The sequence below is a fragment of the Schistocerca piceifrons genome, chromosome X (assembly GCF_021461385.2).
Source record: "Schistocerca piceifrons isolate TAMUIC-IGC-003096 chromosome X, iqSchPice1.1, whole genome shotgun sequence".
Taxonomy (NCBI): Eukaryota; Metazoa; Arthropoda; class Insecta; order Orthoptera; family Acrididae; genus Schistocerca; species Schistocerca piceifrons.
In genome coordinates, this window is record NC_060149.1 from 215,109,927 (window position 1) to 215,232,149 (window position 122,223).

At 43.3% G+C, this 122,223-nt stretch overlaps 1 long non-coding RNA gene, 1 other non-coding gene and 1 pseudogene across 2 annotated transcripts; 2 read left to right on the forward strand and 1 right to left on the reverse strand.

The window, feature by feature from the left end:
• Positions 1-58,804: 58,804 nt before the first annotated feature.
• Positions 58,805-58,923, forward strand: LOC124723810 (annotated as a pseudogene).
• Positions 58,924-62,949: 4,026 nt separating this feature from the next.
• Positions 62,950-115,431, reverse strand: LOC124722116. The gene is made up of 4 exons (XR_007006443.1): positions 115,323-115,431; positions 94,858-95,029; positions 87,557-87,619; positions 62,950-63,178 (listed from the first exon to the last, which is right to left on the reverse strand). It is a non-coding gene; the product is annotated as an uncharacterized LOC124722116 (long non-coding RNA).
• A 3,233-nt stretch (positions 115,432-118,664) lies between these two features.
• On the forward strand, positions 118,665-118,739 carry Trnas-cga. Its single transcript has one exon. It is a non-coding gene; the product is annotated as a tRNA-Ser (tRNA).
• Positions 118,740-122,223: the final 3,484 nt, after the last annotated feature.

Consider the following 122,223-nt stretch of genomic DNA (forward strand, 5'->3'; position numbering starts at 1 on the left):
TTTTTCGTGATCAGACGTGACCGACCGGAACCTTGACAAAGAGTGTGCGTGTCCTCATCTTCCCAAGCACTATAACATCGGACTACTGTCACATCCGAATGCCTGACCAATCTGGATACTGCAATATCGACCAGCCAGCCAACTGGAGACCCACAATGAGGCTCTTTTCAAACTGTGCCAGGTGCTCATAACGGTGTCTCACATGAGTATTCGGCGTCTCCGTGTCTTTCACAGTCATTACGCAACATCTGACGCTATTCACGGCCTTTACATACCCTACCAAGCCTGGTGACAACACTAATGCACTCTGGTGGTTGTTCTACGTGTCATAGAAAATTGCAGCTCTAGCCATTTCGTACCGTCCGATGACATGTACGTTTACGAAGCTGCATTGACATCAGGCTTTTTATTGTGGGTGCTTCACATTTTTTGTCAGACAGGGGATATCCGTTTGAAATAATCGTTTAGCAGTCTGTTAAGTCGTGTGACGTCGTTGCAAAATCGTTATGACTTGTTTTCTACAGCATACGGTAAAACCCCTTTTTAACGAATCTCAGGGGACCAAAAAATTTGTTCCTTAAAAGAAGGTTTTGCTTAAATAAGGGTTTAGGTCAAAATGCACTAAATAAGTGTTCCAGAATCAAAATTGGAACCTAGGCTATTTAGGCCATATAAATACTCAATAATCACAAACTCACCTTGTGCTGCATACAAAAATACAGTGAACATGAAAATGTTTCTTGACAAATTTAAAACTACTCGATATATTTATAATACCTTTTTTTTAATTTCAAGATATTTTGGATGTTAGGTCACATCCAAAGTCATCAACTCGTATCTTGATTTAAAAGGAGAAAATTTTACTTAGCTAATGGCACTCAATGAATTAGATATCACAATAATGAATAAAACTGCTATATTGTCTTTATTTCTGAAAAAATCTAGAAGAGTAGTCTGCTTCTTCCTTCCAGCACAGCGTACTCCTAGAAGTTGTCGTTCCAACTGGTTAATACTGCTTTCACTTTATAGCGCCAGACACGACAGCTGGAGCAAGGTAGTGCGGAAGAATTGTGTTTTCAAATGATCAGTTTAACATTCACCAATCTCGATAACTTCACAACTATCGATACGAGATCAATATCCGAAAGGTAACGCGGACATCGATTTTAAGAATGCAAATGATCAAAGCCTAACGTTACGATATAATGTCCGAAAACAAGAAGTGCAGCTGCAGACCGTATTTTAATTTGCAAATTGTAACACACTTATTCCTTAAAAGTGGGATTTAAAAGAAAGCGCGATTCATTAAAACCGAATTTCAGGAACACTGTTTTTATGGCGTTATCGCCGGGACCAACGAAAGTATTCCTTAAAAGCGGGATTTCCTTAAATGCGGGTTCGTTAATACGGGGTTTTACTGTATGTAGCTGAAGAATGAAAATCCCCTATAAATCAATGGACATATACCGCCTCTCTCCACCTTTCTATATTCTGTTACACGAACTTCCAGTCTGGCACAGAGGCGACATTGATACCTATGAAATGTTGTTGCTGTTGAGTGGGTACATGTTGCTGTATAATTTTCTTTATACTCCTATAAGAACTTTAGTGTTATATGTGTTTTGTTGAAATGGATACTCTGCAAAAGCGTTTCATTGTAAAATTCTTTGTTCTGAACGTTTTATCATCAATGTAAATTCATGTAAAGTTTGCGAATTTATACGAAACGTTTGATCCGTAATTTCACTAGCATGAATTAAAACTTGGTTGAACTTTTCATGAATGTTATGCACGTGAAGGCCGCGTGAAGCTACAGCCATACTTGAAAAGTGTATGAGGTAGTTGGTGCCACAGGCATATCAGTAGAAATAGTAAGCTACGTTTTACGTGAAGAATTAACTAAGAGAGATGGTTCAAATGGCTCTGAGAACTATGGGACTAAACATCTATGGTCATCAGTCCCCTAGAGCTTAGAACTACTTAAACCTAACTAACCTAAGGACATCACACACGTCCATGTCCGAGGCAGGATTCGAACCTGCGACCGTAGCAGTCGCGCGGCTCCGGACTGAGCGCCTAGAACCGCTAGACCACCGCGGCCAGCAACTAAGAGAGAGCCTCGTGCAGGATCGGTGGGGCGGTTTTTGAATGCTGTCCAAAAGCGAATGCGAAAAGAAATATTTCAGCTATGATTGGACCATCCTGAAAAGGGTCCGTCAGGCTGTGTTCGCCGATTCGTTGCTGTAGGTGAGAAATGAAACAGTAGTCAGAACAGTGGGTGGAATTCGGTGACTTGTAAGACGTGAAAGGGATGCCATGTCCCAAAGTATAATGCAATCAAAATAACTGCAGAATATTACGACAGACTTCTGGATTAATTGGTTGAAAAAGTAGATGAGATGAGGCCTGACACAAGGGAACACAATAAAAAAGGAAAACACATTTCAACCAAAGTTGCTTTGTCAAAGAGAAAACTGAGAGGTTAAGAAGTAGGAATTATTGAGACATGCTCCTATGCATACGATTTGACTTCCTATGACTTGCACACCATCTCATATGTAAAGAAATTTGGGCCGACTGCAGAGGTTATTACAACCACAAACTGGTATTTCACTGGTCTTCCAGATCACATTCCTGGGACTGACTCTATTCATAAGAAAAACTTTGGACAAAGTAAATTGGTCTAAAATGGAACTCCAAAGATAAAAGTGGGTTTTTCGTATCAAAAGACTGTCTTTCAGAGTCAGTGAGAAAAATTTTTGTCCTGCCTCCTCATAAACAAGCGTTTCTTCCCGGAACAACATTTTATCTTGACACTCAACCTCGACATCCACTCGGCAGCTTTTCCACGACTGTACAGACTATGATTTATGTGTTTTATGTAGTCGAACTACACTACCATAAGTAATACATAAATAATGCTGTACTAATAACGTTGATTTAACACAATTCATTCTAAGAGTCTGTTATGGAGATAACTTTCTCTGCAAAATAGACTCACATTGCGTTTCAATCTTTCAAAAATGACAATCGACATAGCTAACGTTTTGATTCTAGAGGATGTCCCACGAATGTTGAGACTAACTTCAGGCGGCTGTAGAGAATGTCTTAAGGAACAAATGGAGGATAGGACCCCTGGTCCAGAAACATCATCCAATGACGCTTCAGTGTGTCGAATTTGTAGGCGCTGGCGCCTGCCATTAGGCCACCCCTTCAGCAGCAAACGTGACTTTGACACTGAGGGACCGTAGGTGGAACGTCTTGCAATGTTGTTTGTTCTTCAGTGATTGTTACTAATTGCCATTATCAGCAGTGGAGAAGATGAAGCTAGCAGTTACATAGACAGGCCTTCTCTCCTATGAATGTGATGCTCTGCCTTGGTGGATGACGGGTTATGACACAGGTTTCCACCTGCAGTTTATTTTTCTCCTGTATACCTAAAAACACTGGAGATTTTAGAGGGATCCCTGAGAAAAATAAACTGCAGAAGGAATCATGTGTCTGCAACCATCGTCCACCAAGCCACCATTCGTAGAAGACAAGGCCTTTCTACATAGTAACTAGTTTCGTCTTCTCCTTTGACGATCGTGGCAATCAGTCGAGATCACGGAATATCAAATAATATTGCGAGACGTTCCACCTGCAGTCCGTCAGCGTATGAAGTCACGTTTGCTGCTGAAGGGGTGGCCCTATGGCAGGCGCCAGTGCCTATAACTTCAACGCTCTGTAGCGTAGTTTGATGATGTTTTCGGTCACGGTTCCCATCCTCTATTTGTTCCTAAAGATACCCACTAAAATCCTTCGAAATTGGTGGCAACATTTCTGGGACATCCTGTACAGCCTTTCTATAACGTTTCAGTAAATACAAAACAATGTGGAGGAATCCTATTGGGGCCAAACTGTGAAATAACCTTTAGAAACATGTTTAGGCATTTATCAATACTTCAGTTATAGTGGCAACATTGTCAGTCTCATTTCAACAAAACTTTTTAATAGTGAAAATTTTTTTGGCCCAGATAGATAATTTTGTTACGTGCAGGCAGGGCGCCATTAGAGTCATTGTTTTGAACAGTGGTGGAGTGCAGTTGATAGTCGCACCAATTTATACGTTTGCAAAGTGCAACGAGTACTTATTCTGTCCAAAGCACGTTTAACGCCTAATGCAGTTCATCGGCTTAAATAACGAGTTGTGACAATTCCGAGACCGCCGTAGCAACGTCTTTTGGTCTATAAAGAATAAGAAGCGTGTTTTTTAAGTAAGAGCCGTTTTGAAATTTAAAAAAGACGTGTTAAGATATCTCAATAATTTTACTTTTACACGAAAGCCTGTACCTTAATCTACGCACTGACGCCATTACAGTCTGATTCTTCCTTGTTACGTTGTGTACTGAGTGTTTAAGATGCCTCCAATAACCGTGAGTCCCGCCGACTGTGAAGTACGGGCTGTTATAAGATTTCTTAGTGATAAAGACCTAAAAGCGATCGACATTCATCGTGAGATCTGTGCAGTTTACGGAGAAAACATTATGAGTGATGGATTTGTAAGAAAGTGGGTGAGATCATTTAAAGATGGCCGCACAAATGTGCATGATGAACAACGGAGTGGGCGTCCTTCGGTCGTTAATGAAAGTTTGGTGCAGGAAGTGGACAATAAGGTGAGAGAAAACAGACGCTTTACGATTTACTGCTTGCGGGATGACTTTCCTAATGTTTCTTGTACTGGTTTGTACGGCATTGTGACCTAGTACTTGAATTACCGAAAATTGTGCGCACGTTGGGTACCGAAAATGTTGACGGATGTGCACAAAACCAAGCGTTTAGACAGTGCATTGACTTTCCTTGAGCGGTTCCACAACGACGGTGATGATTTTTTAAGCCAAATCGTTACGGATGATGAAATATGGGCGGCCTACGTCACACCAGAATCAAAGCAACAGTCCATGGAAGTTGAGCAAGGACTTCGTTTTGCTGCAAGACAATGCCCGTCCGCATGTGGCGAATCAGACCAAAGATCTCATCACATCTTTTCGATGGGAAACTCTAGATCATCCTCCGTACAGCCCCCAAGTTGCGCCCTGTTCCTGCACTTGAAGAAACACCTGGGTGATCAACGTCTTCAAGACAATGACGAAGTCAAACAGTGGTGATGCTGTGGTTAACAAGTCAGGCGGCAGACTTCTATGAGGAGTGTATTCAAAACCTGTTACAACGTTAGGACAAGTGCCTCAATATTGACGGAAAGTATGTAGAACAGTAGATTAAGGTACAGGCTTTCATGTAAAAATAAAATTTTTGAGATATCTTTGCACGTCTTTTTTTTAATTTTAAAACGGTACTTACTTAAAAAATACGCCTCGTATCATGGTTTACAGACCGTCGACGACAAGACATTAGAGACGGAGCAAAAGCTCGGATAGGGGAAGGATGCGGAAGGCAGTCGGTGGTGATATTTTCAAAGGAATCATCCCAGCAACTGCCTTAATCCACTTAGGAAAATCTATATGGCCAAACGGGGATTTAAAACGCCGACCGTCCGAATGCAAGTCCAGTGTGTTACCACTGTGCCACCTCGATCGATGCCCTTTAGAGTAAAAATAATTATTTTAGCTGTAAATTTCCTCATTTAATAACAATTAAAAAATATCTTCCGCGCATTTGTTTGGAAACCACGTCTCGTTGCTGAAAATGCTCTTTCAGTAATGTTTCTATTATTTCGGTATCATGCAGGTCACTGAATACGCAATAACGAGCGATTGTCAGCGGGCGTGTCACAGGACTAAGATGGAACGAGTGGGAGAAATGAAAGTGACAGGCACCGCTTATGCTAGTGCAGGCTGCAGGGTGTGGCTATGCCTGCACAGGCTACCCGCTACAGGGTGTGGGAACGGCCAGACGCACTCAGCGCGCGAACCGATACACGCAGAGCGCGGGCGCGGGCGCAGGTGGCCGGCTCGCCTTAAATGGAGCGCGCTTACCGCAAAAATTTACGCCATCTTCTACTTGCTTAAAAGAAAATTTGTTTCAATTTGCCGTGCGCCGTATAAAAAGTTTTGCTAAGAGTTAGCCGCCCGGATATAAATGGATTTAGTGCGGGAGATAAGTGTAAAACAACGCGCCGCACAGTTCCTCTTAAGAACGAGGGATACGTCGAGCGCGCGGAGAATATTTTCCTCCTTTCACCTGTTTAAAATTCTTTTTGTGTCTCTTAGATGCCTTGTATCTTTCTATCAACGTTTACAACAACCTGAGGAGAGACAACTGCTGAGTAATACTCCGACATGAAGCACCAAATGTGCGTCAAAGTTCTTCGTTATCATAATTATTTCTTTATTTCATTAGCCTACCCTCTAAGGACCACATTACAAGCGTTATGACGATTGTTCTCATTTGTTGTTTTTTGCTTGAGCCGTTTCTAACGCAATGTTCATTCGACCGTTTCGCCGTATTTTCCTATTTTTCATCTCAGGAAGTTCTAAACGCCTTGATTGATGCATGAAAAGTTCTCGAATTGTTTGCAGGTTCAAATTCGGACAAAATCCAAAATCCAGAGCTCTCGACGATTGCCTCCATCATCGCCGTCGTGGCTCCTAACAACTTAATGTGTGGACTTCCTTTGTGGATTATCAAGGTGTAAGTTTATCTTTATTGCAATCTTGATAAGGGTGCTGGACTTCGTGTCCTTCGGCCCTTATGGTATGTAGGTGAAAGCTGAGGTAAATATGGGACTTAACTTCTGAGGTCATCAGTCCCCTAGAACTTAGAACTACTTAAACCTAAATAACCTAAGGACATCACACACATCCATGCCCGAGGCAGGATTCGAACCTGCGACCGTAGCGGTCTCGCTGTTCCAGACTGTAGCGCCTAGAACCGCTCGGCCACCCCGGCCGGCCTTTCGATAATCGCCCTCGGCACTCAGACCCAGTGTCAACGATCAGGAGCTACTCAAAAATGGTTCAAATGGCTCTGAGCACTATGGGACTCAACATCTTAGGTCATAAATGCCCTAGAACTTAGAACTACTTAAACCTAACTAACCTAAGCACATCACACACACCCATGCCCGAGGCAGGATTCGAACCTGCGACCGTAGCAGTCCCGCGGTTCCGGACTGCAGCGCCAGAACCGCTAGACCACCGCGGCCGGCCAGGAGCTACTGATCCAACATATATTAGGTGATGTAACGTAGGTCGTAGGGCTTCTTTTTTGTCCATGAGCCTGTGTGTGTGTTGGATGATGTTTCTCTGGATGGTTGGTTGGTTAAGCTCTTCGTGTAGGTCACGGATTCTTGCGCACCTATGCACCCCAAGAATGAGTAGAAGACATTGATTTTGCAAAGTCTGGATGGTTTTCAAATTAGAGGGGCTGGTTGCGCCCCACATGGAACAACCGTATAAAATAGCTGGGAGGACTGTTGCCCTGTAAAGGCGAAGTTTCGTACTGACGTTCATCTCCGAGCTTTCCTTAGCGGGTACATTTGGCAGATAAATTGTGAAATCTTGGTCTTCTTATCCTGTGCATGCAGTTTGAAAAGTAACTTATTGTCGAATGTGACCTCAAGGTACCTGACGTGGTGATGCATCAGTATGTCTCTCAAATCCAGACGGCGTCGGATAAACATCACCGCTTTTGTCTTGTCTGCATTGATAGTAATTGTAGTTTTCTTGGCCCATTTTTTTAACATCCTGAGTTGACGTTGTAGGCGAACGATGACCGCGCTGACCTCCCGGCTGCTGTTCAGCAAGGCAGTGTCGTCCACGAATCGGGCAAGCACCACCCAAGGCAGCAGCGGAATGTCATCGACGTAGACGACAAACAATAGTGGAGACAACACAGATCCCTGAGGGACCCCGTCTGTGAGGAGTGCTGTCCTTTGATCTTCACTAGTTTACACCTATTGTGCAAAGGGCTGTCGACGATCTCGAAGCTGTAGTCCGGGAGAAGTAGCAAGTTCTCCAGTTTGACTAATAATTTGTCCCGCCGAACACGATCGTACACCTTTACGATATCCAAAAAACTGTCGATGTATAATTGGACACATTAAAGTTGTATGTGATAAATTAGCAGACCCGGATGAGTTGCAGCTCTGCTCGGTTGGCTGTCTTAAAACTAGGACTTTTACACCAAGAGGACAGCATCTTATTCGTTGCATTATGGCATGATGACATCACAAAATAGCGCGTACTGAGGTACTGCCCTTATTGTCAACAAATTACGCTCACGCTGTTTCCAGGGCTCTTGGGTGTCCAGCCGGATGCGATCTGATGGAAGCAGAACCAACTGATGATTGCGGAAAGGTTATTCGCCGAAATATCGTGGGACTTCAGCAATCCCATCCTGCTGGACAGCCGAGAGCCCTGTAAACAACACATGCGCCTGGAAAGCCTCCGATCACATACGCTTACGCTCTTCACCCAGCGGCAGGTCTGCTTGTGCAGCGTGGCGAGCGCATCACTGTGATGTCCACGCGACGCAACACCATAGAACGCAAGACGACCCGGACGTAAGTGACAAAGCTCCGCCCGAAGATGACCATCAACCGAGCGGCACAGACGATGAAAGTCGTCGGAGCATAGAATCTGCGGACGGCCGCAAGGATCACCCGGGGATGAGAAGCGGAATTGCGCAGACCAACAAAATTGTCGAGGTCCAACGGATCCTGATGGCCATAGAAGAGAGCAAGCAACATGAATGGCATGTGAAATGCCTTACCAGAGGAAGGGGCCGACAACAACAAGGTGGCAACACCAGCAGTTCTGGCTAGGATTTTCGGAGGTTTCTCTTGGCTGTAAGGTGAATACTATACCTGTTTCCAATATTCTCCATGTAAGTCCCCCCGCCCCCAAACACACGCATCAATGACACAAAAATAAAAATTCAAAACAGAATAAAAATTCCCTAACCAAATTTCTACAAAGATCAATCAATCAAGCTCTCGAACAGCCCGCCTTCCTCCATGAAAGGAAGGTATGAAAACCGCAAAGAAAAAACAATCCCGCCTGGCTTGCTGCGCTATTACTCACATCAGACATAAACTACGAGAAATCTTCCTCTATGCACTTTCTTTATCAAGTGCGCCCTTCCATGCACTGCTATGTGTATCTCTGGTGTCTACTGAAGTTGTTTTCACATAGTCTAACTTCAACTGCTCCATTGATCACAGAATCCCGACAGTTCGATGTGAGCAATAATTCTCGTTTGTTCGTAAGAAATCCTGTGTTTAATTAAGAGGCGACGTTGCTGCTCAGCACAGCGATCGGCAACAGTCCGTATAATTTAGCAACGTAACTTTTTCCACACTCGCAAAGAATATTAGAAATACGCGATACTCTAAAGCAGAGATTAACTTCGATTAACTTTAGCGGGTCGCAACATTTCTTTAATTTTCGTGGATTGCCGGAAGACCGGTCTGATTTCTTGCCTGTTTAAGATTCTACCTATCTTACTAGCTGTTACAACGCAAAATAGTAATCGTGCTATATGTTAATCATTCTAGGTTGGTCGAATGGCGTTGACCTAATATCACGAACGAAATACTCGTTCGTGAACATAGTCGGATGGTTAATCACAGAGCTGAGGTGGTTTCTGTGCGAAATACACGTAGTCCTGGCTCTGTGTTTTAAGGTGTTCAGCGTAACTCTCTTTTGAGCTGAATGGTGAAAGCCAAGCCCATTGAGATACAGGTCAGTATGCGTCGGTTTTCGATACACAGAGTGACCGAGTCGTCCATCAGAAACTCGGAATTTTATCCAAATTTGACGCGGCAAGTAAACCGAGAACATTTTATCCAAGGACTCCATCGCGAAAGACTTCGTAGCCGTCTTGATAGTTGTTTTAAAAACATTTCCATTTCGTATACATTATGGTTGTATACATATTGCCTCTAACATATTTTTTCTTCCATGTTGATGCGTTTCATCCTTCTGGAGTCGTTGATTCTCCTTAGGCGGCCATAAAACCTGAGTTTGCGCGTTGCGCCTGTAATGTTCTCTATTTTAGATAATATTTCTTCTTTTGACGTATTATATTCATCCGTCTTGATAATTCGGGCCGATAAAGCCTGTAAGCCCATTCTGTCTTTATCTTCTAACTCATTTAGCAAACATTTTCCCAATCAAATAAAACAGATGCTTCGAGACAAACCCGTTTACTGGCAATATTGTAATGGTAAAGTTCGTTACTTATAGTAGTCGCATACAGTTGTAATTCATCTACTGTTTAATTATATATTAAGTGTTTCACTCTATTTGTTTGTTTGTGTAACTTTTTGATCCATATTACATATGTATTGTCAATGTACGAACACACCTGCAGCTTGCAGTACTCACAACCATTATCTATGTTTGTAAATATTTATTTTGTAATGCAAAGCATCTTAACTCAAAGACCGATGTGTGGTAAAGTGTAATATCTAGCACATTTATATTGTGTGTGTATAACCTGCAAAATTTACATTATCAGAATGAATTTTTCACGCATATCACGAGGCTGTATAACGCAAGTATCCTAAATGTAACAATTATTTTCGTTTCACAAATTTTTCGTTCCCGGCAACTAAATCTCCATTATTTCCGCCAGCATCACACGATCCTGATAATATTCCTCTAAAACCTCCATCTGGTGATTAGGCTGCAGTGGTTTGAATACTAGTTAATGGTGCAGAAAAAAGAACGTACGAAAATTAAAAAAAGCAAGTGGTTGCTTATAATACTAACACATATCGCCAATTTTCCTATGTTTCTTATTCTCGCTTTCAAGTCTTCTTCCTGTAACCCATTGGTTTCAATCCACTTGTTAGGATACTTTATGGTATACCGAGTTGTATTGTGATTAATATTTGATATTACGTCCGTTCTTTCGAAATATACCTACAAACCAAGTTATTCGCCTACTTCTTTCAGCACCACAGCTTATTCTCTTGCTGCTTCAAAACCTACGGTCATTGTCGTTATATAGTTTGTAAAACATAAATACGTTTCGGCAACACTACTATTAATATTGTTACAGTTACTAGCACATCTCTTTTTTGCAACAATTACTGTTAAATAAATAAGAAGAAATGATAAGTGAGTCGCATTCAGGGGTCTAGTTCACTGGTGGCTCTCTCAACCCCACTGAGAATTTGAGTTTTAATTTGCCCCAGTTTCTCGTAGTGGTCATTTCTCGAGACTCTTCTTGGAAAAAACGCTCTCCGAATTGCAACAGCAAACCTCTCCCTGATACACGAGACCTGTCTTAGTAGCATCAGCCATTACAGTTAATTGGTAGGTGAAGGTAAAGTTCCACGTTGTGGTCCTAATAGGCCAATCGCGCTGTCATTGGATGCGGTATGGAGAGGCATGTGGTCAGCACACCGCTCTCTCGATCGTTGTCGTGTTTCTTGACCTTGGAACCGATGTAATCGGTCAAGTAGCTCCTCAGTTGACCTTCCAAGGCTGAGTGCATCCTGTATAAATCCTCTCATTAAGGAAAAAATCCCTGGCAGTCCGGGAATCGAGCCCGTGTCCCCCCGCGCGGCAGTCAGCAACGCTTATCACTCAGCCACTGCGGCGGATACTGCAGTTTTTTGATAAAATGAAAAATCTGCAGATAAAAGTCACGCTAACATTACGATTTTGTTGGCCAAAAACATTTTAAACCACCAAGATTTGTAACGTCATTTGCCTCAACGGCCGTAACAGCATTTCAAAAAAGGGGTTTTCTCAGTTTAGACTTTACTAACTAAATATGCCACGAATATCTGCACATGCGAGGGAACGTGCAGTAGCGGAATTTCCATAAAGATACTCATCTGCCCCAACACCACCATCAAACCTCGCAGACCAACGTAACCATTCACCCATACAGGCAGATGGGGTAATGTTAAACGGCATTTTCAGAGTCTCGACTGAAGATGAAACGTGCGTTGAAGAACTCGGAAACGAAAATCAACAGCCCCAAGCCATCATACCACGTTCCGCGTGTCTTGTGCGGCGCATCTGACGAATATGAAAGTACATGGGGTATGGATATTGAAGTCTACTCGAGGGAACCACCGGGAACTTCTCTCAAACCCCCTTCTGGCCCAACATCCTCACATCGATGGAAAGAAAACAATGAAGAAGAGTCAGAGCCGTGCTAATAGGCGACTTCCATTTTGCATTAAAACTTAAATTGATTAAGAGTGCCTTCGGGAAAGGTCAGAGTTGTGGCACAGAGCTGATCTTTATGACTATGTTTACAAGAAATACGTTTTAAATTTTCCAACGGCCCTGGGATAGTGATCTGTAGTCTCTAAAGCAATTCAAGAGAGAATTACGGGATAATCTATCTTCATACGTGATGCATATCCCACCCCGTCTCACCCTATCAACAACAGTCTGCAAATAGTTGCTATTACTGTGTATGTGCGTCATAGAGATACTCCACGTTTCCTCCATCTGAACAGCATGTGCACTTGACAAGAGAAATTTGCATCATATTCGGTTTATCAGTACTGCAAGAGTCCCACGGCAGAAAAATGGCTCTGAGCACTATGGGACTTAACATCTTAGGTCATCAGTCCCCTAGAACTTAGAACTACTTAAGCCTAACTAACCTAAGGACATCACACACATCCATGCCCGAGGCAGGATTCGAACCTGCGACCGTAGGAGTCCAGCGATTCCGGACTGCAGCACCTAGAACCGCATGACCACCGCGGCCGGCTCCCACGGCAGAAACCATACTGATCATATTATCCAGATCTTTCAAAAGAGTCGTCTCATTTCACTGTATCTAAACACTTGATTGAAACTCCACATGTCCTCTTCGATGACAAATAAGGAAGGACTTACAACAACACTGGAACTCTTGTCTTGGGAAATACACGGTCCAGTTAAATTAATGTGACCACCTGTCAAAACCCTGAATAATCACCTTTTGCAGCGCGGACGTGCTGGAAGTGATTCAACGAAGTTATTGTGCTGCCGGCACTAATGTAGAGCCATACCGACTCCAGTGCCGTGGTGAGCTGCGATAGGTTTCTCGGTTGAGGATACGCGTCGTGAACAGCCCGATAAAGAAATTCTCGATCAAATCCGGGAAGTCTGGTGGCCAGAGGAGAACGGCAAACTCATACTGGTGCTGCGAGCAGTGTAAGGCGTTGCATTGTCCTTATTGGTAGATGCTATCGTGCCGAGGAAAAAACAAACTGGATGTAGGGGTGGACATGGTCCCCAAGGACCCAAGGATGGATCCATATTTATGTTGATCCATTGTGCCTTCCAGAAGCAAGAGATCACCCAGGGAAAGCCACGAAAACATTCCCCAGACTATAACGCTCCCTACTGGTTCGTTTCTGACGTTTCACGCCCTACACGCCAACGGCCATCTGTCTGATGGAGCATAAAACGTGATTTATCTGAAAATGCCACCTGTCGCCACGCAATGAACGACTAGTTGCTGTATTGGTATGCAAATTCCAGCCTTCGTCGCAGGTGAAGCATGGGTGCACGAACCAAGCACCTACTGCGGAGGTCCATACCAGCGAACGTTCGTTGAGGTGACACTATTGGTAGCCCCTTAATTCATCACGTGGGCCACGTGCTCAACAGTTGTACGTCTATTCTCCCATACACATCTCCACAGCCGTCGTTCACCCTGACATCTATGGCCCGTGGTGCACCACAGTTGCATCGGCGTCGGTTTTTGATAACTCTATTTTGCTATGCACGCAATACTTTAACCACGGTGGCACGCGAACAGTTAACAAAATTAGCCGTTTCGGAAATGCTTCCATACTTGGCCCGAGAGACAATGATCATGGCCGTTTGGACGTCAGATAAATCGTACCGTTTCCTCATTACAGCAACGGCAGCACTGTTTTCCGCGTCTCCCCAACGCGCTTTATACACCCTCTACTGGCTAAGCTGCCACCTGCCGACTGTGAGTAGTTACTGCATGTTGGCGTGGAACATAGGCGCTGGTCATATTAATGTGTCTCGATAGTGTAAGACTCTGAAGGCTGCAAGTATCAATATACTTTGTTTCAAACAAATGTGTAGCAATTATGACTCTTGCGTTTCTGTAGTCTTTGGACTCGTCAACTTCCAAACAACGATCTACCCCCATGAATAATTTTTCAGATAAATTGAATTGATGGGTGGTACTGACAAACAACCAACACGGACTCAGAAAATAACGTTCTTGTGAAACCCTACTAGCTCTTTATTCTCCCGAAGTAATGAGCGCCACCGACAGGGAAAGTTAAACTGATTCCATATACACTACTGGCCATTAAAATTGCTACACCACGAAGATGACGTGCTACAGACGCGAAATTTAACCGACAGGAAGAAGGTGCTGTAATCAACCGATTTCTCATACACAAACAGCAGTTGACCGCCGTTGCCTGGTGAAACGTTGTTGTGATGCCTCGTGTAAGGAGGAGAAATGCGTACCATCACGTTTCCGACTTTGATAAAGGTCGGATTGTAGCCTATCGCGATTGCGGTTAATCGTATCGCGACACTGCTGCTCTCGTTGGTCGAGATCCAATGACTGTTAGCAGAACATGGAATCGGTGGGTTCAGGAAGGTGATACGGAACGCCGTGCTGGATCCCAACGGCCTCGTATGACTAACAGTCGAGATGACAGGCATCTTATCCGCTGTGGCTGTAACGGGTCGTGCAGCCACGTCTCGATCCCTGAGTCAACAGATGGGGACGTTTGCAAGATAACAACCATCTGCACGTACGGTTCGACGACGTTTGCAGCAGCATGGACTATCAGCTGGGAGACCATGGCTGCGGTTACCCTTGACGCTGCATCACAAACAGGAGCGCCTGCGATGGTGTACTCAACGACGAACCTGTCTACACGAATGACAAAACGTCATTTTTTCGTATGAATACAGGTTCCGTTTACAGCATCATGATGGTCGCATCCGTGTTTGGCGACATCGCGGTGAACGCACATTGGAAGTGAACGCACATTGGAATCGTGTATTCGTCATCGCCATACAGGCGTATCACCCGGCGTGATGGTATGGGGTGCCATTGGTTACACGTCTCGGTCACCTCTTGTTCGCATTGACGGCACTTTGAACAGTGGACGTTACATTTCAGATGTGTTACGACCCGTGGCTCTACCCTTCATTCGATCCGTGCGAAACCCTACATTTCAGCAGGATAATGCACGACCGCATGTTGCAGGTCCTGTACGGGCCTTTCTGGATATCTGGATACAGAAAATGTTCGACGGCTGCCCTGGCTGGCACATACTCCAGATCTCTCACAAACTGAAAACGTCTGGTCAATGGTGGCCGAGCAACTAGCTCGTCACAATACGTCGGTCACTACTCTTGAAGAACTGTGGTATCGTGTTGAAGCTGCATCGGCACGCCATCCAAGCTCTGTTTGACTCAATGCCCAGGCGTATCAAGGCCGTTATTACGGGCAGAGGTGGTTGTTCTGGGTACTAATTTCACAGGATCTATGCACCCAATTTGCGTGAAAATGTAATCACATATCAGTTCTAGTATAATATATGTGTCCAATGAATACCCGTTTATCATCTGCATTTCTTCTTGGTGTAGCAATTTTAATGTCCAGTAGTGTATTTAGATTTCTTGAAGGCATTTGATACTGTTCCTCACAAACGGCTTCTAACCAAATTGCATGCCTATGGAGTATTGTCTCAGTTGTGCTTCTGTAGTCGTGATTTCCTGTAAGAAAGGTTGCAGTTCGATGTAACTGACAGAAGTAATATCTGGCGTTCCCCAGGGAAGTGTTATAGCCCCTCTGCTGTTCCTGACCAACATAAACGGTGCAGGAGACAAACTGAGCACCCCTCTTACATTGTTTGCAGATCATTCAGTCATTTACCGTCTCGTAAAGTCAGCAGACTTTCAAAACCAATTGCAAAATGATTTAGACAAGATATTTGTATGGTACGAAAAGGGGCAATTGAGTTTAAATTATGAAAAATGTGAAGTCATCCACATGACTACTGAAAAGAGTCAGATAAACTTGGGTTACGCAACAGATCACACAAATCTAAAGGCTGTAATCTCATCTAAATTCTTAGGGCTGACAGTTACAAATAACTTAAATTGGAACGATCACATAGATAATATTGTGGGGAAATCACACCAAAGCCTCAGATTTATTGGCAGAACATTTAGAAAATGCAACAGGTCTACTAAACAGGCTGCTTAGATTTCGCTTGTCTGCCCTCTTCTGGAGTATTGCTGTGCAGTGTGGCATCCACATCAGATAGGATTGACGGAGGACGTCGGAAAGTTTAGAGAAGGATAGCTCGTTTTCTATTGTCGCGAAATACTGGAAAGAGTGCCATGGATATGATACGAGAATTGGAGTGTCAATCATTAAAACAATGGCGTTTCCCGTTGCGGCATGATTTCCTCGTGAAATTTCAATCACCTACTTTCTCGTCAGAGTATGAAAATATTTCGTTGGCCTTCACCTACAAAGTGAGAAATGATCATCATAAAAAAATAAGAGAAATCAAAACTCGCACGGAAAGATCTAAGTATTCATTATCCTGAGCAATGTTCGAGAGTGGAACTATAAGGAAAAAAATGGTTCAAATGACTGAGTACTATGGGACTTAACATCTGAGGTCATCAATCCCCTAGAACTTAGAACTACGTAAACCTAACTAACCTAAGGACATCACATACACCCATGCCCGAGGCAGGATTCGAACCTGCGACCGTAGCAGTCGTGCGGTTCCGGACTGAAGCGCCTATTACCGCTCGTCCACCGCGGCCGGCGATAAGGAAACAGCTTGAACCCTCTGCCAGGCATTTAATTACGAATTGCAGAGTTATCATGCAGATGTAGATGTAGAACGTGAGGGTAGGCATAATCGTCGTCAAGGTTTCGGTCGTCAACGTCTAACCACCTGAAGGGAGGGTCACCATATTTTGAATCAAGCATCTCGTATCCCCTCTCACATATACGCCTGCCATCCGAGAGGGGAGAGGTCCCATTCTTCCATTGCTTTGCAGAAACACGGTGGTGTTGCTTCTGCCGTCATGGTGTGGGGAGCCATCGAGTATGATTTCAGGTCACGGCTGGTAGTGACTGAGGGAACTCTGACGACACAACAATACGTCACGAACATCCTGCGTGCTCATGTGTTAGCACTCATGCGACAGTATCGCGGTGCAATCTTTCAACAAGTCAATGCTCGTCCACACGAACACGTGTCTTTATAAACTGCTTGCGTAAAAATGAGGTACTCCTGTGACCAGCAAGTTCCACAGAAATGCCCTTAGGGAACGTATGTGGGACCAGTTCTGACGTAAACTCCGTCCCAGTGGCAGTATCCAGAATATTAAGGACCAAGTACAATAGTTACGTGACATCTTGTCTCAGGAGAAGATACAACGTGTTTGTGACACCCTTCCCAACTGAATCAGTGCATGGACCGAGGTAAGAGGTGGTGAAACGTCGTACTAGTAAGTGGACTCATATTGCAAGTTCTTTGTAAATTTGAGTTGATTTTGTAATAAGTGAAATAACATCTCATACCCTCCCAACTAGTGAAGTTCCATTTCGTTTCCTTCTCCCGTTCTGAGTGCTTCACTTCTTTTGTCGGGCAACGTATATTGAGTAACAAAACATAAATGTAAACAAAAAATTAGTCATCCCTTAAAAGAGTACACTTGCCTAGGAACGATGTAGAAGATGAGGAATTGGTTCCAAGTTATCATGCGGCCCTCCATCGCTGCCGCAGTTCATGGCTGAAGTGATACGCTTGTGCCAGTCAGTTGCACGGAATCAGCGCAGTAAAACGGGTCGCCATGGAGGCGCTACAGGTTACTGAAAGGGATTACCTTGTTTGGACGCGCACATGTCTACCCGGTGAAATAAACATGGACTGTCCAACATATCTACAAGGAATGGTGTATCACTCGCAGCCACGTAACTTGCGTAAGAAGAGCGGTTGTACAAAGATCCCAACCGACAGGGGCCGAAGACAAGCGTCTCGCTTTGTCAACGGCAGTCGGTTTCAAATCTCACAGGAAATGCTGCTGTCGGTGACTAAAGGTGCATCTCAACCAGTTTTCGAGCAGAAATTGCGAATGGAACTGCGTGCAACAGATACTTGGAATCGAGAACCTCGCAAAAGGCCATTATCACAGTGGCCTGTAAGGCTGCACTACTTAATTGAGCCGAAGGCCACAAAAACTCTATAGCAGCTGACTAGAGACGAGTAATGCTCTCCGAGTAGTCGCGATTTCGTCTCTTTTCAAATAATGCAAGGCGTCTAATGCATCGACTGCTGAACGAAACATTTAACCTGTAGCGTGTGCAGAGTGTCCTACAGACGAGAGGCGGCTATGTTACGTTTTGGGTATATTTTTCGTAGGATAGCGTGGGCCTAAACGTTGGCCAAGTGTTGCTCTTTCTTCTGCATCTTCAGGATGACTATCCTCTGGACACACTCATCTTTCAACATGACGTCAGCTACGATCCTTGGACCGCACACATATGTTCCTGGTTTGAGAAACATTCAGGCATCCTGTCGCACCTCTATTGGTCGAAAAAATCACCTGATATTAATATCATAGCAAATGTCTGGCACTATTTGGAACAGCGGTGAAACGTAGCAGTCAACATCCCTGCAACGTGGTAGCTCTCGGGGACCTAAGCAATGAGTGGCTTCGGGGGGCTGTAGCATACCTGGGTCTGAGCACTATGGGACTTAACAGCTATGGTCATCAGTCCCCTAGAACTTAGAACTACAGGGTGTTTCAAAAATGACCGGTATATTTGAAACGGCAATAAAAACTAAACGAGCAGCGATAGAAATACACCGTTTGTTGCAATATGCTTGGGACAATAGTACATTTTCAGGCGGACAAACTTTCGAAATTACAGTAGTTACAATTTTCAACAACAGATGGCGCTGCAAGTGATGTGAAAGATATAGAAGACAACGCAGTCTGTGGGTGCGCCATTCTGTACGTCGTCTTTCTGCTGTAAGCGTGTGCTGTTCACAACGTGCACGTGTGCTGTAGACAACATGGTTTATTCCTTAGAACAGAGGATTTTTCTGGTGTTGGAATTCCACCGCCTAGAACACAGTGTTGTTGCAACAAGACGAAGTTTTCAACGGAGGTTTAATGTAACCAAAGGACCGAAAAGCGATACAATAAAGGATCTGTTTGAAAAATTTCAACGGACTGGGAACGTGACGGATGAACGTGCTGGAAAGGTAGGGAGACCGCATACGGCAACCACAGAGGGCAACGCGAAGCTAGTGCAGCAGGTGATCCAACAGCGGCCTCGGGTTTCCGTTCGCCGTGTTGCAGCTGCGGTCCAAATGACGCCAACGTCCACGTATCGTCTCATGCGCCAGAGTTTACACCTCTATCCATACAAAATTCAAATGCGGCAACCCCTCAGCGCCGCTACCATTGCTGCACGAGAGACATTCGCTAACGATATACTGCACAGGATTGATGACGGCGATATGCATGTGGGCAGCATTTGGTTAACTGACGAAGCTTATTTTTACCTGGACGGCTTCGTCAATAAACAGAACTGGCGCATATGGGGAACCGAAAAGCCCCATGTTGCAGTCCCATCGTCCCTGCATCCTCAAAAAGTACTGGTCTGGGCCGCCATTTCTTCCAAAGGAATCATTGGCCCATTTTTCAGATCCGAAACGATTACTGCATCACGCTATCTGGACATTCTTCGTGAATTTGTGGCTGTACAAACTGCCTTAGACGACACTGCGAACACCTCGTGGTTTATGCAAGATGGTGCCCGGCCACATCGCACAGCCGACGTCTTTAATTTCCTGAATGAATATTTCGATGATCGTGTGATGGCTTTGGGCTATCCGAAACATACAGGAGGCGGCGTGGATTGGCCTCCCTATTCGCCAGAGATGAACCCCTGTGACTTCTTTCTGTGGGGACACTTGAAAGACCAGGTGTACCGCCAGAATCCAGAAACAATTGAACAGCTGAAGCAGTACATCTCATCTGCATGTGAAGCCATTCCGCCAGACACGTTGTCAAAGGTTTCGGGTAATTTCATTCAGAGACTACGCCATGTTATTGCTACGCATGGTGGATATGTGGAAAATATCGTACTATAGAGTTTCCCAGACCGCAGCGCCATCTGTTGTTGAAAATTGTAACTACTGTAATTTCGAAAGTTTGTCTGCCTGAAAATGTACTGTTGTCCCAAGCATATTGCAACAAACGGTGTATTTCTATCGCTGCTCGTTTAGTTTTTATTGCCGTTTCAAATATACCGGTCATTTTTGAAACACCCTATACTTAAACCTAACTAACCTAAGGACAGCACACAACACCCAGTCATCACGAGGCAGAGAAAATCCCTGACCCCGCCGGGAATCGAACCCGGGAACCCGGGCGCGGGAAGCGAGAACGCTACCGCACGACCACGAGCTGCGGACTGTAGCATATCTGAAGTAACTATGTACTCTCTTCATCGCCTCATTGATGTCATTATCAAAGCTAGATGCAGTGTTACACGATATTAGTGTGATGGCTCCTGGTGAGGGGGCTTGACTACTTTTTCGTCCAGTGTGCATGTCAATAGTGATTCAAATTGTACGCAACTTAAAAAGATGCATGTCAATAAAAATTATGTAAACATCACATAAATGCTTAGTAAAGTCAATAGTCGACTCGGATTTAGGTCGCCCAGTTTCTGTAGTTAGTTGTTGGTGCTTCATACAACTTATAGAAATGACTGACCACAACCATAAATAAGAGGCATATACGAGGGCGTGCTGGAAACTGGTGCCTCCGAATTTTTTATGTGAAGATTCTTAAAGCTTTTTAAATAAAACAAACGTTGTTAACATTCTGCACATTTATCCTTCATGTCTGCTTATTTCCAGCCTTCTGCTGCTAGACAGCGTGTAACATGGCGATGTTTAATGTAAATATGTCGGTGGGTGAGGAACAGCGAGCTGTAATCGAGTTTCGATTTCGAGGAACTCGTCCACACATGGAGCACACTCTCCTCCAGCATAGGAATGTCAGACCACACACGAGTGCTGCGACATCTGCAACAATCTGACGCCTTGGGTTCACTGTTGTCGATCATGCTCCATTCAGTTCCGATTTGGCCCCTTCCGATTTTGAGGACTTCACTTTGAAAGTGATAAGGTGGAGAAAGCAGAGGTGAGGTTGTGGCTCCGTCAACAAAGTCACATTCTACAGTGACGGTATCACGAAATTGGTCTCTCGTTGGGAGAACTACACTGATGAGCCAAAACATTATGAAACCCTACTTAATAGCTTGTTTGCTCGTCCTTGGAAATAAATTGTTGGTAGGTTTGTGGAGGTATCCAGCACTAGATGTCTATGCACAGGTCATGTAATTCGCGTAAATAGCGGGCCGCTCTTTTGCGTAGGCGGTGATGCCACCCGACAGAGACCCAGAAGAGTTCTACACGATTTACATGAGGTGAATTTGGTTGCCGAGACATCAAAGTAAGTTCACTAAAATACTCCTCAAAATAATGTTGTACGGTTCTGGCTCCGAGACATGGACAGTTATACTGCAGAAAGAAGACAGCACCGTCAGGGAAGACATCAAGCATGAAGGAAGCCAGGTGGTTCGCAGCTGTCAGCGTCTCTTCGATTACCGCCACAGATACCATTGAAGCGCAGGAGAATGTCTCCCATAGCATAAAACTGCTCCCACCAGCCTACGTCCATGGTGGTTTGCACGTTTCGAGCTGTCGTTACCCCGATGACGGCGTCTGTGGAGACGACCATCGATCTAATGTAACAAGTATTAGATTCGCCCGAAGAGCCGACACGTTTCCATTGACCGACGGTCGAATTCCGATGGCCTGTGCCCACTGAAATCGTAATTGACGATGTCCTTGGGTGAACGTGTGAACACATAAAGGTGGTCTGCTACGGAGCTATGTGTTCAAAAATGTACGGTGAACGGTGTGCTCCAAAACTCTTGTGCGTGCACCAGCATTGTTCTCCTATGGCAGAGATGCCACAGATCACCGTCTATCCTACTTTACAAACGAAACAAGCCTCCGACATCACGTTCCGTGAAGGGTCGTGGACGTCCAACCCTGAGCGGTCTAAAGCGCTGCAGCCATGGACTGTGTGGCTGGTCCCGGCGGAGGTTCGAGTCCTCCCTCCGGCATGGGTGTGTGTGTTTGTCCTTAGGATAATTTTCGTTAAGTAGTGTGTAAGCAGTTAAGTCCCATAAGATTTCACACACATTTGAACATATTGACGTCCAACCACTTAGCACCTAGTGGTAGTTTCACTGTCCTCCTACGTCTTTCCGTAGATGCTCAAGACAGTAGCACGTGAACATTCGACCATCTTCGCCGTTTTCAAGATATTGGTTCACAGACTCCGCGTAATAAAAATTTGGCCTTTGTCAGAGTTGCTTATCTCAATGGATTTTTCTATTTGTCGTTCATATCTTCACTACGTTGGACCCCCGTACTTGTCTGCGCCGCTTACATACTTTTTTTTAGCGCATTACGTGCCCACAACGTCATAGGGCGGCATCCAACGTCGCGGTGGTCATTTGGTCATTATATTTTGGTTTATCAGCGTATGTTCGTCTCCAGGATGACTATTTTGAGAAATAAATATATAGACATGAAGAATAAAGGTGTAAAATGTTAACAACGTTTGTTTTATTTAAAAAGCTTTAACAGTTTTCACATAAAAAATTCGGTGATATTCCTTTCAGGACACCCCCTAGCCTCAAAACTTGTGCGCCGTTCCCTGCGCGGATCATTACGTCAGTGAATTCTAGGAGGAAACACGCTCAGATATCCATATAGAAACTAACGAGCACTGCTGATTTGCGCCGTGTAATTGAACTCCAAAGAGCGAAGTACCCCGTATCTTTGAGGCTGCAGAGCTAAGAACGTCGGGACTGCATTTTCCGTAACGGTACGCCCACTTCTGTACTGTTAGGCCCTCGGCGCGTGAGTCACGGTCCTGCAATTAGGCTGCAAATAAAGGCGGCGGCATCGCAAAACACTTAGCGGTGGCGCAATAAAATAGAGAAGACGCGATTTGTTAATTAAATGACAAACGCAACGCGACCGCCAACAATGGCGCGCCACTCGTCAAGCGACGCGCAGATGAAATGGTCGCAAATAACGTTCTCAAACATGCAAATTAAAAAGCCTTCTCCGTCGCCCTCATTGTGGCGAAACAAAGGAAATAAAAATTGAAAAACACAAACAATAGCGCTGAATAAGCCGCGAGGAAAATGGCAAACAGGAGCGGTGAATAGCGAGGTGACCTGCGCGGGCGGCGGCAGCGGCTGTCGCGTCGTGTTAGCGCGCTACTTCGTCACGCCGGCGTGATCGTTGTGCCAGCGCAGGACGCACACTTCAGACGAACATTTCGCCGTCTTCTGGCTGCCACACAACCGTGCCAGCGTTCGTAACAAGCTTACACCTTTTATTAAAGGCTGTTGCTGCGTCTCATCGCTGTTCCATCTCTGTTACAAATATGATTTACGCTGTATTACTCGACAAAATGAACTGCAGACCACTCCGTTCGGGAACTAACATGGTCACGTGTTTAACTATATTCAAAGTTGTTTCGTTATTAACTCGCAGTACATGCACGGAAGGCGATCGCAAAACCTGCCATTAAATTTGTTCACAATGGGAACGACAGAGTAGAAACAGTTCTAATGGAAAAGGTGACGAGGCATGGAAGGAAATGATAAAGCTAAGTAAATCGATGCATTGCAAATTGCAGGAGGCGGGGCACAATGTTGGGTCTAGTGGAATTCAAGTCTCTAACAAAAGAAGAAGAAGCAAAGTGCTCTCAATGAATACACCACTGGCCATTAAAACTGCTACACCAAGAAGAAATGCAGATAATAAACGGATATTCATTGGACAAATATATTATACTAGAACTGATATGTGATTACATTTTCACGCAATTTGGATGCATAAATCCTGAGAAATCACTACACAGAAAACCACCTCTGGCCGTAATAACGGCCTTGATACGCCTGGGCATTGAGTCAAACAGAGCTTGGATGGCGTGCACAGGTACAGCTGCCCATGCAGCTTCAACACGATTCCACGGTTCATCAAGAGAAGTGACTGGCGTATTGTGACGAGCCAGTTGCTCGGCCACCATTGACCAGACGTTATCAGTTGGTGAGAGATCTGGAGTATGTGCTGGCCAGGGCAGCAGTCCAACATTTTCTGTATCCAGAAAGGCCCGTACAGCACCTGCAACATGCGGTCGTGCATTATCCTGCTGAAATGTAGGGTTTCGCAGGGATCGAATGAAAGGTAGAGCCACGGGTCGTAACACATCTGAAATGTAATGTCCACTGTTCAAAGTGCCGTCAATGCGAACAAGGGGTGACCGAGACGTGTAACCAATAGCACCCCATACCATCACGCCGGGTGACACGCCAGTATGGCGATGACGAATGCACGTTTCCAATGTGTGTTCACCGCGATGTCGCCAAACACGGATGCGACCATCATGATGCTGTAAACGGAACCTGTATTCATCCGAAAAAATGACGTTTTGACATTCGTGCACCCATTTTCGTCGTTGAGTACACCATCGCAGGCGCTCCTGTCTGTGATGCAGCGTCAAGGGTAACCGCAGCCATGGTCTCCGAGCTGATAGTCCATGCTGCTGCAAACGTCGTCGAACTGTTCGTGCAGATGGTTGTTGTCTTGCAAACGTCCCCATCTGTTGACTCAGGGATCGAGACGTGGCTGCACGATCTGTTACAGCCATGCGGATAAGATGCCTGTCATCTCAACTGCTAGTGATACGAGGCCGTTGGGATCCAGCACGGCGTTCCGTATTACCCTCCTGAACCCACCGATTCCATATTCTGCTAACAGTCATTGGATCTCGACCAACGCGAGCAGCAATGCCGCGATACGATAAACCGCAATCGCGATAGGCTACAAACCGAACTTTATCAAAGTCGGAAACGTGATGTTACGCATTTCTCCTCCTTACAACGTTTCACCAGGAAATGATAAAGCTAAGTAAATCGATGGATTGCAAATTGCAGGAGGAGTGGCACAATGTTGGGTCTAGTGGGATTCAAGTCTCTACCAAAAGAAGAACAAGCAAAGTGCTCTCAATGAATATTTCGTTGGTCATATGGATAAATGTGTTATTAGGCAGTAATTTCTTCGATATTATAAACAACGCAATGAAGCAACAACTTTAGAAAACTACACAGATTTTCTGCATAGAATTGGACTTCAAGACTCGCAAAGAAACTCTGAGGAAAATTGTTTCGTCCATGAGATCTGTTTTTAAAAGGTGCCACAGTAAAAGAATCATCACAGGCAACCGAACCAACATATTCTACCTGACAAAAAAAAAATTAAACGACCAGAAAGAGTGGAGGAAACGAAACAAAATCTTCATGGGATGAGAGGGTATATGATAACATAGTGTTCACAATGTGGAATTTACGTAGAACTTGGCAGTACGAGCCTACTTATAAGTATATATGGCACCCCTCCCTCCACCCCCCGTCCCATGGTCTAGATTCATGCACTGACTCGATTGGGAAGGTGTCACAAAGCCTTTGGATCCTCTCCTGATGCAAGCTAGTTCACAACTCTTGAAACTAGTCCTTGATACCCTCATACACTGGGACAGAAGTGACATCCTCTTTGTGCCCACACATGTTCTTTGGCTACAGATCTGTGTATCTTGCTGGTCACGGGAGTACCTCAACAGCACGCAAGCAGTTCATACAAACACATGCCACGAGTGAAGAAGCATTGTCCTGTTGAAAAATGACACCAAGATATTTTCGCATGAGAATTAACAGACGGGAAGAGAGAATGAGATTTCTCACACACTACGTGCCCTGACCTGAGGTCATTGCCAATGGCTCCCCACACCACGACGCCAGGAGTAACACCGTTGTGCTTCTCCAAAACAGTGGAAGAGACTTCTCCCTGCGAATCATCGCTGAATACAATACGATGCCGTTCAGTAACAATCCGTGCTTCCCGGTCACGGCACTACTCCAAACACAGCCGCTTGTGTTGTGCTGTTAACAGCTACGTATTGTTATTATTTATTTCTAATTTCTGCTACCAGTTACTTTTTTTTATTTTATGATTAATCTAACATAATGCAACGCGTTTCGAACGTGTTCCGTTCATCTTCAGGCTTTTATACATACATACATACAGAGAAATGTTACTTAGAAAGAAACAGTCTTAAACTAGATTAATCTAGAACTCTTTGTTCATCGTTTGTTACTGTAGCGGCTGGTGTGGCATTTGGGGGGAGGAGGGGGGCAGTGTATTGCTAGAAATCGAAATCAGTGATGTCTTCTGCTGGCTTTCTTCCTTGTGGTTTACTATGTATATCACAGCCTGTATAGGATGCCGATAGAGTTGCATCAGTTATGTGTAACGAAAATAGTGTGAAAGGCTTTTATATGACAGTTGATCACTTAAGATTTCGTCATATTGCTGCTTCACTTGCATCACTGGTGTAATGGCGGAGCTGTTGATTGACATTACACTATTACACATTGTATTTTGTCACTGATTGCCAACGTAATTCAGTGCACAAATTGCTTCACCGTTATGCACACAACACAAGATTGCGGACTGTAGCATATGAGACTGTATCGATTATCGAGGTTTTGTATCGATATTCTTGGTACTGACAGATTTGTATTCAATTATTTCCGTTGACATATCTAGGACCTATTGAGTTAGAACTGGCTTAAGACTGCTGAAGAATTTTGAGTTTTTGAATTCGGTTATTTCATTAAGAATGTTATCTCCATGCTTTGTATTATGTATGAAAATTTTCATTTCTTCCATGATATCCATTCTTTTACTTTTTCCTATTTTGTGTAAAATTTCGAGGTTGTCTTCGATTTTCAAAGGGTGGCCTGTGTCTTTAATGTGAGTAGATAGTACAGATTTGTTACATTTATCAAGCCTGTAGCAGTCTAAATGTTCTTTTTAAGTAACATTTCTCTGTATGTATATATGTATGTATAAGCGCCTGAAGATGAACAGAACATGTTCGAAACGCGTTGTACTATGTTAGGTTAAACATAAAATAAAAAAGTGCCTGATAGCAGAAATTAGAAATAAATAATTATCCCACACAGTCACGGTTCACAAACATAGCCATTATGGCCGAAAATAGCAACGTATTGGTTGCTAAATCCCAAGTCCAGCTGCTGCTTCAGGATGACACAGAATGTTGCAGCGTCAATTCCTTCTTCTCGAATAGCAGGCATAGATGTTAACGGTGTACGATGTGCCTGGTGCACAAATCCGACGACTCTACCTTGTTGTGGTCAGACGTGGCCAACCGTAACCTTGACGACTGGTATGACTGTGTTCATGTACGCATGCAGTCCAACATCGCGCCACTGTCTGATCCGAATGCCCCACAAATCCGGATACTGCACATTTCTACCAGCCGGCCAAATGGAAACTCACAAAGAGGCCTCTGTCAGGTACTGATAACGCTGTCTCACAGATGTATAGGGCATCTCAGTGTCCTACACGGTGATCACTCAATTTATGACGCAGTTAACGACCCCTATACAAAGAGCAGTTAAATGAAAACGAGATACATGGAAAAAAACAAGTAAACTATTTATTATTTCAAAAGAAATCGACCTAACTGTTAATACATTTATCTTACTGTGAGACTAGACGATCAGTATCTTCATGAAAAAATATTTGCGATTGCCTATAGAACCATGATAGCACCTCTTCACCCGAAGCAACTCGACGGCCACCAATGTCTTTCTTCAGGGCTGCAAAAAATATGTAAACCGCATGGGGAGAGATTGGGACTGTATGGAGAATGTGAAAGGGCTTCCCAGCGAAAGTTCTGCAGCATATTTGCCGGCCGTTGTGGCCGAGCGGTTCCAGGTGCCTCTGGCATGGATGTGTGTGATGTCCATAGGTTAGTTAGGTTTAAGTATTTCTAAGTTCTAGAGGACTGATGACCTCAGAAGTTAAGTCCCATAGTGCTCAGAGCCATTTGAACCATTTTGTCCCCAGGCGATTTCCAAATTTTTGAAGCCCTGAAGAAAGATAATCGTAGCCTTCGATTTGCTTCGGGCGAAGAGGTGGTTACAATCGTGATTCCGTAGGAAATCGCAAACATTTTTCCGGGAAAACAAAGACTTCCTTGTCTCACAGTGGAATAAATATATTAACAGTTACGTCAATTTCTTTTGAAATAATAGGCAGTTTAGTTACTTTTCTTCCGTCTACCTCGTTTTCATTTCACTTATATATTCTACCAGGCCCGGCATCAAAACTAAAAACAAACAAAAAAACTAATGCACTGTCGTTGAGATTGTACCTGTCACAGAGAACGGTAGCGCTTATCATTTACTTACCCGCCGTAGATCTGTACGTGTATGAAATTACTTTCGTATCCGATCATGTCTTCTGGGTGTTTTTTTATCAGGCAGTGTCGTTTCAAAAATGGCAGCTTACATCCGATTTTTACGAAAAAAAAAAGCGTCAGTATTAAAGCGGCCAGTAGTTTATGCACGTGAAACGTGGATTCATACATACTACACCGTCCTTAAATGTTTTCGCATTGATACTGTGGGAGCAGTATTGTTAAGCGAAAAGGGCTGGTCAGTAATGTGGTATGTAGGGTACCAACGCATAAAAGTGCAGCAAGCTGATAAGATTAGAGCAAGCTGGAGGACGTCGAATCGAGCAAAATTTGCCAAACAATCATAGGTGGGAAACGCACTTTCGTGGAGCCACGGTCATAAAGCGACAGCCGATCAGGGACAGGCGCGCGTTAGTTTGACGGATAAGCAGTTACCATGTAATTTTGTTTGACTGTTGTTATTATACTGTTCTCACGCTAATTTACAAGCAATTTCAGAGAAGAAAATGATTATAAAGTAGTTGTTTTGTATCATGTCTATTTCAGTTTTACTACGCCATTAATTTAAGCATAATTAAATGGTAGAAAATTTTGAGGTTAGGCCTATAGATCTAGTTTGAAACGGGAGACGTCTCAGTCCCTGAGTCTTACCTCAGGAGATTTAGTTTATCGTGCCAGTATGACCTAGGCGTTGATGGGAATTACATAACAATTAAAAATTGTTTGTTTCGGCTGATCTGGATGACGAAAAGAGCATACAATAAGTGGAAGCGGGAGGATATGGACGAAGCTTTATTGAAACATCGAAATGGTGAAACTGGATTTAATGAAGCATGTAGAAGACACAGTGTACCAAAACCTTCACTGCGTCGTCATTTGAAGGGTTTAAATAAAACATCAAAATTCGGAAGACCTAATGGTATGACAAGAGGGACGAAAGATGAATTAGTGCAACATATAATTAATTTACAGTGCAGTTTCTTCGGAGTAACTGGTACTGAATTAAGGAAACTTGCATACCACTTGCATAAAATTGGTATTACAAGTTTACGAAAAATCAGCCCACTTTTTCCTTGCTAGTAACCGAAGCAATATCGATGGCACGAAGGAAGATGTTTAATAAAGAGCGTGTTAATAAGTTTCTTGAGAGAAAGTACTAAATGAAAAAATCATACACCAAGGTGGAGCAATCACAAGCAGAGAAAGGGTCTTACAACAACATGTGTATGTCCAATGAATGCAGCAGGCGAATTCATACCAGCGATGTTAATACGAGGGTTGGAACTTTAATAGTGGCAACTATTTTTTTAAAGCTCGTACAAAATAGATACGTGTTTCAAAGTTTTACTGACCTTCAAAGTAGTCACCAGCATTGTGTATAACCCGTTGTCAGCAATGTGAAAGTCGTAAGATACTCTTAGCAGCGCCAGTTGTGTTGACAGTTCGAGCGGCGCGGTCTATTGCCCGACGAATTTGTAGCTGTTCTGAAGCGAATGCCGTGAAGTGTTTCCTTCAGTTTAGAAATCGAGTTGAACTTACGAGGGCTCAAGTCACAGGAGCGCAGTAGGTGGTATAGCACTTAGCAGCCCCATCAGTCAAACAAATCAGTAACAGCTTGCACTGTACGTGCTTGAGCCTTGTCCTACGAAATGATGGTCAGGTCCTGCAGAAAGTGTCACCACTTCTGTGTCTAAGCTGGTCATAGGTTGTGTTCCAAAAATGAACAGCACAGAGACAGAAGTGATGACACTTTCTGCAGGACCTGACCATCATTTCGCACGACAATGCTCAAGCACGTACAGTGCAAGCTGTTACTGATATGTTTGACTGATAGGGTTGCTAATTGCTATACCACCTACTGCACTCCCGTGACTTAAACCCTCGTAAGTTCAACTCGATTTCTAAACTGAAGGAAACACTTCACGACATCCGCTTCAGAACTCCTACAAACTCGTCGGGCAAGAGACCGCGCCGCTCGAACTGTCAACACAACTGGCACTGCTAAGAGTATGCTACGACTTTCACATTGCTGACAACGGGTTATACACAATGCTGGTGACTACTTTGAAGGTCAGTAGAACTTTGAAACACATATCTATTTTGTACGAGCTGTAAATAAATACTTGCTACTATTAAAGTTCCAACCCTCGTATGTATGTTACAATTACTAGTGCGTAGAGAATACACATTACAAATACCTGATTTTTTTATGTAAACTATTACATCAACAATACTCATTTTTTACAAAATATACATGGCAAATACATCAATTTCTAACCACAGTGGGGGCCTTAGTCAGTTTCGCTGTCCCGGCCCTCTGACAATTCTAGTCCGCCACTGCCATGGAGCCACTATTGTTCGGTCAAGTAGCTCCTTAATTGGCATCACGAGGCTGAGTGTTTCCCGTACCGGTTCTCCCACCAAGCGAAAATCCTTGGCAGTACTGGGAATTGAACCCAGATCCTCCGCACAGCAACCATCTATGCTGACCACTTTTTTATCAGATTGACTTGGTACTTTCATGAACATTCAGACGACCATAGTAAAAATCATAATGTAATAGGAGTTGCAAGCTATGAAAAAATAATCATTATAAACAAGTCAAGAGAAAAAGCTTCTGAACAATCAGGTAAGTTACTCACAACCTATTGTCTTTCTATACATGTATATACACTGATGTCCAAAATTAAAGCAGCAAAAGGAAATTTTGCAAGTTTGCATTTATTTTGCAAAGTAGAAACAATCTAAAGAATACAGAACGTAAACAACTGCAGCATTCATAACGGTAGACAAAATTTTCTTCTTTTTTTCCAACTTAACGGATTTGCACATACATTCTGACAACTGGCTGATGAGCTCAGTATGAGATGTGGCGACTTCTGGCAACGATATGGGCATGACAACGATGGGGCATGCTGTGAATGACGTCATCAATCTCATGTTGAGGCAATAACGCCCGTTCCTCTTGCAGAACTTCTCGCAAGTCTTGGAGACTGGTTGGTGGAAGCTGACGTGATACAACTCGTATCCCGTGCGCCCCAGACACGCTCTATGCGATTCAAATCGGGAGAGCGAGTAGGCCCCGCCGTGGGTGTAATATCTCCCGTTTCCAAGAAAACATCAACTACCCCTGCTCTATGAGATCGACCATTATCGCTCATCAGTACGAAGTCTGGACCCACAGCACCTCGCAACAACCGCACAGGAGGTCACAAGATATTGTCACAATACCTGACAGCACTTAAACCTTGCCGATTCACCTATACATTTTCGTGAACACAGGTGTCTGTATGGTTAACATAAACCCTGCCCAAACTATTAGGAATCATCCTCGATATCGATCTCTTTCCACAGTGTATCCGAAATCGAGTTCCACATTCGCTCCAGGTACGAGTCCGTTGAGAACCACTCTCCAGACCAAATCGGGTGTCATCTGTGAAAAGCAAATTGGCTCACTGTTTGACTGTCCAGGTTACATGTTGACGACTCCACTCTAGATGTTCCCTTCTGTGAAGACGTGTCATAGGTACACATACAGCAGGTCTCCGACAGTAAAGACCACTCTGCCGAAGCCTTCAGTTCATCTTTTGCTTCCATACAATACGTCCACTGGATGCTGCAGGGTCAGATGCCAATTGTCGTGCAGTACTAAGGCGGTACCGACGTGCCCTTAAAGCCAAAAAACGGTCCTTTCTTTCTGATGTCACAAATGATGGGCCCTGCCTTGGTCTTCAGAATACAGTTTCGGTCTCTATAAACTGTCACCACAACCGAGAAATAAAAGAACGATTCACATTAAGCCATCGGCCGATATTAGTTTACAACTCTTCCATTCTTCCAATGTCCTTCACTGCAGAGAGTCTGGTAGGCATCTTCTCTGTGCAATACCAAACCGTCTGTGACTGTGTACACAGCAATTGTGAATAAGGGACTACCCGGCAAACGCTGCCTCGTTTGATAGTTACCCTGACGTCATCGTTGGCGTGGTTGTCCGTTGACCGGAATGCCACTTCCGTGCAAAATGGCTCTGAGCACTATGGGACTCAACTGCTGAGGTCATTAGTCCCCTAGAACTTAGAACTAGTTAAACCTAACTAACCTAAGGACATCACAAACATCCATGCCCGAGGCAGGATTCGAACCTGCGACCGTAGCGGTCTTGCGGTTCCAGACTGCAGCGCCTTTAACCGCACGGCCACTTCGGCCGGCACTTCCGTGCAGAACACGATCGTACGGACATCAGTTGACAGTTCGTATGATTATATCGTGAATTAAATACGGAACGGGGAGATAGCGGTTTGTTGCTTTAATTTTGGGCACCAATGTACATTCATGTGTATTAAGAACAAAACGGATCAAAACAATACTCCACGTGATTAGGCACCAGAAACAGGGAGGCATCAAAGACCACAAGGGAACTTAACCAACATCCTGACTACTAAAGAGAAGAAAAAGCATATTTGTAAAAAAGTGCTCTATAACGTGGCAACCGCACCGATTTCCAATGCTCCGTCGGAGGTTCGAGTCCTCCCTTGGGCATGGGTGTGTGTGTTGTTCTCAGTGTAAGTTAGTTTAAGTTAGATTAAGTAGTGTGTAAGCCTAGGGACCAATGACCCCAGAAGTTTGGTCCCACAGAACTTACCACCAATTTCCAAATTTTCCGATTTCCAATGCGCTGTCTCCATATATTGGTGAAAGACAAGGGGATCAGCGACATTGTCTCCTTCAACAACATAGTGAACGGAGTGACCCAGGAGCCAGACGATCGTATTCGTTTTCGTCTTAGGAAAAGAGGATATGTCTAGACGAATAAGAAAGTCATCCGAAAAAGCAAATTCATGCCCTTGGGAAAAAAAATCTGCACTATGTGATCAAAAGTATCCGGTCACCTGGCTGGAAATAACTTACAAGTTAGTGGTGCCGTCCATGAGTAGTGCTGGAATTCAGTATGGTGTTGGCCTACCCTTAGCTACCACTTTCGCAGGCATACGTTCAATCAGGAGCTGGAAGGTTTCTTGGGGAATGGCAGCCCATAATTCACGGAGTCCTGCACTGAGGAGGGGTATCGACGTCGGTCGGTGAAGCCTGGCACGAAGTCGGCGTTCCGAAATATCCCAATGGTATTCTATAGGATTCAGGTCAGGCCTCTGTGCAGGCCAGCCCATTACAGGGATGTTATTGTCGTGTAACCACTCCGCCACAGGCCGTGCATTATGAACAGGTGCTTGATCGTGTTGAAAGATGCAATCGCCGTCCCCGAATTTCTCTTCAACAGTTGGAAGTAAGCAGGTGCTTAAAACATCAGTGTAGGCCTGTGCTGTGATAGTGCCACGCAAAAGACAAAGGGTGCAAACCCCCTCCATGAAAAAAACACTATCACACCATAACATCACCGCCTCCGAATTTTACTGTTCGCACTACACACGCTGGCAGATAACGTTCACTGGGCATTCGCCATGCCTACACCCTGCCATCGGATCGCTACGTTGTGTACCGTGATTCGTCACACGACACAACGTTTTTCCACTGTTCAATCGTCCAATGTTTAAGCTCCTTACAGCAAGCAAGGCGTCGTTTGGCATTTACCGAAGTGACGTGTTGCTTTTGAGCAGCCGCCCGACCATAAAATCCAAGTTTTCTCACCTCCCACCGAACTGTCATAGTACTTTCAGTGGATCCTTATGAAGTATGGAATTCCTGTGTGATGGTCTGGATAGATGTCTGCCTATTACACATTACGACCCTCTCAACTGTCGGCGGTCTCTGTCAGTCAACAGACGAGGTCGGCCTGTACAATTTTGTGCTGTACGTGTCCCTTCAGGTTTCCACTTCACTATCACATCGGAAACAGTGGACCTAGGGATGTTTAGGAGTGTGGAAATCTCGCGTACAGACGTATGACAAGTCACACCCAATCACCTGACCACGTTCGAAGTCCATGAGTTCCGCGGAGCGCCCCATTCTGCTCTCTCACGATGTCTAACGACTACTGACGTCGCTGATCTGGAATACCTGAGAGTAGGTGGCAGCACAATGCACCTAATATGAAAGACGTGTGTTTTTGGGGGTGTCCGGATACTTTCGGTCACATAGTGTAGTTGTCGACGGATTCAGAGCCAATGATGCCGTGCACAAGAGCCAGTCTCTGGAGTAAGGTATCAGTGTGATGACATTTGTGACGCTGATCGGTTGGGCGAAGACCTCTGCGAGAAACAAAGTCGCCAGTCGGTAACAAACGATGAGTGATCCTGTACCACGACGAAGCGATCTCCGTCAGTAACATAAGAAGACTGATATGAGATCAGAGAGTTATCCAGGATGGTAACGGGGAATCTATTTCAACAGGGGAGAGATAAGACCGTTCACCCCAACGCGATAATAAGACTCCGGTAATAAGTTGCGTCTTTGAAAGGACATCAGCACGTAAGTAACTGAAAATTATAAAATATTATCGGATATGTCGTCATTTAGGGTCCATCCGTTCAACATCGACGCGAGAAGTCATACTGATCGTTTGGCGACGGGAAAATAAACGAGATGCAGGATGCCAAATTAAACACCTTTCAGGCGTCCAGTTTCCAAACTTATTTTATTTGTCTACCAGTTACGGTGATTTACTATACCATCTCCAGGTCCTATGTATAGACAACAATGGTACCAGTATGAAATAGATAATCAAAAAAGGGGGCGTGGTGCAAGTCTTATATGCAGTGGTAATATGTACTAACATAACAATACAACCAGTACAGGAAGTTGCATAAAGTTACAAATAATTTAAGGAATAAAATGAGAGAAAAATTGCACAGCATATTAACTTAAACTAGTGGGCAAAGTATATACGTCATATGGTAAAAAAGGGAATCTACTAAACGGAGGCGAGCCGGAATTTAGAGTCAATCCTGCTGACACTGAAAGTGAGAAAAGTATATGCATCCAGAGATAATTGAACTGGAGCACAAACCACAAAATTACAGCTGCGCGGGATTAGCCGAGCGGTCTAGGGCGCTGCAGTCATGGACTGTGCGGCTGGTCCCGGCGGAGGTTCGAGTCCTCCCTCGGGCATGGGTGTGTGTGTTTGTCCTTAGGATAATTTAGGTTAAGTAGTGTGTAAGCTTAGGGACTGACGACCTTAGCAGTTAAGTCCCATAAGATTTCACACACATATTCATACACAAAATTACAAAACCATCATCTGACGAAGCTATGTACGACTAACTATGGCAGGATCAATGGACAAAATGGAGGGAGCAAAAATACAAACATCTCCCCGATCTTTCAACTGCTTTTTTCTTCTTCTGTGACACGATTCTCTCAGGTTGTATATGGCGTTTACTGCGGCTCATCGGAACTGCCACTACCTCATGCGGTTGTATGTGGGGTGAGTGGGAGTTTCATAAAGAAAGTCCGTTTCAGACTGAGACTGGGAGACTGTCGCACCCTCCTTATCGACGGACAGGGGTTCGCTTAAGGAGATTTGTTTAGTAACAACTGGGCTCTCCTGCGCTTGGGAATCAATCAGGTTATCCGCATCAAGAGGGTGTGACACGGAGGCCGCGACAGAAGGCGCAGGAGTAGTTTGGGAAGCTAAGACAAAAGAAGAGATAGCCAATAGAGCCGGGGCGACAAGTGGGTTACTGAAACAGATTCCTTAACAGGCGGCGCCGACGCGGTGGCCCGTATGACTGGAGGAGCACCAGGTGAATTAGCAGTAACCACCCGATCTGATGCGGTATTACCCATGGCGTGGTGGTGGTGGTGGTAAGTTCCTATGGGACCAAACTGCTGAGATCATCGGTCCCTAGGCTTACACACTACTTAGTCTAACTTAAACTAACAATAAGGACAACACGCACACCCATGCCCGAGGGAAGACTCGAACCTCAGACGGGGGAAGCCACGCCAATCGTGGCAAGGCACCTTGGACCGCGTGGCTACCCCGCGCCGCACCCATGGCGCCATTGTCCATAAACACAGGCCGGGGAAGAGGGTCCTTCAATGGAGGGCTATCCGAAGGGCCAGCCAACGGAAAAGGCTCGTCAATTGCATCTTTGTCCTGCATTCCACGACATTTGTTTTGAGTCACCGGAGCCGGCATCACGGAAGCGGCGGCGGTAATGTCCTTATGCGGGGCCAGCGGGGAAAATCAAGAACATTATCCCTCAAAAGCCCATTCTGACTCTTAATAACCGAGGTTGGCTCAGCTGCAGATTCCTGTCGGAGAAGATTCGTAGAAGTCCATTTTTACGCTTTTCGTAAGTGGGTTTTAATACCACCACACGATGAGGACAATTGGTACGGAGGTGGCCGCTCTGATTACAAATAAACCAGGTTCCTTTCTGGCCGGTGTTAAGCAATATGAACCCGATTACCATATACCTGCAAGTGGGAGAGAATATTTCTTTTAATCAGCATTTCTACCGACCGAACTGCACTAAACACCTGTAAGCTGGGCTGAGCAGGCCAGTGTTCTCTTCGAATATGTTACATATCCCCTTGAGGGAGCAGGCTGAACATCAGAAAACAGTCATATACCTTGGGCGGAAGATTAAAAACCCGAACATTCGTACAGACCATTTCTGCATTGACCAAGGGAACTACCTAGTGGAACCATCATGATGGGTAAAAGTGTCCTGAGAAGCGTGGCGTAATATTATCCTGTCAACCTGAAGCAGGTCAGAAAATTCAACAAAGAATACATATAAATCCAAATCAAAGTACCTAGTATGCACCTGATCTGCAGCAAATTTAATCTTGACCATCAACCAGCCGTGTATCTCCAAAGATTCGAGCTGCACGTGCCACATGGCTTTACCAAAACTGAAACTGACAGTACCTGTACGTGAATAGTGGTGGGAAGCATGTTGGACACCATAGTGCAAGACAACGCCGCGTCGGGAGGGTCTACACAAACACCAGGTACTAGATGACAAACAGCTATGCGACTTGCACAAGGACTCACGCCACACTGAAGGAAATACAAGGAACGTATGCGGCTCTACGCTAGAAGGGGAACTAAGACAACCTACTGGCCCAACACGTGAAGCAGGAATGACCAGTCAGCTATGAATGTGGGCTCGGGGATAAAATACAGGAAATGAAAGGCTATCTCAGCTTGAAGTGTGGCATAATGCTAAAAACATTTATCTACAGCCGGACTTGTTTTGTTCATACGAGAAGTAACGATTCAATGCAAGCGGAAAAAAATAACTACAAAAAAAAGCAAGAAACTTAAAGTAAACAAGTCTGGGTTTAAACAGATGGAAGATTACACCATGGACGACGGAAAGTAGGTAACCTCAAGATCATTTGAAGCTGCTTGCAGTAGGTCTTCCTCGGCAGAGGACGCAGGGCGGACGTGTCGGCAGAGCGACTTCATCGTCTGCTTTTTTCTCTGCAGTTGCAATTCGTACAGGCGACTGGATACCCATTTTGGGAGATTACAGCTGACTCCAGAGAGTAGGTGACTAGAAGAACGCTATGTAGTTCACTTCCCTTGGTGACCAGGAGGGAGATTTTCGGTAGTTGAGGCTAACGATGATTGTTTACTACCTGGGTTTTCCACATTTTCGTTCTTGCTCTGGATGGAGTGATTTGCTAGATGTTGCTGGTTTTCATGAAGCTATTCGTGGACCACAAGCTGTGAATGATTAGTATATAATCACATAAGGGATAGGTCCTCGGTGCTGTGAGAACTTGATGGGTGGACCTACTTACTAGGCCACTTTGCAATCTTGACTCCTTAACTGAAACCAGCGTATGTCTAATTGTCTTGATAGTAGCGTAATGGGCTTACTGATTTTGTACCTCATCCTTAGGGCATAGTCCACAGTGTGTTAGAGGAACAACGTATTGCTCTTGCCAGCTTCTAACACAAAAATGTGTGAATTGTTCCTAAGTTCTAATATGTCATATCGTTCTCACTTGGAGATATTAGTTCGTGGTAACTTTGCATGTACTAAGGTCCTGACCGTCTCTTGCCTAACATCCTCTACTTCTGCTTGGGGTCGGTAGCGAAGTGGTTATTCTATTGAGTCTATTACCTTTTTTGTTTGTAGGGACCAGTTTTAGAGCCACAGCGAAGTTGAGCCCTTTGGACTGCACTTACCCAGTAGGTCGCTGTAGGCACGTATTCGTTGTTGCGAACTTCTTCAGTGATGGGAGCTACGGGCTACCGTCTGCAGCTCGTGGTCGTGCGGTAGCGTTCTCGCTTCCCACGCCCGGGTTCCCGGGTTCGATTCCCGGCGGGGTCAGGGATTTTCTCTGCCTTGTGATGACTGGGTGTTGTGTGATGTCCTTAGGTTAGTTAGGTTTAAGTGGTTTAAGGGGACTGATGACCATAGATGTTAAGTCCCATAGTGCTCAGAGCCATTTGAACCATTTTTTAACTACGGACTACCGCACTGCCCAGTCCGTCAGACTACAGCGCCAGTTCGGCGCGGGCTTACGGCCATTTGCCGGCTGGCCAACTGCAACACCAGTGCGGCGTGACGTAACCAACCCCATCGGAGTTCGGCATGAGCTTAGGCTGATTACCAATCGCCCGACTCCAGTGGTCCAGAGCGAGCTACATTTTCCGTGTGAACCTTCCCCACATTTCCTTTCACACCCCTTCAACATTAACTCTGTATAAAAAAAATCTTTTCTTATCAGTTTAATATCTAATACGGCCTGCATCACAAATCGTTTAGGAAGTCACGGCGGCACTGCTAGATGTCAATGGCATCGTTTTCACAATAGGAGAGGAACTTTAATTCGTCGTAATTCAGCCAGTTTAAAAGAACTGTTACACTGACTTCCTCTTGAATCAGTCTGTCTAGTAGCGAAAACCGTCTCTACACCAAAAAATCTGTCTTACCAGGTCCTACATCACGGCACGTTTAGGAAGTTGGCGATAGTTCGTGCCAGCCTCTCGGTAGCGATGCAATGAATGATTCCTAACTCACACCGGCCACCCAGTAGCAGTAGCTCTCACCGACTTGGTAATGGCATCATTTTCACAGTGATGGAGGACTTTAATTCAGCCAGTTTGCACGAAATATTTATAAATCATATACACAAACCCTCCCCATTAATCTATGTTAGTGGAAACCATTAAAGAAAACCTACAGCAGCTGGCGGGATAATCTCAAACGTACAGACAGAATCAGCTGCGGGGACATTATGTATATCATTTACATTATAAGCACATTGATCTAATTCACTACTAAGAAATGTAACACAAAAATAAAGTGCTTTTACAAGAACTGAAACAACAGGTAATTCTCAAATATTGAGTTACTCGGATTAACTTTAGCATTTATATACTGTCTGCAATAACTGTTTATCCTTTATAACTACTGCTTCATTACTAGTTGTATTTTTGCATATTCATGTTATAGAGGTGGGGCTGATTTCTGGAATTTTTGGTAGGAGTTCGCAGTTAAGTATTTACAGCTAACCATTTCGTGTCACAGTCGTATAGATGAAGTCGAGACTAACAAATTGATACAAGACATTTCTAGTCTATCAAGCCAGGAGACAGACTCAAACTGGCCTGCAAAAACCACATATGCTACAGCACATGCGAGCAGTGGGAATTTTCGCTAAATCATCTATGAATATTAAAAACTCCTTTTTCTTGCACTTAACAAATGTAAAATTGACGATTGTGTGAATTTTATCTCAAAATATTGTGAATTAAAAAAAATTGTTCAAATGGCTCTAAGCACTATGGGACTTAACATCTGAGGTCATCAGTCCCCTAGACTTAGAACTACTAAAACCTAACTAAACTAAGGACATCACACGCATCCATGCCCGAGGCAGGATTCGAACCTGCGACCATAGCAGCAGCACGGTTCCGGACTGAAGCCCCTAGAACCGCTCGGCCACAGCGGCTGGCGTGAATTTTAAGAGCATAAAATTAACAATTATATCGTTTTATTTGTCTGGCCTACTAACAAGGGAAACTTCCCATCGCGCCCCGTCATATTTAGTGGTAAGATGGCCCAGTGGATAGCCCGCCAAAAACTGATCACAGACCAAACATGAAAACAGGAAGGAGGTGTACTGAACTGTGACAAAAAAAGCAAAATAGAAACAGTGAACGATGCAAGAACAAGAAGTGCAACAAAGTGTTGTGGATTGGCAGGAGCCAACCCACGGAGTTTGGAGGAAGCCGAAAGGCACGCGTTTAAGCTCACGCAGGCTGGCGTGAGGTCTGGAACAGGACAAGGTAATTAGAACTTAGAAAAAAGGAGGTAACTGGTAGAATACTTAACTTTAATCCATTAATGTTGAACGTAGCTCTTGTCTGTACATTATTTACAATATCAATAGCAACTGATAATGGCGCCTTGCTAGGTCGTAGCAAATGACGTAGCTGAAAGCTATGCTAACTATTGTCTCGGCAAATGAGAACGTATTTTGTCAGTGAACCATCGCTAGCAAAGTCGGTTGTACAACTGGGGCGAGCGCTAGTACGCCTCTCTAGACCTGCCGTGTGGCGGCGCTCGGTCTGCAATCACTGATAGTGGCGACATGCGGGTCCGACGTATACTAACGGACCGCGGCCGATTTAAAGGTTACCGCCTAGCAAGTGTGGTGTCTGGCGGCGACACCACACAAAGAGCAGCCTGAAACATCAAGTAAGTGATCTCGGTGTTAGACTGCCAAGCGGGCGAGCAGTTTTTCTTTTCTTTTTTTTCCACCACTTTATGAATTGTCCGTCACGTCAGGGAAATATTTGTTCTCTTTCTGTAGTCTTGGCGGATGACGTACTAAATGTTGGTTATAGAATATGAGTCATGGGATAAGAATGCGTTACCGTCACAAGTAAATGTCGCGAAAATTGAGAGGAGGGGAGGTACCACATAGCCGTCTCACAAAAATGAAAACAACAAATAAACGGGTGTGAACAATGTTACAACAAAGGAATTAAAAAGTCAAGACTTCCAAAATGGAACGCAACTTCAAAAACTTTGAAAACATGTATTTTGACAGAGCACAGAGAAACTCAGTGACTCTGAAACTGTTGCGTTCATTTGTTGCAGCTTATATCACAAACTATGTTTTCATCATTTCCTTGGGAGTGATCACATTCACATTCATACGAACATCTAAATCGCTCAAGGAGCCGTATCTCACTCTCTTACCAGTCGTACAAATTAAGTGCTTGGATAAGAGATTCCTATCATATGTCACACGTACTGTCACTAATACCATGTATGACACATCAGACCCGTTTTCCGGTGGAGGATCCGGTTGACTTGTCGCCTTGTCATCAAATGTTTGAGATTCCCATTCGAAAGCCCCTTCCTTTCGGCTGCTAATAGAGTAGTTGTGCAGGATCAGTTGTCATTATAGGTCCCTACTTTACACATCGCTGTTGCAAACGGATATTACACCACGACAGAGAAACAAATTTGAATAAAGCAAACACTGAAAAAAAAAAAAAAATTGGCACGAGAGGTTTCAACATGGCTCGCGTAGTTGGCAGTCCAACGCCGTAACCACTTTTTTTTAATCTCATTTTGTTCTGTATTGTTCGTTAACTTTGTTCGTGGCGGACGTCCAATGACGCTCGTTCAGGTTGTTCGTTGATCTGTTCACTCAGTTTTTTATTAAAGATGGTAGCTAAATAACCACAACGCCACTGGTGTTCCCGGCTGTTCTATGTTGCACTTGTTGTTCTTGAACCGTTCACTGTTCCTATTTTGCTTTTTTTCTCACAGTCCAGTACATCTTCCTCCCGTTTTCATGCTTGATCTGTGTTCAGTTTCTGACAGCTGTCTGCTGGGCCCTCTTTCCACTACATCTGAGAGCGGTGCGATGCGGAGTTTCTCTTGCAAGTACGAAACTAACATGCTTCTAAGGCTTAAGTTTAGATCGAATTGTAAACAAATTACGGGTAGATTTTTCATATCTTTTACAAAAGTCTTTTATCTTTGATTAGCCTCAAGAGAAAATTTAAATTGATAATGTTAACGAAATAGACGATTAAGACGGTGACCTAAGAGAGCGAGGGGATACTGAAAATCTCGCACATGGGCTGTAGCTAAAGGGGTTTCTGTAGGCCAGTTTGAGGTTGTTTCACAGCTTGATAGTCAGTAAGCGTCCTTTATTAAATTGTTCGCCTCGACTTCCCTTACACCACCGTTGTACGCTATAAACAGTTATCGTTTACACCCTGTATAATTTTCTTTGTCTAGCGCCATTACTTGGACTCCCTGGCTAGCCATAAACCAGCGTCACACGGGCCGCCCTTGCCAACGTAATCCGCGACAGTTGTCCGCTACATCTGGCGCGCACCACATAATTTTGTTTCCAGAAATGGACGCTGCGTTAAATTCATTAGCGATTCTCAAAGCCGTAACAAGAAAATACCGAATAGCACTGTGGAGTTATCCCGTTGAAAAGATACTGAAAATACACTGACGGGAAAAAATTTGCAATACCAAGAAGGATTTGTACGACATAAACGAAAGTTGGTAGGTGTGTTTCTGCATCTTCTAACAACCCTACCACAACAAAGGTCAAAAATTAATTATGATTGTGGTGTTGCTCACGCTGCTAAATATTGAATTTTCGGGCAATAACAAAGTTATATTATGTGACAGATATCATTAGAGCACAGTTAATAAAGTCATTTCTTGAAATAATGGATAAACTAGGCACTCATCTTTTCGTGTTTTCCACGCTGGTCTCGTTGTGAACTCATGGCTCAATCGTCGAAAATCTAGGTAGTGATGATTCCAAGCAAGGGTGCAAAGAGGCCTAGGTGTTATTCTGCGATATTCAAAAGTTTTATAGATGTGTTTCATAAACCATTCTTGAAGATTAAACTTTTGCAAGTTAGGACAATGGTGATGTAAAAAAAGTAATCAGCACTCCGAATTTAAGTTACACTTCTTTTTCATTACTTTTGTTGCAATATCACGTAACTCCTTCCATAACATCACTTCACAATATAAAACATACTTGAAAATATCTTCCTCACTGTTAAAGTTCACATTTCATAAACTGACTACAATTTGCGTCTCTTTAACATGACGACCAAAGCTTGACTCTCTAATAACCGCTTACGCGCCCAAAAATCAATGTTACAAGTACGTCAAAGATCATAGTGACAAAAGAAAGAATACACGTAAGAATAATATCATTGCAACATATACATATCGATGTATCGAGGTACCTCTACATTAATGAAATCAAATCTGAATGTTGTCACAGAAATATGTTAACTATTTTACAGAAACACAGTAGAATATTGCTGGCATCGAGAGGTTGAGATGAGGTGCCGTAATAGTTACGTAATTCAAGTACCATTACAACCTGAAAGATGATGTCTGTTCAAACCTCGCGCCAGTAGCGTAAGGGTGGTGCTAGTAACATCATTATGAGGATGCAGATCAGGTTTGCTGTAAGTGCACCCTCTAACAGTCGTGAGCATTAGATACCTTGGAGAGGGAACGTGATGAAATATTAGTCAATAGTGCCTTTAAGGCGACAAAGACGTCATTATCAGCATCTCACTGAGTTTGAACGAGGTCGTATAATAATGCTACGAGCTAGATAGTCCTCCTGTGATGTTGCAGAAAGACTTGGCAGAAATGTAGTCATTGTACATGATTGCTGGCAGCTGTGGTCACGTGACTGTACGGTCGCCAGAAGACCGGGGCCGGGACGGCCGAGAGGGAAGAAAATCGTGTTCGGTGTGTGACTCTGGCGCATCGTACTGCATCTGTAGCAGCGATCTGGGCAGCAGTTGGCGTGACAGGACGCAATGGACTCTTACAAATCTGTTACTTCAAGAGCAGGGGGTGGGAGGAATTCTTCTGGTACCGCCATCATCCTCTGCCTTTCCTGTTTCTTAGCGAACGGCACCCGGGAAGAACGACAGTCGGTGGACCTCCTCATGGGCACGCATTTCCCTGGTCTCCTACCATGGTTATTTCGCGAGAAGTAGTATGTTGCGCAAATCTTCTTGGAACGTACGCTCTCGGAATTTTAGCAGTAAACCTGTCCGTGATGCGCGACACCTTTCTTGCAGCATCAGCCACTGGACTTTGATGAGCATCACCTTGGCGCTCTCGAACTTTCTGCACGAATCCATGATGAAACATGCCGAACTTGTTTGTATCTTCTCTATTTTATCTTTTTTTTTCTACCTGGTAAAGTTTCCAGACTGACAAGCAATGTTCAACAGTTGGTCAGACGACGGTTTTATAAGGAACAGTTTTTGTGTGATTGAGTATTCCAGCGCATCTTAACCTGGTATATGCTCTCCTATGACTAGTTTTAAACGATCGTTTCATCTTCTACATCTACATCTACATGGTTACCCTGCAATTCACACTTAAGTGCCTGGCAGAAGGTTCATCGAACCATTTTCATACTACTTCTATACCATTCCACTCTCAAATGGCGCGTGGGAAAAAGGAACACATAAATCTTTCCGTTCGAGCTCTGATTTCTCTTATTTTATTATGATGATCACTTCTCCCTATGTAGGTGGGTGTCAACGAAATATTTACGCATTCGGAAGAGAAAGTTGGTGATAGAAATTTCGTAAATAGATCTCGCCGCAAAGAAAACCGCCTTTGTTTCAGTGACTGCCACCCCAACCCGCGTGTCATTTCAGTTACACTTTTAACCCTATTGCGCGATAACACGAAACGAGCTGCCCTTCTTTGCATTTTTTCGATGTCCTCCGTCAATCCTACCTGGTAAGGATCCCACTCCGCGCAGCAATATTCCAGCAGAGGACGGGCAAGTGTAATGTAGGCTGTCTCTTTAGTGGGTTTGTCGCATCTTCTAAGTGTTCTGCCAACAAAGCTCAGTCTTTGTTTCGCCCTCTCCACAATATTATCTATGTGGTCTTTCCAATTTAAATTGCTCGTAATTATAATTACTAGGTGTTTAGTCAAATTCACAGCCCTTAAATTTGTGCAGTTTATCGTATACCCAAAATTTAACGGATTTCTTTTAGTACCCATGTGGATGACCTCGCACCTTTCTTTGTTTAGTGCCAATTGCCACTTTTCGCACCATACAGAAATTCTCTCTAGATCATTTTGTAATTGGAATTGATCGTCTGATGATTTTACTAGACGGTAAATTAAAGCGTCATCTGCAAACAATCTAAGGAGGCTGCTCAGATTATCACCTAGAATATTTATGTAAATCAGGAACAGCAGAGGACTTATACACTACCTTGCGGAACACCAGATATCACTTCTGTTCTACTCGATGATTTACCGTCTATCACTACGAACTGTGACCTCTCTGAGAGGAAATCACGAATCCAGTCACACAACTGAGACGATACTCCATACGCACGCAATTTGATTAATAGTCGCTTGTGAGGAACGGTATCAAAAGCCTTCTGGAAATCTTAGGTCACTCCAGTTGGATGCGCCTGATTGATCACCAATAGTGTAAGGCTATAAGCGAACAATAATATTTCTTTCCGATGTAACTGTAAATCACTGCACCAAGCCTCGATCCGCTGCAACGTGTTCCTGCTTTCCGCTACAGTTTTCTGGTTTCGAAACTTTCCTACTTAGACAAAAATATGAATAAATAGCGAGAAATGCATTCTTTAACATAAATGCAGATGCTAGTCATCCAGTAGGTTGCGCTATTGTATTTGACCGCGAACGGCACCCGTACAATGTCCTCAATACTTTGCAAGTGTTCAATCGTGGTCAGAAAGGTGTCCTGTGTAGTTATGAGTGCATTATGTCAAAGTTAAGTGATTTAGAACGTGGGCAATTGTTGGTACTCGTATGATAGGTGCTTCCGCAATCAACGTAGGCGAAATATTTGATATTTCAAGAGGCATCATATCGCTTATTTATACAGCATGCAGGGAAAGCGGAAAAACTTCATCCGCCAAGTCACAATGACGAAGGTGTGTGTTGAGTGATCGTGACGGGCGGTCGTGGAAGAGGATTGTGACGAAAAATAAGAGGATGACAGCTACAAAAGTCACTGCAGAATTGAATGTCGCACTCGTGAACACTGTCAGCACCAAAGCAACAGAAAGAGGGCTCCATAAGCTGGGAATTGCAGGGCTAGCTGGAAGTCTAAAACCACAAATCAGTGATGAAAATGCACGTAATAGGAAAACGTGATGCCGAAGCCATAAAACCTGTACTGTGGGGCAATGACAGAAAGACATTTGGTCGGATGAGTCTTGCTTCACACTGTTTGCAACTTACGGCCTAGTTTACGTCCCAAGAGTGAATCGTGGTGGAGATTCACTGAAGATTTGGGTAGGCATATCGTGGTATTCGGTAGGTCCCTTGGGTACTCTACAAGGCCATATGACCGCCAAGGATTGTGTAACTATTTTGGCAGATCAGGTGCATCCCATGATAGAATGTTTGTTCGCCAATGGTGATTCTGTGTTCCAAGACGACAAGGCCACTATTCGTACAGCTCACATCGTCCAGGAATGGTTTTGTGAGCACCACGATGAATTGTCACATCTCTCTTGGCCACCACAGTCATCAGATCTATACATTATTGAGCCCTTGTGGCCTACTTTGGAGAGAAGGTCGCGCGATACCCCTCTATCATCGTTAACTAAACTTGCCTCTATTTTGCATGAATAATGGTATAATATTCCCTTGAAAACCATACAGGATCTAAATTTATTCATTCTGAGACGACTAGAAGCTGTTTTGAATGCCGACTGTTTTACTACACTGTATTTACATGCTCATGTGTTGTATATTTGGTGTTCCCGTATTTTTGTCCACCCCCTATACAACAGCATCGTCCAGGAGTAGCCTCCACCGGATCCTTTATTTATATTGTAAACAGTAATGGCCTTGTAACACTTCCTTGCGGTACACATGACAATTTTGGCCCGTTAAGAGTGATGTGTTGTGTTGTATGTATTAGGAAGTACTTAATGCAATCGAAAAACTAGTCCCATATTCCCAAAACTCATAAGTTGTTAATTACATAGCAGTGCGGTACTGTATATAATGTCCTCCGAAAGTCTAGGTCCACTGTATCAACCTACTGCCCTCTGAATCTCACTGACGAACAAAGCGAATTTTAATCTTCGTACATCCATATGTAAGGTGGATGATGATGGGACACAGCTGGCATAATTTTTATTAAAAATGGAATACCTTCAGCTGTATTCAAGATTTTTATATTTATTTGACTACTAGTTTCGACGTTGCCTCAACGCCATCTTCAGGCCCGTACACTTTCACGAAATCAATTGTGTATGGCGGACTTCTAGTACTCAGCCACACACAATTGATTTCGTCAAAGTGTACGGGCCTGAAGATGGCGTTGACGCAACGTCGCAACTAGTAGCCAAATAAATATAAAATCTTAAATACAGCTGGAGGAGTTCCATTTTTAATTAAAAAAGCGAATTTTTGTTTCACATGATTTGTTTGCGAAATTCTTGTTAATCTCTAGGGTGATATACGTTTCCAAGGAATCATAATGCGTGAGCAAAGCTCGTTTCCATAATTCTACAACACGTCGTCATCAACGATATAGGCCTCTCTACAACGAGTCTTCTTGAAAACAGGAATGAGTTGCGCACTGTATGTTCCATTCGCTTGTAACGTTCGCTGATCCTGCGGCCAGCGATAAATTGCTTCTAGATGGGGAGCAAGTTCTTTCACATAATCTATGAAAAATAGTACGCATATCTCTTCAGGTCCAGTTTTTCTGCGTCTGTTGAACGATTGTAGTCACTTTGCTACACCAGTAGCATTTATCGAAATCTCCATCATTTGGACGTTCGTATGATGATTGAAAGGAGGAATCGAATTAAGATCTGCCACAGTAAAACAATGTCGGAGAACCGAATTCAACATTTTGTCCTCACCGTTGCCATCTTCCACTTCGCTGCTATTATGATACTGAGTGAACCTTTAGGTGTTTTTCATCCGTTTGCTGACTTTACCAATACTTAAACTCCTTAGGATTTTATGTTAAATTGGTCGACAATATTTTACTTTCCAGTTCATTGAACGCTTTTCGCATTGCCCTTCATAGGCCCATTTTTGTCTTCGTACAGCTTTTCTTTGTCAGTGAAGCTTTGATATTGTTTAAATCTGTGGTGCAAGTCTATTTCATTCAGTATCATCTCTGTAACCAGATTTAAAACCAGACAAGAGTCGCAGTAAATACCAACAATAGCTGTGTCTTCTAACACACAGCTGACGGTGTTGAAGTGAAAGTATAATGACACTTCAGGAGATTGTTCGTCATATCGCCGCTAACGCGGCTGTCGAGTTATGCAAACAGCGGTGGTGCTGTTAGTAAAGACGGGTGTAAACTACGTGAGCCAGAAGCGAGAGGGCATACCAGTGAAATATTCGACCTTTAAGTGCAAACATTCCCCCCCCCCCCTCTCTCTCTCTCTCTCACTCTCTCTCTCTCTCTCTCTGTCTCGACTGTCATACATGAGTCGACAGCTTTAAGTGCACGGAGGCGAAAAGAAAGCTGATGGATGACTCAACAGTACTGTGAAACGAACTTCCTTTCGCTAAAGGCCTCATAATTGGAAAATTCGCCATCTGCAGCATGATGGGAAAGATGTTGAACAATTGTAATGCTATTTTGTCTAAAACTGACATGGTGAGACCGTGGCTGTGTGCAATTAATGTAGGTTAATTCTTACAAAGAAGAAAACAGCAACCAGCCATTATTAATACTGCTGTTTATTTAGTTAAATAGCGCCGTTACCGGTTTCGAACTGGCAAGTTCATCATCAGACGGCTGTTCACGTGATTTTCAAGATACACTTTACATTATCGTCCGTTTTCAGTTTCTATTATTCCACTGTGGCGAAGTATTTTTGGTGTGTTGTTGCCCTACGGTAGAAAGGTGGTGTCACCGCCAGACACCACACTTGCTAGGTGGTAGCCTTTAAATCGGCCGCGGTCCATTAATATACGTCGGACCCGCGTGTCGCCACTGTCAGTGATTGCAGACCGAGAGCCACCACACGGCAGGTCTAGTGAGACGTCCTAGCACTCGCCCCAGTTGTACAAACGACTTTGCTAGCGATGCTACACTGACAACTACGCTCTCATTTGCCGCGACGAAAGTTAGCATAGCCTTCAGCTACGTCATTTGCTACGACCTAGCAAGGCGCCATTATCAATAGATATTCAACTTGTGATGCCTGTACCGTCAGACCGATGTTCTCCAATTATGGATTAAAGTTAAGTATTCTACCAGTTACCTCCTGTTTTGCTAGTCTTATTTCCAGACCTCACGCCAGACTGCGTGAGTTAAAGCGTGCATTTCGGCCTCCTCTAGCAACACGGTGTTGGCTCTCCTGCCAACACTTCAAGAAAAACAGTGTTAGAAACGCCCTATGTGAAAATAACTAACCTCCAAATGATGAAATACAGCGTAAATAAATGTGTGAGGTTAAGTGGTTATGGTACTTACGTCGAAAATTCCCCGCGATTTTGTTGCGAAGTTGCAGGATTGTATTTTTCGCGTATTCCTAAATATATCCAGCACTTACGTAACTTTTACATCACCATATTGTGCAAAGCACCACACATATTGCATATTGTTGTTAAAAGGAGTAGATTCATGAGGCTACCTTTCAATTGAAGACTACATTCAAATATTGCATCATGTTGACAAAGGTAGCCTCATGAATCTGCTTGAAGAAATAGAAATATATACACATAAAAGCAAATCACCACATCATATTCTTAATGAACAGACAGAGCTAGACAATGCAACCTCTCTACAAAGCTTCACTCACCTATTATCCAGTCTGAAACATAAATAAACACTACTCCTTTTAACAACAATATGCAATCAATAATCCAAATAAAGTATAAATAGCTGTCTGCTCAATGACACATTACTGCGACTGTAAAATTGATTTAAAAATAAAAGTAGTGTGCCATACTACATTTATATTATTACTACTGTCACATTATTCATGTATCTCGTGTATATGTTGTCACCTGTTTATTGCCCTGTATTTACACAATACCATATAAGTAACATTCATACAACTGGCCATCACATCTCCCCAATTTATTTATAATTAATGCTCACTGAATATGGTACTCTTTATAATATAAATACTTGTAATAATACCTTGATTCTTGAAAAAAAATAATTACTGCTACTATACTTGATTCAAAATTCCAGTGCACCATATATAGATATTAATACAATTGTTACTAGCATGTTATTCATTTTATCTCACCTCTATGTAGTCCTTGTATATACCACAGTATTTACATAATACCATATAAGTAGCATTCACACAAGCTGGTTACTACATCCGTCAACTTCATTTGTAATATTATACGCTCATAATGTAAGGTTTATCTTTGTGTTTTAATTTTCATTAAGTTATGTTATTTTTTAAAAACAATCATTCTGTGAAATCAAAGCAACCTGTATGTTGCGAAGTCTCTAAGAGAGAATGTCTCTGACACTGTTGTGTTTGTAAATCTGCAATCTCTGTGATAACTTCACATGTGGCAAATTCTTTTTGGTGTGTGTGTGTGTGTGTGTGTGTGTGTGTGTGTGGTGCTTTGCACAATATGGTGATGTACAAGTTACGTAAGTGCTGGATATATTTAGGAATATGCGAAAAATACAATCATGCAACTTCGCAACAAAATCGCGCGGAATTTTCGACGTAAGTACCATAACCACTTAACCTCACACATTTATTTACGCTGTATTTCATCATTTGGAGGTTAGTTATTTTCACATATGGCGCTTCTAACACTGTTTTTCTACCGTAGGGCAACAACACACCAAAAATACTTCGCCACAGTGGAATAATAGAAACTGAAAACGGACGATAATGTAAAGTGTATCTTGAAAATCACGTGAACAGCCGTCTGATGATGAACTTGAGTTCGAAACCGGTAACGGCGCTATTTAACTAAATAAATAGCAGTATTAATAGTGGCTGGTTGCTGTTTTCTTCTTTGTAAGACTTAACCTACATTAACTGAACAATTGTATTTTAACCATTCTGACGAAGAATGTATTCCAACTCGAATGTCTAATACCGAATAAAAATTATTTTCATATACTTTCTGTTCTATCACCAATTAACCTCATTTATCAGCAAAATTCTACAGCTGCATACAATAAATGTTTTAATCTTAATGTATCTAAGGACTAGAGAAACACAATACCGTGCAACAGTCAGTTATGACCAGCTCATTCACGAGAATCGTATACAAAGTAGTATCTCGCAAAAAAAACTAAAATTTTCCTTGAACCAATATACGTTAAAGCATGCAGTACTTTTCTGCTGGTCTGTTACACAGTGCTGTTCGTTCACTGACGTTTTCTTCTGTAGTCGTTACATTCATCAACCTTCAAACAAATCTTGGGCAAAAATAAATGGTTTTTGAAATAAATGAACTTCACGGGTGGTAGAACACACAGCTCTCCGTATTTTAAAATTGTTTTATTTGTTGGTGAATGAAGCAACTAGCCACATATACTTTTTAAATGTTTTATTTTAGTTTCATAACCAGCTTCGGGCTATCATGTCCATCTTCAGATGGCTAATATTTTTAGCTACACAGATGTTTCGACCAACAGCATATCGTCTGATCCCACACAGCACAAGAATATTTGAGTATTTAGAGCCACTTTACAAGTTGTTTCATATGCTAAAGCACTATCATTTATTTATATATGATGCAAAATAGTTATGATCACTTACATAAGGTCCACTAGGTGGCGATTTGTTTTTTGTGATCCATGTGGTTTTCCATGTTGTTGAATGCCACACAGCCCACCTACCGTAAATAAATTATTGTGGTACGCTTCCTAATGTTCTTAATGTCAGTGCTGAGCATCACACAAGTGATATACACGTGATGGTTTTGTTTACAATGCAAAGATTATCATTAAACAAAGATACGAAGATGTTGTTCATTTCGTATTGACCAAGGATGTAAACAGAAGACAGATGACGCGTTTGGTGTGCAAAATGTAACATGTTACTAACAGAAAAATGTTTGCGCTCTAAGAGGAAAATTATTTTTAAAAGACAGTAGAACAAATAATTTTCAGCAAGTTCCTTTTTTCGTCAGTGGAAATTTTTGACGAAATACTTTCAAGCCAACTGATTGCTTAATATAAATTAGACATATATGTACACACATTTACATATACAGATATATGATTATCGTTACTGTTTATAAGTTAGTTGCAGGAAATACAAAATTTAAAACATTGGAAGGTGGGATGAGAGCAACACATTTCTTCATCATAGTAGTTTATGTTTATACAATTGCATACGAATATCATAAACTGTAGTGCTGTGACTATTAAGGGTCCAGTTTGTGTTTGATTTCTGTGAACAGCCCAAGGAAATTATACAGAAAATGTTTATTGGCTAGCTCCAGCTGCTCATTTAGAACGTATTAGGGTGAGATGAGGGTGTGAATATATATTTCTAGTTCCTCTAAGAGGTCCATTTTCTTGCCTTTGTAAGCGGTATGTAATACCTGTAAGTTGTCATTAATGTTAAAAACAGAGTGTCCAAATTGATTCATGTAAGTGGCTATTGCAGATTTATTTCAGTAGTTCGTGATACGTTATACTGATGCTTCTCCCAATCTGTCCAAGATAAAAACTGGGGAAACTGATGCGAATAATCCTGTAAATTCCTGATTTTTCTAGTTCTAGGCTAGTGGTTTTGGTGCTGTGGATAATGTTATACTGTACAGTGTTATTGGTACAGAAATTTATTTGAATTAATGTCCTTCGGAAAAGATCGACAGTTTGGTATGAGATTGTGCCTAGGAATGAAATGTATCCAAATAATTAGTTTTCTGTTGCTGATTGTGAATTTACTGTAGATAGTTTATTATCTTTAATTTCATTGTACAAATGGTTAATTATTTGTGGTTTATAACTATTATCTTTAGCTACAATTTTGATAATATTGATTTCTTTCTCTTGACAGATGAACTGAGGGTAATTTTATTTATACTGTTTGACATGGACCTGAAATAAGGCATTTTGTACTGCATAGGGTAGCATGAAGAATTATTTATAATTACATTTGCGATGTAAGTTTTCTATGAACTTCAAAATCATGGTTTTAATTCAACTTTTTTGTTCTACGATCAAGAAATTGACACCCTCTTCCGTCTGATGCTTTGCAGCGAGTTTGATATTAGGGTTCACGTTATTCTTGGCATTTACAAATGATTCTATTTCATTTTTGAACAAGATGATTGGATCATCAACATAGCTTTTTAATAAATCAGTTTACCTTTTGAACAGGAATTGGACCTGAAAAATTGATTTTCCAAATGGTTAATGTAAATATCAGCTAAAAGGTCTTCAAAACTGCTTCCCATTGCTAGGCCACCTGGCTGCATATAGACTTTCTTGTTCAATGCGAAGTAGTTATGTGCTACAAATAATTCTAACATCTTTATGAGTTTGTACATCTCTGCCTTGCAAAACAGTTTGTTTTTATTACATTGCACTTAATGGCTTTATTAGTTTCATGGAAAGTTGTATTTGGGTACAGGTTTACAATGTTCACGTATGCGGATCTTATACTTTCTGGTATGTGCACATCACTTACATAATTAATACATTGTTGGGGATTTCTGATAGAGAAGTTGTCTTCAAATATGTAAAAGTTGATAAGGAAATATTTAAGCTTTTTAATTTTCTATTTGCTGCAACTAACTTATAAACAGTAACGATAATCAAATATCCGTATTATGTCCAATTTATAGTATGCAACCAGCTAACTTTAAAGTATTTTGTCAAAAATTTCCACTGATAGCAAAAAAGGAACCTACTAAAAACTGTTTCTCCTACTGTTTTTTAGTAATAAGTTTACTCTTAGAGAGCAAATATTTTGTAGCACTAAATATGTTATGTTTTGCATATATCACACATCATCTTTCCTCTGTTTACATACTTGGTCAATAGGAAATGAACGATATCTTTGTATCTTTGCTGAAGATAATCTTGACCAATTCCATAGCACAAACGTGAGGCTCAAGACTTACATTAAGAATATTGTGAAATGTGCCACAGTAATTTATTTACGGTGGGTGTGCTGTGTGGAATTCTACATCATATGAATCGACCTAGAAAATCACATGGATCACAACAAAACAGATCACCATCTACATGAGACTTATTTAAGTGATCGCAACTACTTTGCGTTGTATATAATTCAATGCAAGCACTTTGGAATATTTTTATTACTTAAACAACTTATAAAGTAACACCAAATACTCAAATATTCTTTTGCCATGGGGGAGCAGACGACATGCTGTTGGTCAAAACATCTGTGTAACTAAAAGTATTAGCCATCAGAAGATGGGCATGGTAGCCCGGAACCGGTTATAGCACTAAAACAAAACACTCAAAAAGTATTTGTGGCTGGTTGCGTCGTTCACCAACTATCATTAGCAGCTGCGGAGTTCAGAAGATCCAACATAAATGAAGTAACATCATTTCATTGGGTATTAACTGTTCGAAAGATGGAACTTTCTCTGTGAGAAGGATATGTAATTTGTAACTGAATTATAAGGTCCGATCAAAAAGTTTCCGCTCGAAGGCCGTGCAGTCCAGTATCGGTATGTCGATCAAGCCAAATCGCCATGAGCATTGAGACAATAGCCCCACCGACACACCAGGTTGAAGATACACCCATTTGGTAAATCACCCTGTCATACTGCGACAAGAAGCCCTAAGTGCATACTGCACATCCTCGTCCGACAGGAATCGTCGACACTTCAAGACCTTTTTTAAGGGACCCAAGGCGTGATACTCGCATGGAAGGGATCAGGACTATAGGACGGGAGCTCGAGTGTATACCACTTGAGTTGGGATAACTTTCGCGTTTCGACATTTGCGATATGTGTTCGTGCAGCAGCACCATTCCACAACGGTGATTTTCGACAGACATGCTGTCCCATACACAATCTTCATTTTCCGGTATGTGTCTACCGGTGTTTGTCCTTCGGCAGCCAAGAAAAGATTAACAGCACCTTGGTCCTGCTTGGAGGCATTTGGTAGTAAAGTCGCCATAGTCCACGTTTCCGCATTTACCGTTCGTACTTCAGAAAGACACGAATTCCACACAAATCTCTTGCCTCCATGTCGGTGTTTATATATCCGCATAGAACTCGCACAACGTTTCATGTATGTCGCAGCAACGCCTGAAAACGGAAACTTATTGATCATCGCTTATGGAAAACAAATTGTCTTCCAATGTTGTATTTAATAAAATTTCCACCTACCATCTCCACAAAGTATTCAAGAAAAATTATTTTATGTTATTTGCTCGCAGGTAAATGAACTGATCCTGTACGCTGCTTACACGAAGTAATTACAGTGATCAGCCAAAACATTATGAACACTGCCCTTAGCGAATTTGGATACCGCCTGGTGGCGTTGCCGGCACATGAAGCGGAGCAAACACGGATGGGGGATCACCCTAGCGAAGATATGGGCTGAAAATAGGGAAATCCGTTACATAAGCGACTTTGACAAAGGGCAGATTGTTATTACGCAGGGCCTGTGAACGAATATCTCGAAAACGGCGAAGCTTATAGAATGTTCACGTGCTACTCTCGTGAGCATCTACGGAAAGAGGTAGAAGGACAGTGAAACTACCACTAGTCGCTAAATGATTGGACGTCCACGACTCTTCACAGAACGTGAGGTTCGGAGGCTTGTCTGCTCTGTAAAGTAGGATAGATGGTGATCTGTGGCATCTCTGCAGAAAGAGCACAATCCTGTTTCACGCACAAGTGTTTCGGAGCACACTCTTCATCGCACATTGTCGAACATGGAGCTCCGCAGCAGACCACTCCTACGTGTTCACATGTTGACTCAACGACTACGCCAATTATAGTTGCAATGACCACGGGACCGTAGGGATTCGATCGTCGATTAATGGAAACGTTTCGGCTCTTCGGGTGAATCACATATCGCTACACTAGATCGATGGTCGTCTCCACAAACGCCATCATCGAGACGAACGGCGGTTCGAAACATGCCGCTGACGCAGGCTGGTGGGAGCAATATTTTGCTATAGGAGCCATTCCCCTGCGCTTGCATGAGACATGTGGTAGTAATTAAAGACACGCTGACAGCTTCGAAACACCTACATCCCTTCATGCTTGATATATTCCCCGACGGCGATGTCATCTTTCAGCAGCATAAATGTCCATATGTAGGAACCACAACCGTGTTACAGTGGTTTGAGGAGCACTATAGTGAACTCACGTTAGTGGCTCGGCTACCATATTCGCCTGATGTAAATCCTATGGAACCCATCTGGGTCGGTATCAGGCGCCATCACAGCGTACGCAAATCAGTGACCCGTTATTTACGCGTATTGCATGACCTTTGCGTAGACATCTAATGCCACATACCTCCATAAACCTACCAACAAACTGTCGGACACCTGATACGCAGAATCAGTGATGTATTTCGATCCAGAGACGAACAAACAAGATATTAAGCAGGTGGTCGTAATGTTTTTGGCTCATCAGTGTATATGCTGCCTTACAATCACTTGCCAGGTATTCGCACGACATATTTTTGGAAAAGCGGTCCAGGATAGTAAATACAGTCAAACCGACTGCGCACTTGGATCCATACCATGGAGAAATTTAGATAACGAAAAACACACCATTGCTGACGGCTAATCAGTCTTAATAAAACTGTCAGTCCAGGCGAAACAACTGTCTTCTTTGAGACTGAAAAAAATAGTGCTGGTAAAGAAAATGAATCCATGACTTTCTTACCAGAAGCACAATGCAGACAGTTGCAATCTTACTTTGTCACAGATGAAAGTTATCCGTTCCAGTCGTTCATCGTGTTGAACAGAATCTGGCACGCGTTACAGTGGAAATCGTAAAACGTGGAAGGAAGTGTCCTGCTGACGCAAATTAGCGGGTTAACCTTTGATTTCGGCCATGGCTCGTATTAAAGTAGGGGTGGTGTCTTGCAGTCAGTTCGACTTTGTGTTGTTCCAGGAGATACAAGGAATCAGTCTAAGCCGCTCCAGTGTAGGTGCTCAATTAACGATGAGGGATTCCTCACCAACAGCAATTTCCTTAGTACTTTTGAGTCTTTAAACGCAGTATTACCGCTCACCAAGTCTGCTGGCAACGTTTTCTCTGCTAGCTGTTGAAAATGTAAAGTCAGTACTTCGGCGTGCTGCTGTATACATATTCTCACACTATCAGACGCATTGTTACAGTCTTCGTATCAGTAGTTGCATAATCACCGACTCGGATTCCGTTCTGCTCGTATTGTTCTATGCGAGCAAAGTTCTTTGAATACCAGTGTATTCTATATTGAGAGATGATAATATTCCTTTCTCCGGCAGCTGTAACTGGGGGAACATGTTTAAACTGCACTCCATGACAAGAATTAAAAATTTTTACGTATAAGGGGTTTTGCGAGTCTCTGCTACTATAGCACAGTGGTTAAGACAGAGGACTCGCATTAAGTAAGTATGGGGCTCAAATCCCTGTCCCGCTATTCTGATTTAGTCTTTCGCGGTTTTCTTTAGTAACTCAGACGAACGCAGGAATGCTTCTTTCGCTGAGGACAGGGCCGATTTCCTTCACCACCCTTGTCCGGATTGAGCTGGTACTTCGTCTTTAACATGCACCTGAAAGTATGGATCGACTTTTGTTCAGAAATGTTACACTGTAGCCGGCCGCTGCGGCCGAGCGATTCTAGGCACTTGAGTCCGGAGCCGCGCTGCTGCTACGGTCGCAGGTTCGAATCCTGCCTCGGGCGTGGATGTGTGTGATGTCCTTAGGTTAGTTAGGTTTAAGTAGTTCTAAGTCTAGGGGACTGGTGACTTCAGATGTTAAGAACCATAGTGCTTAGAGCCATTTTTTGTTACAGTGTCATATCACATAACGTGGTTGCATTAATCTGAGAAGTATAATCAGTTCGTGAGCGTGAGTACCAAATTCTATGATTTACATGCAATAGCCGTCAGCTTTTGAAGCCGTTACGATACATATCGGACTGTCAGTTACTGCCAACTGGCGTAGGCTCTGCGTTGTTGCGTGTAACTTACATAGCTGGACTGTTACGAAACATTTGAATGTCTCGCCATGACCAATCTAGGTCACCGTGACATTAGCACTGCACAAAGAGATTATCTTTTGCTAAACGTTTTCTCTGTCGTAACCCTTATTACATTGTGCTGTCGTGTTACGTCTGACCTCAAATGTCGCTTGTACTGCTAACAAACTACACCTGTTCGAAAACTAAGAGTCTGTCGCTGTGTATTCGTTCTTCATTATTAAAAAAAAGTACCAATCTACCTGGAAGTTATCTATAATTTTAGGCCAAAACACTGGCACATAAGTCTTGAGATATGAACCTAAAATACGCGTAATGACTATTCTGCCAGCGGCCTTGTCTCGTTGAATACACCGGTTCTCGTCAGATCAGCGAAGTTAATCAACGTCGGGCGTGCCCAGTACTTGGACGGGCAACCGCTTGGGTACGCCACGTGCTGCTGACTGCTTTCCCTTTGGAGGGAGCAGGGGTGTTGACATAGAATTCATGATCGCCAGTCTTTGCGCCAGTGTTCTGAATTCCAAACATCACTGCGTGAGGATATATGACACTGTTGATAGTGGTCCGTCCACCGGATATGGACATTACGCTCGGCGGCCCCTCTGTGCTTATTTATTCTCGGCCATAGGTCCGCCATCTTGTGTTGTGTGTATAAGGTTTACATGTATCTCGAAGCAATTTATGCAGTGAATTACGTTGCCAATCAGTGACAAAATACAATGTGCAATAGTATAATTTTAATCAGCAACTCCGCCATTACACCAGTGATGCAAGTGAAGCAGCAAGATGATGAAATCGCTGTGATATCATAAATAGTAAACCACAAGGAAGAAAGCCAGCAGAAGGCATCACTGATTTCGATTTCTAGCAATACACTGCCCCCCTCCTCCCCCCAAATGCCACACCAGCCGCTACAGTAACAAACGATGAACAAAGAGTTCTAGATTAATCTAGTTTAAGACTGTTTATTTTTAAGTAACATTTCTCTGTATGTATGTATGTATAAACGCCTGAAGATGAACAGAACATGTTTGAAACGCGTTGTATTATGTTAGATTAAACATAAAATAAAAAAGTAACTGGTAGCAGAAATTAGAAATAAATAATTACCCCTCTGTGCTACTGGAGAGGAGTAGGTTATGTGGTGGCACCGGGTTTCACCCTCTCTCTTCTCTCATCATCATACAACATAAACAGGATACCGCTCTACACACACACACACACACACACACACATTATACATATATATATATATATATATATATATATATATATATGTATATATATATACGCCCGTTACAGTAACACTTATCAGATAAAATTAAACGTATAACTCGCTTACTTCGCCAAGGAAATGTGTCGTCGTGAGCGAAGAACACAAAAACCTTTCAAATATGGCGGCTGAACCTATCCTTCGATATCCCCCAGCCAACAATGCTGTACGAATTTATTACTATTCGTTCTAGGATGCCAGAAGACCACGAGAAAGATGCATCGGAATACTTACAGAAAATGACAAATCATTATAGAATCCTCTTAAAATTCGTTTCTTGTAAATGGTATTATACGCATTCATTATAAATAAATATCTAACAACAAACTACACGCAGTGACAAATTGGTCAGATGATCTGTGTGTCGCTACAGGCGAACAACCGGCTACATTCAAACGCAAGCACAAGTGGGAGTGCAATTTTAGAAGGCATATTTTCGGATTTTTAGCACAGCTTAACCGCAATATTTCTACAGATTAGGCTACGTCAATTGCTGTCAACAATAAAGGAAGGGGAGTTATAGTTCATCGTTCCGCGACATAAACAGGAATAGAGACGGGAGACAAGCTCAGACTGAACAAAAATGAGACAGGAAGTTAGCTGAAACTTTGTATAAGGAACTATGGAGGCGCACACCTTAAGTGACATAGAGTAACCACGCGGCTACTACGGTCACAGTTTCGAATCCTGTCTCGGGCATGGATGTGTGTGATGTCCTTAGGTTAGTTAGGTTTAAGTAGTTCTAAGTCTAGGGGACTAATGACCTCAGATGTTAAGTCCCATAGTGCTTAGAGCCATTTGAACCATTTGATACAGAGTAACTATGAAAAACATAAGTTAGAGTGGCTGCAAGGGGATATGATCTCAGTTCTTTGCGAATAAAAGTTCGTAATCTCACCCACTGCGGCACCTTCCTCAGTACAGTTGAGTAGTGAATGTATGCAGTGAATTTACGGTGTATTTATTTAATTCTGTGATTTAATGTACAAAAAGTCGACCACACGAATATACTGAGCATTTGTTGTCACTGCTTGTAAGTCGAGTCTGCAGTAGAAGAACTGATTTCTTTTAGCGGAACGATTAGCTCTGATAACAATGGAGCGTTGACAATTTGTAACTGCAGATAAGTAATAGGTCTGTGAAATAGGTCACCTGTTACTCATGAATCGACTACAGCTCTGAGATTTACGCAAACTGCCACTCATACTGTTCTCAGCAACATGATTACTCTGCACGATAAGGAAAGATATGGAGTATACTCACTAGATGAAAACATTACAATATTGTTTCAGAAACAGAAGATTATTTTGGTCAAACAGAGATTGCAGAGTACCATAAAATGTAATGCCAATTCTCGAAATGTGACTTTGTCATGTGCCTCCACTGATAGCCAGAAACTACCTGGCAGCCACAATGGACATTTAAACCGTGCAATGCCGAAAACATAAGCTGGAACATACAAAGAAACAAGGACGTTCTTTATCCAAGATTTTACTTTCAAACTCTCAACCCAATAATCTACAAAAATATAAAATCGTGAAACTTCCTAGTAGATTAAATCTGAATGCCAGACCAGGACTCGAACCTGGGACTCAGCTTCGAGTTACGGTCCGGCTACAGTTTTAATCTGCCAGGAAGAGTCATATCAGCACAGACGCCAATGCGCGGTAGTAAACGTTAGAGGATATCTCAAACAACAGAGCAGTAACCCTCTTTCTACCTATGTTTTACGCTTATTATTATCTTTCCAGGGATGTTCTGATAAATCTGTAAAACTAAAAAGAACATTTTAATAAAGTAAGTGTGGTACTCTGAATGTAGGTTTTATTCGTCTTTCATAATCATATATAACAGCATTGGCTTAAAGTAATGGAAAACAGTCATTTTTAGTGTGAATTGTTTCAATCGAAGGAAAAATAACTGCATGTTATTAGCAGCACAAAGCTGCCGCTTGAAAATAAGAGTAAGCTTCACAAAAAAATAAGCCCATGAAACCCAGAATATCACAAAAATCGACCATGGTTCTGTAACAAAAATAGTCAAGTGTAGCATGAGAAGAAGTATTTGTGTTTGAAGGCTGACAATGTCACTTCACGTGTTGTGTTTAAATCAGCCATACCAAAGGGGAAAAATAAAAATGTCAGCATCCGTACAGTAAAATTAGAACTGTGGTGTCACCGCCAGACAGCACACTTGGTAGGTGGTAGCTTTTAAATCGGCCGCGGTCCGGTAGTATACGTCGGACCCGCGTGTCGCCACTGTCAGTGATAGCAGACCGAGCGCCACCACACGGCAGGTCTAGAGAGACGTACTAGCACTCGCCCCAGTTGTACAGCAGACTTTGCTAGCGAAGCCACACTGACAAATACGCTCTCATTTGCCGAGACGATAGTTAGCATAGCCTTCAGCTAAGTCATGGGCTACGACCTAGCAAGGCGCCATAGCTTTGATAATATTGTGAAGCATGTATCATCAAGAGCGATGTTCTACAAATGTGGATTAAAGTTAAGTATTACAGCAACTGCGTCCATCTTCTAAGATCTCATTTCCTTTTAACTGTTCCAGACCTCACGCCAATCTGCGTGAGCTTATCGCGTGCCTTTCGGCTTCCTCTCGTTGTGACTTGGCTGTCTTGCTAAGTCACAACAAGAACAATAAAACGTACAAACAAATTATGTAAAAATCATATACTGAGTTCTTGAACTACAATGTATTTTAATAACCGTTTCCCAATTCTAACATCACAGTTCCAGTTCGAAATCTTGTACGGGAAGAATATTTTTATCTTTCAGGCGCAGCTGGTATGTGTATAAAGTTCTCTGTACATCCGTGAAGTCATAGACATGCACATCAACAACAAGGAGACGTATTAAATCACTTGCAAAACATAGGAACTTCAAAATTCTTTACAAACAGCACTAACTCTTAAAAACTTCACTGATAGTAAGATGCTGTAAACTAAAGCAACTCATTTTTAAGATATTACACAGTTACACTAACTATACCAAATCGTATATTCTCGTGGATTGGATCATGTTGACCATACCGTTCGCACACAAGTATCGACACATATTCATTCTATTGAAATAATTCAGAATTACTCCTGTCTTCATAACGTAGATTCACAATGTCGAATGAAGACTGTGCTTGACATTCATAAATTATTTCTCCAACCATTTGTAAGGTAAATACAGGGAATAACAACAATTATATGTATTTAACAGATGTAATTAGTTACACTGAACACATAAATACTGAAAATGTAAATTGAAATATCCATATGATATGTCTTGATTAAGGATGATCCACAGATGTGAAAGAAGAGTCCAAAGGCTCCCAGAATAATGGCGTTTCCATTCAATGTAGGTGCGTTATACTTCAGTGTGACACCTTATCTAATGTGCAGTTGTGCGACTGTTGACGTCATCTGAAAAAGAAGATAATACTCTGTTACGAATTACTTACGAATATTTGCCTGTCAAACATTAAAGGTGCAAGTAAATTATGAGCTGTGCAACGAGTATACACAAACATTGAAAAAAGTTTTGCATCACCCCGGTTCCCAGAACTCCTGAAGATAGACGTTGACTGTGGATATTGTATCACAGACGCAGTCCCTTTGAATGTTCAAATATGTCACTAAAGCCGCCCAAAGATGTAAACAACCATGCATGTGCAGCGCCTATTAGACGGAGGGGGTCCGACAGCCAATCAGTTCCAGTCATTCCACCAGGAAGGAGGTACACGGCTCGTATTGTCTGTAGGTCAACCATGCCTGGACGGTCAATACCGCGGTTCGATCGCGTCCGCATTGTTACTTTGTGCCAGGAAGGTCTCTCAACAAGGGAAGTGTCAAGGTGTCTCGGAGTGAACCAAACCGATGTTGATCAGACATGGAGGAGATACGGAGAGACAGGAACTGTCGATGACATGCCTCGCTCAAGCCGCCCAAGGGCTACTACTGCAGTGGACGACGGCAACCTACGGATTATGGCTCGGAGGAACCCTGACAGCAATGCCACTATGTTGGATAATGCTTTTCGTGCAGCCACAGGACGTCGTGTTACGACTCAAACTGTGCGCAATAGGCTGCATGATGCGCAACCTGACTCTCGACGTCCATGGCGAGGTCCATCTTTCCAACCACGACACCACGCAGCGCGGTACAGATGGACCGAACAACATGCCCAATGGATCGCTCAGGATTGGCATCACGTTCTCTTCACCGATGAGTGTCGCATATGCCTTCAACCAGGCAATCGTCGGAGACGTGTTTGGAGGCAACCCGATCAGGCTGAACGCCTTAGACACACTGTCCAGCGAGTGCAACAAGGTGGAGGTTCCCTTCTGTTTTGGGGTGGCATTACGTGTGGCCGACGTACGCCACTGGTGGTCATGGAAGGCGCCGTAACGGCTGCACGATACGTGAATGCCATCCTCCGGCCGATAGTGCAACCATATCAGCAGCATATTGGCGAGGCATTCGTCTTCATGGACGAAATTTCGCGTCTCCATTGTGCACATCTTGTGAATAACTTCCTTCAGGATAACGACATCGCTAGACTAGAGTGGCCAGCTTGTTCTCCAGACATGAACCTTATCGAACATGCCTGGGATAGATTGAAAAGGGCTGTTTATGGGCGACGTGATCCACCAACCAATCTGAGGGATCTACGCCGAATCGCTGTTGAGTAGTGGGACAATGTGGACCAACAGTGCCTCGATGAACTTGTGCATAGTGTGCCACGACGAATACAGGCATGCATCAATGCAAGAGGACGTGCTTCAGGGTATTAGAGATACCGGTGTGTACAGCAGTCTGAACCACCGTCTTTGAAGGTCTCGCTGTATGGTGGTACAACATGCAATGTGTCGTTTTCATGAGCAATAAAAAGGGAGGAAATGGTGTTTATCTTTATCTCTATTCCAGTTTTCTGTACAGGTTCCGGAACCCTCGGAACCGTGGTGATGCAAAACTTTTTTTGGTGTGTGTATAAGGCCGCGCGGGAGTAGCCGTGCGGTCTTGGGCGTCTTGTTACAGTTCGCGCGGCTCCTCCCACCCCCCGCCCCCCCCCCCCCCCCTTGGAGGTTCGAGTCCTCCCTCAGGCATGGATGGGTGCGTGTGTTGTCCGTAGCATAAGTTAGTTGAAGTTAAGTTAGTTTAAGTTAGATTAAGTAGTGCGGATGCCTAGGGACCGATAACCTCAGCAGTTTGGTCCCATAGTCCTTACCACAACTTTTGTGTGTATAATGTAAAGTTTTCTGAAACGTGTAATGACAAAAAAGAGGTAATATGCGTATGTTTATCTTTAATTTATCGTTATTTAATGCATTTTCACTGTGAATCCTGTTTTCCAGTTGTAATATTCTACGGGTGAAACTTGTTCACGGAACGTAAAATTGGCATGTAACATCTAATCAGAGAATGGATATGGACAAACTGCGACCAAACGTACAGCAAAACACGGACTGAGTGAGAACCAATACTCAGGTGATCAATTTCAACTGCATTGTGGCGTTCATGGTCGTATTAACCATCGACATATCTAATACACTGGATTACGTATATGATCGTGTTGTTGAGTAAGTACTTGCGATATCTACACTGATGACCACCTGCTTAATAGCTTGTTTGTCCGTCTCTGGAACGAAACACATCACTGATTCTGCGGATCATGGAACCGACAGTTTGTTGGTATGTTTTGAGGGGTATATGGCATTAAATGTCTACGCGAAGGCCATGTAATTCGCGTCAATGACGGGCTGCTGATTTGCGTACGCTGTGATAGCGCCCTATAGCAACCCATATGGGTTCGATAGGGTTTACATCCGGCAAATTTCGTTGCCGAGGCATCAACTTGAGTTCACTATAATGTTTCTCATACCACTGAAGCTCGGTTATGGTTCCAAGACACGGACAATTGTGCTGCTGAAAGATGACATCACCGTCGGGTAAGACATCAAGCATGAAGGGATGCAGGGTGTTTGCAGCTGTCAGCGTGTCTTCGATTATTACCACAGGTCCCATGCAAGTCTCCTATAGCGTACTACTGCTCCTACCAACCTACGTCCGTGGCACGCTGAATGTTTTTGCCGCCGTTCACCTCGATGATGGCGTTTGTGGAGACAATCATCGACCTAGCGTAGCAAAAGTGTGGTTCAACCGAATAGCCGAACGGCTTCCATTGATCGACGATCGAATCCCTACAGTCCTGTGCCTACTGCAGTCGTAATTGACGATGTCGTTGAGTCAACCAGTGAATACGTAGGAGTAGTCTGCTGCGGAGGTCTGGTTCAATACTGTACGATGAACGGTGTGCTCAAAAACATTTCTGAGTGCACCAGCATTGTGCTGTTTCGGCAGAAATGCTACAAATCACCATTTTTTTAGAGAGCAGACAAGCCTCTGAACCCCACGTTCTGTGAAGAGTCAGGGACGTCCAACCGTTTAGCACCTAGTAGTGGTCTCACTGTCCTTCTACCTCTCTCCACACATGTTCACGACAGTACAACGTAAATATTCGACCAATTTCGCCGTTTACGAAATACTCGTTCACAGGCTGAGCGTAACAATAATTTGCCCTTTGTCAAAGTCACTTACGTCAATGGATTTCCCCATTTTCAGCCCTTATCTTCGTTAGGGCGATCCCCAGTCCGTGTTTTCTCCGCTTACGTACTTTTTTTCCGCGTCACGTGGCCGCAACGTCACCAGGCGGCATCCAACTCGTGGTGGGCAGTTGTCATAATGTTTTGGTTCATCAGTGCATGATTTCATGTAGTCTACTAATGGACCTGATAATTGAATTTAGCGACTCCGATAGACGAAGTGTTTGAATACATGATCGTCAGAACTAAACTTTTACTGGTAAACAAATTTTGTGAATAAAAAGAAGGGAATATTATTATATTCCCGGGCATCTTTAGCGAAAATCAAATGTTAGTTTTAACCCAAACTAAGTGGTTAATAATAATTCAATAATATTTCATACGTCTCTTGTAGCGTCACTTTTACGGTAAAATTATGAATAATACAAATATGAATGAAAATCATGTATAAATAAAATGTATTTTGACATTTTTGTTATGAACTTATAAGCAAAAGTGTAAAACGTGTTACAGTTATTACTAATGTGAAGAGACATTTTATTTGTGCAACGAGAAACAACGTTTCGTAGACCTCTGATATTATGTTAAGCGTCGGTAAAAAATAGCTTTGGTCTTTTTCATTTATTTATAATGTAACACTGAAACACGTATGTAACATAGCAGCGATGGCGAGGCATTGTAGCATCTGTGACCAGAGAGTATGCGCTTGACCGCGCGAGTGTTGCGAGCGGTTCTCTGTCTGTCAGTAGTCGTTGCTCAGTAGCGGTCAGTCTGTCGTTGCGAGTCTGTCAGTTCAGTCGTTGCGAGTCTGTAGCTCGGTTTAGTCGTCATGCAGAGCAGTCGGTCAGTAGTAGCAGCCCAGTGCGGTTGCGTGATGTAGGCGGTCGGCAACACTGGTCAAGATGGTGAATAAGGTATACTGTTAATTAATATAATCATTAGATAATAAAAAATTTTATTTATTGTAACTATTCTCCAACAAGTTCCCCAATAATAATTTTTATTTCAAAAGCATTTTTTCAAAATTTAATTTTTTATGGAACTAAAGATTTCGTTGCACTTCCCTTTTTACTCCACTTCTTTAAAAGAAAATTTTTAGTAAAATCACAAAAAAGGAGAATATTATTATTTGCAATGCAGTTCCTCCAAGCGGTGCGCAACAACAAGAGCAGATATGTGACGTCCATTTATTCTGAGGTAAGACTTTAATTCTGATTGTTTTACACAGGGCCAAAGACCGATATTTCGGTTTAATTGAATTTTCTTATCACTGAATGGACTTTAATTTTTTTTGAAGGATTTACATTCGAGTCAGATTGCGTATTTCACATTTTTGTTGCCATTGTCAGTACATTTCATTGTGGGCAGGTTACGCTTAGAGCCATGTCCATCAGCATTTCTAATTAGTATCGTCCTTTTGTTTTAAAAAAATTTGTGGGGAGGTTACATTTGGCTCCCATTTGTATTAAGTATTGTCATTTATTTCTTTCAAATTACGGTGGGGAGGTTACACTTGGCGACACCCAGTCCAGGATCGTATTTCGTTGAGAGTCTTTTGAACAACAGTCAGATATCTGCTCTTGTTTGCTTAGATATAATTAGGATTTAGCGCAACGCTTTTATTAATCTTGTGACTTTCTCTCTACAGGTCAACGGCAATTTGTTGCTTTGTTGTATTCGTGTGTTGCTTTTGCATTGTGTTTATTTGTTTTGTGAAAAATTTTGACTATTGTAAAAATGCCGCGAAAGACTGTGAATAGTGTATCGCGAAGTATTGTGAATGAAATTACCGACTTAAACAACGTGACCGATAGTAATTGTGATACGCAACGTAATGATGACAATCCTGCGTTCACTAACAATCAGTGCATTCCAACCACTAATGATGACTTTCACCTTAATGATGAACAAACGAACTCAATTGTCTCGTCTGTTAACTTGACGACAATTGATGACGCAGAATGCTCTATGGTAATGAGCGCTGCAGAGCTTAACACACCCGATTTGGAAAATTCAAGTAACGTACAGGCAAATTTGTCTAAAGAAAGTGATCAGGATACACAAAGTACGACGGATTTATTTAATTCCGGAACAGTGTCTGACAATGTACATCCGACTGATAAACGTTTTTGTAAATTACAAAATGACCAAATGGTCACACAAAACGCGACAATTGTAGATACACCATCAAACAGTAGTGAGAATAAAGTAGGTAATGTTACTTTGGAACAATTTATGACAATAATGCTACAGTCTAAGAACAAAAATGACGAAAATTTCAAACAACTTAGTGCAGAAATCAAACAACAGAGTGAGAAAACAGACAACAATTTCAGACAACAGAGTGAAGATTTTAAACAACTTAGGGAACAGAACAGACAGCTTAGTGAGCAAATTAGAGACGTTGCCGCGCAGTGCCATGACACTAAGGAACAGTTGCGCGTGGAAATTGAGGCTTGTTCTCAAAAAAATAGCGAAGAAATTAAGACTGTTGCACAAGAATTAAGGGAAATGCAGACAGCCGCAACAGATACACTCAGAGACGAAATTAGCGGAGTCGCCAAACAGTGCTCTGAAAAAGCTACACAATTACGGGACGAGTTTAGAGCAATGACGGTAGAACTTTCGCGCACTATGGACGCAAAGATAGACGCGAAATTCGAACAGCAGAACACTCAGATTAACGAGCGCTTTAATCAGCACATACAGAGCAGTGATACGCGTTTCCGCAGATTTATTCAGGATCAAAACAAAGTAAAACGACAAGTCATGGAAACAATCACTACACAAAGACAAGAGGACAAACGTAAAATATTCGCGAAAGCGAAGACGTATGTAGACAATAATATTACTACAGTGTCCGACAAAATTAATACCATAGAACAATTGAACGCGGAATTACGGGATGAAATTTCTGATCTTAAAGCAAAAACAGATACACACACAGTAAATATTCAAACAGTGACAGATAGATTCGAACAATTAGATCTAACACAGGATTGTGATGTTATCAAAGCTGATGTTAAAAAACTGAGCGAAACTACGCGCAAGTTGCAAAAACAGATTAATGCGTCTGATTCTAAAACCGATGATCAGGTTAAGATATTGACTGAAAAATGTGATGAATTGGCCAGTCGTATTGATGTTATCGAAAATGCTAATGACAATAAATCAGACGATACTGCACCGGTTTCATTTATCCAAACGCCTGAATTTCAAAATTTACAGCAGACAATTAATGAAATCGATTCATCTAACAACACGTTACGTCGGAAGTTATCAAATTTACAACAAGAAGTAACAGAGATGAAAAACATGTCAGTTAATAACATACCACAACAGACGCCACTTTACGAGCATTTGTCAGACTCACGCAGCGCGTGTCATGTGAGCAATTTACAGCAACTACGCGACTTAAAATCCGAAAAGCCACGCGATTTAAAATCTGAAAAGCTACGTAACTTGAAGTACGAAATGACACAGACGAACAGATTCACATACAAACCTGAACGTGTTCTCAAATTCGGTGACGAGAACATAGATTATGAGCAATTTTTATCCGCAAGAAAATGTAAAGAATTTAATAATGACAGCGTACAGGTACACGCTTTGCACTGTATACGACAATTTATCTTTGTACATTCACCGCTACTGCCTGTAATGCAGAAGCTAGCTTTGAACCAGATGCGACAATTTATTTTTGTATTTACAACAGCATTGCCTGTAATGAGGAAACTTGAATTAACATGGATACAACTATTTGCTTTTGGATTTATACCGCAATTGCCTGTAACGCAAAAGCCAAAATTTATTTGCAGTGCGTAAATGACCTCAGGGGATTCATTACGCTTTAATGAATATGTGCCGTAGCGAGCATAGGGCCCCGAGCTGTAGTAGTGCTGTTTCATCTTTAGTTTTCTGCACTGCTGCCTTTTCTTCTACTATCCTTTATATCTATCAAAACTGCTCTTTAACTATTGCTCTTTCTAGAATTAAGAAACATATGTAATGAAAACCGGACATGACAAATATTTTACCGAATGTGACAATTTTCAGTAGGCACTCCCGTAATGACAACTACCGCCGTAATTTTAATTACAGATAAAATCGTAATCATCAGTATGTATAAAATTTTGAGCAATGGGAACCACATTTTTGTAACAATAGATGTTTTTCACCACAATAGCATGAAAGTCAGCCGCTTAGCATATCTAACCAACAATGCAGTCTACAAGGTCAACCAAACTTTTATGTTTCGCCGCGTGCACGTATAGTCCCAGCTCCAACAAATAGTAACGCATGGCAGCAAAGAAATAACTACGTACAGACAACACTCTATTTCAACTCGTATCGCAATACACCGTATAGGAATGACTATTACGACAGACGTAAAAATAATGAGCACAATTTTCAGCGTATATTTAATAACAGTCGATCTTATGAGCAGCAACCACATCAGCAACAACAAATAATAATGAATGATCCAGACAATAGGTGTCATCGATAGCGTAATACGTCAGTAAGAAATAACAGAATAGTTCTTATAGTGGATATGCCACAGCATCCTCCCGTAAATAACAGGACGTACGATAGATTTCACCAGACACAGTACAGGTTTTATATTACAGTAACGCAAACATTACTTTTGACACGCAGAATTTTGCTCACGAGAATGTTATTTGAAAAATGCTCTGTTGAATGCTCCACTTTTATCGCACCCAGATCTTACTAGAAATTTTTTCATTACCACCGACAGTTCCAACACCGCTTTAGGCGTACACATTTTCCAGGAAATTGAAGAAGATGGTTCAACAGTTATTAAAAACATCGCATTTGCAAGCCGCATTTTGTCACCTGCTGAGCGAAATTATTCTGTTACAGAACTTGAAACATTATGTGTTGTATGGGCTTTCACGAGATTTAGGCATTTTCTTTATGGCAGACACACCACCGTTTACACTGACCATAGAGCCATACAATTTTTGCTTTCAGCCAAATTCACTCACGATAGATTAAGTAGATGGAAGCTGTATTTACAGGAATTTAATTTTACGATTGTTCACATTCCCGGCACACAAAATGTTATAGCAGACGCACTATCGCGTTCTCTCAGCAACAATCAGCAAGACGTAGCAACCCACTTCTGCAAAGCAAATTTCAGTGTCATGTACATTCAGCAAGTTGCTTTTGAAAATTTTATTTCATCGTCATTACAGGACATAGCACAAGAGCAAAATAAAGACAATGTGTGGAAAGAAATTAAACACCTTTGGCTAGATAAGAATAATGTTACGATTAGAAATCACTACACTGTGCGCAATGACATTCTGTTTCGCCGCTCTCATCCTGACAGCAACAATTGGTTATTATGCATTCCTGACGAACTGGTTAACAAATTAATTTGGTACACTCATTTAAGCTACGCACATTACGGAGCACGAAAATGTTTTCTTATACTGAGACAGAACTGTTATTTTGCCAACATGGAGAAACGTATACGACGAGTTTTAGCGTCTTGTAAAATTTGCCAGAAAGCTAAATCAGACACCACTTCACATATTCCTCCATTATATCCCATTATACCTGTTAAATTAAGACACATGGCCGCTGTAGATATTTTTGGTCCGATTCCCAGAACTAACAGAGGTTTTTGCTACATATTTGTCGCTGTTGAGCTCACTTCAAAATTTGTTACTTTCACTCCGTTACGCAAAGCTACTGCTAAAACTGTTTCGAAAGCATTTGTAAAACATTTTCTATCTCATGTAGGGCATGTAATGAAAGTAATTTCTGACAATGGATCTCAATTTCGTAGTACCGTATGGACACGCATGTTACGAGCCAGAAACATTTCTCCGATTTATATATCCAAGTACCACGCTTCTTCGAACCCCTGTGAAAGATTAATGAAGGAAATTGGTAAGCTGTGCCGAATATACTGCCACAAAAGACATATTGATTGGGATACACACATACTCTCATTCCAAGATGTAATTAATTCCATTCCAAATGAATCCACTATGCTATCTCCGACTGTTATACTGAAAAACGTTGAACCACCGAACAAAATTAAAGAATTAGTAAAATTACCCAAATGTAGGCGACTAAGACACCACGAAATAATTGACATTGCGCTGAAGAACATCAAACGTGCCGCAGAGCGCCGGAGAAGACAGCAAAAACAGGTTTGTACACGTCGCGTCTTTCACGTTGGACAGAAGATACTAGTACGTACACACTATTTATCCAGCAAAATAAAAGGTAAGTGCAGTAAATTTGAACTTCTATACGCAGGTCCATATCGGATTCGCAGCATCCCTCACCCCAATGTTGTACACGTCGAAACTTTGAGAACCAGAAAATCGAAAGGCAATCACCATATCACAAACATTAAACCGTTTATTGAGTGAAACCACTGTATGATTCAACACACTATGATGCCATTTACTAATGCAATTATTTCACGTGACTAATTACTGATGATTATCGTATTCTTTCTTGGCAAGTGCCCGGCAAGGTAAGGTTAGCAGGTCGCTCTTCTTGTCGTTACACATCAGACCGTGCATATTTTTCCAGATGAATTTACACATTTATGACTATTTTTGCAATTATATTTATGTGACTACTTATTGATGATTATCGTGTTTTTTCTTGGCAAGTGCCCGGCAAGGTAAGGTTAGCAGGTCGCTTTTCTTGTCGTTACACATCAGACCGTGCACATTTTCTACTCTTTTTATGTACGATTGTATTCCAGTTTTGTTTGTATGCACTATGAAATAGTTAAGATATAACACACACCAGTCGACTTTGACAATTTTTTTGCCTTATGACATCTCAACATCGTGACTGTTTCACATTTTTTTTTGCTACTGCATTGTATTATTCTGTGTACATTTTTGCATCTGAACACTGTCAACGTCTTTAACATATTACGTTTTCTGTCATGTTATGCTGTATGGCTAATTATGTCACCATAAACCAGTCATTATTTAGTGGGTATATGATTTAAATGCAGGACATTAATCTTTGTTCATCAGTTTCAGAAAGGAATGATGATTCTAAGAAATAAATTTAACATAAATGGGAATTTCACCTGCGGAATAAACGAAAGGAGATGCAATAACTTTATGAGGAAGAGTAAATGGATCAGGATTAACAAACATTAACAAGAATATACAATACTCATCACAGAATAGCAGTCTTAACTAATTTTTTCTTTCAGAATACAAGGTGATTGATGCAGGCTGTCAGAGAGAACTACACACCTTAGTTTTAGTGATGAAATATGCTAGAGATAAGGAATAGTTGTATAATGAGTAATGAAGTGATTTTTTGCAGATGATAATGAATACTGATGAATAATGATGAAGGATATGATGTTATGAATAATGAAGTTTTTCTTTACAGGTGGTGATAATAATGAAGCTATGATAATATGGATAATGAAATGATGGATAATGAAGTTTTTTCTTTACAGATGAGGATAATGTTGAAGTAATGTATTTATGCTACGTAGTTATTTAAGTATTTGTTGCAGTTTGCTTTGACAGCAGGTGTTACATTGCATAGTAGGATGACTGAAAGTTTTGGAAAGGACAGCTATGGAACACATTTTTATACACACTTCACTGCCTGTTAATTCGAAGTTCACTACTTTTCAGCATAGTGTGCGTTTCTTCTTTCAGGTCAATAATCCGTTTTTGTATTTTTTCCAGGAGAAGTTTTTCATGACACTTACTAAACCTGTTACTTATTATACCTGTTCTAGTACTTGCATTTATATTTTTTACCCATTTGTGTTTATCATTTATAAATGTGATCACATGTACTGCCTTGTTACATAATCTTGCTACAGCTGACTCATGACGAATGACGTTACCTATCCTCATTTGCAGCAATAGGTCAAAAACAAATAGTGTTATGTTTCAGCAATTAATTATCGATCCCAACGCAATGCATTGCTAACAAAAAAAAAAAAAAAAAAAAAAATATAAAATGTATTAACAGTCCCAAATAGTGATACCAGTTTGAGAAAATTCTGAATAATACTGATCAACTCTGAATAGCATGTCACTTGAGTAATGACCTCTTAATGAGACTATATTCAAAATAATGCTTTGTCACTAGCTAATAACTGCCACTGTCTATTATAATGATACTACGTATAATGCCTGTGATTATTAATGATTTGCCTGTAATTAACTGATTTTAATAATGACTTTGTAATGGTCTGAATACTACTGAAGGAGGAACACTGTTTATTGTAATGTTACCACTTATAATGCTTGTGATTACTAATGATTTGACTGTAATTAACTGATTTTAATAATGCCTTTGTAATGATCTGAATACTACTGAATGAGGAACACTGTTTATTGTAATGAGTACTTGTAATGCCCATGATTATTAATGCTATGACTGTAATTAACTGATTTTTAATAATGACTTCGTAATAATCTGAATAATACTGAATGATGATTTTATTCAATACTTGCTGGCCACTGAGTGCCAATAATTAATGTCACTCCACGAATTGTGATTAATTATGCCATTGATTAGCTCTTGTTTCCAATGTTGATACTTTGTAATTTGAAATGAATGTGACTGTTTAATAATGCTTTGTAATTAGGAGAAGGCTAATAATTCTTAATATATTGGAATTTCAAATGATTAATTAACGATGCCATACTTTGTTGTTGGAAATGAATGTGACTGTTTCATAATGCTTTGTAATTAGGAAAAGACTAATGATTCTTAATAGATTGGAATGACACATAATTAATTAACTATGGTACTGTTTAATAATGCTTTGTAATTAATTAAGGCTACAAATGATTAATTAATTAACTGTAATTAGACAAATGATTAATTAGACAAATGATTAATTAACGACAAATGATTAATTAACTGTAATTATACAAATGATTAATTAACTATAATTAGACAAATGATTAATTAATGACAAATGATTAATTAACTGTAATTAGGAAAAGGCTAATGATTCTTAATTATACTCTGTAACTGGAAAAGAATGCGATTATTTAATAATGCTTTGTAACTAGGAAAAGAAGATTACTGATTCTATGTAAAACAATTAATGAACATTTTTCTGTAATACTACATACATGGTACAGAAATGTTCAATAACTGGGCTATGAATGCCGCACACTACTACTGTAATTGACAATATTATGTGACATAATGTCCTTCTCCTCATAAGCTAACTACCCTGAATTACTGCAATGTCCATTTGTCCTGTTTATCCTAGTGATCATGGAGCACTATCTTTGGTTTTGCACTAATTCTACGTTGGTGTGCCTTGTAAGAGCGTGGTGTTGACACGACATGCTGTCCACCACCATGAGCGATGAAGACATTATTATGGTCCCACTGTTTGGTGTACGTAATGTACTGCCAAAATGAAAACATGGAACATTACTACGACAGTTCAGTGTCTTGGCTACACTGATAAATTCTGATGGGAAAAGAACTTCAAGTTGTGTCACTTGGTGTTGTACTACTGTGGAAAGATATGGACTTTCAGAGCAGCTGTGTGCAATCTAAAGTGCTACAACCATGATGTAATCCTTCCCTTTCCTATCCTGATTCTTGTCACATAAAGAAAAAATTTTTTTTTGGTAACATCATTTACGTTCATAGGTTATACATTTTTCGATTCGCTAAACTCCAGTGTGAGTACACTTATGTCACTGGTCGACATGATGTTTGCCATTATGTTTATTTGTTGTGAAAATACTAAAGACATTTTTCAGTGCATGTGCACTTTGGACATGATTTTTTTTTTGCCATTATGTTTATTTATTGCGAAAATACTAAAGACATTTTTTGATTTGTTCTGAAGTACAGTATATGTGCACTTTTGTCTTTTATATTGTATATACATTTTTTATTTTCTGAACTACAGTGCATGAGCACTTCTGTTAGGTGTTAATATGTTTTTTTACTGAACTTCAGTGCCTGTGCATTTTTCTCATTTTTCAATATGATTTGTATAACTTTTATGATTTCCTGATATGTTCATTAAGTACACTCATGTCACTTGTCAACATAATATTTTTTGCCAGTCTGTTTATTTGTTCTGAATATGCTAAAGAATTTGTCTGATATATTTTGTACTTAGTGCGTGTGCACAACATTTAAATATTCTGTAAGTTGTAGGATTTTGTTAATTAAAGAAAAATTTTGCCGCGCTTGGCAAGTCCAAATGACTCACCATCGCTGCCAAATTTTTGCCCCCCCAGTGGAGGGTTATGAAACACGTATGTAACATAGCAGCGATGGCGAGGCATTGTAGCATCTGTGACCAGAGAGTATGCGCTTGACCGCGCGAGTGTTGCGAGCGGTTCTCTGTCTGTCAGTAGTCGTTGCTCAGTAGCGGTCAGTCTGTCGTTGCGAGTCTGTCAGTTCAGTCGTTGCGAGTCTGTAGCTCGGTTTAGTCGTCATGCAGAGCAGTCGGTCAGTAGTAGCAGCCCAGTGCGGTTGCGTGATGTAGGCGGTCGGCAACACTGGTCAAGATGGTGAATAAGGTATACTGTTAATTAATATAATCATTAGATAATAAAAAATTTTATTTATTGTAACTATTCTCCAACAAGTTCCCCAATAATAATTTTTATTTCAAAAGCATTTTTTCAAAATTTAATTTTTTATGGAACTAAAGATTTCGTTGCACTTCCCTTTTTACTCCACTTCTTTAAAAGAAAATTTTTAGTAAAATCACAAAAAAGGAGAATATTATTATTTGCAATGCAGTTCCTCCAAGCGGTGCGCAACAACAAGAGCAGATATGTGACGTCCATTTATTCTGAGGTAAGACTTTAATTCTGATTGTTTTACACAGGGCCAAAGACCGATATTTCGGTTTAATTGAATTTTCTTATCACTGAATGGACTTTAATTTTTTTTGAAGGATTTACATTCGAGTCAGATTGCGTATTTCACATTTTTGTTGCCATTGTCAGTACATTTCATTGTGGGCAGGTTACGCTTAGAGCCATGTCCATCAGCATTTCTAATTAGTATCGTCCTTTTGTTTTAAAAAAATTTGTGGGGAGGTTACATTTGGCTCCCATTTGTATTAAGTATTGTCATTTATTTCTTTCAAATTACGGTGGGGAGGTTACAACACTTCGATTCTGACTTTGATATTGTTCTGAGCTGATCGATGGGTGTTCATGTAAAAATACATGAAATGTATTCGCAGCTGCGGATATGGACAACCATGAACTGTATAAGGGAATGAAGACAATGAAAATTTGTGCCGGACCGGGACTCGAACCCGGATTATCTGGAGCGGTCGCCTTACCATCAGGTTATCCGAGCACGACTCACTGCCACACCTATACTTCCACATGTCATCAACCTACATTCGTAGATCCGTTCTGTATTTTCCCGTACAGGGGAGACGTTTTAATTGAAAATCCCATGCACGTATGCGGCGGATGAATAAGATACTGCAGTGCCCGAGTTGTTACGAAGGACGATGCTAAGTTCCTCGTTATGAAATGCATGAAACGTATTTGCAGTTGCAAATATGGACGAGCGTCAGCTGTATAATACGAAGTTGACAATGAAACTTCGTGCCAGACCGGGACTCGAACCCGAATTAGCGCTAGTGGCCGCCTTACTAATTAGGGTATTCAGACATTTTGACACACGGAGAGTGAAATGGTGGAATTGCAGTTTGATGTTTGATGTTGTCACATTAATGTGAATCGACTCACATTGTAAGGATGGCATATAATGTCTAGTTTTTATATGTAGTGAAAAATAATTTGGCAGTTACGACAAGTAATACATAACATTACACATGTGTTTGAAAATTACAAGTCATCGAAATTAGCTTATCGCACTATCTAAATAAAGATCGTCTACATTACAGCCTAATACAGACTATGGCCGGCCGCTGTGACCGAACGGTTCTAGGCGCTTCAGTCCGGAACCGCGCTGCTGTTACGGTCGCAGGTTCGAATCCTGCCTCGGGCATGAATGTGTGTGTTGTCCTTAGGTTAGTTAGGTTTAAGTAGTTCTAAGTCTAGGGGACTGATGACCTCAGATGTCAAGTCCCATAGTGCTTAGAGCCATTTGAACCATTACCAACTATGTTTCTTTTATTAAGCATTTGGAGGCTGCGAATCCCCACAAAAACAAAAAAAACTTAAATACATCACCTATTTTAAAACTTTCGAACTGGTTGTCAGTAGTGAAATGGATCGATAGTCGTCACGATCTCTCCTATTATATGTCATAAAAGAGCGGTCTACCAGTGGCATACTTTAGTCTGTCTGGAGGGATACCATGTGAAAAAGAATACCATGTGAAAGCGACTTATTAAATTTTGGGTGAGTGCAATGACTATAATAATTTTTACTCCTAAATGAACAAATCACTTCTTCTAGAATGGAATCCAGTTGGAATGTCGTCTTATTACGATCTGACGTGATGCAACAAACACAATGAAAACTATAATCATGCTTGCGTTCATTCTTAGGTAAGCTACATTCTGTTGTACTCAAGTTTATATCTAGCATCAGTTCATTCCCAGAGAATACATTTTTGACTCAGCAACAGTATATTTATGCAAGTAAAAAGCGACTTTACCTATTTGAGCAGGGGCGGCCAAGATTTCGGCTCGCAGACCGTGCCCGGGCCCAAGCGCCAAAATGCTGGGCCTCGTTGCACGTTTCCCCCACCGCCAAGCCACGCTGTTTAAGGCGAGAAGGGGGAACGGGGGAAATCTGGTAACGCACCGCATTTAAATAGCAGTGCCGTCGCATGAAACACGACTTGGTTTCATAAATCGCACTTCTAACAACGTAGATCACAAACAAAACAAATTTTCAGTATTTTTAACAATTTTTGGCGCTCTAAAGACAATATAATTTTTACATGTTGCGAACTGTAGGCATACTGATGGACACACAATTTCGCGGATTTTCGCACCCAAGTTGCCACGTAATCGCGAGTTATTTAGTTTCAGAATTGAAAAAAGTTCTTTCACATCAGCATGTCGATAGAAATATTATAGAACTTTTGCAACCTCATTATGGAGACATGGAAATTCTGCTCGAGGAAAGCAATGTAGACGCCCTGGATACTTTTAACGTAATAATATTTATAGATAACTTAGAAGCGGTCTTCTACCCCCCTCTGGTGGTGTGGCTGCTAAAGCGGTACACCACAAACCACAAACAAGAGGATTGCCATGCGCCACCGCCTCTGGCAGACATTCATGGTCCGAAGACGATCTGATAAAAAGATCGAAACCGATCACCATTAAAAACGTTAAGCGATCGAGACTGCTTCTAAGTTATTTATAATAATTACAGATCGCTGTTTTTCTATATAAGAACTATGTTCTTTAAAATGGTAATAATATTTGTCATTAAAACTGAAATTACATTGGAGGTCAATCAGTTACATCTGCGCGTGCGCAGGGGCGCTTTCAACTGAGACGGCGGGTGGTCTCTAAAACGGGTGTAAGATTCACAGTCTCCACAAAAGCTTTGGAAATTTATCCTTGTATTTCACTCAAGGCCCCCCACCACACACGGGTGAGTGATCGAATTACATTTAAGCCTTCTTCACACCTGGTAACAATGGATCGGATGTGAGGCGCCCAGCTTAACTGAGAGTCAAAAATCATCCCCAGAAATCGATCTTGAAGTTCGGCAGGCCCTGTTGTAGAGGCTCATAAGCCCGTTTTATAACAGACGCAGGAACGGTGTCAATACCTCCTAGCGGAACACTCCACGCAACTTGTCAAATCTCGCGTTTTCCTTAACGGCAGTGAGCTTAAGGAACCGGACTGCCTTGTCAGAAAGTGTCCTTTCTATAACGGGATTTTCTTTTTAAACGCATCCCAATCGAATCAGAAAGAATTAGTTTCTCACCTTGTAGCGTCTTACTGTCGGCAGTGTGCAGTCAAGTCCACTTAAAATGTGAGGTCTGCAACCCATTCCGGACGTTCTAATTTTCGTTCCCGTAATCCCTTTTCCTTCATAAATTCAACAATAACAAGTTTTAACTCAAAAAATTGTTCTGGGCTTGTTGTCTTGACTTGACCAAAGTACTTTTCAGTAATATGTAAAGGTTCCATACTCTTCGTTCAGTTCTATCGAAAACTGTTGCAGATGACAGTGCAATAATGCAGACGAATTCATAAATTTTACTACTCGTACTACCAATTCCTTCACATGCCGTGTGCCTGAAAATTTAGAACAAAGCGCTCCTTGATGTATTTGAGAATGAATCCCATCTGTCGACCTTTGTAATTATTTGCTCGTTCATTGTCAACTAAAGTTTAAATTCTTTGTGCATGGTATTGTACGATCATTTCGCAGCAAATCTGCAGTATCCGTCACTTACGCGACTGCATAATAGATATTGAGATTTCTTATCCCTCCTTTCTGTCATTCCCATTCATTCTTAAAGGCTTGTGACGATAGATCGCTAGGCTGCCTCTTTTTTTTTTTTTTTTTTTTTAAGGATCCACTGAACATGTGAACATCCTTCGTACCACAGTCAAACAGCGCTTACACCGAAATTCTGACGAAGTGAAGAGAGCTGTGTCGACCGGAAACTGCCACACCGCAACACTAAATGAAAATTCGTGCTGTACCGAGTACTTCGGGGAAGGAGAGAGCACAGCCGAGAAAGGTCGAACTGTGGCCCGCACAACCTGCCCGCGTGAAGTTTGGCAGGCCGTGACTGGCCCTGTTGTAGACGCTCATATGCCTGTATTGTAACAGACGCAGGAACTGTGCCACCACCTCGTAACGGAACACTGCACGCAACTTCTCAAATCACACGCGTCGTTGCCAAGACACAGTTTCATCGCAAACCATTCCCTCCTCTTGCTAGGAAGCGATGTCGCCCCTCATTTGTGTAACCCAAACGCGTTCTCGTTGTTTCTTGCCAGTTCAGACACGCATTTGTTGGCTGCAGCGTGACTTGCTAGATCGAAGTTGAGCTCCTTATTAACAAAGCCCTTATTCTATGCTTGCGAATCTGCCCACAGAAGCGAAACATTTGCTATTATACACTTTTAATCGGTAGCTCTTAGCAACATGGAAGATGCAGATAATAATTCCAATTCTGAAAAGTGGTAAAGATCCAAATGTGGCCTCTAACTATCGACCCACTGCTTTGTCGTCGTGTGTTGCCAAAACTCTGGAACGAATGGTTAACAGCAGATTGGAATGGTGGCTTGAAAATCGCAATTGATACCTAGGACTCAATACGACTTCAAAAAGGCAAAGGGACTATGGACAATCACTATTCGTTTGCTATGGATATAAAGTCAGCCTTTGAAATGAAACAAACAGTGGTCGCTGCCTTTCTGGACGTTAAGGGAGCGTACGATCACTTTCATATACCAGCTATCTTGGACAAACTGGCGGAATTCGGAATTCCTCCATAGATGATTTATGGCATCAATACCATGGTCGCTCAAAGAACCATCTACGTCCGTTACAAAGGAAACATGATCGGACCTTTTCTTGCCTCCCAGGACTTGTGTCAGAGTGCAATTTCAAGTCCCTTCCTGTGTATTCTGTATGCGCGTGATCTAGAGAGAATAATCACTCCCCCCACAAAGATACTGCAGTATGCAAACGATGCCTGTGTTATTTCACTGCCGCTTCGTATCGTCAGGCCAAAATGGCATTACTCACAACCATTTCTTATAATGATGAATGGCTGTTTACTAACTGGCTGGAGATTTCGGCTGAGAAATCAGTAATCCTCCTCTTTTATAAGTCGACATCGGCTCGCATTAATGGTCACTTAAGCTGGGCACCTCACATCCGATCCATTGTTGTCATGTGTGAAGAAGGTTGAAATGTAATTCGATCACTTACCCGTGTATGGTGGAGAGCGAACCAGAGTAGTTTACTCACCATGTAGCAGGCGATTATTCGATCTCGGCTAGACTGTAGCTGTCAACTGTAGCACAATGCGTCAAAGGTTCATCTCACAAAACTAAGTACTCTTCAATACAGAGTCATTCGTACCTCTCTTGGAACCATGCGTCCGACGCCCATCAACGCTCTTTTAGTGGAAGCAAGGGAGATGCCCTTGGGCATTACACGCCAAATGCTATTGGATAAATTCTACACTACTGGCCAATAAAATTGCTACACCAAGAAGAAATGCAGATGATAAACGGGTACTCATTGGACAAATATATTATACTAGAACTGACATGTGATTGCATTTTCACGCGATTTGGGTGCATAGAGCCTGAGAAATCAGTACCCAGAACAACCAACTCTGGCCGTAATAACGGCCTTGATACGCCTGGGCATCGAGTCAAACAGAGCTTGGATGGCGTGTACAGGTATAGCTGCCCATGCAGCTTCAACACGATACCACAGTTACCAAGAGTAGTGACTGGCGTATTGTGACGAGCCAGTTGCTCGGCCACCATGGACCAGACGTTTTCAATTGGTGAGAGACCTGGAGAGTGTGCTGACCAGGGCAGCAGTTGAACATTTTCTGTATCCAGAAAGTCCCGTACAGGGCCTGCAACATGCGGTCGTGCATTATCCTGGTGAAATGTAGGGTTTCGCAGGGATCGGATGAAGGGTAGAGCCACGGGTCGTAACACATCTTAAATGTAACGTCCACTGTTCAAAGTGCCGTCAATGTGAACAAGAGGTGACCGAGACGTGTAACCTATGGCACCCCATACCATCACGCAGGTTGATACGCCAGTATGACGATGACGAATACACGCTTCCAATGTGCGTTCACCGTGATGGCGCCAAACACGGATGCGACAATCATGATGCTGTAAACAAAATCTGGATTCATCCGAAAAAATGACGATTTGTCAATGGTACACCCAGGTTCGTCGTTGAGTACACCATCGCAGGCGTCTGTGATGCAGCGTCAAGGGTAACCGCAGCCATGGTCTCCGAGCTGATAGTCCATGCTGCTGCAAACGTCGTCGAACTGTTCGTGCAGGTGGTTGTTGTCTTGCAAACGTCCCCATCCCTTGGCTCAGGGATCGAGACGTGGTTGCACGACCCGTTACAGCCACAGCGGATAAGATGCCTGTCATCTCGACTGCTAGTGATACGAGGCCGTTGGGATCCAGCACGGTGTTCCGTATTACCCTCCTGAACCCACCGATTCCATATTCTGCTAACAGTCATTGGATCTCTACCAACGCGAGCAGACTTCGCCTGAAGATGGCAAGTAAAAAACTTGCTGAAACCTTGCCGGAGAACAACTCATTGACTCGGCTGTCAACCAGAGAAAATATCATCGTTATTAACATTCCTTATCTTTATTCTTCACGGCAACATATCTGCAGCCCTCTGCCGCCCGAAGGCTCCGAATTGTAGCGTGTAACATGGTATGTGCAACGCAACTACGTCAGTAAGTGAGAAACAGGGTTCGTCCACACATGGAGCACCGTCTCCTTCAGCATGACAAAGCCAGACCCATATGAGCGCTGCGACATCTGCAATAATTCGACGCCTTGGGTTCACTGGTATTGAGCATCTTCCATCTAGTCGCGACTTGGCCTTATCCGAATTTTATCTGTTTCCAAAACTTAAAGAACACCTTCGAGGACTTCCCTTTGGTAGTGAAAAAGCGGTGCAAGCAGAGGTGATATTGTGGCTCCGTCAATAAGGTCAAACAGTCTACAGTGACGGTATCAACAAACTGGTCTCTCTTCGGGAGAAATTTATTCATCGACAGGGTGACTAAATAAATATGTAGACATGAAGTATAAAGATGTAGAACGTTGATAACGTTTGCTTATAAATATTCGGAGGTATTACTTTTCAGCTCTTCCTCGTATATGCTAATTACTTTTTCTTTATCTGAAAGTATCCACACTATTCTACTGAAGGAAAAGCCAGTCTCATACCTCTATTTTCGCTTTTGAGGACTTTTAGCCCATACTCCCGTTCATCAAATGATTAATCATTCTTAAGGGCCTACCTTTTTCAAATTGTGCCATCGTGTTTCTGCTCTACAAAAATTTTCGTGTTTTAGAAAATTCACTTGAGTTCAGTTGTCAGTCAATGGATGTTCCCAAAAATATTTACCTCTGTCTTAAATCTTTTTTCTTTTGTAATATGTATGAACAGATACGTAGAATGTGCGACTCCTTTGTACAGGGTGTTTCCGTAAGAGCGTGCAGAAATGTAAAAGGACATACAGAATGCTCCACTGAACAATTCGAGGTAGGGAACCTGTGATTGGAGAAGTCGGCTTAAGGAGATATGGAAGTAAACTTGTCTACCGCTTTGTCTAGCATTACTGTTTTCCAGCTTATTTACAACTAACATGAGTACAAGTTTACACGTTATGTGCTGTTTATTTACATATACATTCATTATTTCCTGCAAGGAAACAAGGAGGACGAGCCTGGTAACTGGGACGTTATGTTGCAGGATTCGTTTACTTTACTTATCCATAAGGTGCCTCTGTTGCATCGTATTTACATTGTCTGTTGGCTGTTCGTGAGAGGATGTAGATACAGCATGACGGTGCACCGTCTCACTTCAGTGTGAATGTCCGCAACCATTTCAGTGCTGTATTTCCTGGTCGCTGGATTGGAAGGAGAGGTCCTATTCCATGGCCTGCGAGATCACCTGACCTGAATCCCCTTCATCATTCCCTATGGCGATATCTAAAGTCACATGTGTATTAGACGCCTGTGGATACAGAGATGGAAGTAGTTGCCAGAATTGTAGCTGCCTGTGATGTGATTCGAAACACACCAGGGATATTTGTCAGGGTGCGTCACAGTCTTCTTCGCTGATGTCACGCTTGCATTGAGGGTGATGGCCGTCAGTTTCAGCACATTTTGTAAGATATAGTATTTTGTCAATGATGGTAACTAACGTAAATAAAAAGATACACAGTAGTGTGATTTTATTCCTATTATCTCCGTAAGCTGGCTTCTCCGACCCCAGGTTCCCTGCCTCAAATTGTTCCGTGGAGCATCCTCTATGTCCCGTTAAGTTTTGCATGCTCTCATGGAAACACCCTGTATACAAGTCAATAACGTACGCTTATTTCAACAGACTGATGTGCGGAAGAGAGCATCTATGCGTCATTTGCAACTATGCGTGAACATTTTACATTCGCGTGAACTGATCAGTTCCCGATTCTATTATTGAACGAATTCCGCAGCTTTGGCTACCGTTCGACGGAATGCCACAGCCGACAATGGATAATTTTAAATTTTATCTTTGTAACAGATCTGTATCAAACTTTTAGAATCCTTTTGATCTAAAGATGAGAAGGCAAACATCTACGGTGACCATAGGAAGTACATTATGCTTGGAAAGGTCTTGTTTCAGATCGGACCAGCGTTTAGGTATCCGGTATTTGTTAGCAGTAACGGAATTGTATTAGTCTGAGAATTTATTTCCTGGTTTGTATAAGCATTAGCTATATACGGCTTAAATATTATACTTTTTTCTGATGATTTCTTTATACGAGGGTCACTCAAAAAGAAATGCAGACTATTTTTTAATCCATCTTTTATTCTACATGTTTGAAAGTTTTAAGTGTGTAGACACATCCTTTAGGAACAATATTTTCATTTCTCCACATAATTTACATCCCTGTCAACTGCCTTACGCCATCTTGGAACCAGTGCCTATATACCCGCACGGTAAAATTCTGGACCAACCTGTTGGAGCCACTGTTTGGCAGCGTGCACAAGAGAGTCATTATCTTCAAACCTTGTACCACGAAGAGAGTCTTTCAGTTTCCCAAAGAGATGATAGTCACATGGAGCCAGTTCAGGACTGTAAGGCGGGTGTTTCAGTGTGAGTTTTGTGATCGCTTCGCCCGCATCTCGTGGTCGTGCGGTTGCGTTCTCGCTTCCCACGCCCGGGTTCCCGGGTTCGATTCCCGGCGGGAAGAGGGATTTTCTCTGCCTCGTGATGGCTGGGTGTTGTGTGCTGTCCTTAGGTTAGTTAGGTTTAAGTAGTTCTAAGTTCTAGGGGACTGATGACCATAGATGTTAAGTCCCATAGTGCTCAGAGCCATTTGAACCATTTTGTGATCGCTTCCATGGTTTCTTGACTGACATGTGGCCGTGCATTGTTGTGCAACAGCAAAACATCCTGCTTTTGCCGATGTGGTCGAACACGACTCAGTCGAGCTTGAAGTTTCTTCAGTGTCGTCACATATGCATCAGAATTTATGGTGGTTCCACTTGGCATGATGTCCACAAGTAAGGGTCCTTCGGAATCGAAAATCACCGTAGCCATAACTTTTCCAGCAGAAGCTGTGGTTTTGAATTTTTTATTCTTGGCTGAATTTGCATGATGCCACTCCACTGATTGCCTCTGCGTCTCTGGTGAAAAATGATGGAACCATGTTTCATCACCTGTCACAATTCTTCCAAGAAATTCATCTCCACCATTCTCTTACTGTTCCAAACGTTCGCTGCATACCGTTTATCTTGTTTCTATGTGAGCCACTGTCAACATCCTGGGAAACCACCTGTCACAAATCTTTTTTAACGCCAACACTTTCAGCATTCTGCAAACACTTCCTTCCCCTATCCCAACGTAGTGTGACAATTCGTTCAACGTGATGCGTCTGTCAGCAGTCACCAATTCGTTAACTCTCTGCACGTTGTCTGGAGTGTGTGCAGTGCGAGGCCTGCCACTGCAAGGACAATCCTCAATATTACCGTGACCGCTTTTATCACGTAACGTGCTTGCCCACCAACTAACTGTACTGCGATCGACAGCAGCACCTGCATACACCTTTTTCAACCTCTTGAGGATGTTTCCCACTGTCTCGTTTTCACAGTATAGGAATTCCATGACAGCACGTTGCTTCTGACGAACGTCAAGTGTAGCAGCCATCTTGAAGACATGCTGTGACGGCGCCACTCACGGGAACAGGTTAAACTAAGTTTGAAAACAAGCGGGAAGGCTGTATCTACACACTGTAAAACTTTCACACATGTAGAATTAAAACTGTATTTTTACAAAAATAGTGTGCATTCCTTTTGGAGTGACCCTCGTAATACATTTTTCTGTCCAGCAGTGTTCGTTAATAAGCAACTTTTCTCAGTAACCCCTGCCATATTATAGCTGAAGATTCTAAGAGGCCGTGAATTATAAGACTGAACAGCACAGAGAAGAGCAAAAGCAAATGAGCAGCAAGCAATGATTCACAAGTTTACCTTGGGAAGGGACGTCGTTGCATTCATGCGCAAGCGTGGCGGCAGTCTTCTTCACTGTCGAACCTGCAACACACAAGAAGCTGACTAGAACTCTTCCCATAGACTGCTGTTCCACTCCACAGCATGAGCCTGATCTCTCTACAGACCTACAGGCTTTCAGACAATGGGTATATTTATAGAGTAATGCAGATACAACGTTGAGCTGCTCGCAGATCGTAACGCGCAGACAGATAGGTAAGCGAAACCCGGATGGAGTCCGCGCGACGGATTGACGGCCGTAGGCTAGTATACCAGGGAGCTTCAGTGTGATTTTTATACTGTTTCTCACGATCGTTTAGGTAAATTTTTGGCTGATCCCCGATTCGCAGACAGGTGGCACGCACGATTTCTTCCCTTAGAAGAAAGGCACCCGGCTACAAAGTTAAATAATAATATGAAATGTGTAAAATCCTGAAAAAGCAGATTCCTACTAGACGCGACAAACGCTCGGGAAAAGAGAACGCAGATATAATGCTGGCACATAATCATCACGGATTCAGAAATTATCGTCCTTGTGAAACACGACCAGTTCTTTATTCGCACGTAGTAATGAGTGCTATCGACTGGAGATCTCAAACTTATTCCATATTTCCAGATTTCCGGAAGGCTTTTGGCACCGTTTCTCACAAAATATTTCTAATAAAATAGAGTACTAGACGTGGTAAACGCCATGGAAAAGAAAATGCAGATATATATTGACACACAGTCAGCACTAATTAAGAAAATACCGTTCTTGTGAAACACAACTAGCTTTTTATTCGCACGAAGTAATAAGTGCTATTGAGTAGGGATCTCAGATTGATTCCATAATTCTAAACTTCCGGAAGGCTTTTGACACCGTTTAGCACAAAATACGTCTAAGCAAATAGCGTGCCTATGGAATATCACTTCAGTTGTGCGACTGGATTCGTAATTTCCTTTCAGGAAGGTCATACTACATAGTAATCAACGGAAATCATCGAGTAAAACAGAAGCGACATCCGGAATTTCCCAAGGAAGCTCTCTGCTGTTCCTAATCTATAGATACAATTTAGGAGACAATCTGAGCAGCTCCTTTAGACTGTTTGCAGATGATACTGTCAGATAATGTGGTAAAGAAGGAAAACCAACAACCACGTTTTATTGGAAGGACACTTACAAGATGCAACAGGTCTACTAAAGAAACTACCTACACTATTCTTGTTCATCCTCTGTTAGAGTACTGCTGCGCGGTGTGAGACCCTTTCCAGATGGGCCTGACGGAGGAGATAGAAAAAGTCCAAAGAGAGGCAACTCGTTTTGTATTATTGCGAAATAGAGGAGCAAGCGTCACGGATATTATAAACGAGATGGAGTGGCAATCGTTAAAACAAAGGCATTTCAGTTGTGGGGAGATATTTTCAAGAAATTTCAATCACCAACTTTCTTCTCTGAATGTGAAAATATTTTACTGTCTCCAACCTACATAGGGAGAAGGGATCATCGAAATAAATATAAGAAAAATCAGAGCTCGTACAGACAGATTTAAGTGTTCATTTTCCCCGCGCGCTGTTCGAGAGTCGAACTGTAGAGAAATAGTCTGAAGGAGATTCGAAGAACCCTCTGCCAGGCACTTAAGTGTGAACTGCAGAGTATTGACCTAGACGTAAATGTAGATGTAAAGTTGGACCTGGAAGGTACAACAGACTGTGCTACTAACAGTAAAGAGTTCTTTACGCCCATGAGGCAAGAATTTAATAGGAGGCAGGTCGTCCTTTTGCAGCGACTGAGGAAGCGTTGCAACGAGGCATTGTGCCACGGAGGTTTATGATACCGTAAATGCGCCGGACGGCCTCGAGGCCGTAAAGCCTCTCCATATATGGTGGCACTAGACGTCTTCGACGACAATGGGTGGTACTGCAAGACCGTCAAGGAGATAACATTGGGCTCTCACAGCTGATTTAGTATTTTGTAACAATACGACGCTGCTGTAAAGAGTCTCTGTGACAATCTTAATGAGACTCAAGAGTCCTGAGCTTCCTCACTGATACATATCCATCTGACATGATCGCGACGTAAGTTGGTGCAGTGGCGCTTCTCCCATGTTACGCCAGTCATTTCCCACTCATCATTTCTACTTCGTTTGTTTCTATTGAAGGTGGCTAGGGTAACATCCACACGCTAGAAACATAATATACACTAATATCACCGCTGTGTGGGTTCAACAATTCATCTACGTCTACATTACTACTTTGCAGTTCACACTTAAGTGTTGTCAGAGGGTTCGTAGACCCATATTCAGGCTGTTTCTCGACCTTTCCATTCCTGAATAGCACTTGAGTAAAATGAACACCTTGTGCGAGCTCTGTTTTATTTTATTACGGTGGTCATTTTTCCCTATGAAAATCAATAAAATATTCACACATTCGATGGAGAAAACTGATAACTAAAATTCGGTGTAAAGATCTCACCGCAGCGGAAAAGGCCTTTGTTTTATTGACTGCAACCACAGCTCTCGTATATCTTAGACATTCTCCCCCATATTTCGCGATAATACAAAACGAGCTGTCCTTCTTTGAACTTTTTCGTCTTCCTCCATCAATCCAATCTGATAACGATTCCACACACGCAGCTATACTCCAAAAGAGGACGTAAAACCGTAATGTAGACTGTCTCTTTAGTGGATTTGTTCCATCTACTAAGTGTTCTGCCAATAAAACGCAGTCTTTGGTTCGCCTTCCCCATTTTATATGTGATGGTTCCAGTTTTATTCGTTCGTAATAGTAATCTCTACGTATTTAGTTGAGCCGACAACTTTTAAACTTGTGTGATTTATCCTGTAATCATAAATTAACCGATTTTTTTAATACTCGTGTGGAGGACCTCACGCTTTTTGTTTAGGATCAATTGTCACTTTTCGCGCCATACAAATATCTTGTCTAAATCATTTTACACTTTGATTTGATCTTCTGAAGACTTTACTAGACGATAAACAACAAATAACAATCTAACAGGACTACTAAAATTGTCTCCTAACTCGTTTAATTTCAGTAGATTAACAACACTAGAGGGCCCATAACACTTCCTTCGGGAACCTCAAAAATTACATCTGTTTCATTAGAGGACTTCCCGTCAATTACAACGAACTGTGATCTTTATGACAGACGGTTATCCATCTAGTCGTACAGCTGAGACGATACACAGGCACGCATTTGATTAGAAGCCACTTGTGAAGAGAAATCTAAAAATACGCAATCAACTGTGTAAAGATCTCACCGCAGCGGAAGAGGCCAATGCCGTTTCACAATAGCCATATTTTCTGAATGTGTGCTGGTTGTGTCACAATATGTCATTTCCTTAAAGGTATTTCGTAATATCTGAACACAATCTGGAAACTAGACTCGGTTTCGGGAAGAGCAAGACGAATACCTCCATCAGATACCCAAATCAGATTTAGGTTCTCCTAATTTCCTACAGGTGATTGCTTCAACAATGTCATGGCCGAATTTTTCGCTATCCATTTCCACGTGAGCTAGTGCTCTGTCGCTAATGACATCGGCGCAGACGGGACGTTAAGCTCTAACCTCCCTTCTTCTACTGGAATTTACTGTTGATCGGTGAGTTTCTACAAACAGAAGTACTTTCTTGTATATCTTAGTCCACTACGTGTCACAGAGTTTTTTTAATATAATTCTTACTCTCTCCGAACACATGAATACTGACGGAAATCGGCTATTTCTTTTAATCAGTGTTCGCCGCTTGCCACGCAATTTTCGTACATTGTGAAGTGTGCGCTTTCTGCTTCCTGCTACATAGTGAGAAATTTTCACAGTACGACCTCCTCTCGTCGGCAGAATTTGACTGCAACGCAAGGAAGAAAAGAAAGCAGGCTCGACGTTAAGTCGACGTCAGGCTCATTGGAGATATCTCTCAAATAGAAGAGAGTGGTGAAACGACTAGGTCGTGGTCTTCATACAGGTGCCAATCGTCTTGGGTACAACTTTTATGTAACCTGATAATTAGCAGTCGCTAATCGAAACGGGTTGTGGGATTAACTCAAATTGGAACTGAAACTACTGTTTGATTAAAAACACCCACATTGTTTTCTTAGAATTGTTCTTGTGGGGGTTATTTGTCATAGCCTTCTTCCTGATGAGTAGTGAAATGTGTATCTGTAGTGCTCGGAATACGCTGGTCATTACTTATACCACGAGATATGTTACTGGTTATTGTGGAAATGGAAGAAAGGGAGATTTTTTCCTCATAATTTGTGGAGCCATCTGGATCTAAACTACCCTTCCTTGAATGCGTCGCTATATATTGTTTCCAGAACACTTTTTCTTAAGCTAACTAAAAACATTTGCCACATTATACACGTTAGAGTACTGTATTACCGCGAATAACCCGAATGGCCTGACAAGTTAATCAAAAAAATGGTTCAAATGGCTCTGAGCACTATGGGACGCAACTTCTGTGGTCATCAGTCCCCTAGAACTTAGAACTACTTAAACATAACTAACCTAAGGACATCACACACATCCATGCCCGAGGCAGGATTCGAACCTGCGACCGTAGTGGTCGTGCGGTTCCAGACTGTAGCGCCTAGAACCGCTCGGCCACCCCAGCCGGCGGCAAATTAATCACCATCAAGAGTAAAGCATGTTCTGTCTCCAAGACACTGCGGAAAGATCTGGTATTTAATGTGTTATAATGGCGAACAATCTGGTGATTAGGAACTGTAAGCTGCCATCTCTCCACCTCTACACAGTCCACCGCTGACGACGAAAGTATCTTCCACCATTAGGATTGAACCAACTACGTACGTGTTCGGTATCACTATACTGATGACGCGAAGCATGAATTAAGTTGTTACGCAAGTGATTCTTAAGACTGAGTGTGGTCGTTTAGATGGATGAAAATGACCTCAAGGCCAGGTGGTTACAGGGAGTCGCCAGCCGAACCGACAAATTATGGGGACGATAAAGCAGCGCTTGACACCTGAAATACACAAGGAATGAATGTGTAAGTTTACGCAGTCTTTGTCACAGTCAATAAAATTCTTCTGGATGTACGACCGCATTGCCAATGTGTAAAATTGTCCGACGTCTCGGATACTAACTAGCAAACACACCGTGAGAAACGCCATTTGCAGCAATGTCGGAAAAGTCGGAGAACTTTACAAAATGGCTCTGAGCACTATGGGACTCAACTGCTGTGGTCATCAGTCCCCTAGAACTTAGAACTACTTAAACCTAACTAACCTAATGACATCACACACATCCATGCCCGAGGCAGGATTCGAACCTGCGACCTTAGCGGTCGCGCGGTTCCAGACTGTAGCGCCTAGAACCGCTTGGGGAGAGCTTTACACATTGATAGTGAGGTCACCTACTCGGAAGAATTTTATTCACGGCGAAGAGTGAATGGGTTATTAAGAGCCATTTTCAGATAAACCGAAGTGAGGACAATTTGGTTCTGAGGCCTCCACCTCAGTCTTTTGGTGGCAGGAGGATTTGAATGTTAGGGTGTGCGCCGCAGTGACGATCGACGGCAGCCTGCTGAGATTCTTGTGGTTGAAGATGGCGCGATATGATATCTTGCGACGCGTTGACCGTCAGCTGGAGCATCTCGACCGCCAACTAGTCTCACGTGCAACAGTCGACAGATCTTGAACTGCAACCCCTGACTCTGTCCCACTTGCAACCTGGAAACGCATTCGTGAGGACAACGATTCGCTGGATTTCTGTAACCGAGCGGTACTAGGGGCTTCAGTCCGGAACCGCGCTACTGCTACGATCGCAGGTTCGAATCCTGCCTCGGGCATGCATGTGTGTGATGTCCTTAGGTTAGTTAGGTTTAAGTAGTTCTAAGTCTAGGGGACCGATGACCTCAGATGTTAAGTCCCATAGTGCTCAGAACCATTTGAACCATTTTTGACAACGGTCCAAGCCCGCCTTCCGCCATCCTGCTTTAGGTTTTCGGTGATTTCCCTAAATCACTTCAGGTAAATACCGGGACGGTCCTTTTGAAAGGGCACGGCCGACTACCTTCCCCGTCCTCCCCTAATCCGATGGGAGCGATGGCCTCGCTGTTTGGTCCCCTTCCCCGAATCAACCAACCAACCAACCTACCGTACTTTATAGCTCCTTATTCCTCCGTGTACTCATTCCTCGCACTTACGCCATTAGCTTGAAACGGGCGTTAGTTGTGCGTTCTCTATTTCATTACTAGACAGCCTAATAAAAGCCGGGCAAGTTGGACTGGTACATGACAAAAAAACCAGGACATGTCTGACTAAAACTGGACACCAGGCTACCCTGCCCATAACGCTCGGGTAGCATTCATCTCACGCTAGGTGAGGAGAACCCTTCGTCATAGTGACGTAACACTACGTCATCGTGACGTAAATAACCTAAATCGGCTACATGAGTGCGTATATCGATCTTTGCGGTTGTACAGATAACGTCGAAGCTAAATGTAAATGCATGTGTACAACCGAAGTGACAGGAGTTATCTGTTACGCTCATCCCAGTTGTATTAATTATTAAGCTGTAATCCCAACAATTTGGGATGGTATTATGTGTTTCAGGAACACAATGAATGTCTGAACGAAAGAACCATAACGAAAGTAAAAAAAAAAAAAGCTTTTAGTCAATTTATAAAAAGAAATCGATGAACCGTGCATAAATCGTGTGGATAGAAACGTGAAATAATTAATTATTAAGCTGCAATCCAAAGAATGTGGGATGTGATTGTGTGTTTCATGAACATAACGAATATCTGAATGAAGGAATCATAACCATAACGAAAGTGTCAAGGTATATTCTAGTCCGATTAATCGTGCATAAATCATGTGGATAAAAACGTGAAATAGGGAGAAATTAAAGTGTTTCGTATTTTTATAAAAGCCAATGAATTGTACATAATTCATGTGGGCAGAAACGTTAAACTGAGAAACTGAAGTTCGAAGTAATTCCGAATGCTGCTGGAAATATTAAACCATCTAGTTCCATTTAATTTTGCCTTCATGTTGTAAATCAACTAAGAACAATGAACAATGCAGATTCAAGACGCACACAACAGTCGATGTATACAGAATGCACACAACAGTCGATAGGACAACTCGTGAAACTCATGATGACGCGTGCTCACCTAGCGTGAAATGAATGCTACCCGTAACGCTCCATCGGGACCGAGAGTCTCTCGGAAAATATCACTGTACAACTTCCGAATTTCTGTCGATGGAGATCTGAGCACCGATGCTAAAGACTGAGTGCTACAGATAAGATGAGCGGGGGCGTTACCTGTTGGAGTTGCCTTCGCAACCGCTCCAGATGAAGGGCTGGCAGCGGCGGGCGGTGGCGTTCCAGAAGAAGCTGTGGAAGAGCCCACGGCAGCGGCCTGGCGCCGCCTCCAGGCTGCAGTCAGGCCGGCCGGCCGGCTGTGGCCGGGGCTCCGCGCGCGCCTCCGCCTCGACTGCGAAACACACAACACCACATCTCAACGCACGGTTCAAATGGTTCAAATGGCTCTGAGCACTATGGGACTTAACATCTTAGGTCATCAGTCCCCTAGAACTTAGAACTACTTAAACCTAACTAACCTAAGGACATCACACACATCCATGCCCGAGGCAGGATTCGAACCTGCGACCGTAGCGGTCACATAATTCCAGACTGAAGCGCCTAGAACCGCACGGCCACACCGGCCGGCTCATCGCACGGGCTCGCTGTAGTTTCCCCTGTGCCATCAGATACAGCTAAACAGGGAACATGCCCGACAGCGTCGTGTCTTGTCTCTATAAGAGAGCGTGCCGAAAAGTAATGTCTCCCATTTTTTTTTGTTTTTAAATAAAGCAAACATTCTTAAAATTCTACATCTTTAATCTTCATGTCTATACATTTATTTCTCAACGTAGTCACTCTGGCGACGAATACATTTCTCCCAACGAGAGACCAGATAGAGTCCCAGAAACGAGGGCGTTCTAAAAAGTAATGCCATCGAACTTTTTATTCTGTTCTCCATATCGATTGATGTATTACATGTCATACATATTACTCGGGCCGGCCGCGGTGGTCTAGTGGTTCTAGGCGCGCAGTTCGGAACCGCGGGACTGCTACGGTCGCAGGTTCGAATCCTGCCTCGGGCATGGATGTTTGTGATGTCCTTAGGTTAGTTCGGTTTAAGTAGTTCTAAGTTCTAGGGGACTGATGACCACAGAAGTTGAGTCCCATAGTGCTCAGAGCCATTTGAACCATATTACTCGGTCGACTTTCCTTCTTCACTGACCCAAGTTGCAACCCTCTGCCGCTAGAGGGCTCCGAATTGTAACGTGCAACATGTCGGTGTGTAACGTAACTGTGTCGGTGCGGGAGAAACAGTGTGCTGTAATCCCTCAGAAAACTCAAAACACGAATCCGAAACGTTCATGCACACATGGAACACCCTATGCTTCAGCATGACAATACCAGACCACACACAAGCGCTGCGACATCTGCAACAGTGCGACAGCTCGAGTTTATGGTCATCGATCATTCACCATACAGTACCGACTTGGCCCCGTCCGATTTTCATCTGTGTCCAAAACTTAAAGAACACCGACGAGGACCTCATTTGATAGAGATAAAGCTATACAAGCATAAGTGATGTCGTGGCTCCGTTAACAATGTCAAACATGTGGAGGCTGGCCGTGTGGCATCGCCCGCTCTGCCTGTGAGTGGCCGCTCCTTCAGCAAGGTCCGAGCAGGCACGCGGGGGGAGGGGTTTATTAGTTATTGGGAGCTCCAACGTTAGGCGGGTGATGGAGCCCCCTAGGCAAATAGCGGAAAGGTCGGGGAAGAAGGCCAGTGTTCCGTCTGTCTGCTTGCTGGGTGGTCTCATCCGAGATGTGGGAGGAGGCCCTGCCGGCGGCGATAGAGAGCACTGGGTGCACCCGACTGCAAATTTTTGCTCATGTCGGCACCAATGACTCCTACCGTGTGGGTTCAGAGATCATCCTCAGTTCGTACAGGCGGTTGGCGGAATTGGTGAAGGCGGAAAGCCTCGCTCGCGGGGTGGAATCTGAGCTAACTGTTTGTAGTATCGTTCCCAGAACCGATCGCGGTCCTCTGGTTTGGAGCCGAGTGGAAGGCTTAAACCAGAGGCTCAGACGATTCTGCGGAGATCTGGGGGTGCAAATTTCTCGACCTCCGCTATCGGGTGGAGAAATGTAGGGTCCCCCTAAATAGGTCAGGCGTGCACTACACGCAGGAAGCGGCTACAAGGGTAGCGGAGTACGTGTGGAGTGCACATCTGGGTTTTTTAGGTTAGAGAATTCCCTCGCTAGGCCGGACAAGACGCCTCCTGAGACGCGACAAGATAGGAGTAGGCAAAGTGCAACAGGGAATAACAATATTAATGTGCTAATAGTAAACTGCAGGAGCGTCTACAGAAAGGTCCCAGAACTGCTCTCATTAATAAACGGTCACAATGCCCACATAGTACTAGGGACAGAAAGTTGGCTGAAACCAGACGTAAACAGTAATGAAATCCTAAACTCAGATTGGAATGTATACCGCAGAGACAGGCTGGACAGTGAAGGGGGAGGCGTGTTTATAACGATAAGAAGTGCAATAGTATCGAAGGAAATTGACGGAGATCCGAAATGCGAAATAATTTGGGTGAAGGTCACGGTTAAAGCAGGCTCAGACATGGTAATTGGATGTCTCTATAGGCCCCCTGGCTCAGCAACTGTTGTGGTCGAGCACCTGAAGGATAATTTGGAAAATATTTCGAGTAGATTTCCCCACCATGCTATAGTTCTGGGTGGAGATTTTAATTTGCCGGATATAGACTGGGAGACTCAAACGTTCATAACGGGTGGCAGGGACAAAGAATCTAGTGAAATTTTTTAAAGTGCTTTATCTGAAAACTACCTTGAGCAGTTAAACAGAGAACCGACTCGTGGCGATAACATATTAGACCTTCTGGTGACAAACAGACCCGAACTATTTGAAACAGTTAACGCAGAACAGGGAATCAGCGATCATAAAGCGGTTACTGCATCGATGATTTCAGCCGTAAATAGAAATATTAAAAAAGGTAGGAAGATTTTTCTGTTTAGCAAAAGTGACAAAAAGCAGATTTCAGAGTACCTGACGGCTCAACACAAAAGTTTTGTCTCAAGTACAGGTAGTGTTGAGGATCAGTGGACAAAGTTCAAAACCGTCGTACAATATGCGTTAGATGAGTATGTGCCAAGCAAGATCGTAAGAGATGGAAAAGAGCCACCGTGGTACAACCATCGAGTTAGAACACTGCTGCGGAAGCAAAGGGAACTTCACAGCAAACATAAACATACCCAAAGCCTTGCAGACAAACAAAAATTACACGAAGCGAAATGTAGTGTGAGGAGGGCTATGCGAGAGGCGTTCAGTGAATTCGAAAGTAAAGTTACTTGGCAGAAATTCCTAAGAAATTTTGGTCTTATGTCAAAGCGGTAGGTGGATCGAAACAAAATGTCCAGACACTCTGTGACCAAAATGGTACTGAAACAGAGGATGACAGACTAAAGGCCGAATACTGAATGTCTTTTTCCAAAGCTGTTTCAGAGGAAGACTGCACTGTAGTTCCTTCTCTAGATTGTCGCACAGATGACAAAATGGTAGATATCGAAATAGACGACAGAGGGATAGAGAAACAATTAAAATCGCTCAAAAGAGGAAAGGCCACTGGACCTGATGGGATACCAGTTCGATTTTACACAGAGTACGCGAAGGAACTTGCCCCCCTTCTTGCAGCTATGTACCGTAGGTCTCTAGAAGAGCGTAGCGTTCCAAAGGATTGGAAAAGTGCACAGGTCATCCCCGTTTTCAAGAAGGGACGTCGAACAGATGTAAAGAACTATAGACCTATATCTCTAACGTCGATCAGTTGTAGAATTTTGGAACACGTATTATGTTCGAGTATAATGACTTTTCTGGAGACTAGAAATCTACTCTGTAGGAATCAGCATGGGTTTCGAAAAAGACGGTCGTGTGAAACCCAGATCGCGCTATTCGTCCACGAGACTCAGAGGGCCATAGACACGGGTTCACAGGTAGTTGCCGTGTTTCTTGACTTCCGCAAGGCGTTCCATACAGTTCCCCACAGTCGTTTAATGAACAAAGTAGGAGCATATGGACTATCAGACCAATTGTGTGATTGGATTGAAGAGTTCCTAGATAACAGAACGCAACATGTCATTCTCAATGGAGAGAAGTCTTCCGAAGTAAGAGTGATTTCAGGTGTGCCGCAGTGGAGTGTCGTAGTACCGTTGCTATTCACAATATACATAATTGACCTTGTGGATGACATCGGAAGTTCACTGAGGCTTTTTGCGGATGATGAAAATTGCACTAAAAAAATGCTTGTACTGAAAAAATTGTACTGAAAATTGTACTGAAATGCAGGAGGATCTGCAGCGAATTGACGCATGGTGCAGGGAATGGCAATTGAATCTCAATGTAGACAAGTGTAATGTGCTGCGAATACATAGAAAGAAAGATCCCGTATCATTTAGCTACAATATAGCAGGTCAGCAACTGGGAGCAGTTAATGCCATAAATTATCTGGGAGTACGCATTAGGAGTGATTTAAAATGGAATGATCATATAAAGTTGATCGTCGGTAAAGCTGGTGCCAGACTGAGATTCATTGGAAGAATCCCAAGGAAATGCAATCCGAAAACAAAGTAAGTAGGTTACAGTACGCTTGTTCGCCCGCTGCTTGAATACTGCTCAGCAGTGTGGGATCCGTACCAGGTAGGGTTGATAGAAGAGAGAGAGAAGATCCAACGGAGAGCAGCGCGCTTCGTTACAGGATCATTTAGTAATCGCGAAAGCGTTACGGAGATGATAGATGATGGACAATGGAAGACTCTGCAGGAGAGACGCTCAGTAGCTCGGTACGGGCTTTTGTTGAAGTTTCGACAACATACCTTCACCGAAGAGTCAAGCAGTATATTGCTCCCTCCTACGTATATCTCGCGAAGTGACCATGAAGATAAAATCAGAGAGAATAGAGCCCACACAGAGGCATGCCGACAATCCTTCTTTCCACGAACAGTACGAGACTGGAATAGAAGGGAGAACCGATAGAGGTACTCAAGGTAACCTCCGCCACACACCGTCAGGTGGCTTGCGGAGTAAAGTTGTAGATGTAGATGTAGAAACATTGTGCAATGATGGTATTAACAAACTGGTCTCTCGTTGGGAGAAGTGTGCTCGTCACCAGCGTGACTATGTTGAGAAATGAATACGTACGGCTGGGCGTTGTGGCCGAGCGGTTCTAGGCACTTCAGTCCGGAACCACGCGGCTGCTACGGTCGCAGGTTCGAATCCTGCCTCGGACATGGATGTGTGTGATGTCCTTAGGTTAGTTAGGTTTACGTAGTTCTAAGTCTAGGGGACTGATGACCTCAGATGTTAAGTCCCATAATGCTTAGAGCAATTTGAACCATTTTTGAATACGTAGATATGAGGAATAAATATGTAGTTTCTTAATAAAGTTAATAATAAATTAATCCTTATCGAAGATAGAATTTGTTTTATTTAAAAATCTTTAAGAGTTTCCACATTAAAAATTCGGAGGCATTACTTTCCAGAATGCCTTCTTATGTTCCATTGGGTTCAGATCAGGCGAATTTGGTGGCCAAAACATGAGTTCACCATCATTCTCCTGAAACCACGGTAGAATAATTGTGGCTTTGTGATGTGGACAGTTATCCTACTGGAAGATGCCGTAGCCGTCAGGGAAGATATCAAACATAAATGGATGCAGGTGATCCATAATAATGTTCACTTAGCCCACGACTGCACCTTAGATTACTACGACAGGTCCCTTGGAAGCCCGCCAACTTTCTTCCAGGGCACGGCGTGTGTTTCGAGCAGCCTTCTGCCTGGACGACAGTGTATCTGGACACGACCGTCAACCTGGAGTACCAAGAAACTTGATTCATATCACCAGGCGACACGTTTCCAGTGATTCACGGTTCAGTCTCGATGCCCACTGCAGCCGTAACTGATGGTGTCGTTAGGTCAACATAGGACCACGTATGGTTCACCTGTTGCAGATCCCCATGTTCAATAATGTTCACTGAACGGTGTGGTCTGAAACGCTTGTGCCTGCGCCATCACAGTACTCTATTATCAGGTCTTCCAAAGATCACCGCCTATCTTGCATTACAGAGTGGGGATGCCTCCAACCTCCATGTTCAGTGATGTCCAACACCCCATCTCCTATTTGTGGTTTCACTGTTCTTCAAACAATCACCACATATGGTTACAAAATAGCACGTAAACAGTTGATCAATTTCACCTACACATAAGAACCTACCCTTTGTAAAATGTAAATGTCGTGTGGCTAGGGCCTCCCGCCGGGTAGACCGTTAGCCGGGTGCAAGTCTTCCGATTTGACGCCACTTCGGAGACTTGCGCGTCGATGGGGATGAAATGATAATGATTACCACAAAACAACACCCAGTCCCTGAGCGGAGAAAATCTCCGACCCAGCTGGGAATCGAACCCGGGCCCTTAGGATTGACAGTCTGTCGCACTGACCACTCAGCTACCAAGAGCGGACTACCCTTTGTTAAAGTCGCTAATGTCAGTGAATTTCCCAATTTGATGGCAGTATCGTCGCTAGAATTGTTCACCATTCGTCTTTGCTCCATTTATATACTTTTCTTACAGTGCCATTTGCGCACAGTGTCATCAAGTGGCATTCAGTCTCAAGACAGGCAGTTGCCATAATTTTTTGGCTCATCAGTGTATTTAACAAAGACTGGTTACGTTGTTCAGCATGGACGGCAGTCGTTTATCGGTAAACTGGAAAATACGAAACACAAGAAGTGAAGACAGATAATGGGGCGATCGGGAGAGATCGTCAAGTAATGATACAATTGCAGTAGAGTATTCAGAGTTGTGATATCGTCCAAAGATCGTGGGGCCACACAGAAGTCGGCACATCGATACCACAGTCATTAGCGATATCTCGCTGCAGTCCTCAGTGACTAATGGGACTGACTGAAGAAGACACACCCTCTCTCTCAGTACAGCAGCGCCCTTGCACAGAGGTCAATAAAAAAGTCGGGGATGGAAACACTCCATCCCAGTTTGTGACATCAGCTGAACAAGTCAACATCATCGAGTAGGACTAAGGATTTATTCAAGTCTTAGATGGAAATGTACTTCTGTAAATGTCGAACATGGCACTTCAAGAGAAGACTTTGTTAATTAGTAGTGCATCAAGTGATGCTTGAATAGTCAATGACAGTTGTAAATTATCAAGCACTCCTGTGGCAAGGGATTATATCAAGCTAAGTAAATCTTTTTATCAGTCAAAATAAAGTGAACTAATATTTAATATGTTGTAGTTCACATGAGCCACGTCAGAAAACAATCAAAGAACCCACAGTTATGGCCAGAGGATTGTAGTTTCATACGGTCATAACAAATGGTGCCAAGAACTGGGACTTAACTTGCTCTTCTTTCGTTGCCCTGTGTGCGAGTTGTGCACGTTTTTCTGGCTGTTGCTCTGTTTTTGTTCTCTTGTGTTAGTGAACGTCCTACTACATTTCACCATGCCTGAGCCGCCAAAGGAAATGTCTCTAACCGACAGCACAGCTTCGGGCGCAGCAGAAACGCCTACTGCTCACTGTTAGCCGATTGACGTGTTTAGTGAACAAGCAAGCAGCACCGCCGTCGGTAGATGCTCCTAAATTTTTCCCAAACCACAGAAAGACAAATAATGGTCACACAAAATGGTGCAATTACAGGTACACTTCACCGCCTACAAACTACACTCCTGGAAATTGAAATAAGAACACCGTGAATTCATTGTCCCAGGAAGGGGAAACTTTATTGACACATTCCTGGGGTCAGATGCATCACATGATCACACTGACAGAACCACAGGCACATAGACACAGGCAACAGAGCATGCACAATGTCGGCACTAGTACAGTGTATATCCACCTTTCGCAGCAATGCAGGCTGCTATTCTCCCATGGAGACGATCGTAGAGATGCTGGATGTAGTCCTGTGGAACGGCTTGCCATGCCATTTCCACCTGGCGCCTCAGTTGGACCAGCGTTCGTGCTGGACGTGCAGACCGCGTGAGACGACGCTTCATCCAGTCCCAAACATGCTCAATGGGGGACAGATCCGGAGATCTTGCTGGCCAGGGTAGTTGACTTACACCTTCTAGAGCACGTTGGGTGGTACGAGATACATGCGGACGTGCATTGTCCTGTTGGAACAGCAAGTTCCCTTGCCGGTCTAGGAATGGTAGAACGATGGGTTCGATGACGGTTTGGATGTACCGTGCACTATTCAGTGTCCCCTCGACGATCACCAGTGGTGTACGGCCAGTGTAGGAGATCGCTCCCCACACCATGATGCCGGGTGTTGGTCCTGTGTGCCTCGGTCGTATGCAGTCCTGATTGTGGCGCTCACCTGCACGGCGCCAAACACGCATACGACCATCATTGGCACCAAGGCAGAAGCGACTCTCATCGCTGAAGACGACACGTCTCCATTCGTCCCTCCATTCACGCCTGTCGCGACACCACTGGAGGCGGGCTGCACGATGTTGGGGCGTGAGCGGAAGACGGCCTAACGGTGTGCGGGACCGTAGCCCAGCTTCATGGAGACGGTTGCGAATGGTCCTCGCCGATACCCCAGGAGCAACAGTGTCCCTAATTTGCTGGGAAGTGGCGGTGCGGTCCCCTACGGCACTGCGTAGGATCCTACGGTCTTGGCGTGCATCCGTGCGTCGCTGCGGTCCGGTCCCAGGTCGACGGGCACGTGCACCTTCCGCCGACCACTGGCGACAACATCGATGTACTGTGGAGACCTCACGCCCCACGTGTTGAGCAATTCGGCGGTACGTCCAACCGGCCTCCCGCATACCCACTATACGCCCTCGCTCAAAGTCCGTCAACTGCACATACGGTTCACTTCCACGCTGTCGCGGCATGCTACCAGTGTTAAAGACTGCGATGGAGCTCCGTATGCCACGGCAAACTGGCTGACACTGACGGCGGCGGTGCACAAATGCTGCGCAGCTAGCGCCATTCGACGGCCAACACCGCGGTTCCTGGTGTGTCCGCTGTGCCGTGCGTGTGATCATTGCTTGTACAGCCCTCTCGCAGTGTCCGGAGCAAGTATGGTGGGTCTGACACACCGGTGTCAATGTGTTCTTTTTTCCATTTCCAGGAGTGTATCAGGTATGGCGTGCTGTGCTTACTTTTTGTCCACCGTTGGTCCCAATGTGTATCACCTCTACGCCAAATTATGTGTCGCAACTGTTCTTCAGAAAGTCAAGTACGACAGTCTTGTGAAACTGCTGCATGACCACTTTGATAGTCAGATCCATGTAGCAGCTGCATGGTTTAATTTTTTTTCTTCTGAAGCAGTAACCTGCTCAGTCTGTCAAACAGTAGATAGAAAAACTCGGAGTCTCAACAGGCATTGCATGTTTAAGTGAGCATGTGGAAATAACTATAATGAAGTCATGTTATGTGACGCTATCACACAGAATGTATCTGGTACACTAATTCCTGCTTCAATTCTAAGCCGGCCGCTGTGGCCGAGCGGTTCGAGGCGCTTCAGTCTGGAACCGCGCGACCGCTACGGTCGCAGGTTCGAATCCTGCCTCTGGCATGGATGTGTGTGATGTCCTTAGGTTTGATAGGTTTAAGTAGTTATAAGTTCTAGGGGACTGATGAAAAAAATGGTTCAAATGGCTTTGAGCACTATGGGATTTAACATCTAGGGTCACCAGTCCCCTGGAACTTAGAACTACTTAAAGCTAACTAACCTAAGGACACCACACACATCCATGCCCGACGCATGATTCGAACCTGCGACCGTAGCGGTCGCACAGTTCCAGACTGAAGCGCCTAGAACAGCTCGGGGGGGGACTGATGACCTTAGCTGTTAAGTCCCATAGTTCTCAGAGCCATTTGCAGTTCTAAAACTGCCAAACCTTGATTTAAAAACAGTTCTAGCTAGATATAGTGCAATCTCAAACAATTTATGACGCAGCAGAGGTTGACTTTGAGGCTTCATGGATTTCAGTTGTTTGTATTGCACCAGGCACTCAGTCTCATATATAGAACAGTGTTCAAGTCATTAAGAATAGAGCTCAGATAAACAGTAAGAACAGTGGAAGGAATAATTTTCAGTCTCATTGCACACGGTGTGTGTTACAACACTCATGGAGAAAATCATGTCCCCAGCGCTTTTCGAAACATGATAGGAAAGATTATACTTGTCGTAGCGCATTCAGTCAATGTGGTTGGGAGCAAGCAAGGCCAAGACAACAGCTACCGTAGTGGAGCGCATGGTGACTTCAGCTACGCTGTCAACGGGTGCATACAGAACGGGCCACGCCATTCACTCAGGCCGCGAGCCGAAGCAGCACTTCCGCATTGTGGAAGTCTCCTACTGCAGTGCACCAGGTGATAAAAAAGCTTTATGTTCATTTCAAGTGGAAAATTTAAAGAACACACTGGTGTTTATGTTTTCCTGACAAATAAAGACACTTATGACACAATCATTAGCCCACCACTACAGCAGCCTACCTCTATTCTTTCTGCCTATTATAGACAAGAGATTCCAATTCTTGGCGTGTGAAGTTAGCTAGTAACTTTTCAGGGTGTGACAAAGTGTGTTTTACATCATGTATAGTGCAAACATTTTTGGATTACATTTATCTGACCTGTTCAGTTTGTGCATTGAGAACAATGTGTTACAAATCAGTGTTTCTGTGCCTCACGCTGACATTTCTGCCCTTTTTAGTAAGTACAAGGAACTATTTGCACCAGGCATAGGACGGGCTAAAGACTTTTAAGCACACGTTACACGATTTTTTCGCGTACGACCTATATCCCACGCAATACGTTGGCCAATTGCTCAGGAACTGCAAAGGTGACAAGATCGTACGACCTGTCCCCAACGCAATACGTTGGCCAATTGCTCAGGAATTGCAAAGATGACAATGGGGTTTTCCAACGCGTTTCTGCAAGTCAATGAGCATCACCCTTGGTCATTCTGCAGAAGCTTTCAGGTGGGAAACGTTTGTGTGCGGACTTTAAGACAACAGTAAACCTATAAACAACAGTGGATTCTTTCCGTCTTCTACGTCCGGAGGAATTGATGGGCAGACTGAGACAGGGCAAATACTTTTCGAAAACTGATTTGCGAGAGGCGTAAGTACAATTACCGCCGGATGAACAGTCCATGCAATACATCGTACTAAATACTCGCTTAGGTTTGTGCCAGTTTCAAAGACTTCTGTTTGGAAGTGCTTCAGTCCTTGCAATTTGTCAACAGTCCCTGGAACAATTAACTGCAAAAGTACCTTCTTGTACAAACTATTTATACGATATTGTCGTCACGGGTTATAGATCTGCTAAACATTTAGTAAATTTAGTTTCAAGTTCTTTCTGCTGGTGGCTTAATCTGCAACAAGGGAAAGTGCTCCTTCTTCCAGGAAGAACTGAACTGTTTGGGTGACGTAATAAATGCTCAGGGTATACATCCTACTACTTCGCACTTGGCTGCTATTAAAGATCTGTCGGTGTCCCACAACATTAAGGAGCTCCAAACAGTCATGGAGAAGCTTACCTATTGTATCAAATTTATTGCTAATGCTGTGCAAATTGCTGTTCCGCTTAACCGGCTACACTGGAAAAATGTTCGTTTTGAGTTGACCAAAGAATGTCAGAATGCATTTCAACACATGAAAGACGCATTGTCAAGTCGTAGATGTTTGATTCATTTTGACCCAGCTAAGCCTATCATGTTAGCTGTGAATGCATCTGCTTACAGGATCAGGGCAGTGGTCTCCCATAAGATTGGTTCTTCTGAGAGACCTATTGTTTCTGCCTTAAAAATGCTCAACAAAGCGCAGTGTAACTACAGTCAGCTATAAAAGTGGCTCTGTCCATTATCTACGGTGTTACAAAATTCCACCAGTATTGGAAAGTCCGAAGTTCTATTTGGTGACAAATCATCGGCCTTTGACGGCTTTGTTCAGGACTGTGAATCCTGTACCACCTCGGAAAAATTGCAAAGTTGAGCTCTGACATTGTCCAGTTATCAATATGAGTTGTTGTCAGGCCCACAGCCCAACATTCGAACTCTGACATGTTGTCTTGGTTGTCGGTCGGTGCCGACACAGCGTTTGGTTCGTGTGAGGAATCACGTTTCAAATCGATTCTCAGGATTTTGAAACTCTTCAAACCTTTCCTTTTGATTTGCGGCGTATTGCCACTACCACAGCTTCTGAAGCAGCTTTGCAGGTCGTTTTGCGATGAGTGCGCCATGGGTGGCTACGCTGTTTGGAAGAAATTCCCTAGTCGCTGTTTGGAAGAAATTCCCTAGCCAGGGGCGCGTCGCTACTTCTTGCATCGTCACGCGCTTTCCACGTGATCAGGAATTCTGCTGTTGCACACAGAAAACGACGATGCGCGTGCTGTGATTCCTCGATCCCCACAGCGGGAAGTCTTGTCTTTATTACACAAAGGCCATTGGGCGTCGTTCGCACAAAGCAGCTCGCCCGTTGTCATTGTACTTGGACGCCCAGACTGAACACATGACCGCTCGTAGCAAAGTTTGAGCGGAAAATCAGTCAGATCCGCCGCAACGCATTTTCCGAGTGGCCACGTCCGTGGCAACGCATTCATATTGATATCGCGGTGCGTTCTGGAACACACGATGGTTGTTATTAAGTGGTAGAAGCTTACAGTAAGTTTCCTTTCGTTGTCTCAATAACACCCACCACTACTGCAAGTACGACATCCGATTTGGCTTCTATTTTTCGTCTTGAAGGTCTTCTAGAGGTCATTATCTCTGATAAAGGATCACAATTCACGTCAACTGATTTCCAATACTTTTGTACGACCAATGGCATGCGCTATGTGACCACTGCTCCTTTCCACCTACAGTCATACGGTAAGGCTGAACGGTTCGTTCGGACATCCAAAAGTCACCCGGAGAAACTCCGTTCCTTCTATACACGGGAACAGGCAATGAAAATTTTTCTATCCTGCTACCGCTCCTTCCCGCGTGACGGGAAGTCGCCGGCAGAATTCTTACACGGTAGAAGGCACCGCACCCTGTTGCATCTTCTGCTGCCGCTGCGGAAACAATTATTTGTTTCGCAACGTCGGACAAAGCTGCAGGATGAAGTGTTTTACCAAGTCTTTGGAAAAAAAAACAGCAGAGCAACCGGACGCGCATCTTATGCCGTGCACGGTTCTACCGGGCTACTGCGGCGCCACCAAAACCAGCTGCGCCGCTCGAACAAGTTTGTCAGTGCTTCTGCCGCAGAATGGTTGTCCACAGACGAGCACGTCGCTGAGTCCTCACGTGCAGTCGCAGCCGTCTCTCCGCTAGTCGCGGTGGGCACCTTCCACTGTGGTGCCCAGCGTAGCCACCCATGGCACACACATCGCAAAACAACCTGCAAAGCTGCGTCAGAAGCTGTGGTAGTGGCAATACGCCGCAAATCAAAGGGAAAGGTTTGAAGAGTTTCAAAATCCTGAGAATAGATTTGAAAACATGATTCCGCCCCGGAAGGTTATCAGCCTGGTCCAGATGATCCTCTTACCGTCCAGTCGACCACAGCGTCTGCGTTTCTGGATGCGTACATGCACCCTTCGACTGGTTTTACGGCCGGTGTTTCAGGTCGGCCGCGCTGTGAATACCGAGCAGCAGCTACCCTCCCCGCCTCTTCATCTGCGTCCGCATTCAGTAATCCCCTCTCCATCTGCCGCCGACACGTGCGTAGGCCCTACACGACTACGGTGCAGAGGAATGTGGTATCGTCCAAAGATCGCGGCGTCACTCCAGAGTCAGTAATACACTTCATACCACAGACATTAGCCATGTCTCGCTGCAATCCGCAACGACAAATGGGAGTCACTGAAGAAGACACGTCCTGTCTCTCACTCAACAGCACCCTCACACGGAGGTCAATATAGAGCTGAGTGTGGAAGTCCTCCGCCCTAGTTCGTGGCCCCAAATGGTTCAAATGGCTATGAGCACTATGGGACTTAACATCTGAGGTCATCAGTCCCCTAGAACTTAGAACTACTTAAACCTAACTAACCTAATGACATCACACACATCCATGCCCGAGGCAGGATTCGAACCTGCGACCGTAGCGGTCGCGCGGTTCCAGACTGAAGCGCCTAGAATCGCTCGGCCACAGCGGCCGGCTCGTGGCCCCAGCTGAAGCAGTCATCATCATCGAGTAGGACCAAAGATTTATTCAAGTCTCAGAGGGAAATGTACTTCAAGAGAATACTTTGTTGATTAGTGCATCAAGTGATGCTCTAGTAGTCAATGACAGGCGTAAATTATCAAGCACTCCTGCGGCAAAGAATAGTACACGACTGGCCATTAAAATTGCTACACCACGAAGATGACGTGCTACAGACGCGAAATTTAACCGACAGGAACAAGATGCTGTGGTATGCAAATGATTAGCTTTTCAGAGCATTCACACAAGGTTGGCGCCGGTGGCGACACCTACAACGTGCTGACATGTGGGAAGTTTCCAACCGATTTCTCATATACAAACAGCAGTTGATCGGCGTTCCCTGGTGAAACGTTGAGTGATGCCTCGTGTAAGGAGGAGAAATGCCTATCATCACGTTTCCGACTTCGATAAAGGTCGGATTGTAGCCTATCGCGATTGCGGTTTATCGTATCGCGACATTGCTGCTCGCGTTGGTCGAGATCCAATGACTGTTAGCAGAATATGGAATCGGTGGGTTCAGGAGGGTAATACGGAACGCCGTGCTGGATCCCAACGGCCTCGTACCACTAGCAGTCGAGATTACAGGCATCTTATCCGCATGGCTGTAACGGGTCGTGCAGCCACGTGTCGATCCCTGAGTCAACAGATGGGGACGTTTGCAAGACAACAACCACCTGCACGAACAGTTCGAAGACGTTTGCAGCAGCATGGACTATCAGCTCGGAGACCATGGCTGCGGTTACCCTTGACGCTGCATCACAGACAGAAGCACCTGTGCACGAATGGCAAAACGTCATTTTTTCGGATGAATCCAGATTCTGTTTACAGCATCATGAAGGTCGCATCCGTGTTTGGCGACATCGTTGTGAACGCACATTGGAAGCGTGCATTCGTCATCGCCATACTGGCGTATTACCCGGCGTGATGGTATGGGTTGCCATTGGTTACATGTCTCGGTCACCTCGTGTTCCGTTGACGGCACTTTGAACAGTGGACGTTACATTTCAGATGTGTTACGACCCGTGGCTCTACCCTTCATTCGATCCCTGCGAAACCCTTTTTATTTCAGCAGGATAATGCACGACAGCATGTCCCAGGTCCTGTACGGGCCTTTCCGAATACAGAAGATGTTCGACTGCTGCCCTGGCCAGCACATTCTCCAAATCTCTCACCAATTGAAAATGTCTGGTCAATGATGACCGAGCAACTGGCTCGTCACAATACGCCAGTCTCTACTCTTGACGAACTGTGGCATCGTGTTGAAGCTGCATGGGCAGCTGTACCTGTACACGCCATCCAAGCTCTGTTTGACTCAATGCCCTGGCGTATCAAGGCCATTATTACAGCCAGAGGTGGTTGTTCTTGGTACTGATTTCTCAGGATCTATGCACACAAATTGAGTGAAAATTTAATCATATGTCAGTTCTAGTATAATATGTTTGTCCAATGAATATCCGTTTATCATCTGCATTTCTTCTTGGTGTAGCAATTTTAATGGCCAGTAGTGTATCAAGTTATGTAAATCTTTTTATCAATCATGTAATAAAGTGAACTAATATTTCATATGCTGTGGTTCAGATGAGCCACCTCCCAGAGCATTCAAAGAATCCACAATTATATCCAGAAGGCCGAGGTTTCACCTGGCCATAACAAGAGTTGCCTGAATGGCATCATGGATGTCCTCGCGTTCGGTGGCAATCATAATTTCCACATATCATCGTTATTACTGATAAACCAATCGAGGCTAGCGAGCAATAAGATTATGATAATGACTGCTCATCACAAACCGAAAACCTTCCATAAGGCTTCAGCGTTCAGGTGAACATCTACAGATATGACACCTAAACTACAGGGTCATGCTGATTATATCGATTATGGAAGCTCTTGTTTTCGTGAGGCTGTTCCCCTCTGATCCTATTTCAGACTTCTAATTCCGAGAGAGTGATTCTCTATTTTCCTAACCAGCATGTTCTGACGAGAGCACTCAGCGATGTTTTTGCCTCCAGTTTCACCTTGCCGGTGTATCCTGCACGCGAAGGCAATCTTTTATCACAGAATGACCTCACTTTAATGGAAACAGTTATCTTGGCGATAATTTGTGACTCATTAATGTCATTGTGTATCGACTCGCTAAAATCAGGTAAAATACTCCTATAGGGCCTAGCCTACCTGTAGAAGTTCTTTATAAGATTAACATTTATCGGTTGCCCTCACCGCACACATAAAACTAACATTCAAATTTTCGGCACTTATGGTGAAGGAATGTGCGTCTCGCGGTATAGTAGTAGGGGCTCCGTAAAACAAATCAGCGTCAAAGCACGCAGTGGTTCCGATGAGCCGAACTTGGTTATAAATAGAGCAGGGACACCAGCATACTTCAAAGTCTCGTTGGAGTCCACGCAGCGAATGTGCATAATAAGACAACTCGCAGCACATGAAGACGACTAGTTGGTAGCCCATCAAATTATCGTGTAGAAAAATGGAAACAACAACTCGGTTCAACAGTCGAAAGCACGTCATTTCAAAGACCTAACCCTGCTGTTACGTTATAGTCATAAGACCCGGAAAGGAGTTTTTTCTTACACAGTGTTTTATATTTAAACCCTAGTGCTCGAAAATTAATGACTTTGCTTTCCTATGCATTCTACAGAGGTTAAGGTTTAAACAGAAAAAAAGGTTTCCTTACTCTTCTTATAGCTTAAATTATTACACTTGTGTCCCTTGGGTCTATGTGAACTGGGTGTTTGAAAAATAATAACATGCACAAATACCAGTAGTAAAACTTCGAATGAATTTCGGTTGTCGAATAACTATTCAGAATTAAGTAGTAACGACACTACAGTTAAATATTTTGTACTCGACAAGCTACCGTACGGTGAGTGGCAGAGGTACATTGTGTTAACAGTCTCATTAACTCTCTCATTACTTCCCATCTCCCCCCCCCCCCCCCCACTCCGTTCTAATGCCACTGAGAGAGGTGGCGCAGTGGTCAGCACACTGGACTCGCATTTGGGAGAACCATGGTTCAAATCCCCGTCCTGCCATCCTGATTTAGGGTTTCCGTGGCATCCTCACGATTACTAATCAAACTATTGACGAATACAGAATACAGTAGCTTTTCTTCGAATCTTTTCTAGCTCTTCCAGTAATTCAACTTACAAGGGAAACGCGTGACCTCGAACGCTCAGAACCGCAGGAAAATATCTTTAGAATATAAACTGCTCATACCGAAGACAGTGGTATGAGCCATTCGCATTAATAACTGCGCGTCTTACCACGAGAGACATCTGAATAATCACCTATTCAAGGCTTAAGCGAGGAAATTTGGTAATTCCAAGAAACAAAATGTCGATAAAACAGAACCAAAGCACACGGAAGACAACAAAACATCGCCCACCTTTTGAAGTGTACTTCTTTAGGCAGTACCTTCTTTAGACAATACAAGCTCCACATGAGAAGGATCGTTGATTTTGTAAGACTACAAAGTGAAAAACCACAAGTGAAGTTACACAATCATCATTTCACCATCAGACTTCACTATGTGCTATACAATCAAATTTCTGCACCGAACTTATAGTCTATGTTAAAATATCCTTGTCAAATGCCGGGTAATGACACTGACATACCAACGCCATAGTTTTGAAATGTAATTAGTATGGGGTTTGACATTGGACTGTTGTTGAATATGGAAAAAAAAGGCTTTCCTCGGATCTGTATACTGTGCTGTTCCACTTTCCTTTGACCACTTCACCGCAATCCCACACCTGCACGTTCAAGACTGAGTAGCTGTGCAACACTGTCAGTTCAGTATAAAAGTTTGGGAGGTAGGAGACGAGATACTGGCAGAACTAAAGCTGTGAGGACCTGGCGTGAATCGTGCTTCCGTAGCTCAGTTGGTAGAGCACTTGTCCGCGAAAAGCAAAGGTCCCGAGTTCGAGTCTCGGTCGGGCACACAGTTTTAATCTGCCAGGAAGTTTCATATCAGCGCACACTCCGCTGTAGAGTGAAAATCTCATTCTGGGAAGTTTCAGTAGAAAAAGTTTGTTTTACCGATACTGTAATTATTTTAAGCAGAGAGAAATGTAGCAATAGGTCACTACATTGAAATATGTGCGATTGTGGTCCTATTATATGGACGTTGAATAGGTGATCACTGAAAAGTCTCTCGTGCTAAGACGCGCAGTTTTGCATACAAATGGCTCATACCATTGTTTTTGGGATGAGCAGTTTACACTGTGAGCACATTTTCCTACAGTTCTGAGAGTTCGAGGTTACGCAATTCCCTTGTCAGTAGGAGTCAGAAACTGAAGAGCAATTCTGAAGAAATTTTTGGAACAATCATCCTGTAATCGACCTATTTCATGCGTGAACAACATTTCCTCGGTATTCTTCCAATAAATTTATGTCTGGCTTCTACCTTCCTCATCATTAGATTCATGTGATAGTTCCATCAGAAATCGCTGCCACCGGCCGCGGTGGCCGAGCGGTTCTAGGCGCTTCAGTCCGGAACCGCGCGACTGCTACGGTCGCAGGTTCGAATCCTGCCTCGGGCATGGATGTGTGTGATGTCCTTAGGTTAGTTAGGTTTAAGTAGTTCTAAGTTCTAGGGGACTGATGACCATAGATGTTAAGTCCCATAGTGCTCAGAGCCATTTGAACCATTTTGAAATCGTTTCGGACAGAAATTCCCAGATACTTGACGTTTATCTATGGTTCCAGCAACTGATTGCCGATCGCGTAGTCAAATGAAATCTGATTACTTCGTCTATTTACGCGCATTACATTGCATCTGTTTATAGCTCCTAATCTATGTACCAGGCGCTGATCATCTGGAAGTCTCTGGGCATTTTGTAACAAATTTCGAATCATGTCGACATCCTATACACAACCGCGTCGTTTGGAAACAGCCTCAGGGGACTGCTGACGGTACCCGCCAGGTCGTTCACATAATGGGTGGTCAGAAACAGTCTGAAACGTTTGTAGGGGTGTTGCAGGGAAGGTTGTGCTGAGAAATAATCGTTAAGGAAAGAATTCGATACTTTGCTCCCTTTCCGAGTTAATTAGCATTGAAATTAGGCAATCGGACCGTTTCGCCCGCAAATTCAAGTGGCCCGCCAGAGACGGTGTCGCCAAACGCGTTCTGATACAAAATTTGGACATGGGACGGTAGTAAGGATCGAACCCGGCTCAAAAGCTGAGCAGTCTCGCGCTCTATCATCTATGCTATGAGAAAAACTGACACTAGTTGTATCTGGCAAGCCGCTTGAATTTGTGCTCGCAACGGCTTATTGGGCTAACTTCAATGTTTGTTTACTCGGAAACGACGCAATGCATCGAATTTTTTTCTTAAGAATTATTTCTCACCATAGCCTACCCTGCAACACCATTACAAGCTTTACAGACTGTTTCTGACCACCCTGTATATCGTAAATAGTAGCAACCCCAACGTACCGCCTTGACCTAAGCTGAGCGCCACCTTCGCTTCAAATGATGCCTTCTCAAAAAATGGCTCTAAGGACTATGGGACTCAACATCAGTCCCCTAGACTTAGAACTACTTGAACCTACCTAACTTAAGGATATCACACACATCGATGCCCGAGGCAGGATTCGAACCTGCGGCCGTAGCAGCAGCGTGGTTCCAAACTGAAGCGTCTAGATCCGCTCGGCCACAGCGGCCGGCGATGCCTTCTCACTAACAGGGAAACAACACGATCTTGACCTCATATTTAAAGGAGAAAAAAAGCACCGTTCTCAGCTATCAGCACCAGAAATCGATCCCGCGTGGGTATTTGAGCCATAATTCCGATATACGTAGTTACTTCGCGCTCGGCCGGCCAGAGTGGCCGAGTGGTTCTAGGCGCTACAGTCTGGAACCGCGCGACCGCTACGGTCGCAGGTTCGAACCCTGCCTCGGGCATGGATGTGTGACGTCCTTAGGTTTAAGTAGTTCTAAGTTCTAGGGGACTGATGACTTTAGAAGTTAAGTCCCATAGTGCTCAGAGCCATTTGAACCATTTTTGTCTTAGGAAACCACATAAACAAAACTACGCCACATGATGTTTACACTCGTGTTACGTTGTTGCTGAACATGTACCAACGTAACACAAAACTGATAATTCTAGTGAAATCGTCGCTATCCCTGTGCCACGGAGAGAAATTTTTTCCTCGCGCTCGTGGTAAACAAATAGAAATGATTTTTAAAATTTTATTTCTGTGGGGGCGTCAGCCTCAATGTGTTTTGAGAATGAAAATACAGTCCAAGTATGCTGTAATCTGTTGATTATCCGTGCAATTAGACAATTTCAACCGTGGGTCAGAGTGAAGCTTAAAACACACGTTGAAAATGATCCACGGTTGAAACTGGCTAACTGTACCGACTACTGCCTATTTGGACCATGTTTTCATTCTCAAAACAGAAATGATGAGGGAAGAAGCAGGCTAGACGCGGAAGGACACCAACTGGAGGCACTACGTACCAACGACAGCGTCGTGGAAGTCGAGCTGTGGCGCGGCGGAGGCGGCAGCGGCGGCGGCGGCAGCGGCCAGCGGCAGAAGCAGCAGCGAGAGCGACAGCGCGGACGGCATGGTGCAGGCAGCGGCGGCTGGCGGCGAACCGCGCCTTAAGTATCCGCCCGGCGCCCAAGGACACGGCTGAGTCACCGCGCGACACCAATACGCCCACCTCTGCAGCGCCGAGGCTGCTGCTGCTGCTGGTGCCCCGTGTCAGTCTGCCCCGTCGTCAGCCGTGTGTTTCCTCTCGCCAATACTGACCTCAGTCAAGAGGTGCGGAGAGAGTCTGCTCTCGGTGGGAACTACGCGGCAGCGAGTGAGAGTGAAAACGTAAGACGGCTACTCGCGCAGCAACAGAAGGTACGGGACAGGGTGGGCGCTGTTTCAGTAACACCAGTGAATCCCCAATTGTTTAACACTCAGAGGACTGGCTGTTGTGAACTACCAGGAACGACCGCTAACGGCCATTTTGAACGGTTATGTTATCTGTCTTTTCTCCAGTTTTCCGTATTAAAATATCACTAGTGTTTTATCTTACCTTACCAATGCGCATGCTTAATTTTTTCTATAGAAACTATGTATAGAAAAAAAAGCGCTCCGTCTTCAGGCCACGAGTGGTCTACCGGGACCATCCGACCGCCGTGTCATCCCCAGTGGAGGATGCGGATAGGAGGGGCGTGGAGTCAGCACACCGCTCTCCCGGTCGTTATGATGGCATTCTTGACCGAAGCCGCAACTATTCGGTCGAGTTGCGAGGTGCCGGGGCTAGCAGTGTGTTTAACACTAAATTCATCTAGAATCTACATATGTAAATGATGCTCTAAGCCCCCCCCTATTCTAACTCCGACTTTTGCTGTTGCAGATAGATTAAAAAAAAAAGCGAACTAACTCTAATCAACCCTGCCAGTGGAGTAGAAAAGAGTTTGGCACCTGCAATAATTTAATTTGATAAATAAGTTAAATAAACGAAGGTTTCATTAACGTAGTGAGAAATGATAGGGTTGCTCTACCGATTAACAGAATGAAAATTCTGTCCGAAATAACAATATGATTTATTAAGACTAACCACAAAATAATAAACAAAAACACATGAAACATTTACAATACATCAAATTGGGTCAAATTGGATACTCAAACAAACGCTGTGAAGGTGAAGTTGTCCCTAAACTAGATTGTGAGGATTATGACGAAGTGGTATGTGGAGCCAATTCCTTGTCACTCAAATATTAAGAGAGACACACAGCTAACCCAACATTAATTGCTGCCACATTAGTGAGAACTCAGACAATGAACACCCAAGACAGAACAAAGTTAGAGAAAGACGAACAGGCGCGCTCTGCTTAGCTCTGATTATCACCTAGGAAAATCCCTATGTGCCGGTGCAGCGGACATACATTACCAAACTGTCTTCTTAACTGCAAGAACATGATCTGGCGTACCGGAGACGATGGCTGGTTGCTTCGACGTCCCGTCGTGGTGATGATAATGTCGCGAGTATAGCCCGAAACTAATTATCCTGGTCTGGTTGTTCCAGACTAAAGACTTCCTAGCAATACAAATGCGCCTCTGAGGGAGACGAAGAAGGCTCGCCACACAATCACTGACGGTACCGTGATTGATTTTATCAAGCGAAGTCACACTGTAACTCCGATACAGTCAACTTTAGCCAAAACTGCTCAAGACAGACAACATAGGCCGCTTGTACGCAGAACGCTCAATTGCCAACTGTACTCGGAAAGTTACATTGAAGTCGAAACTTCAGCAACTTCGTCAAACAGTTAGAATTAAATAAAAGTATATTAGACAGCCAACGGAAGGCCGGCTGTCCACAGCGGCGAGGGCTCAGTCTTGTAACCTACTCCGACCGAAAGGCGAGAGCCGACTACCCCTAGAGCACCCATACAGGCCGAACACCGAACATTCCCGCCCCCACGACAGTGGCCGTGGTTAAACGTTCCAATCAGCAACTCGAAAACCGGCGGAAAATTCCACTCTATTGCCGGAGCACTACCATTCCACCAATGGAGATTCTTGGCGCCAATTTCTGCGCTGATTTTGCTACGTCACGGAGCTATGCCCTGAGCAAGCCAATCATAGTTACTATTTTGCAGAAAGCGCGGGAATTTTCCCGCCACAACTGCCTGGGTACACAAGTCATTCCCACGCCTCGCTGGTAGCCCGTCAGAAAGTGTTTTCACTACGTTTCTGCGAAGTAACGGAACCTCTAGCCCAGCCGCTACTTCAGGCCCCTCCGGGCGTGTCTTTTGACAATGTCGGCGTCTGGAAAGCATTCACTTGACTCCCTCACACCCGTCGGCTTACCCTTTCAGGATCAGCAGAGCCCGCCTGTCACCGGACCACCTGGGTGACGAGAGACGCTGCGTGGGAAGTCCGCGTGTGAAGGAATAGCAACTTTTCACCACATGCAATTAGAGAGGAAAATCGTAAGATAGAAATATGAGAGGGGGCTCATGCCACCTCTCAGAGTAGCTCCTCAATTGGCGCCACGAGGCTGAGTGCATCCCATATATAGAAAAAAAGGATCGACATAAAGAATGCGTCGTAAATACAATTTTCATTGAAATTAATCTCTGGTACTAAACTTACAAATGCAAATAAGCGTAAAACACAAAATAACATTTTTCTCTCTGTAACTTTTTCTGTGTCAAAGCCACAGACATGCCACAAACGTACAATGGGCTGACAAAAGTCAAGGGATAGCGAATACACATACACTATGTAATTATAAGTATCCGGACACCCCCAAAAACACACGTTTTTCATTTAGGTGCAGTGTGTTGCCACCTACCGTCAGGTACTCCATATCAGCGACCTCAATAGTCCAGAATGACATTTTCACTCTGCAGCGGAGTGTGCGCTGATATGAAACTTCCTGGCATATTAAAACTGTGTGCCGGAACCGAGACACGAAATCGGGACCTTTGCCTTAAGCGGGCAAGTGCTCTACCAACTGATCTACCCAAGCATGACTCACGTCCCGTCCTCACAGCTTCACTTCTGCCAGTACCTCGTCTCTTACCTTCCAAGGCAAACGTCCCGAGTTCGGGTGTCGGTCCGGCACACAGTTTTAATCTGCCAGGAAGTTTCATATCAGTGCACACTCCGCTGCAGAGTGAAAATCTCATTCTGGAAACATCCCTCAGGCTGTGGCTAAGTCATGTCTCCGCAGTATCCTTTCTTTCAGGAGTGCTAGTTCTGCAAGGATCGCAGGAGAGCTTCTGTTAAGTTTGGAAGGTAGGAGACGAGGTACTGGCAGAAGTGAAGCTGTGAGGACGGGACGTGAGTTGTGCTTGGGTAGCTTAGTTGGTAGAGCGCTTGCCTTCGAAAGGCAAAGGTCCCGAGTTCGAGTCTCGGTCCGGCACACAGATTTAATTTGACCTCAATAGTCATTAGACATCGTGAGAGAGCAGAATGGGGCGCTCCGCGGAACTCACGGACTTCGAACGTGGTCAGGTGATTGGGTGTCACTTGTGTCATACGTCTCTACGCGAGATTTCCACACTCCTAAAGATCCCTAGGTCCACTGTTCCCGATGTGATAGTGAATTGGAAACCAGAAGGGACACGTACAGCACGAATGTGTACAGGCCGATCTCGTCTGTTGACTGACAGAGACCGCCAACAGTTGAAGAGGGTCGTAATATGTAATAGACAGACATCTATCCAGACCGCCGCACAGGAATTCCAAACTGCATCAGGATCCACTGCAAGTACTATGACAGTTAAGCGGGACGAGTGAAAACTTGGATTTCATAGTCGAGCGGCTGCTCATAAGCCACACATCACGCCGGTAAATACCAAGTGACGCCTCACTTGGTGTAACGAGCGTAAACATTGGTCGATTGCACAGTGGAGAAACGTTGTGTGGAGTGACGAATCAAGGTACACAATGTGGCTATCCGATGGCAGGGTGTAGGCATGGCGAATGCCCGGTGAACGTCATTTATCAGCGTGTGTAGTGCGAACAGCAAAATTCGGAGGCGGTGGTGTTATGGTGTGGTCGTGTTTTTTATGGAGGGGCTTGCACCCCTTGTTGTTTTGCCTGGCACTATCACATCACAGGCCTACATTAATGTTTTAAGCACCTTCTTGTTTCCAACTGTTGAAGAGTATTCGGGGATGGCGATTGCATCTTTCAACACGATCAAGCACCTGTTCGTAATGTACGGCCTGTGCGGAGTGGTTACACGAGAATAACATCCCTGTAATGGATTGGCCTGCACAGGGTCTTGACCTGAATCCTACAGAACACCTTTGGGATGTTTTGGAACGCCGACCAACATCGATACCTCCCCTCAATGCAGCACTCCGTGAAGAATGGGCTGCCATGCCCCCAGAAACCTTCCAGCACCTGATTGAACGTATGCCTGCGAGCGTGGAAGCTGTCATCCAGGCTAAGGGTGGGCCAAGACAATACTGAATTCCAGCATTACCGATGGAGGGCGCCACGAACTTATAAGTTAGTTTCAGCCAGGTGTCGGGATACTTTTGACCACATAGTGCATATAGATGACGCTAGTATCGCCTACATAAGATATAAAACGGCTGTGCACTGGTGTATCTGTCATTTGTAGTAAGATGATTTATGTAATAAGCTTTCCGACGTGATAATGGCCACACGACGGGAATTTACAGACATTGAATGCGGAATGGTAGTTGGAGCTAGACACAAGGAAAAGTCCGTTTCGGAAATCGTTAGGGAATTCAGTATCTCGATATCCACAATGTTAAGAGTGCGCCGAGTGTGCCAGAGTCCAGGTACTACTTCTTACCACGAACAACGACCGAGAGCAGCGGCTTTTTCGTAGAATTGTCAGAGCTGAGAGACAAGCAACACTGAGTGAAATAACCGCACAAATCAATATAGGACGTACGACGAACGTATGCGTTAGGACAGTGCGGCGAAATTTCGCGTTAATGGGCCATGGCAGCAGACCACCGACACATGTGCCTTGGCCTGCAGCACCTCCCCTGGACTCGTGACCGTTTCAGTTGGCAACTAGACGACTGGAAAACCGAGGCCTGGTCAAATGAGTCTCGATTTCAATTTGTAAGAGCTGATGGTAGAGTTCGAGTGTAGCGCAGACCACACGAAGCCATGGACCAGGTTGTCAACAAGGCACTGTGCAGGCTGGTGGTGGCACCCTAATGGTGTGGGCTGTGTTTACATGGAATGAACTAGGTAATTTTGGAAATTTATGGTAGGGATTATGGGACCAAACTGCTGAGGTCATCGGTCCCTAGGCTTACACACTAATTAATCTAACTTAAACTAACCTACGCTAAGGACAACACACACGCCCATGCCCGAGGGAGGACTCGAACCTCCGACGGGGGGAGCCGCACGGACCGTGACAAGACGCCCCAGACCGCGAGGCTACCCCGCGCAATGAACTAGTTCCTCTGGATGTGCGGCTACCTGGAGACCATTTGCAGCCATTCATGGACTTCATGTTCCCAAACGACGATGGAATTTTTATGGATGACAATGCGCCATATCACCGGGCCACAATTACTAGCGATTAGTTTGAAGGATATTCTGGACATTTCGAGCGAATGATTTGGCCACCCATTGAAGATTTACGAGACATATTTGAGAGGTCAGTTCGTGCACAAAATCCCGCACCGGCAACACTTTCATAATTACGGACGGCTATAGAGGCAGCGTGGGCTCACAGGGGATTTGCAACGACTTGTCGAGTCCATGCTACGTCCAGATACTGCACTACGCTGGGCAAAAGGAGGTCAGACACAATAATAGGATGTATCCCATGATTTTTGTGACCTCAATGCGTATTTCATTAAAGAAAAAGTAAAGAATACATCGTAAATACAATATTCATTGAAACTAAACTTTGATACTGAGTTTACGTATGCAAATAAACATATACTTATAAAACAACATTTTTATCTCTATGACTTGTTCTCACTCAACGTCCCAGACAGGCCATAAACATTTATTTATCAGGAAACATTACACTACGAGAAAATAACATTGTTGTTCTCTATGACATGTTTTCAATCAAAGCCACCAGCTTTACCAAAACACTTTGCACACACGTACTGAAAACCTCCAACTCATGTACCACACATCAGTTTCTTGCACTGCACACAGAGATTTTTAGTTTTGTTTGAACTTTTGCGTCCACCTATCTGGCAGGTCTTCCGTCCCAGCACCTTACATATTTCAGCGGTCGCAATGACTGTATAAACAGGTCCTTTCCTTGATTGCATGTATGCAGAAGAGAATTCATCTGCTAATCTGAAAAGAAACATTCGTCAGGTAAATTTTGCTGTCTCTCTGTAAAGGATCCTACCACAGATTAGGCATAGGCTGCCTACGACAGTCAAATTTGACAGTGTGCGCACGAGGCATATGTTCCAGAATATCAACTCCAAATTTTGTGGACTTGTAGAAGGTCATCTGAAAGAAAACATCGACGCAGCACAATAATCAGGAGCGCCAAACTCCTGCAAAGCACAGCAACGCATTGACAGAGAACAGCAACTGAAGTATGTCCACTGTTCCACTAAATAAAGTAAAATTGAAGGAAAAAGAGGGAACGAGATCACAACAGAGAAATAAAATAAACTAAGTAGATGTAAAAATCCATTATTGCGTCTTTAGGGACATGAAACGTAAAAAATGTCACACCGGTCAAAATGACCGGCAGTGGTCCTTTAAGGTAAAAATTTTTATAATTCGTTTAGTTTTTGTAATGTTTTTCTTTTACAGAAATTATAAACTACCAAAGTAAATTAAAATTCATTAAATGTAAGCCCCCTAAATAAAAACGTATGCTATTCATTAAACGTTAAACAACGCTCACTCTTCAGATAGAGCGTT